Source organism: Centroberyx gerrardi, chromosome 4, assembly GCF_048128805.1.
Source record: "Centroberyx gerrardi isolate f3 chromosome 4, fCenGer3.hap1.cur.20231027, whole genome shotgun sequence".
Taxonomy (NCBI): domain Eukaryota; kingdom Metazoa; phylum Chordata; class Actinopteri; order Beryciformes; family Berycidae; genus Centroberyx; species Centroberyx gerrardi.
In genome coordinates this window covers 19,113,966-19,258,144 of record NC_136000.1, presented here as the reverse complement: position 1 = coordinate 19,258,144, position 144,179 = coordinate 19,113,966, and the positions used below count along the sequence as shown (strand labels likewise).

Here is a 144,179-nt window from a genome sequence, read left to right as displayed (position 1 = left end):
GAATATCGGCAACCACAGCCAGTTTCGTGCAAGCAGCACTGGGACTGAGTCAACTAAGGCATGACGCCCAAGTAGCACAATTACAAGTCAACAGAACAAAATGATAACGGATTGCCAGGTTTGTCCATCAGCCAGCAATTAAAATCATGTGCCCCATATCAAGGTGGTTACCAGGTATTCCTTTGAAACCTTTATAGGAGAACTGATTGATTTATGAGATCGGAGGCGGCATTGAGGTCAGGAATCCAGGTGTACTGTATAAGGCTGTGAGCCGAGGGTGCCAGACGCAGATTCCAGACAGAACAATAGAATGGACTAGGGTTAGTGTTAGTGTGCGCTGATGATGTTGGCTAAGAGAAACAGAGCGCGAGAACAGAGCGAATCGAAAGTTAGGCGGTGAGCAAAAGGAGGAGGACAGATGGAAAGAGAAGGGTGTGATAGAAGAGGGGAACAGAGAAGAGGAGAGAGTCCGTGTCCAGCTGTATGACAGCAGTCTTGGCCTGCTAGGGCTCAGCGATGGCCCAGTAAATGCTGCTGGAATGAAAACCATATCAGTGCTGCAGACCTTTTACCTCACTTTACCTCTCTCCCCCTCCATCCCCTACTCCCTCCCTTCCTTATGGCCTCTGTGGGCCTGGTCTGGCATTGGTGTGGTTTTCATTAGTCAATTAGAACCTCTGGAGCTGGCCACAACTCTCAAACACTCTTCTTTCCTATTCTCACTCTCTTTTTTCTTTCTCTACTCTCCTCTCTCTGCCTGTTACCACCTTCTTCTCTGTTTCTTTCTCTGAATAAGTCAGCCAAAGACCCATCACAGGATGGCAGTCTGTTTTGTACTCAGTGTTCCCATATATGGCAGCCACTATGATAACCATGGTCAAACTGCCTTTTAAAATTTTATATTTTTTATTTAACCTTTATTTGTCCAGGAAAGTCAGTTAAAAATATCTTCCAAGTATAGTATGTCGCAGCTTCTTGCAGCTGAAAGTGCATAGAGAGATGTATGCACAGAGCAGGAACAAGATATACAATGCATTCTCACATGTGGGAAAAGCCAACATATGCGTGCCCTCACTTGCTCCCTCAGCATTTATCAATGCATGCATCCATGGTATACCTCAGTATGCCTTCAGGGATTAAAATTGTCAAGCGCAAGATACATAAATGCACTGAAATTGCAGTGACATGCATAACATTTTGAAAGACGCATTGAGGGTGTTTCCTACAGATTCCAGAGGTTTTCTCTGTGCTGTCAAAGTGTGGTAATCAGGCCATGTCCATGGGTTCACTCAAACAAGACAAAGTGGAAAAATGTCTGCCCTTTGGCATGGGAATGATCAAAGGAAAATATTTATTAAATTCTCAGCTTGCAAGTACTTGCTGATCAGTTTCTCACTACAAATTATTCTATACCTAAAGCATGCCAACTGCCACACTGCAGGTATGTACTGGTCTATTACAATGTAATTAAAGTAATACACAGTAATAAATAAATATTACTGTACAAGCAATAATTTACTGCTAATGTTTTAGGTTTAACACCCTGCATGTATGACTGCATAAAAGTATTGGCCCACAATAACAGCAAATAAGAGTGTGTGGTGGAGCAGGGCTTTAGTAGGGTAAACAGCTGTGGGCTATTTAGCTCAATGGGAGCAAAGCGCTGGGCGGCAGGCTGTGTGTTCACTGGGGCGCCTCGAACTCTGGTGGAGATGCTTGGCTGTGATAAAGGACCTGCGTGGGAAGACGCTCACCCGTTGGATGTTTGTTCCTGTTTTCCTCACTGACAGACATCAGAGCCGGACTCTGATGGACCGAATAAAGTGCCAATCTAGTAAATTACAGGAAACTAGAAACATATGGGATCAGAGCCCACAAACCAAGCTGGGGTGCTGCCGAATTATCACAAAACACCACAAAGTCTCACATAGGTCCAGGCTCAGCACTTCCTCCCAATTAAGCTTTTCCTCTCCCCAGTGTTCAGCTACAGAAAAAGACCTGAACCCATTTGCTGTGACCAGATTCTGGCTGCCTAAACCCATGCAGGAAGCAATTGATATCAAGACATTTCATTCCCTAATTATTTTGTTTGCAATTGTTGCCAACCTCAATTTTTATCAGTTGAAACATTTTTGCAGATCGGCGGATTGTTTACGAATATGCATGAAGAATGTTGATTGTTCTACCTGGCGCGCATTTCTTTCCTTTTCCTCCCTTGAGCTCCTACTCAGCTTGTCATAAATCTCCCACAATAATCTTTGTTTGGAGTTGTTTAACATCCCGGTGCTTTGGTTTAGAGTAAAGATCACTGGTAATACTGTAGAAGGGATACTCAGTTTCTTTCTCTCCTTTTATGTGCTGGCTTCTTCACATGCTGAGGATAGATTTAAAATGTCAAGTAAGTCCACTGAAAGGCAAAACGCCCCGCTGACATGTTGCTTAATCTCCATCTATGTTCTAATGTGTTCTGTCCATGCCCATGTGAGTTCATTGCGTACATAATAGTCACATACTGCTATTTTGATTGTTTTACATTGTTTATGTGAACCTCACTGTTTCTATCTTTTTTGGAGCAAATGGATACAGCATTGTATATAGTAAGCTAACTATATACATGTTGTGCAAATATTTTGTAAGGCCTTTTGAAGTATGCAGACTCTTCGGACTATGTTCCACAGGCATCAAATTATCAAATGTGACCTGTGACCCACCTTAGCACTTTCTCCTTGGCCTTAGGTGAAAGCCAGGGGCAAGGGTGTGGAGATAATAAGCTGCTTTGTCTTTTAGCTCTGTTTGAAGACACATTTTATGCACCAAAATTTCCTCCTCAAACATTAGCCAATCCACCTCTTATATCAATTGTGTGTTTATTATTTTTGGTAGTTAAAATATACAAGCCCTACCCAGTTCAATGTGTGGAGTGAGGGAGTGAGAGAACAGTGTGAGGTACAGGCACGGCCTGGGCTCCAGATTGCATCCACCACTTCACCCGATTTAGATGCAATCCCACTGAGATCATAAGGCCTCCCAGCAGGGAGGGCAAGTAAGCACGTCAGGCGGGCACAAGCCCAGAATTAACACACACCATGAGAAAAGCACACCCACGCAGGCAAGTGCAGACACACGCTCACTTAGACATACACAGACAGACATAGACGTACACGCACACGCACACGCACACGCACACGCACACACACACTTCTAACCCTATACTCCTTACGGTCAGTACTCAGTCACAGTCTTCCCAGTGGTGATGTCACATTGTTCATTTATCACAGAGGAGCACTGGGGAGTGTGCTTACTAAGCAGAGATACTGAGTGAAGGATGAGAGGGGGAAAAAACATTCACCTTTTGGCCATCATCTTAGCCTTTCTTTCGAGGGATACAGGAACAGAGACACACTGTATCACTTTGTTCTCCTAGTGTGGTCATTCATTAAGAATGAGATGAGAGAGAGAGAGAGAGAGAGATAGAGAGAGAGGGAGAGACCTAGAAAGAGTAGCAGGTGTGCAGAGCCTCATTAGCACAGACACGGCCCATATAAACACAGTCGAAATCCAGCCATTCATCACATGAGCCCTGTCTGATACTTGTACTCCGAACACACGGCGGTATGCTGACTTTATCATCTTCGGCTAATAATGTAACTCAATGTTCCTTCACTTTGTTTTGTGTGTGAGTGTGTGAGTACGTGTGGGTGTGTGCACGTGTGGATGTGTGGTTAGATGGGTGCGTCTGTGTGTCTGTATCTGTGTGTGCATGCAAGTAGTAAAAATCCTTAACTCCTTGCGGTCGCAGTATGGTTCTGTGGTCTCCTGGACTAGATGAACTCTCACACACACACACACACACATACACACACACACACACACACACACACACACACACACACACACACACACACAGTGCACCTCGAGGTGACTCCCCATGGCAGGGTGCCCAGTGTGTCACAAAACCACACAGCTGTACATTCCCAGACTCTGAGAGTGGGATTAGATTAACAGAGTGGAACACTTGCATCTGTAGGCAATGGCTGTGTGTTTGTTTGAGTGCATCTGTGTGTTTCTTTGTGTCTGCATGTGAACACAATGATCCATATGCCAGCACACGGAGGTGTGTGGGTAGGAAGGAACACTCAACACTCTGCCTTTGTATTAGATTGAGTAAATGTTCTCCAGTGAGCTGCCATATGTCAGCATTTTATGGTTGTGTAAATGTCTGTGTGGCACACACAGCCATTTTAGCTGGTATATAATTTTATGGCCTCCCACTGAACGGCTTATTTGATTGGCAGGCAAGTTGTTTGGCTCGGTGCTCCCCTAGTGGCCAAAGAATATAATTTTGCAGGACAGATCATTTAGCACGCTCTAACTCTTCAACATGAGACACTCTCAACTATTGATACTGCCCGATAAGTTTGTTTGCTTGCTCTTATGTAAAATCACATTATGTTTTTAGGGAGATTTTCTGCTCTGTAATTGCACTTGTAGGGGAGCATGTGTTGGAGCAGTTTCATGTGTACTGTACACATGATATGGTGCATATGTGCTGGATTGCTGGGCTGTGTTGGCCCACCGTGTCTGATGTGACAAGAGAGATGCTAAATCAGAATCAGCAGGCACACTTTCGGCCAAATTCTGGGTGTGTTCTTTGAGACCATTCAGCCTGAGGTGAGAGTTTAGAAGAGAGCAAAGCAGATGGAAAGTGTCTCCACAGCCTGAGTGTTTTTGTGTGTCACTGCTTGGTAACAATTTGTCCTGCTAAGTGCATGTCAAACATGGTCCACATCAGCTGGGGAGAGGTAGAATATTTAAAAGCAAGTCATGGAGACAGGATGACAGTCGGCAGGGTCTAGGTCAGGTTTGTGTGACCGGAGCGGTCACTGTGTGTGTACGTGTGTGTGTGTCTGTGTGTGTGTGTTTGTGTGCGTGTGTGTGTGTGTGTGTGTGTGTGTGTGTGTGTGGACAAGGAATAAGGGCAGCCTTAAGGACACTGAAGGCTGTGTGTGGATGGGGTTGTGTTTTCAGCTTAGATAGTGTTGAGTGTGTAGTAAAGTGGTGTTGAATGGATACTGTGGAGGGTGGTGAGAGTGGGTGTAGTGAGGATGAGGCTGGTGTTGAAAGCCCAGTGAGGGATTGCGGGTGTCTGCTGTTGATAAGTATAGCAACTGACCATGGGAGGCTCGGAGTCACGTTTGAAGGATTGAAGTGCCAGAGAAATAATATTGGTTGATACAGTGGAGGAGAAGAGGAATAGACAGGGATGGGGGTGGGGGGTGTGTGGGGTGGGGGGTGAATAAGCAGTGGTGTGTCGAGGGAGGAGAGAGGAGCAGGATCCCACCATCTGTTAGCCACATGCACGCCCCACAGCAGTCACATAAATCTCAGCCGTGCTAAGCAATGCAAGGCTGCATTCCGCCAGCCAGGCTAAACGCGCACTGGGTAGCTACCTCGGCAGAAATGTGCAACTCATAGCTCATACAGAGAGAGGGTATACATTCAGCACGTGTAGTTGAAATGAGGCACGTTGCCTGTTAAGTGACATAATGTAAACCAAGAGATCTTTGACAGACCAAAAAACAGACCAAGGCTGCTCTGAGTATGAGAATTGGAAACCAGTTCTCCAATGCAGATTGTGATATCGATGGATGGCAGTAAATTAACAACTTTCTAGGGTCTAGAGACTTAAGTAAGACTCGATGGAGCAATTGCAGAATGTTTTAATTGTGCTACTGTCACACAGTAGATCCATGAAATATAGTTTTTAACTACTGTAGCTAGGCAATGGTTGATTTAAAAATTGTTTATAAAGGCAAAGCTCTTCTGTTCTTCTGGTGTGGTCCCTTGGCCCACCAATGGACGTGCGCATGTGCAGGGTATAAACACACACACACATACACACACACACAGTTACAGGTCGCCAGGGTCAAAGTCAAGTCCAAGCAGGGGAATGTGTGGATGAGTTGGGTTTTCCTGTGGTGTACAGATGGGCTGGAGCCTGGCAAAGTCGGTTCTGTGGACATCTTCCCACCAGCCCTGTGTTTTGACAGTGTTATTATAATGCTGGTGTGTTTCTTCTCATGTCTTCACAATGACAGCTTCCATGACATTGTCAGCTCTCACACCCTCGCCCCTCTGCTGTTCATGTAATGTGCTATATATATGAACAGTCACAGCATCTGCATAATACATACAGGTGTTCAGTGTGTGTGTGTGTGTGTGCGAGAGGATGTGTGTGCGTATGTTTGGGATGAATTAAAAAACACCCAACTTCTCTTCAGTATTTTGGTATTTTACCCACAGGTGAAGTAGGAGAAGTTAGGTCACCGACTTTTTTCTGCCAGAAGAGGGAAAGCAATCTCACAGTGGTAGTAATCTTTCTGCTTTCCACTGTTGGGGATTCTGCATATAAACAAGGATTCTACTTCAAGCTGAATATTTTAGTTTATTACAGCAGGGGTGTAATGGTACACAGAAGTCACGGTTCGGTTCACACCACGGTTTGGACATCACGGTTCGGTACGAGTTCGGTACAACGGGAAAAAAGCAACAAAAAACCCCAAATGCATAAGGCTAGGTTTCTTTTCATTTATTTTGAACAGACAGTAGTGCAAGTTACAGTTTGTTCCACCTAGTGTCGTATAGTCCCCCCTGAGGTAGTTGGTACAGCCTGTAGTGTATTAAGCAGTAAAATGTAAAATGTAAACAGTGAACATACACTCTCGCATAGGCTGTAAAGGGCAGGGACCACGGATTGGCTTACGTGCGCACGGGATGGAACGTTGTAACGAGCACTTTTAATAAATACTTGAAGCCGGGGTCCTCTACCACTGCATATGGGCGCATAGCCGATGAAATGTAAATGCCAATTGCTTCGGTAATGTTTTTGGCCCCGTCTGCTTTCGCATCTAGAGGCTGCTTAAAAGCAGCGGGGATAAGTAGTTGGACTCCTGTTTTTTTTTGCCTAGCTCCGGTGATTGGCACATCACACCGTCCTCGTCCGATCCACCACTCGCTCTCCATTGCTGTCGTAGTTCACTGGGAACCTGAAATTTTCCCACACAGCTGATTTGAAAGAAGCAGGCGGGTCTTCTAGCTCCTGTGTCTCATTTGCACTCGCCATAGTGTGACTGACTCAGTAGTAGCTTGAGCTAAGCTTAGCATGGCATGTTGCTAACTGTTGTTGGCTTACAGCTTAAGGTTTCTGGGTAGAACTCGCGCTTGTGAAAGTTGGTTCCGCATTACGTTCATCAATCTTCGCACATACTGCGTATTCTCCGTATGACTGCATGCACCGAACCGTAACGTCCGTACCGTGACGGTTCCGGACGAATACATGTACCGTTACACCCCTATTCTACAGTAGTTTATTGCACTTGACATATGTACAATCTTATGGGATAACACAAAAATCATTGATAGTTGTACAAGAAAGTCATAGATTTCTATGTTAGTCCTTAGTACTAGGAAGATGGTGTCACAGTTGTCAAAACATTCAGTAGGAAGTTATTTTCTCTTCTCTTCTCTTCTCCTCTCTTCTCTTCACTATTTTACAGTACAGTAATGGTGACAGGGCGTTGCCATAGTGATGCCCAAAGTTCTGATGTGACTGATAAAAGGTGAAGGTCATGAGCCAGATGAGTAGAATGTGACCTGTGAACTTCACCTCCTCTCTGAGGGTTCAAAATTCAAAGAAATCCCCTTTCCTTCCCCTCCGTAAACTTTGCCAAATGGTGTTGTAAAAGCAGCAGTTTTCCACATTTTTTTGTACTGTGTCAAGGCTTCTTTGTAACTATGAAATTTCCATGTCATGCGTCTAGGTTTTGATGACACCACAAATTACACGTTACAGGTTTGTGGAAATAATGCCTTTGATGGACAGAAGTTTTATCGACTTTTTGTTGTAATGTAAAGAGGCATTTAACTCTGTGAAATATCTTTCACGTGTGAGGCTTTTCTCCATGGTCATGGTGTGCCAACTTAGAAATGTCTAAGATCTATAGAATGTGAAAGAAATGCGGTCGTTGAAAATCATCTTTTCCATCTTTCAGATGCAGATGCACATATTTTTGGCTTTTGGTCTGATTTCATGGAACTTTAGATCGATTGAAATCATGCTGGTGAAGAAATGATATAATAACATGGTGGCCAGAGATGAGTCACCACTAATTTCACGTTCTCTTTCAAACCCGCTGTCCAATTGGGGCTTGTGTACCGTTCGAGCTCTGCGGGTGAACAGAGCCCAGCCAATGAGAGAGCCCAGTCGTGACATCACAGTCATGCAGTTTGGCAGGCGGATGGGAAGAACGTTCCAGAAAAAACATCAGAAACAGAGAAGCTATGTACAGTCAGAAGCAGGCATTAAACTTGTGTTTCATTATTCATCTATCAAAGATCAGCAGAAATGGGTTGTTGTTGTTTTTTTTGCCAGGAGCCAGGAACACAGTGACACTCTCCAGTTACCTCAGGATCAGAAAACCATAAAATAATCACAGCCCTGCAGGGTACCATTGCTGTATGTCAATCATCAGTCCTTCATCAGCATGCTTCCCCTATGAAGCTAACAGAGCCAAAGTGGCTGCTTGCCTTATCCACTGCTCATGAAGTGATGGAAGCAACGTCCTTCCTAATATACTATGGGGGACACTGCAGAGGGACTATGGGTCTCAGGATTGTTCCAGTAACCATTAGGAGACAGCCGATTAATCTCCAATTTTCCAAGCGCCATATGAACAAAATGGCCAGCTGATGAAAGCCCCGGCATGCAAGGGTACAATTGGTCCAGCTGGCTTCGCTCCAACAGCAAAGCCAGCCAATCGCCCAGTTGCCTGTTGACCCCTGGTTTAGCTTCTTCCTGTTAACTCAAATCAATTTATTGGAACAGGGCAGATCAGATATACTGTAGCTCGATGCTGTTCCCTGAATGCTGTAGAGATTTATAGAGCTGTGTATCATCAGGATGGGCTGATTCTGCAGCCAGTCAGCAGCTGCAGGACAGGGACAGCTGTGACTTCCTGAATCCCCACTACTGATACTGTTGCCAAGCTAGACTAATCACAGCTGTAGCATTCTCATTCTCATGTGATGCAGCTTACATTAAGTTCCCGAGAACCCCATTTGTGATCATGGCCGTTTTTTTTAAATTGGTTCAAAAATGAAAGGTCTTTAGGTTCAGTGTGGAGGAAGCATCTACTAACATGTATGCAGCTGGTTGAATCAACACCAGGTATTTTGAGATTCAGAGTTTTTGCCTACATGTAGCAACAGAGCGCTACTGAAGGGCTTATTTAACATCAGTTTGTGACCTAAAAACGAAGAATGGGTAAACAAGAGATAAAGCTATCCAGAATGCACATAACACAAACCATTAAGGGGAAAAAGCCAAGGAACACAAGGTGTAAAATGCAGTCGGATCATTAAGATCATTCTCAGATGATAAACAGAAAGGTGACGAAAGTAATTTTAACACCAGTGTCATAGTGCTGCTCACTAACCCTGCCTCACAAAGCATAAAACTTGTCCATCTCTCCCTCTCTTTATGTCTCCCTCTCTTTCTCTCTTCTCTTCCTTCCTTTCATCCTCAGCCAGGAGAAGTTTTTGGACATGTAAGATGATAAAAAAAAAAAAAAAGTGCAGGAAGGAGAAGAAGAAAGAAAGGACAGTTCTAGAGGAATATGGCTCGTATTAATCTGGAAATATTGCTTTACCTCATCTGAACTAAATTACGCGTCTGAACTCGCTGTCCTCTGAGAGCAGGCAGAGCGCCACCGGCAGCCCAGATGGGCAAGGAGCGGTCGGCAGATCTGTCACCGTGACCACGGCGAGCACATGAACCCCTGGTCTGTCAAGCTCTATAGCTGCCCTTTTATACAGCGGATCAAAAGTGTCTCTTTGTTATTGTTAGGCTTGGCTTTCATACTCAGGGGCAGCGACTCTGGGAGAGAATCCAGAAGGTTCGAGACTCTCTCTCTCTCTCTCTCTCTCCCTCTCTCTCTCTCCCTCTCTCTCTCTCTCTCTCTCTCTCTTCCTTTGTCCTATTTCCTGCTATCTCTGTGGCTTTGTGCATGTGTACTGTAAGGATACAAAAAAAGCCAGCTGTACACAGACGTGATGATAATACGAGCTGATCTATTATTATACAATATTGTAAGAATATCTTTTTAGTTTATGCGAGTATTTGAACACTTCTCTGGTTGGTTTGAGGACACATTCAAACTGGTGTATGGTTGTTGTGTGTGATCCAAGCACGCGTTGCTGGAGGCCATGAAATCTATAGTTAGTGGAGTGGAGCTGGCTTATGGTGGGACTAAAGCTTGCCAAGGCTTGTGGTTTCCACTGGTAAGGAGCAGAGGCAGGCACAAGTGACTGCAACCTCTCACACTGCTGCTCAGAGGAATTTAAAGGTGTGATAGCACACGCTACGAGTAAACACTGGCCCATCTGCTCTCTATCACCCATAACTGAGCAGAACTGACTGTCAAAAATTGTACTATTCTGTATAGTAAGATGCAGGGGCCTCAGACAGACTAGATGTAGATATATGACTATTAGGTAATATGAATGCCCAGTGGCACCAAATAAAATAAGTATAGTATGTGTTGCTGTGACTGCTCATAACTCTACCTGTCACTACTGAGGACCCCTCGGTTTTTATTGGAGTGATTTATAACTGAAAAGAGCTCATAAAACTCAAATCAAATGAAAAGCTTTGTTGTGTCGCTGAAGTTCATTGAGATTGAAATTAATGTTGTCACTGTACTGTCCTTGGGAAGATGTGTAGCAATGCTTGCCTCCAGAGATGCTAGTGTTGCACAGATGCTGTCTTTCATTGTGCTGGGCGCCCAGAGGGAGTCAGCAGAGGGGGGTGTCTTTTTGTTCTTTCATCAACTCCAGTTTTCACCTTTAAAAAATTTACTAGACAGAAAAAGGCTATGATATATCTCAAACGATGATCTTTCATGAAAAAAAACATAAATTATCTTGCAGATGCCCCCTGACTGAACAGAATCCAGCTGGAATGTCAGGTATGGATGCCTTGCAGGGCCAATGTTGAGGTGAAAGTTGACGCGCCCCTCCTTCATGTAGGAGAGGTGGATTCGGGTCGCCGTGTCCCCTGTTCGCACATGCACCCGGCTCGCATGTGGCCGACCTCTGACCCTGCGCTCATTTCCCCGTGGGAGAGGGAAATGTGCCTGTGAGAGGCCCACTCGAGGGCGGCGGAGTGGTTTTATACACAGACTGGCATTATCTGCATCTCTCGCTCCAGTCAAAGGATAGGGCCACTAAATATACCCTGTGAGGCCTTCCCAGGCTCCTCTGGGCTGGGGCGATGCGGCCGCTGCTTGGGCCGAAGGCCAATGACATGGCTGCCGACCTCCACGGAAAGTATTTTTAAGGTCAATTACAGGGTACAGTGCCTTTAGATGGCCGACGGCTGCTGAGGAGGCCTCATATTAAAGGTTTATGTGGAGAAGGACCAGAGAGGCTGCCTTAGCTTACCCCGGCTCCCATTGTTACCACACACCCACTGAGACACTGCACTCTTAAGGACTCACGGGGTGCTGCATGCAGCTTGTGTGTGCGTGTGTGACACTGAAGGAGAGCGAGATTGAGACAGAGAGAGAACAGCAACAAGTGTCAGGATTAGAGAGAGAATGCAACACTTCAGTAGTCTTCTGTCTTTGTTTTATTCTCGTGTCCAGAGTGAGTTGTTGGTCTTTTATCCTCATGTGTGCTTGGTTTAAATATGTATTTATATGTTATATGTGTGTGGGGGTGAGATGAGAGACAATGTGTGGAATGTATGCAATACTATAATACATCAGATGTTTATCTTGAGGTTCTTGTGAATTGTGTTATCTTTCTAAGTTATCTTGTCTGTGGGCAAGAGTTTTCCCAACACCCAATGGAGACAGATAAAGGGATGACTCAACAGACAGCTACAACCGCCTCAGAAGAATTTATAAATGACATTAAATAGAAACACATTCGTCACTATGCTCAATAAGATGGCTCACAGGGCTTCACTTTAAGTCTGTGACTCAGCCTTTATTTGATATTTTTAAAGGCTCAAACTGGGTTCCTCCAAGCGTAATATTGCAAAAGGTCTGCAGCATTTACATTATAATTTACATTATAATCAGTAACTGATTATAATGTAAGCAGGCACGCTGCAAAACGACTGACAGAAACACAAATTTAAAAGCAGACTGCATAGAATATATGCAGCATATTCATACAGACAGACGGAAAGGCTGACAGTTTGTTGGGTTTCTCATTAGAGGGCTTCTCTTAACTCCCCAACCCTACACACACACACACACACATACACACACACACACACACACCACATACACGGGCCACACACGCAGATCCACACAGCTGACCAACATTCAATATAAATGAACATCCAGCAAGATGATTTTGGTCTTTTTTATGATTCATTCCAACGTGACTTCCAGCCAGCCGTAAATACAGGCCTGTCAAAATGTGTTCTACCCCACAGAGAGGGGAGTGGTGGAAGGTACAGTAGACACCATTCACCTCTCTGTGTGTTTGGAGGGGGCAGAGGGAAGGTTGGAGTTGGTGGCTTTGGTCTCCATGAGAGTGAACTATTGATGGGACAAAAGTGGGGGTGGGATTGAAAGGCCTATTTGTGCAGATGAGGGCCAGGCATCTCTCTGTTTGCTTTGCTGTGGGTCACAGGCTCTGGTACAGTTCAATGGTGGCTCTATCTGCCTCTTTCTATCTCAGTCTATATACTCTAATCGACTGAAGAATGAAGACAGCGGAAGAGGGAAGCCAAAGAGGAAACACTGGCACATGTCTTTATGTTTAACTGATCACATTATCATTGTGTTCTAGACCTAAGTGACATTTTGAGTCAGTGAGTCAGTAACCCATCAATTAGCTGTGCTTTAGTCTGAGCCACCAGTCTAGCAAGACACAGCATAGTGATTAACTTGTTTTCACTGTGTGAACATGATTAGCACATGGGCTGGATTTTTCCAGTGTCTTAGGTTATGGTGCAGTTCCATAAATAGGAAGCTTTGTGTGAAACACCTTATTTCTCCATTGCTGACTAAATGAAGACTATATTAAGAGGACAGCTGACGCAAAAGCAAAGTTTTTCAGCTAAAGACTGAGTGTATCTTTGCTCCTCCAAAAACTGAGGGACCTAGGGTGAGCCTTTTCCCCTCTCTCAATTACTCTTCCTCTTTCACCTCTAACCCCACCTCCCCCCTGCCCAAACCCCCAGACCTTGTCTCCCTGGGAACATCATCACTCCCGCTCTGCATGGCGGGGCGAGTACACATCGCCAAGCTGCTAAGTCCACAGTGGCCGGGGTGCCCCGTGTTTGCCCTGGGGGAGAGCATCTGTTCGTGGCCGCCGGGCCCGCTGGGTCAGAAATGGCACACCAGGGTGTGATGGGCTCTGCCCGTCGCTGGTCATGGCCATCTTAGGTGTGAAATTCCCAGAGCAGAGACTGGCCACTGAGCCCAGCAGCTCCGGAGCCCTAAAGCTCCAGAGATAGAGGGAGGGAACGGAGGTGTGAGGCCCTCTGGTTAGCCACCATCACCTGTCAGGATGTCTGGGTTAAACTCCACAGCTTCATTTTACTGGGGCCCTTTTTGTCTGAGGGCTACAGCTGTACACACACACACACACAAGGTTGAACAAACACACACACAACACACACACAGACGTAGTCCGTGTGTTTGTAAAATACTGATATTCCTACTGTATATTCTTATATAACTGTTTTTATTGGACATCTCAGGTGTGTAGCAGTCAGTGAGTCATGCAATGTAGTCACCACATATAGTCAACCTCAGTGCCCTTAATTGAGAGTTACAGCAGCGGTGGTGGTAGTGGTGATGGGGAGGCCTTTCATTGGGGCCCTGGGCGTGTCAGTAACACGACCTGGGATGACCTGGTCCCTCCGCCCACTCAAATATCATTTTACCAGTTGGAAGAAAAACAATACACTTATTTTAGAGGCCCTGTTCCCATGCTAAAAATGTGTGTGCCTGTTAGACTGCAGCAATTATGATAAAATATACAGACCCGAGGCTTGATCGTTCCTTTGGCTGCCCGGGCACTTCACTGTCAAGTCTTGTTGAAGGAGCAATCCTGGTTACCACACATTAATGACTGTGTGTGCTTCAGAATGCATCTACTGTAATAGTACACAACCTGACTAGAACACTTTACTCTACTGTCACTCTGCCATGGCTACACTGAGTCATCATTCTTTCTCTTGAGGCCAAAATAGATTTTTAGGTGTTTTTTTTTTTTCTCCCACAAATAAAGAGAAGCTACTGTATAGAATCGGGGAGCAGCTTGAAGCTCAGTAAGCTTTCCCATGGATATATTTAGCATTATGGAAATGTATCTAGCAATAATTGTACAGCAGGTCAATAAATGTCTGCCTGCCCATTGCCTCTGAAAGGTCACAGTTTAATTAATAGTTTGACCCAGGGGTTTCCCCCTGGAGGAAGGTTAGAATACTCTAAGGCCATTAAAACACTTTATATGTTTAGCATTGGTGTTTTATATGAATTTTTCTGCCACAGAGAGAGAGAGCATTTAGACACCTTGGACTGTTGGGAGAATGAGGATATGTGTTTAAAGGTAGAATATGAAACTGCTTTTCTTTAATCTCCTGTAGGAACTAAATATGCTTGTTTAGACTAGTATAATATAAGCCACTGGTATCCTTATATGAACAGGCCCGGAGGCTGGATTGAAACAATCTCCATATTCATCCTGGAAATGTCGAGGAGCCTTACAGTACTTATGCTCACTCACTTTGATACATCTCACAAAGGTTTTCTGTGTTAAGAACACAGAAAGTCCCCTCTCTTTCCATCTGTCTCAACTCTGCTTCCAATTCAGGTCATTAAGAGTGAAATTTCAATTTCACAACAACCTTAGATTCATTCCTGGAGTCTAATCTGATTCCAACCAGCATCCAAAGGCAAGCTGCCTCTGTTGTACTGCATAAACTCCAAACCCTTTTGTATACTCTTGTGCTAGTCATCAAGGTCAGTTTACTTAAGCATGCATGTATACGTGATCTCACCCCAAACTATTATTGCAGTTATTAGGGTTAGGGAAGTATCATTCTGCATTATAATATAATACTCCCTCAGGCCTATCCCAGCCTGGTGTTTGGCCAAATGTGTTGGTGCCTGACAGAGCTAGACCTTTCCCTGTGGCCTTTGAAATCAAATCACAGAGGCTGCCTGTTTTTGGCTGTGCTGTACCCTTAAGTTCCTATGAGATGATGGTGTTGTTCTTTCTCCAGCCTGCTCTGTGTAAAGGGCATTTTTAAGCCAGGGGTGTTTAGATAGTCATTCATAGATCCCCTAAATCTGATATTTAATGTTGTCCTTTTAATCAGTATGTCATTACTGTTGTTTTCACATGCAATCAGGGAGGCGTTTGAAGTGTGCTGACATGCCACAGTGTGCAGCCAGAGGGGACGCTTGTAACAGATTCTTCTTTTTCAGGCCTGAAGGGCTCCCCTTCCTCCCCATGCATTGTTTATAATAACTAGATTTTACACAGAGCAGACTGCAGCAGTATCAGTATAGATGTACACTGTGCGTATGTGGGGTCTTTGGACTGAATCCAATTCACAGTAACAGAAATAATTCATCAAGAAGTGACAGGTTAATATCTGTTATTTTTCTCTTCTTAATGAGCGGTTGTACAGTAAGTGTGCTGCACTGGATGAAACAGATGCTTATAATAGAGGTGGGATGAATTGCTCCTGTCAAGAACCCCTAACTCTAAAAGTAAGCAAATACAAACTGCAAGAGATCACTAGGTAACCACAGTTATGAAATGGAGAGGCGCAAGGTTCATCCTCCCAAAAAGAGAGGCAGGGAGAGAAATTCATGAGAAAGTCAGTCAGAGTAAAAGGGCAACTGCCAAACTTTGCTTTTAAATGAGCTGTATGTACACTACAGCTCAACTCAGCCCCTAGTGGCTGGAGAGAAAATCGAGTCTCCTTAGTAAATTCCACCTCAATTCCAAATCCCAGTTTTAGATGCTGGAGCCCAACCATGGAGCTTTTCCCCAAGGCTGTGACTGACAGCCTCTCATTATTGCTCACATTTACCTTATTATCTGGCCACTTTCTGCTGTTTTTATGTATTTACTATCCTTATTACAATGACGATATTTGATTACATAGCAGACAGTAAACAAACAGTGCCTTTTAGATGCTGGATTAGTCTTTTATCTGTCTCTAAAGCCCCAGATTAAAGGCATAAAACACCACAGAAGGGCTGTGTGTGTATCTGGGTTTGGAGGATTAGTGTTTCTTAGCAATAAAGTGCACAGAAATGAGCTTGTCTCCACCTCTCTGTCCGCCTTTTACCAACCCCCCCCCCCCAACACAAGTATCTCAAACCCCCAACCCTAGGCCTGGGCTTTCACAACCTACGATGGAGGCAGCCAATAACTTTAAATGCTGTTTTGTGGACCTGTGTAAATTTGACACCATTATGCCACAGAGAGAGTCTGTGTAGGTGTTAATGTTTGTGTGGAAGATCCCCAGAGATCTACATAATCCCTTCTTGTGTTCACAAAAATTTACCCATTTTTTATTGCATCATTCCAACTCTTTTGTCTCTCTCCAGATGAAAAAGGTGTTGTCTTCATCCCCTTTTCTTGTGCAATGGTGATTTTTCATTTTTTTTAGGAATTGTTTAAACGTTTTCCTCCAATTTTCCAAGTTCCCTGCTACTTTCATTCCTGTTAGGCAATCAAGGAACTACTATGTTAGACTTATATGACTTTATTTAAAGTCATTGCAGTCTTTTTCTGTGAAAGTGCTTCAATCGGGACACCATATGCGGGAGTGGCGGATGTAGTGACGCGTTGTGGTGGTGCCTCTTTCTAATTTCCAGCAGGATCAAGGCCTGACTGTCATACGATGAACTGGAGCATGACCTACTGCTTTTACCAGCTTAAAATCAACAGACAGCAGCAGATGAGCTCCCTCAGGTTGTTGGGAAATCACCATTGAGTTTATGGGAGAAGTTGAATTGAAGTTGAATCGTTGCAGTTTCAGGTCAAGGAGCAACCTTTTAACCTTCATACTTCACCTTTTAATTCAAAATATATGCCAATAGGTTATTTAGAATAGACTGTTTCTGTTTTTGCCTGAAGTTGAGTGAATTCCCCTTTGTCAGTGCATTTTTCTTGATTACAAGTAGGCCTAAAAGTTAAATTCCCAATGTCTTACTCTTTTTCTTCTCTTTTACTTCACAGCTCTTTTTCTGTGTCATGGCCTGGTTTTAGCTGGCAGTCTTGGCATAGTTAGGCTTGTGTGTGGTGGCACTGGGGGCAGGGCGCAGGGCTGCCTGAGCCGAGTGTACCCAGCCCCTCGTAATTACAGACAGTAAACAGCTAGTGCTTTTAGGCCTATTTTCCCGTCTGATGGGGAGAGAGTTCACTTTGGCATAGGAAGAAAAGGCAGAGGATGAGAAGGAAGGGAAAGGCAGAATGAGTCGGAGTGACGGTGGACAAAAACTGTCATCCCTACTTTGGTTGTTGACTATGGCAGTTTGTGAACAGTTGGTGACACTTGCAGACAGGCTTATAAACACACTCGCACACACAGACAGACTCATTGTCCCCACCCCCCACCCCCAAAAGCCAACACACACTCATGCCTCTTCTTGAGCGACCGTCTTTTGATGTGATCTTTCCTACAGTAAGTCCTAATTAGAACTTCCAACACCCCCTGTTTAAAAACGTTTCTTCTTCTTCACTTTTCTCTCTAAAACTGTCAAATCTATCGCCCTCCTTTCCCTATGTCTCTCTCTGTGTGCGCCTCTCTCTGTTTTTCTTTCTGTCTGCCTGCCTGTCTGTCTGTATCTTTCTCTCTCTGTCTCTATGTCTGTCTTTCCCTCTCAGGTCCGTCCCCCCCCCCCCCACTCTCATGTGAATCTCTCCTGCCTCGCTCTCTTCCCCCGCCTTCACCCACACTTTGGTCAAATTTCATTCTCTCCCTTCTATTTTTCCTCTTTATTTTATTTACTCCATACTCATTTTGCCCCCCACCCCCATTGCGATTTCAAGTGCTTTATTGGCATTACTGTTAAAATCGAAACAATATTTCCGAAGCAGAATACAAAATGTTAAATTTTAAAACAAACAAATAACACTTTGTGTATTCAAGCCATATGCTATAAGCATCTCTCTCTCTCTCTCTCTCTCTCTCTCTCTCTCTCTCCTTCACCCTCATCTCTCACTCTCCCTCCCTCTCCCTCTCCTTCTCTCTCTCTCTCTCTCTCTCTCTGTGCACTGCACAGCGCTGGCAGGCGGTGGGATGGGAGGTTTTCTTTGGCAGTCTGCTCCCCCTCTCTTGGCTGGGACAGGCCCTGGAGCGTGCTACTGGCTGGGAGTGTGGAAGGGAAGCGGGGAGGTAGGGAAGGAGGAAGGGAGGGAGAGAGAGGGCTAGGGAGGGGGAGACTGGAGGGGTGGAGGCGTGGTCTGCAGCTGGTAATGAAGACTTCTCTTTTCATCCTCAGAAGGCAGAGACTGAGTGGACGGGCCCGGGGGCTGCACGGCTCCGCTGCTTTCTCTGCCTATAAAGTGTGCTGAGCGCCGCTCCGCTGTGCGCTGCGCTGCCCCTGCGTCTGAGCGCCCCTCTCACACAGCTGAGAGAGAGACAGAGACACAGACAGAGAGACCGCTACAGTCATGAGGCTTTCCCTTATGTCGGCTCCACCGCGTTGCTCTTGAGGTAAGACCTAAGACTGTCTCCCTGTGTGTTGCTGCTGCCTGTCTCTCTCTCTCAGTGATCTCCTTTGCTGTCTGTCTGTCTCTGTTGATTGTTGTGGCGGGGGTGTGTGTGTGTGTGTGTGTGTGTGGGGGGGGGGGGGGGGGGTATGGGGGCAGTCCGCTTTTGGTCCCTCCCACTTTACACACACACTCATGTGTGTATGTGTGTGTGTGCGGGCGCGCACACATGCATTTGTGTGTGCGTGTGTGTGTGTTTGCACATTTTCTACACTGTTTATATGTGACTGCAAACTAAGTCAGCGCTCATTGAAAGGTTTATACTAAGGCTGATGAATGTCTCCTACTGGTCAGGCCAGGAAGGGTGTCAGAGGGGCTGAGCTGGTCTGCGCAGAGGAAGATGAGACTAAACTCAACTTTGGTAGTGCTATCAGGTTAGCTGTGTCTTCAATTTAATGTCACTCTGCTGACCTTTATGTAGTGTGCTGGCCTGAACCAGTGCTAGTGTATGTATATACACTAGTGTATGTATATAGCTAGTGTATGTATATACACTAGTATATGTATATAGCTAGTGTATGAATATACACTGGATTAGTAAAGCATATCATACTATGCCATAAATTAAACTGAGCTGTTCTGGCTCTGTGCTTGGTGTGTGTGCATATGTGGTAATGTGTGTATTTGTGTGTGTATGTGTGTGTGTGTGTGTGTGTGTGTGTGTGTGTGTGTGTGCGCATGCACATATGTGTGCATGTGAGTGTGTGTGGGTGTTTATTTGCACTGTTGATTGCTGTTTAAGTCAGGGTGATGCAAGGGGCTGATGGCGCTCATCTCTGTAAATACAAGGAGGACAGGAGACAGCCTATGCTCATCTGCAGCCCAGTGACATTAGCTTTGATGTGATTTCAGTGGATCTGTCCTCCTCCCCGCCGGGCAATTCAGATCCGGCCTGCAACGCACTCACTTTCATCCACATTCCCGGGGAAATCTGTCCATCTGTATTCTTTCACTCACCTCTTTCCTGCTTCCATTCTCTCTCCGAGTTCTTGCACCCTGACACCCCGTGGTGGGGCCTTCACCTCCTATCAACACCTCTCCTATTCTCATATACAGTATATATGCCACTGCTGTTATTCTCTATCCGCACTGCTCCGACACGCTTCTGGGGAACGGGTCTTTCCGATACTTCTCCCGGAAAAATCCTAAGCGACTTTCCATTAGTTTCTGCTGGGCCATGAGAATTATGGTTTCCCAAATGAATAGTGTACAGGAGCCTGGCTTAATTGAAAAAACACAAGCATGGTCTGCCATGGAGGAGACGGTCCTTGTGTCACTGTTGAACTGTGCGAATGTACTTTCCAGAGCTGGCGAGGGGGAGAGAGAAAAAGAAAGAAAAGGAGAAAAAGAGTCTGAGATGGAGGACAGACAGAAGGCTAAGACAAAATAAGAGTAGGAGATGAGATAGAGAAAACGAAAGTGTAGAAAGTCAAAAGGACTGATAGAATGCATCGTGGGAACTACACAGTGTCTGCTATCCAGGGAATGGAAGAAAGAAATCAGCAGGAGACACAGAGAAATTTAGGAAAATACTTCTCCTAAAGTCATGGAACCCAGTAAGAAAAATAACGCAGTGCTGTGTGCATACTTTTAGTTTGGCTTAGTGTGTCGTGTCAGTCAAGGCAGTGTATATAAAAGGGGATTTTAGTGGGATGGAATGGCAGAAGTAGAGCATCATGGGACCTGTGGCTGGTCATTAAGCCCCAAAGGGCAACAATAAAACCAACAGTAAAACCTTGACTCCACTGCAGTCCACCCAACAGCAGCATCTCTGCCGCAATGTTCTCAATAGGGAGCCATCACAACAGTTAACCCTACTTTACAGCAGCAGTCTGCACAGCAGTGAGAGTGTCTGTATAGTAATCAGCCCACCAGTGAGGCTTTAGGGCAGTTCCTTCCTCGTTACTGCACTTCCCAGGACAATATATACTTCTACTATGATCTTTTCACTGAGTCTGCTGCATCTGCTTTCCTTTCTTACTGGATACATGTGCAAAATCCCCTTCTCCCTCACCTCTGTCTCTCTCTTTGCCCCCTGCGGTCTCTCTCCCTTCCCACTCTCCCCGTTGTGTTTGTGTGTCTTGTTTGTGTGGCAACCCCCATATGGTGATGATTGAGACCCTGTCAATGGTTCAGATGGCACATTTGTCACACACATGTTTGCCAGTAGCTGCTGTTGCTAGGGCTTGTGGGGCTGCAGAGGAAAGCATCTCTTGTTGACTTCCTCAATGGGTGGCTCATTTGTTTGTCGGGGCACCGCGACCCCTGACCCCGCTACCACCTCCTGTCTCTCCCACTGCCAGTTAATGTAACATTAGACTCCTTGACAGCACCCCCCCTCACCCCTACCCCAAACCCAACACACACACACACATACACATACACATGGGGGTGAAAGAGCTATGGAAAGATCAACACTTGCAACAATTAAGTCTGATTTAAAGTAATTCTTTCTGAGAAATATGGATCCTGCGATGAGAATGCGTGCAGGCAGGATGACATCACTTTAACCCCAGAGAGTGTGTGGCGAGACTGCAGCGTGAGAAGACAGCTAACCTTAGGAAATGTGATCTAACATTACAAGGAGAATGACTTAACTTCTCTTTCTATGATTAATATATGTGGGCAGTTTCGTCGCACCCCAACTAAAGGATATTCATCATAATCCACTGACCAGATACTGTGACCGTGAGACTACTCAGTCTAATTACTTAATCTGGTACTATGTCTAAAGGGGCATGATCGCGGCTGTAGGGTCGGTTTATTTTGTTTTATCAGCTCGGCAGGCACTATTCAGCCCAGTTACTAAGGTTACATAACATGGCGGAGGTTATTCATCCCTTAATTCCCAGGCTGAGTGATAGGGTCATGACTTGTGACCTCTCAGCCCCACTATTGACAGGCTTGAGCTGACTTTCATTATGCTCCAATAGTGAGAGAGCTGAACAATGACCCTGAGTTGAGAAGAAAATACTTGTGTCAGTGGTTTAATTTGCTCTTCATGACCAGCTTATGCCAGGGTTACATTGCTGGAATGGACACAAACATTACATTGTGGTGTAAAAAGGAAGTCGGTCAAGTTTGGATGAGGTACTTCTATCAATTTGAATAATATATGGTCACTGATAGAAGAGAAAGACATGTTTTTTTCTCTTTTTCAGTGAACAGTGTGTTCCTAAAAACCGTGAAAATGCATCATATTGGTAAAAGGATATGATATCTTCTGTGAGTTTGTGTCTGACTCACTGCGGCGTTTCGCTCCAGTTACCATTTGAACCAGCTTGTGTTTGGTACACAAGATTGTCCCTCAGCAACACTCTGCTTCGCTTATCCAGACTCAGAGAAACGTACAAATTTCATAATCCAAGCACAAAACTGGGCACGCTCACCAAGTGGGGTCGTACAGAGACGTAAACAGACACGCACACTCACATGCGCACACACACACACATCTACGCATATACATAAACACAAAGTTCTTGACAGGGGGCATTTGGCACCGTGTGCTGTGAGGGCCTGTGGGCGATGTGTAGTAAATAGGATTTGGAGGCTGAGGCTTCTGAAGCTGAGCAGACTCGGCACAGTGCTGATGTAAAACACATGACGTATGGGAGGGGAGAGTCCCTCAGGTTCCATCATTTCAACTCCTTCTCCACCTCCTCTCTCTCCTCCTCTTCCTCCTCATCGTTGTCCTCCTCTTCAAACAGGACGCATTCAGCATATTTTCCATCCTACCGTATGTCTCTGTTTGTCAGGTCACACCTTCCATCTGAAGGGCCCCCTGACTCCCCCACAAATCCTCGCAATACACCACTCACCAGTGCAGCCTGGTGTGTGTGTGAGTGTAAATGCGCGCATGTGTGTATATTTGCTTGTGCATTTGCGTGTGTTTTATACATTCTTGACTATGAGTCCAAGGATCTGTCTATGTGAGAGTGTAAGGGGTATATGTGTCTACTGACAAATCACTCTGCTGGATCCGCCTTCATGTGTTTATTAGACACTTTATCCAACAGGCAGAAAATTGGCCTGAATATTTGCCTTGCTCCTCTGCTCCTTCTGCTGTGTGAACGCAGACCCAGCAGCTCTGATTGCTTCTGACAGTGACAACAAGAACAGGCTGCCTGAGAAGGCCTTCTGAGGACCTCCTCCTCTATCTGTAGAGAAAAGACAAAAGAAAAAGCCAAAAAAAACAAGAAAGGGCTTTTATCTCTTCAAAAGTTCTTTTGAATTTTTCTGGAAGCTAGAGGATCAAGTCAAAGTTGACTTAAACTCTTTGCAGGCAGCCGAAGTCCAGGTTTACCACCAAGTAACTCAGTGATTGGTGATTTTCTATAGCAGTCGTTTTGTATTAGTCAGTATTGGTGGACTCTAGTGGACTATAGGAGGTACTGAGTTTGCAATACACAAAGCCAGACAAGACACTACGCTATAATAGGCAGTCGGTTATCTGACTCTCTCCGACGCTCGTATATGCTGTAGTGACGTCAAGTCTCTGGGGGAGGGCTGCAAGGGGAATCACCAGTAAATTAGAGCTCAGGCACATCCCCAGACGCCTTGGCCCGCGTCCTAAACAGCTGGCTGCTTTCCCTTTTTCATCCCCTTTTCCGCTACATTCCTGCTCTTCCCCTCTCGCTCTGCGTTTCGCTCCAGATGTGGCATTGTTTGGACACATTTGTTTTCGGCTCTGGCCAGTAGACCTGTGCAGGGTCTGATGTCATGCTCTATTTAAAGGGAAAGCCATGAGAACTGGGTGGAAAAGAGTGCGCTATGGGCCCACTTCAAAGCTCATGTCTAGGACTACTGATGACTGTCATTTATGGCACAGCAATCTGTGTCATGGACAGATGACCACATTCATTTCAAGTGTTGACAGACGTGTCATTTCGAAAAGGTTCAGAAAGAGGGCACTGCTTTTCAGAAAAGTAAGAGAGATCGACATAACTTCTTGTTTTTTTACCTAGCGTTTCCTGCTGGATGTAGTTATGTCAATTCCACTATTATTTGCAATAATCTGCCATTGATATTAAAAAACAATCCTGGAACAATATGGCTGTTTATGGTATAACTGATTCTAAGTTGATTTCACAGTTGAATGAAATGGAAAGATGATGCCCTCAGTTGAACAGACAAACATGGCAGAGTTTTTTGTTTTTTTTGCTGTGGTCCAGAGCAGTCACATGCTGCCTAAACTTCCATGCCTCTCTAATTGGCTCTGTCAGTCAATGAACCTGGCACCTCATGCCATTGAAGAATGGGATAATGAATCTCTCTCTCTCTCTCTCTCTCTCTCTCTCTCTGTCTCTCTCTCTCTCTCTCTCTCTCTCTCTCTCTCTCTCTGTGTATGTGTGTGTGTGTTCAGGATGTGTGTGTGTATGTGGGAGGGCTATTCTCCTACATTGTAAATAAGAAGGAATCCATTATGATTCAGCCTTAGGGAGTTGAGAACGCCAACTTTTCTTTATAGAGAGAATGGGGGGGCGGGGGGGATTTTCCTCGATGACTGAGCTGATTGTGCTTTCTTATTTAACCTGTCAGCACAGTGGAGAGCCAGCAGCAGCTGACTATCAGGCTCCACTGTCAGATTCCCCATGAGAGCTCTGCCTTCACCACTGTTTGGCCTTCAAACACACATATATTTGCCAGGTCCTCTCTAGTGTCCCTGGTTCAAACAGCCATGAGCTGTAACCCCTGTGAATATTTCCGGTTCAAACGGGCATGTTTGCCAGGTCTTCATCTCTCACTTCTCCTTCTCCTTGCTCCAGAGTGTTTGCTCAAGGAGTTCACAGTGGCTTCATGGCCCTTTGGGAGTTTAAAGCTGGAATGACGTGAAGTGCTCGCAGAGTTCGGGCGTATTTCCATTCAGTCATGTGCGCACTCTCTCACAGGCACAGAGAGCAGGGGAAAGCAACACTTGTAAAATATAGTAATCAGCTGGCTGCTTTCTCTATGGCCTCCCAGTGACCCACCTCACACTGGGAGCTGTGCAAAAGGTCCACATCCAGACAAGGCTTAGCATTTCAAGCACTTGTTTTTCAAAAGCGTTGTTGCTCTAAGACACTCAGCCCAGAGTGTTTTAAAGGCATAGATCCCTCGGGTTCAAATGTAAAACTGTCACCCTATGAAAACAAGGTCCTGACTGTTTTAAAAAGCCATGCTTGCCTCATCTGTGTGGTATGACGGTCTTGAAAAGCCAGGTGAGCTGTTCACTTGTTCTCTCAGGTGTTGAGGCTGTAGTTGTGGCAGAAGTTTCATGCCCTACTTATTTGAGGAGCTCTTCTCCAGACAGGGAAGACAAGGCAGCCAGAGCTTTCCAGCTTTGCAGCACAAATGTAATTCTGTTGTTTTTTTTTGTTTGTAGTTATGTATAAATGCAGATGTTTTTGACAAAAAACTTCATGGGTCCCTCTCTCAGCATTAAGTCTCATTCACTACAACTCAATGCTCCTATGGTCAACATCAAAGACTTGGGCACAGGCATGTATAAACACATGCACGTGCAGACACACACACAAACAGACATTTGGATCATTTACATCAATACAAGAACATAGGGACATAAACAATGAAGATGGAATCAAGAAAATTCTCTATAGCGTGGCTCTTTTTCTCACGCACACACACACACACACACTCACAAAAACACGCACAAACACACGCACACACAAACAAATTTTCTGGCCGCAGTCCAGTGCGGCGCCCAGTCCTTCCTCCAGTGGAAAAGGCCAAGTATTACACACAGTGAAAGCATAACAGTTCAGCGCCCGGGTCACAAGGGTCAAGCACATCTAGGTGATCAGTGCTTCCGCTCCAGATTCTGTTTATGAGTATGTGTATACACAGCATGCAGTCGGTCACACAAATGTATACACCCCACACCCAGTTTCGAGCTCACACAGCTGGCACAGCCAAACATTCACAGAGTCTGTTTTAAGGAGTTGGGGGGGGGGGGGGGGGGGGGGGGTTATTGTGTGAACTCCCCCATCTTGGGGGATCCTCACTTGCCACCCACACACTAATCTAATGTATACAGGCATACAGGCATACATGCGCACTCACACACACACTAACGTACTTACTCGGAAACGTGGAGAATCTAAGTTGACACAATTCTGTCATTCTTAATTCTGGAAACAATCTTAGCCAGGCATTTGGAGGGGCTGATTTATCTATGAGCTCAGTGGGAAATTCATAGACAGAGTGCAGCATACTTCATCAGTCAGTGCCAGAAGCATCACAGAAATGCTGCTGTCTCTCTCCCTCTCCCTTGATCTACGACGGCATGCACCTCATTCAGAAAACTCCTGACTGTTTACATTCACCTTTGCTTATATTTGGCTGAATAAGGTACAGTTATGTTAAGTGATGTGGTCGATTGCTGTAGAAGGAACGTGTGCAAATGATTGATTTTAGGAGAAGCACACATGGATGGATGTCACAGGATTGGAATGAGATGATACACTGTAAAGTAAAATGTCAGTGTCTTGGCTGGAGATGCATCCGTGCTGCAAAAAAATAGGAAGACACAGGGAAAGTGTTCCAGGTGTGTCCCATGTGAGTGTACACTCACACGATGAGGCAGAGGTGTGGTTTGCTCACACAAACTCTTTCGACTGCTAAACGCTCACTTTTTGAGGGGTTTACATGCTCTCTTTATAGGGCTAAAACAGGTGGCCGGGCTGGAGAAATGTAAGGCACAGAAGAGTGAAGTGACAGGGTGGAGTAATGATCAACTTCAGTAAAAGTAAAAAAAAGTTAAATGTTTTCATTTGAAGGGTGTGTCAGACTGACTGCAATGTACCTTTAATTTGCTTCCTTCTTTTTTAATCCAATTTTATTGTTTGTATGCCAAATTGTGCTTTTATTATGTAGGAATGTTACTGTATTTCCACAGTGAGTCACAGGCCAAAGGGGGAAAAACGAAATCACTTTTTTTCCTGTAAGATCTAGTTTAACTCTTCTTGTCAGTGGACATGTTAACTCTTGCCAAGCCATTAATATTTCATTGATCGCTAGAACAGGAAATATCTCCATACAGGAAAGCAATCACCTGAGTCAAATATGAAGACTAACATCCCTGGAGGCAAAGTTTGGCTTCCTGTGACAACGGTAGCCATTTCAATTCATGTAGTGCCTCTTACTCTGCCTAAACCCGTTTTTACTGTATGGAATTTAAAGTATAGATAGCTTCCTTCCATACAGCTGAGTGTGTGTGTGTGGTGTGTGCAGTCGTGCACGTGTGCATGCGCGTAAAATCGGCCCTTGCGGTTACTCACAGCTATCAGTCCCTTATAGGCAGTAGAAAGTTGGTACCCGCCTCTATCCCTTAACATTCAACCTCGGCACAGTAGTGTACGTCTCATTTCCGTCTTTGCATGTAGCCCTAAACTGCCAAGGATATGAAACGGGATTTGTTATGTGAACCATGTGTGACTCCTGACACAGATGGGAGAGGTTAAAGGAGCAGGGAGCTCAAAGAACGTGACTGCATCTCCCAATCTATTCCACTCTCCATCTGATGTCAGCCTGAGATTGACAGCCTGGGAGATGCTATCTGCTCCTAGCCAGCCACTGAGGCCTAATATGACCATTGATGCTATGAGATAAGGTCGGTTTTAATCTAGATTTGGCCTGTAGGTCTCACAAATTCAGTTTGAAACAGCTAGTTACATTGCAGCTTGTTCTCTTTGAGACCAAGATTGTAAATAGATTAGTTTGATAAAGCAGATATATGGGAACAAGCGGTCTACATAATGCTATACCACGTCATCCCACTTCCCTCAGTAGGTCACTGGAAATATAACTTTTTAGAGGATTGGCTTTCAAAAGCTTCCATCTCTAGCTGGCTCTAGTGAGTGGGCTTGTACAGCTGGGCTGAACTAACAGAGCCTCTCCCTGTGAGCCACAGTGGTATTAGGAGTAAATACAACAGATACAGATAGTGTACGGTGGAGGCGGATGTATTCACAGATGATGGGAGTGCTTCGGTCGCAGTGGGCTAGCACTGGCCTCGTCAGTGTGTGGTGCAGTGGGCTGGTGCTGCATCGGGCTGAGTGGTGTTTATGTAGCCGTGGGAAGGCTGTGCTGCTACATGTTAACACAGTATTAAATCATCTCATGTCGACAGCATTATCATAAGGTTGTTGACTCTGGAATCCTATGGCTCAGATTCTTCCAAGATCCATCATACCATAGCTCTCCATTAGGCCACAGTCTGTGTATCTGAAATATTGAATGTACATCAATACCCAGCTGTGTTTTTTTCATCTTTGGTGCATAATGCAAGACGTGTCCATTACTGTCTGCAGTCACACACCATAGCCCCGCTAGACTAGTATAAAACAGAGAAGTTATAACACTGCAACTTTACAGTGCAAGACAGAAGCATTACAGCTTTATGGTTATGGCTGAGCACTCTCGCTTTACAGTTTAGCTACAAGTTGTGAGATTTGAGGCCTATCTACTATACAATAAGAATTACATTATATTGGCTAGAATCAAGAAAAAATATAAAAAGAAAATAAAGCCTTATGATTGTTTTCATTGCTATGTTGAGTAGTGCTTACTCCACAACATTAGTGTGTCAAGCAGGTCATCCCTTTACCTTTTTACTTCACCAGCCCTTGTGGTATGCGGCTGTGTGTCACTGTGGTAGCTGTCAGAGCTCAAAGCCAGGGCTTCAGTGCATTAATGGCCTTCCCATGAGGAGAATGCTCCAGACATTCCTTAATAAAACAGCCAGGCCCATTGAACAACTGCCTCTGCCCATCGTTCCCAGAGACCCCACGCTGAATGAGAATGTTTTCTGGACGAGGCACAGCTCCAGGTATGCTAACAACATAAATGCTCTGTAGCCCTGGAGCATAAAGGCTTTTCCTGCTGCAACTCTGAAAAGGGAAACCCAGAGCTTTCAGATTTCTTCCAACAATAGGACGCCTAATAGGCAGATCATCGCCCGGGCCACAAATGCCTCTCTGTGCATGGTACTTTTATTCGAGGGGCTTAAACATGCTTAAGGAGCTTAGTGGTCTTGTAGACACAAGTATACACCTGGGAGATGGGCTGGGGGATCCCCCTCACTGTCTCGCTATCAGCAGAGAACACTGATGCTATCTTTCTCGCTCTCCCCACTTTTAAACCATTATTTTTCTGGCAATTCCTCTCTCCGCTTCCCTTGCTTTTTCTCTCTCCCCATCTCCAGACGTAAACACAGGCCCTCAGTCTCTGATGCTTCAGGCAAAACCACTGGCTGCTGCGACCTAATGGGACCCCATTCCAGCCCTTTTAGCCCTCATGTCTTTGTGGTATGCTAGGCTGCCACTGTGGTCCAGACACCCTCATCTGCTAATATGACAGACTCAGAGGAGAGTGACAAGGGGATGAGAGGGGGGGCAGATCAGAGTTCCTACTATCAGGTTTCCCTCTATCCAGAGCAGGGACTGGGTCTGAGCCAGAGCTGCCATAGCGCTCTTCATATTCCCAGAGGCACTTACTTGCATTCTGGTTATGAAATAACACGCTTGTCCTCAGCTATTCTATTTCACCCCGTTATTACGGAAGATATTCACCATTACTGCTGACATTTTGTTTTCCACTATTTTCCCAGTGAGTGAGATGAGGAGACGAGGAAAGAGAGGGGGGTGGGCGGGTGGCGGTCTTGTGTTTTGGTAAAGCAGTTGGATACATCTATTTCTGTGGAGTGCAGCTTGTCTCAACTGTGCCATATGTTTTGGATAACGTAACATATCCCGTATAGATATTTTTTATACGTGATCAACAATTAGACCAAATGTATTCCTTCTTTTCTGACTGCAAGTCCCAAATCATCAATAAAACAGGCTTGAAAATAAGCAACTTCAAATGTTTTGATGTGCTGTAACTCAGACTATAATTAGACTTCATTTTCTCCATCAGTTTGTCATCACTTTCCCTCCTTATTCCTCTCTCCTCTTTTACAACAGCCAGCCCACCCTCTTTCCTCTCTGTTTTTTCTTCATGGTCAGTACATCATGAAAGTTAATGGACAAAAAGCACAATTCCCACTTTTCTCTGCAAAGTCTTTGATCAAGCACACACAGTCACCTTCAAATGCAGCTGTCAGTCAGAATCTTAAAAGTCCAATGCATCCTCTGTGATTTATCTAGACTGCTGGCTTTCAACTTTAAAAGTTCCCAGGGCTGATTGGTCTGACTGTGATGGAGGGAATTATAAACCTTTCAATAGAACTGCTCTGTGTCACTTATTATTCAATATGATCTAATGGAGAGCCTCAAGTCATGATGGGCCTTGAGTGAGTTTTAATGAAAGATTTCCTGCTTGGTCTCTGCCAGGCCGTCTCCCACGCAATCTCACCCACTCTTCAGGAGCTCCATGCTTCAAATTAGGGGCGAGGAAAAGAGCTGCAATGCTAAAAACAGAATCCAGGACTATTTTGAAAGGAACGGGACCCTATTCAAGGAAAGTAACAGGAGCTGTATCCGACTTTAGACGCAGGCATGGGTCAGTGAGAGGAGGACTAGTAAAACCCACAGGGCCATGTCTCCCTCTCTCATTTCACCACTCCAGGCCAGAGATGAGGTGATCCACATGGTGGGGGAAGTGTGTGCGTGTGTGCGTGTGTGTGTGTGTGTGTGTGTGTGTGTATGGGGAGGGGGTATTGCATAGACAGGAGGAAAAAGCCAGACCTTGGTCTTGGTCCAAGAGAGGAAAACGCTGAAGTAAGCTCAGCTATCACCTCCCAGACTCCTGGATAAGGCGCTGGCCTAATTACACCCGATGCAGTTGTGTGATTTATTCTTCTTTTAACACCTCTTTAGCTATTTGTGCGTATGTGTGTATGAGCCACCGCTGGTATGATGTGGTGTGATATGGGAGCTGGGAGTGTCTTGCTGAGGAAGGAGGTCATCTGAGGAGAGCTACAGTGAGGATGTAATCATGTATTGAGCTTGTTTTCCTGCAGCAGATGTATGTTTTCTGACAGCTTGTTTTTTTCTCCCTTCCCTGATTTGTGTCAAGAACTGAGACTCACCCAATTCACGCTGTACAGACAGAGCAGCTCAGCCCCCACAGGCAGGGGAAGGAGTTGGGTCTGTTGAATGATGTCAGTGTTTGGAGAGGATGAGTGTGTTTGTGGTGGGGGGTTAGATGAGTCTGGCGGAGGGGAAGAGAAGTGTATGTGTGGGGGAGGTAACATGAGAACCCCCACAGAGTTGCTGATCTCCATTACAGACTGAAAGAGAGGGAAGAGGACTCTTTACGAGGACGGGGAAAAACGTTCCACTTTTAATCTGTGTGCAATCTAAAAATAACCTTCCCCTTTCTGTCTACTGCCCACTGGGGCAGGCTTGTTAAAGAGTCTGTCTCCACAGAGAGAGAGAGAGAGAGAGAGAGAGAGTCAAAGTGTTGGAGAGTAGCAAACAAAAAGTGGAGAGAAAAGGGAATAGAAAAGAGGGAGGGATTAAGATGGAAAATGGAGCACAAGTGGGAGGTCCCAGACAGAGAGTAAGAGCAAAAAAGGCAAAGAAGGAAGAGTGCTAGGAAAGACGTGGTAGAGATGAAGCTCAGAGAGAGTGAGAATGAGTTCATAAAGCTTGAGAGACTGCTGAGTGGATCAGACTCCTATGCTGTCAACTGTTCCCTTTCCCCAAGCCAGTCAGCCAGTTGGGCTCATTGCGATGCCATTACACACCTATTTGGCCCCAAGGCTTTTGTGAGTCTTGGTGCAGCAATAAAAGCACCTAGTGCTTGGAAATGTGGAATAACAGACATGCTTTTACAGGGCCCGGTGGCATGGCCCTTCTCTGAGAGCTTCACCACACAAGCAGTGAATCACACACACCACATAGTCACCCATTCTTCAAATGCTTCCCTGCTTTCCAGTCTCCGACTCTGACTCACAACCTGCTACTGTACCAGTTCAGCCAGCCACCCAGCCTGATGTGTCATCCCCATCTCTGTTACTGTTATGTTGTTCTTTTTTCCCTGACTTCCAGGAAAATGAATGGAACAGGACAGTGTTGGTTTGTTTTGAGTGGGAATTGGGATTTGTTGATTTGTGCCAAAGCCTTACGAAAAGCGTTTAACAAAGGGGGGGATGGGTTCTTAAAATAGTAGACAGTGTCTCCGGGACATTGAGATCCACCCTTGGAAACCAAAACAATCTTTGGTCTTATTCACTAACATCCTTCTGTCCAAGGGCAGGAGACTTATCCAGACTGCATGCCATCCCTCACTGCAAGGACACACCCATAGTTGTGTCTTGCTGTACACTTTGGAGCAAATCTACCTGGGCCAGTGTAGGTGGAGATGACAGTGATGAGGGTGGTGAATCCACCTAGCAGCACCCTCCCTCTGACCTGTGGTGAAGACTTGACTGTCGGTCTATTTGAGTTCAACATTCCAGGTTAAACAGAGGCTAGTAAAGACATCCCATCCTCCCTGCCGCAACCCTATACACACAGTGAGATTGCCAGCAATTACATTTGTTCAGACGTTTGCTCAGACAACATAAAGAGCAGAGCATCGCTTGCCAAGGACACGATTACAGCGGTGCAATTACCCAGCATAGCTGATAAACGACTTACGGGCCCTTTAAGTTCAGAGCAGGATCACACAAATATGCTGGCTGGCCCCAGCTCAGCGGTGACAAGTCACATACTTGATCGGTTGTGCCTTTTTACTGCTGTGATGTCATTTTTCCCACTCAAAGCAGGGGTGCTATTTTATTTCCACTTTTTTTTTTACAATGGAACATCAGCTGGGCGTCTGTGGAGAGATTGCATCACTGGTCCGCTGAGGTTATGTAAGTCTGATGGAGCAGCAGCACCAGCAGCAGAAGAAGAAGAAGAAGGCAGGAGGCCAAACAGCACAGCACTCACTGAGCCCCTGACCAACCAGACACCATTCATAAATTCCCCTAGCTAGAAGCCGAGCACGTACAAGACCTAGTGATGTGTGGACTGTTCCATTCTGTAGGCATGACACACACACACACACACACACACACACACTGCAGGCCTCACACACACTCACACATTCACTCTCTTGCTCTCTGCTGGCTCTCATTGTTGAACTGAAGGAATCGTGGTCCCCTACCTTGCCATAGAAAGGAAGGTATTTCTAATGGCAGATAAGAGCGTGTGTCCTTGGTTGGATTTTTCCATCTTCAACTCTCCAGTTGGCTTTCACTGACCCTTCAAAAGACCACAAGGGAGTTTTGGGTTTTCACTCTCTGAGATTGGTCGACCCTTTTAACGTTTTAGATCCTCTCAAAACTTTACGACTGTGTATTTCATTTTAATTACCCTCCGCTCCTCTGTCTGCATGCATGATAGCGAGATGAATAAGGAATATAGAGAATCTCCCCTCTGGAGGAAACCCATCAAACAGATGGGAATATGCTATTTTGTTATTCTTTTTCCTGGAACTGTTGCAAACATATCCTCCTCCACATACTTTTTAGTGCATGAACCTGAGAAACCCCTTACAAAATCGATCTGTTTTTTTTTGTTTAAACAAAAAGAAGTAGTTGTATTGCCTGTTCTTTGAAGTTATTTGTAGCATGGGAAGATGGTATATTGATATTAGAACCTCCTACTCATGTCTGTGCTGTGCTGTGTTTGCATACACAAGCTGTTTTGGCCAATGCACATCTATGCTATGAGAGGATTGAAAAAGCAGCAGTCAATGATTTGCATTTAATTTCTTCAAAATCAAATGTTTATACATATATTTAAAAGATTGCTCCTATTTCTGACTGCATCTTTGACCAAAATCAGGGTGTGTTTTGGTGACCGTTGGCCCTCTCTCCCCACCCATGGCCCCTAAACGCCCACTAGTCCTAGATTAATGGCTTTCCTACTGGCCCAGGGATGCAGGCGGTGCCAACATAAATGGTTGGGCACGCGATGCCGGCATGACGAATTGAAGTGAGGGCAAGAGGGCAAATGGGAGAGCACAGCCCAGACTGGCTGTTTCTCTAGTTGAACTGCATGAAGGCAGTGTGGATCCAGAGGCACAATGGTGAGCTGAGAGGTCAGAGACTCAGGGTTACAGACCCTGGCTTGTCCCTATGCCTCAGCCCTCTAATGGACTGTGACAGGGCTTCCGATCTCAACAGCTTGGCCAAATGGTTTATTCATCAGAGCTGCTCAGGGGTGCAACAGTAGCACGTTCCGTGCATACATAGGTTGACGCATAAATTACAGTGTGCATTCCTTACCTCAGTTTTTTCGGCTTTGTGTAAATAGAACAGTGTTTTCCTCCGACTGATGTGGACAACTCTGAAAGCAAAGAAAGTTGTCCAACTATACAGTATCACTCACTTTCACCATTTCATCCATGTGTTATCTGTAGTGTGAGTTTACAGTATGTCAGAACCATGTGAAATATTGTAACATTGTGTAACATTTAGTCAATTGAAAGGTTAAAGAGCACCTGCTGTTACCAATCCAAAACATGAACCAATGCAGTCTTTCACTTAATTTATTTTATCTTACTTCCTGATTTATATTGCTTCCTGATTTTGAGAACCCCTCCTTCTGGTAATCCCTGACAGTTTCTTTCTTTGGTGACTCATATATTGTTCCTGGCCCCTCATTGAACCATTTGGCCGATATGGCATCACATTCTTGTACTTTCACTCAACAAAACATCCCATGATTGAAAGTCAGTTGGCTAAATCAAAGCCTGTAAGTCATTACTCATTTTTAGATAAAGTTTTTCTGCATGCAAGTGCATGTGTCATTATGCATGAAAGCACACGCACGTTTATGTGCTTGCATGCTTGCGTGTGTTTGAAGGTCAAGAGGGGATCGTTGGTGGTTGTTTATGTAGAGAGTGTGAGGAAGCAGGGAGACTGTGAGAAACTGAGTCTTGAACACTCTGGGTTCCTTGGCTTTCTCAGTCACAGAGGAGGAAAGCGTTTGAGCAGATCTAGTTGTGGAGCAGCTGTAAAAATAGGAAGGAGGAGAGGGAAAGTATGATTCATGTGATGGAGGGCAGGATTACTCCAACTTCCATATACTGTATTGCTCTACCGTAAAGAGGATCGACGTGATATCACCATGTCAGGCCTTATCAGCCAGCCTTAACACAGACTCAGAGAGAGAGTTGGCTGGTACAAATGGCAGGTTTGATGAAGGATCAGTTGTGACAACAAAGAATGTTGATGCCTTTGATGGGAGCAAAAGTAGTCCCAGTGATTTGTATAAAATGTAGAAAACATGTAGAAAACATAATGCCCTTACAGAATTTATGCTGGTACCAGCATGTTTAAGATTAGCACAAAAAAAAACGTATACATGCTCAATGCTATCCAGGGAATTTCATAATCTTCTGCCTTGAGGCTGCTGCACTAAGCTACTCTTGTGTCAGATGCACTTTTTGCGGTCTTATGTTTGGGGTCTCTGGTGTAGTGTCGTCTGAGATATGCAGAATAAATCATACTCATTCATTCTATCTCCTCTCAGTGAAAATGTTGACATATCACAGGAGGAAAAAAAATGTGTTATCTTTCTCAATTTTACATAAATACTCTATTAAGTGCTCTTGAAAGGGTATATTTTCCATAAGACTTGGGTTGAAAAACAACTTCCAAAGTACACAGCCCTCTCTCTGGGTCACTCTTTGGCTTGGCCCAGCTGCCCACCTCACACGCAGGCTTGGGGAGCCAGAGAGGTAGGGCATGGTTGATGCACAGAAGCCACTTTCTCTATCCAGGCCTCCAGCACTGGTCTCCAGTGAGCCCGAGCAGGTCTGAGGGGAACAACGTGAGCTCTGCCAGGGGTTTGGTTTGTTCCTCAGCCTCCAGTCAGCCACTGACCTATAATAAGGCCTCCTGTTCAGCGTGGCAAAGGCAATGGTGAGAGTGGAAAAGAATTTACAGTAGTCCGGGTTGACTGAGTTTGTTGATCAGCTAGAGATTAGTCCTGTAAACACAGGTTTGGTTCCGTTAGATACACTGCAATGCCTTAATAGAGCCCATTCAGTAATGGCAGTGTTGTTTCTGACAGACTGGAGTGATTCAGTCCTGGAGAGAGCGGAGTGGTGTGTCTTGATGTGCCTCTTCATCAGTGCAGGTGTTGACCTAGCCAAACGAACAGAATCCTGCAAAAGTCTGTACTCCTGGCTGAATCAGAGGTGGTGTTGTCTGAGTCGGTCAGACCCAGCGCTGATCCAACTGAATCAGAGGCCATGTTGTCTCAGCAGTACTGTCCTGTCCAGCATGGATTAGATCAATACTGGTGTTGTGTAGTGTTGGGACAGCAGCGACTGGATCAGTACCGGTTCTGTTCTAGCCACCGTGGGTCAGTGCTGCACACTTTCTGTGGCTGAGCTGTGGCTGTATGAATGGCTTCTTGCAGTGGTCGTACAGAGCGTCATTCTTCTCACCCTCATCTGAGGCTGACATCCGAGGGGGAAGCCCAGGGAGCCGGCAGGCCAAATGTTTTTCTATCCCCCTGGTAGGAATGGACGTATCGGGTGCTGTTTTAATGCGTTTAAAGTAGAAAAACAAGGCCGTGTCCAATGACCGAAGGTAGAAACGACAAGGACAGTAGTGAAAACTGTGGCTCGAGCCGTTTGCCTTCCCCCTCCACCTCCAATGTGCAAGGGGAAAAGCAAAAACATCCAGTCCAATGCCAGACTCATCATTAATGCCCCAGGGTTTGTTTGTCTTAAGAGTTATTTGCCCACTTTGCCATTTCCCCAAGAATCTTAAATACCCCTGCCCTCTTGGCCCACATAGGGGCGGCCCTCTGCACAAATAGTCCAGCTCAATTGGAGTCCACTATCCCCAAGCCCCTGTCTCCTCCGCTGTGGTCAGGCCCATATGGGACAAAGTGAGCATTCCAGGAATAGCAGCACACCTCCAACACCTTCCCCCCCACCTGCTGCCCTCCCCCTCAGACAGGGCCTCCTTTTTTTTTTTCACCCTGCACCCCTCCTCCACTGCACCCCAATCCAACTGTGACTGTGGGGGTTCCCACGCAGAGACAGCTTTTCCACAGGAAACTACAAAATTCATCTACCCATGGAGCATCTCTATAACTCTTTTACTCAGCTCTGAGTTGTCCTTTTATCTGTGACCCTTGTGCCTTGCTTTCCCTTCTTATGTAACAAGAGAGATGCCAGAGGTGTGGCCATGCCAGACAGACAGACATCGCACAAATAGTTGACACCAGCACGCTCCACATTCCCAGTCTGGCTGCAGCACTGACACCGCACACCTCTCAAGCACCACTGGAAAGAAGGAATGAGCGGCCGGTTGATCTCAGTGCCTCCAAGAGGGGAATATTTGTGAATTTTAAAATAAAGCCATCCTGAGGTTGGTAGGGGAGAAGAAGGGAGGAGCATTGGAGAGAGGATGAATAGGGTCCTGTGCTCGGCCCTGGGGTGGACTGAACCCCTCTGTTTGGGCTTTTTTCGGCCTTGGCACACAGGGCCGCCTGTGAGGAGTGGGTCGGAAGCAGGAAGTGGTCGTGTAAGGCGATCCGCAGATGCAGCACAGAGCCCCTTTTCAACAGCAGACCCCTCGGTCCCGTTCTGCACAGCGACACATCAGGTAGTCCTCCTGCTGCAGCCACAGCGGGACACAGGCCACACCCACATGGGACCTGTAGGCAGACTGTGAGAGAGAGAGGGAGAGAGAGAGAGAGACAGGGATGGGACAGAAAGAGATGGAACAAAAATGGGGAAGATAGAAAGAGGAGGCAGAAAAGGGGATAGAGTGCAAGAAAAGGACAGCGCGCGCTCCTGCTACTCCAATCGCTTATCAGATAGGGAAAGTTGTTTACCAGAGGGCTGGTGTAGTCTGCCAAAATATGACATGACTGGAGGACAGTCAAAGTTATTATCCATGAAATCTTCTATTATTGCAAAGTGAGGAATGATGAATATGATAAAGTTGTTGCCCTACTAAAATGAGAGATGGAAGATCAGAACTACAGGTGTACAGCAGGTTCATTTTTCCATGGCACATTGCAAAAGAACCTGTTGAACTGTGGCGGTCTGTTGCAGAAAAGCCCCTGTACGATCCCATCACGGGTCTGTGGCAGATTGGCAGTCAGCGCTCAAAGCCCCGGGAGCTGGAATCTGTCTCTTCTCTGCTGGACTTCCTTTCCTCTTCCTTATATCTCCCCTCCCTCCCTCTCCCCATCCGACATAATTGTTGTAGGTGAAGTGCTGAAGTCTCTTATATCTGATTTCAGATCCTCTAACTGCCCATGGTCATCATCCCCCCCCCCTGCTTGGTATTTATAGATAGTTTTTGCAGCTGCAAATAAAAAGGGCCTCTCTCTCACAAAGGTGGCCCATCGGCAAAGCAGTTAGTTTAAGCGCTGGGCAGGAATGCGAGGCACTCCAACCAGTCCATCACTTTCCCCTTCATTTTGCTTTAATTGTCTTGGCTATTTCCAAACCATTACCATAAAGTGGTTTTGAGTAGGACGCATACCACCTCGTCTCCCACAGTACTAAATAAACAAACACAATAAAAGGATATAGTTAGAATCCTGGTGAAATGTCTCTAAATGAGAGCCCAACTAAGCTTCAGTTGGTATGAATGAGGCTTTTGTTTGAACAGGATTCATTGTTATTGTTTCCAAGCACAACTTTAGGTGCAGCTAGTCTACTGAAGTGGACCAAAATGTAGGGGCCCAAAATAGAAACAATTATTTAATGGTTTTTGTTTGGGCAGGGCAGCTCTTGTGTTTATGTGTGTGTGTGTGTGTGTGTGTGTGTGTGTGTGTGTGTGTGTGTGTGTGTGTGTGTGTGTGTGTGTGTGTGTGTGTATGTGTGTGTGCCCATCAATGCCAGAGCAGGAGTGGGAACCTCTGCAGTAGCTCAAGTGTGTGTTAGTAATGAGATAGACACCGTTGCATAAGGAGACTGTATTGCCGAAACAGAGTTTGTGGTTTGTGGTATTGTGACACAGATAAAAGTGTGATGGAGAGATCTGGTCCAATCTGCAGCTCTGGCAAACCGTTTAGCGTCAGTGCGCCTTTGAAGGTCTGCCCAGTCCGGAGTAGCTTTGAGTACCAAGACACAACAGAGAGAAACATAGACACAGACAGAATCCAGCTCACTGTCCCACCATAACAGAAACCAAACAGATGAAAAACATTCTTCAGTGCCACCAAAAGTACTGCTTTTTAGTGACTAGCTTTTAGAATACCATGTCATGCGTTGACATAGGCTACTTAGAAAAGCCTGAGTCGTAATTAGGTCATTTGGACATTTCCTTGGACTATTTAAAGGCAGGCAGGCAGGCAGGCAGGCAGGCAGGCAGGCAGGGTGAATTTGGAAAATGCTGGTAGAAAGTGACTCACGCACACTGTGCCCGGAATTCCCTCTTTGCCGTCGGCCAGGAGACTACTGATTTTGGCATTGATACATTCTGGACTAAAAAATAAAAAAGAGAGAGAAAAATAATACTCAGTGTATTGTTTTTTTTGCTACTCTGCTTCTCAACACCCATCTCTTAAAATAATACGTACCGGTATTGTGTTAGTGGAGAAACAAACCGATCAGTCTCTCCCACAGCTATTGCCATCACCGCTTTTATAACGCTCAACTCTATATAACCTCCCCGCATGATCTTAGTCTTATTCTTTGAGTTAGCTCTGTTGCTGCATAGCATTACATCCTGACTGTCAATCATGGGATTGCGCCACGAGCATTCATCCCAACTCTTTCACAAATGTTTTTGTTTCCCCCCAGCAGCAACTCCCACCTGCCCCTCAGTTCCTGTGACCTAATGCAAAACTGAAGAAAGAGATTTGCTTTAGCGCATGTGTGCGTGCATGTGTGTGTGTGTGTGTGTGTGTGTGTGTGTGTGATGCGTAGGGAAAAGAAGAAAGAAAGAAAGAAAGAAAGAAAGGGAGTGGGAGGCAGGACGATGCATCTGGCACTGTGGTTTGAAGCAGAGGAACTTTAGAAGGTGGAAGTTTACAGACGAGGGTTTTCTGGCCTTTTCTTTTCTCCAACTCGCCCTCCTGCTTTTATTCTTGAGCTGTTTTCCTCAGCATACATCACACAGTACATGGTGCCAAGTCTATAGGAAATGTATCACTTCCTGCCCATCAATCCGCTCTCCCTTTAAACTGAATGTCTGCGAGCCAGCCTGTGCCCCGAGCAATACAGTATTCAATTTGAAACATTTTCATTCATCTACTGGGGCTTAGAAAAGTAACATTATACCTGCAACTCAAACAAAAACACGCTACCGATTTGAAGTTCATGCCCAACAATCATACATACTTTGCAACAGATACTCATATTGTACATGAAAGCACTTGCATGCATGAATACTGCCCAAGCACAGTCACAGAGCCATACACAATTATACCCAAGCAAGTGTGCGAATGCACTCACACACACACACACACACTCAATTCATTCATGCAAACCTGAAACAAACATTCTCACATGGTCCTTCTCTCCTGATTGAAAACATAACCTCACATCAAAGACTCATTCACAAATATGCGAGTGCTTTTATGTATCCAGCGGCTTTGCAGCCTCACAGGCGCACTATATTTCATGAGTTTCATTTGGCAATGATATGTGGTGCTTTTATGTAGCCTACTTTCCCCAGCTTTTAGGAAAACCCCTTTCACAGTCACGTGTTGGCACTTGACTGTCTGTTTACCTGTCTGGAGACATAAGGGATGGAATCCTCCCTCTAAGCCTCACAAGCAAAGGTCTTACCTAAAGGTGAAAGGTTATGAGTGTGGCCTGCAGGTAGTTTGAGGTTTAGACCATGCAAACATTATGTATTCTTCCATGGAAGCTAACTCTGCCACTTCAAACCTGCCTTGTTCACACTTCAGGGTATTTTTTCCCAAATGTAACCCCATAGGCAAAGAACCAGAGTCACTCTTTTTCCATATTTATCATACTCACCAAAGGTTATCAAATGTGTACAAATCAATAAATCAAGCCAGAATGGCATGTTTCTTTTAACAAGATCAGACCTGATTATCCAACTTTATATGGTCCATGCCATACATGTAACCTATTTATTACACTGGAACACATGAAATGCTTCAAATTCCAGATGCTTGCAAGTTTGCTTCAGTTTTTTTTTTTTCAGAGGAATATAGGATTTCCTGACTGCTCAAAATATTAACCTTTGCTTAAAAGCATCAGTGTTATGCCACCTGTAAAAATCATTATTGAGCTTTTGTGTCATCGTACCCTCAGTACTGCCTAAAAGCATTCTGGGCTTTGCTATCATACACAGTTATACTGCACAAATAGAAGCATGTGTATTGCTGAGTAAGTGAATAAGTTTGCTGCCATTTATTCACCTACGAGGGCAAAGGAGCTGCTGTCAAAACGCGTGGCGTTAGTGACAGGAGGACACAATTATCTAGAGCCTTGCCTGCCCGTGCACGCCTGTCTTAGATGAGTCTGTCTCAATGATTCATGGGAAGGAGGGCTACGGGTCACTAAGACAAGGCTTAGTCCCCTGAGGCCGCTGACACTCAGGTTGTAACTCTGCCTCAGCAGGCCCAGTCTCATCTCTGGACTCTCCCCCATGGTCAAGCTCCTCTCACAGCCTCTGGCTTCCTTGTGGTAGAGGATATGTAAATGTTAATTGAGCAAAGCATGGAGTCCCTATGTAAATAAGAGGCTTCCTCTGTAATACACTCCTAAATTCACATTGATCAATGGGGGCCTGTTCACTAATGCTCCTAGGATCTACTGAATGTCTGTTTAACTGGAAAAAAACACATATTTTCATACTAGATACAGCTACAAGCTGGCTAGATTAGACTGTGTGTGTGTGTGTGTGTGTGTGTGTGTGTGTGTGTGTGTGTTTATATGCACATGCACAGCTGAAAGAAAGAGGGAAGAGGAGAGAGGGAGAGAGAATGTTACAATAACATCTGTCACATCCTCTGAGAAAAATGCACTTTGTCCAGACTTTGTTTTCCTAAGGATGTGTGTTGGGTTTACACTCTCCCAGTCTGCCCTTTAAATAGGTTCAAAGAAGTTTTGTTTCTATCTGATACAGTTACAATATGGCAACATTGGAGGAGAGATTCTGAAATAGATTTTATTGGCTATTTGGCTCTCATTAGCAGTTTTAAGCACAATTACATCTAAAGATTTATGATTTCCTTGCAATGTGCGGCAGAAACGGTTGAACTCAAGGTCTCCATATTTCATTCTCCATCTCCTGTTTATGTGTGTGGGGGGTCCATACAGCACATCCAGATTCAATATTGTTTCACCTTAAAATGGCACTCACCCTAGTCACCGCTCAACCAGGGTTTAATTACTGAGAGGTCAAGACGCTGCAGTCTGTTTTAGGTGTGTGGATAGGCAAAGAAATTGTTGATTGAGTGTCCCTTACCTTCTAAATATCTAAATATCAGTGAGTCAATCATAGGCAGCTTTTCAAGTGGTAAGGTTTTTAGTATGTGCTATAATATAAACCTTCTCGGTTAAATATTCGCACATTAAAACGCAAGAGCCTACCCTCAGACATAACTGCTGCTCTGAGATAATTGAGGTTGAGGTTACAAAGGACTGTCGTTAATAAATCTCCATCTGCCCCCTCCAAAGTTTCTTTTACATTTAATAAAACTCTGCTGATTTTGAGCAGCAACCAAATACTCTGGCCAGCAGAAGAAGGGACAAGCAAATATTGATACGCTGAATAAAGGAATGTAGAAGGAATAAAACCCTAAAAGAGGACTTTGTTCATTAAGGATAAGGTTATCATGGTTATATTAAGCAGGCGTCAGGAAATTTTGTCTACCTTACCCTTTTCACTAATATCCTGTTCTACTCTATACTCGCTACTACAGTATATCACACACTTTCCCTCATTTCTTGCACAGCCACACAAGTAATATTCCATAGCCATGCAGAAATTAGGGAAACTGTGTCAAAAAGAGGAAAAAATAACTTTTAAACACTCTAAAACAAAGATTCCATCATGTTTGTGGAATGCTGTGGTTCGCAATATGGAAACAGACTGAGTCCAGAATCCAGTGGTTAGAAGAAAAAAAAAACCTCGTCTGAGAAAGAGGAAAAACTTGGGAGGGGGTAAGGGGAGCTTCTGGAATTACACACCAAAACCCCCTTAGACACACACACACACACACACACACACATGCATGCACACACACACACACAAACACAAGCACACACCACACACACACTCCTTCCATCTTCCCCACTGTGTAGCTAACCGCACTGGGTTAAGGGTGGGGTTAGGGGTGGTGGAGGTGGGGAGGCACGGGCATAACAAGCCTCCTACAGTATTTTGCTCACTGTTTCATTTGGAGTGCTGAGACGTTGGTTTCTCTGGCATCCTTCAAATATTCTGATGGCTTCTGACAAAACGTCACCAGCAGCGAGGAAGACAGATGACTTGGTAATTATTCTCTGTGACGTAAATCACAAATGGAGAAATTAAGTTTGTAAACGACTGACAGACTGCCAGTGTTAACACATCCACATCTAAAGGGCATACAAACAAATCATGTCATCCCACTGTACTGATTAATCATGGTGGTACGTTATAGTATACTTTCTGCAATTCCTGATAAATTATGGAGGCATTCTGACGAAGTGCTGCCCGGGCTCTCTTCCCATTGCTAGCATATCTCTCCTCCCAGTCTGCCTTTGAATGGCCTTAAGCACAGAGATCTTTAAGGCAAATTGCTTGGATAATGGATGTTTCCAAAAATATAGGAGAGTAGGCAGGCACGCTGACCGAGGTTTTGGCGGCGCACCCCGGCACGGGCCCCGGGCCAGCCGTTCTCACTGAGCATTCCCTTCTCTGGGCCAGTCATGCTGGGAGAGGTGTGAGGAGAGCAGTCAGACAGCTTTTATTCTGCTACCTGATCCTCCCGCCTGCATCCCCCAGATTACACAGACCACTGTGTAGTGGGCTTCACAGCACTCTCCTCTCCTCTCCTCTCCTCTCCTCTCCTCCTCTCCTCTCCTCTCCTCTCCTCTCCTCCTCTCCTCTCCTCTCCTCCACCATCTTCCTGATCTCATCTCTTCTCATCACCTTTCACCCCCCCACCCCTCCCCATCTTCCCTCTCTCAGACTGAGGTCTTTGGAGCTACTGTATGGTGATACTTCACTGTGGGAGCGTCTGGAAAAGCTGAATATGTTGGGAAATTCCTCTTAATGCTGCTTATTGATTTACATTGTTATAAAAGGAGCCATTGTGTGTAGAAGTGGATTGCTCTACTGGCCACTGGCCCTCCTTGGCTCTAGTAATGCTCTGTGTCTCTGGAGGGACATTGTCTTCAGGATCTATCTACTTTGTGTGGTGGGTTGCACATATGTTAAATTTCTGGTGCACTATTCAACTAGCCTCTATTGGTTGTTTTATACTGTGGTGGTAACAGTCTGCTTTTACAGTTTATTGTAGCCGTCTCAGTATACTCTGCTGTTACAGAATGCTCGTCAACAGAAATATAGCTTAAGAAAGAGCCACTGAGCCTGTAGTATTTTAAGCTAACTGACTTTGAGAGATACGGAGCTCATTTGGGGGCTTGGGCCTCTTGGAAAATAGAAATTGCAAAAGCAATTACGGGCTTAAGGCACCGATGTGATGAATCGACAGAGATTTTCACAGTGCTACCAGCATATTTTCACTCAAACCAACACCACATACATCCTGCACCAAAATGACAGGGAAAAGACTTTCAGGAAATTGAGTTTTCATTCAAGCACCTTTTACCCACTCCCTCATCTCCGAGACAAACCAATACAGGCTCTTGTGCAAATAATGAAAAAACCCTAGTTCCTCCATTTTTTCTCAGTCACACACACGTACATACATACACACACACACACACACACACACACACTCACACACATGCACACACACACACCTACACCACAAACACAGCCGTTCGTCAACACTCAGCAGTCTCTAGCGCCAGGGTGGTGTTGTGGTGTAGCCATATGGGGCGCCGCTGCTGGTGAGGCTCGGTGATTTGACACTAGGCCTGAAGAACACACACACACACACTGCCTTAATTGACTTGTAAAACCCCACTAAAACGCACTTTTATTGAACAAATTTTAGACCAGTCACACAGGATTTGATATCAAGTTGTGCCCAGCTAACAATTCTGTCACCACCACACTGTCTTTATTCACAATCCAAGAGCAATTTATACTCTCAAGATAAAACAGAATAAGCCGTATCAAAGACGCCACCAAATTGGCAGATTGACATGCGTAAAGTCTGTGTGTGTGAAGTAATTGTGGCTTGTGAGGAGGAGACTGGTGTAAGGGCAGAGTTACTGAGCCACTCAGGCTGCCAAGGCTGGGGGGAAGTGAACCAGGCATTTGTTAGGATATAAATGACCCCATCGTCTTTGTGAACTGACAGCTCAGGCTTTGGTGCTACTTCTGTAAGGCCCATGTGATCCTCGCACTGCTCTTTTTGTTGCCGGAGGCACGCATCCTCACCCCCCGCCCGCACCGGCTGGCCAGGGCAAATACGTGGTGACATGATGTATGATTCTGACTGTTGACTCTGCAGAGCTGGATCAAGCGCTGCCTGGTGGAGACGCTGGCAGGGCCGTTCACACCAGTTTCCCCAGCCAGTGGCAGAGATAGCAGCAGACACTCCGGCTTTCAGATTCAGTGGAGCTGTAGAGGGGATGTGATTTTTCACAGCCAGACCCAAACCCAGCCAGGACTCAGCCTCAAGCCTCCCTCCCAACCTGCTAAATACCTCTGGGAGGTTTACCAAAGGCTGATGAGTCAAGGAAACACATGCCAGGGAGTGATCCCTCTGGGTCTGGGTCGCAGTGGGGGGCCATATCTTGCTTCTCCATTTGTCTGGTGCTATCTGGCCATCCAAGCCATGTCATCTGATTTCTGCGTCCCCAGGCCCTGTCCTCCCCTTTGTACCCATGAAAGGGCCTTGACTTCATACTGAATAAATTTTGCCCTTTGGGACCACAGTTCTACAGTAGTGGCCCCTAGAGCCTCTTCAATCTACTCCAGTGGGGCTGTGAGCCCACACTCATGCTGTAAAGCAGTCAACAGGCTGTGCAGTTTCTCCATATACTGCCACTGAGGTCACCAGATGTTGTCTTAGGCTTCTCTCTGTCTTTTTTAAAAGTGCTGTGCCTTTAAGTGTGAAATGGACCATATTTCATCATGATTGTATTTGGTTTTCTTTAGCTAGTTGTGTTATTTTGGCAGAGTTCACAGAGGATTCCTGTGTGTGCACTCTGTCACTATCCTCCTGAGAATCAGTACTAATGTTATGGCAAACAATCTTATCATAACCCTAGTGCTGAGATGATCTGATAGGATCTCTAGGAAAGGAATGTACTGAAGGTGTGTTTCAGAAATATCAAGAGTACACATTTTCCATCCATGCAGCCCAGGCTATGGAGCCCAGGCTTTATTAAACATTGCTATATGTGTTGAGGAGAACTTTGTGGACATTTTGGAAAAACTTCACAAGTATTGTTGGGCTTTGGGGCTTCTCTCCTCTCACTATAGGTTTGGCCATAATCTAGTCTCTGGATATTGTCATGGAATTTAATTCTTTCAAAATAGAACATGTAGTTATTACATTCCATGTAATAACAATATAGCCATTTATTTTAAAAATACATTTGTATATATCTATATATCCTACAGACTGAAATGCTGAAAGTTCTGGACTCCTTGCACCTGAAAACTATATATTAATACTTACAGCTGTTGATTGAAATGGTAAAAGAAAGCCACACTTGCCATGAAAGTGGTCATTCCTCTCATGGTTCAGTGATCTTGTCCATAGCTAACTATTGTTTGTGAAATGCAATTACAGAGTAAAGTAGTGCTGTACAGAGACAGAGCCATGTGTGTCACAGGGCCATGAAGGTCAGGGGCATAGGCCTATGGGCTATAGGACAAGGACATATGTGTGTGCGTATATGCATGTGTGTGTGTGTGTATGTGCGTGTGTGTGTGTGTGTTATCTACTTGAGAGAGTGTGTGTGTGTTATCTACTTGAGAGAGTGAGGAGAGCAGTCAAGCCAAACATTCAGTGCCATTACGTTAACCAGAGAATGGAAAATCAGGTGTTGATCTTAATGTGACCCCCAGAGGGCTTAACAGCCACACCTCTATCGTCTGTGAGACTGATGAGGATGGAGTTTCAGCAGATATTTTTCCAACATCTTTGCATTGCATCTACTGTAGAGGTCTGCACTGGAACATGTCTGCTTCTCCTTTAACACGACAAGAAGGCTCTCATTGACATCATGTCTCATTTAGTGGCTAAAATAGTTTAATAGGACGCTTTATGCAAGAAGAGCTGTCAGGACTACAGTCATTGCACTCTCAAGTTCTTAAGTAGATGTTTGATTATGGTGCCCAAGTGGTCTAAAAAGCTATGGAACAGAGAGGCCACAAATTCTGTGCAACAGTGTTCACATAGGCCACATTTTCCATGTACTGTCATTGAAATCAAATAATAGCGATGTAGGGTCTCAACTTCCCTGGAGCTGGTAGGAATTCAGTGTCTTGCTCAAGGACACTTCAGCAGAGCAGTCGGTAGCCAAAACAAAACAGAGGTTTGAACCCGAGCCCTCCGACTGAATGGTGGTCTCTACAACCACTAGGTCACCCTGCCACCCCCGAATGTTGGCTTTGGTAACAGCCGGGGGAAACAGAGAAGAAGGAGGGATGGTACTTTGGCTGACAGACCCAGAAATGACATTTCGGTGCTAACTCTGAGCTGCTTCTGGTCTGACCTCAAAAGAAGCCGCGGCAGCAGAGGGCCAAAGTAAACTGGGACCTGAGCAGCGGTGTCTGGGATGCCTGAGGAAAGGCAACAAACGTCAGTGTGCCCGCAATTCTCACTGTCTAATGGCTGACTGACTAATCCCTGATATTCCTCCATGATCTAAACCTGCAGCCCTCCGCAGCATTAGAACACTGTGGCATTGTGTCCCTGTTCTTAAGGAGTCTGTGATTCATGTATTGGCAGTGCCTTTTGGATCCCTATACTGTATTCTTCTCATCCTCAGTACTGTGCTTCATCATTTCAAGACCAAACTGGATTCTTTGCCTGATTGTTTATGTAAAGGATTTTGTCTGTAATACTACTGCCATCAATTCACTGATGTCAAGCAAGGTCACAGACAGCAGGAAACAAACACTCAGATATTATAATATTTGTTTGTTTGACAAGTCTTGTTATTGTAGTCAGTAATATGGAATTTAAGTGTTAGCAGTATCTTGGAGAATAAGTTTGGCAGTATTATAAATTTCACTATTGATTACACTGGTTCTTTGTGCAGTCCATGACACCACTAGTGTGTAATGTTGCAATAGTGCTCTCTACTGGCAAAAGCCGGGAAGATTGCAGTTGTACTTCTCTGTCTTCTACACAACAATGTTGATCTTTGAATTGCTTATTTAAACATGTATCTTCTCAATTAATTGTGTGAGAAGATATCTTTTAATAACTCTTTTTATTCTATTTTCTATATATAATACTTGGATAAAAGAATGGATGTATTTTGTTTATTTTGAAACAAAACATATGCTTTTCCTTTTCTTTGAATGTGCTTGTTTATTTGAATATAGTGTCACCAACTTTAATTAGAAATTATCTTACCACTTTCATGTTTTTGTTGGATTACAAAAGCATTTGATCTGACCCATCTCTATTCTGTCTCCTTAGGTCTCCTTTATGCTGGTGCCAGATCAGTGGTTCACAATGAAAGTGAAGAGATGAGCCTGCAGCGAGCAGCCCTGTCCCTGCAGTTCCTGCCACTGGAAGCTTACTGATTCATACTACCCAGAGGACCATGCCCCTGTCTCCCAGATAGCACTTCTGAGGACCAGGCCTTCACAGCACGCCTCGTGCACCATGGCAGGAGAGACTCAGCGTAAGTACGCTGTCAAAGAGCTGGACGCTGAGTCCAAACTGCAGGATGAGGGGACGACGCTGGAGCAGCAGAGTGACAAAACCACAAAGGAGTCTTCAGAGCACTTTTCAAGCACGGGCGCTGAGGCCAGGGCCAGCAGCAGAGGGGCCAAGATTGAAAAATTAGACAAGGAAAGGGACTATTCTCAGCAACGTGAGGCTGTAATACGGCCACAGCAGACAGGGAAGATTGACTTCAGGTCACTGCAGAACAGATCAAAATTTGCCACTGACAGGACTTGGCCGAGTGGCAAAGGCAGCCCCCAGTCCCCGAGCGGAAAGGGCCGCAGCCGAGAGAAGGGCAAGCGGTCGGGAAAGTCGGAGCGTGGCAACCCTCAGCAGCTGTACAGACTGAGCATCACAAATCCACGCTCCAACCCCAACATCGGTATTGCCTACCCACAGCAGAAGGTCTCGCCACCCAAGAAGCTGGAGGCCAGTCGTGGCCCAGTCTCGGGCAGCTACAGGTTCCACGTGCCCAGTATACCAGAGAGAGAGGCCGAGCTGCAGCAAGAGGAGCTCAACTACAGCCGCTGCTTCCAGGAGGCCTCCTCCAACCTTACCTCCCCAAGCTATACCTCACAGGCACTGGGTTCCTCAGGTGGAACCTCTACCCACCAACATCCACCCCTGTCCCAGCAGCAGCAGCAGCCAGCCCCAATGGAGAATAACAATGCACAGCCTGGCAGCCAGCTGCTCTTGGCAGACTTTCAGCTGAGTGGCTCTAATGCATGGCAGTCTCCTGAAAGGACTTTTAATGGTGCTAACTATGGGATTTCATCACAAAAATCCACTGCCCTCACAGAGGCCAATAAGGCAAGTGCATTTGTGCCTGGTCCATTTCAATATGGATATCAGTTTCTGGAAGAATCAACCTCTGACTCTTTTCCCTGTGAACAGAACCCCCAGTCCCAAGACTTTACAGACTCCTCCCTCAGTTCTGTTCATGTGACCCATAACTCTTTTTCCTTTACGTCTGGAGAGGGCCAAGACATCGCTCAAAACAACTCTCAGTTCAGTAATGAACAGCAGCCAGAGGATAGAACCTCTTATCCCCACCCCCCACCATCACAGTATATTCAAGCTCCACAAGGGGCAGCATCCTCTATGCACTGTCCCAGGAGTCTGAGTGAGGACTCAGCCAGTAGTGACAGCTCTGGCTCCAGTTCGCAGCAGTCAGAGCAGGGGAAGGGTGCCCTGCCAGAGAGCACCGAGGCTTTTGGACAGGCAGACAGTAGGGATGCAGCCATCACCTCGGGGAGTAAGAGGAACTGCCACCCCAAAGACACAGCTGCCAGCCAGAGAACACTCATCCAAGGAAGTGTGCACCATGCAAGAAATATTGCACAAGGTCCAAGCTCCCAAATGCACTTTCCGAACAAAACATACAACAGCCCTCCACTCAGTAACATTCACATGGGTTCAGTGCCTTTTGATAAAAATATCAACAACAAAGTTCATAACAGATTACCACATTCGTGGGAGGGACCTAATAAGACATATTCACCAGCTGATCAAAACACAATTCCATATGCTGATATGAATGATAAGTTTCAGTTTCAGAATCAGCCAGCACTCGACCAAAGGCCAAACCCATCTAAAAATGGCAGAATGCCCTGGCAGCAGATACGCCTAACCTCTGCCATGCCCAGCCAAAACAGAATTGAGTTATCTAGGCAACTAAGCAACCAAAAATTGGCTTACATGGTTTCCCCCTCTGACTGGCAAGATGATAGTAAATCACACAAAAATAGCTCCCTGAAAAGCCCCAGCTCATTTCAAAACAACAGACCTAGTGAAGGTTTTTCTAACCAAAGACAGGAAACTGTCAAGCACAGCAGTAGTACAATATCATCTTTTAAAGTAGAGATGAGCCATGCACAAGTCTGTGAGTCCAAAAATAAAGCTACATATTTTGGACTAAACCAATCTCTTCCAGGGGCATCGTCGAGAAACTATGGCTATCCACCATTACAAGTTCCACCTATGGGACTTATGATGGTGTCACCTTATGAATCCCCCTTGCCCTCCCCGGTCCATAACCCCACATCTAGCAGTACTTGCTCCTCCCTCTCTCCAGCATCCACCAGCCCTGTTAACCTCAGTTCAGAGGACAGTCAGATATCAAAGGCAGGTCCCCCTCACCCATTTTATCACCAGCACCAAGCCAAAACTCAATTACCGTCAGATCACCTAAGCACTAACCCTCACCAATTTCATTCTGATGCCCCCCGAAACCTTCCTTATGCACCAGACAGAGCCAAAGACGACATGATGAGCTACCTGCAAAACAATGTACATCCAAAGACTGCTATGGATGGAAATAAGGGTTATATGGATAGCTTCGGGGTGGATCATCACCAGCCTCCACCACCATACTCTGCACATCAGCTGTTAGCCACCTCTTTAGCCACAGCAAATCTTGACCAGCTAGACGTGCTTCTGACATGTAAGCAGTGTGATCAGAATTTCAACAATCTGGCCTCATTTCTAGGCCATAAGCAATACTGTGCTCAGCATGCTTTTGCACAAAATGACCTCAAAGACATATCGAAGATGGAGGACAGCAGAAAGTTTCAGACCGAACTGTCAAAAGCTGCATCTTCTGGGTCTAGTGTCTCTATGTCAAGGTGCCCATCTGAACTTCATCTCTCTCTGTTGGGCCTCAATAAAAATGGAGAGCTGATATCTGACAGTGAGACAAAGGGAGACAACAAGGATGACCCAATGAAACTCAGCTTGTTCTCTGGTCCTGGCAACCTTCCTGTCCCTCTCCCTGAATTGGAAATGGAGGATGCCAAGTTAGACAGCCTAATCACAGAAGCCTTGAATGGACTTGGATATCAGTCAGACAATGCAGAGATAGACAGCAGCTTTATAGATGCATTTGCTGATGATGACCTCACCACTGTCAAAGCAACATCAAACAAACAATCTTTGAAAACCAAAGAATCCATGGTCTTTGAGAGCAAAAGTAAACAAGCAACAGATGATGACAGGACTCTGACACAGGGAAAGTATCTTTATGACTCCGATGTTGAGAGCCCAGAGACAGATAAACAGTACAGAGAAAGCAAACTTGAGAAAATATCTCTGAATTTGGAACAAGATGAGAAAATTAACATCAAAAAAGGAGTCTCTCATAAAAATTCAAGAATTGCCTCAGGGGGGAAGATGAGGGAACAAGACAGCAAAGTGAAAGAGGCAAGAAAGCTGTGCAAGAGTGAGGACGAAAACACAAGTACTCCAAGATTTCTCTTATCCAGCAAGTTTTCTGAGCGTTGTGGTGTTAAAAGCTTTCAGGACAGCTCTGTATTTAGAGGGTCAACCCCTTCCCAGGCCTCCACATCCCCAACCTCAAGAACTGCAGTAAAAGAGAATAAGAGGAAAAGAACTGGAGGGGGTACCTGGAGCAAAGAACTTATTCACAAAATAGTTCAACAGAAAAATAAGCTCCATAAGCTCCATGTTAAAGGTACCAAAAACCTCCAGTTCTCCCTGGTAATGGAGAGACTGACTCCCACTGTACAGAACCCTGCGTTCGGAGAATATGACTATGTTTCGGACTCAGATGATGAGTGTGAGCCTGTAAAGATAGCAAGCCAAGGCCGCCTGAGTCAAAGTAGTCGTTGCAAATACACATACACTAAAGAGTGCAAATGGAGAGCAAGAAGTGAGAGGGACCAGGCTGCATGGAGACATGAGTCAAAGGAGTGTTTTGAGGTGAAGAAGAGTGAAGAGGTTTCCCTCTCCCCTGAGAAGCATGTTTCTCACCAGAGACTCAGGAGGAGGGGAAGCAGGTCATCCACTAGCAGTGAACTCAGCACATCTGTGAGTGTTTCTAGCGATAGTATCAACAGCCCCAAAAGCACTGACCGCACTGACTCAGACTGTGAGAAGAAGATGGAAATCAAGAGGAAAGAGCCCCCAGACCAAAAAATCTATGAAAGGTCCTCACCACAGAAGTTGTGTAAAGAATCCAGCACACTAGCACTGACATTCACTAAATCTGTCAAGAACTATAAAACTGATAAAGCTATTCTTTCTGATAGCAAAGACAATGCAGAGGCCCCAAAGAGCTGTCATTCAAATCCAGAAGATGCCGATCTAGTGTCATCCCCACTTAAGGCAAGGGATACAATCAGAAACCTTGAAAAATGCAGAAGCTCACACACAATATCAAGAGAGAAGCTGGAGTCATATAGCAAAGAAACTGGCACAGCAATCAATTCTGACAGAAGCAGCCCACAGAGAATAGACAGAACTTGCCCCAAAGAAGAATCAACACAATCTAGCAGTACAGATGTCAAGCAACTACAGTTTGACTCACACTCCCCTACCGTCAACAGAGAAACTGATTTTAATAACGAGAGAAACACAAAGGGAAAATCTGTGTGCAGAAGAAGAGACAGTGAGGGACCCCAAGCTACACAGCCAAAGCTATCAGACAGTACCATATTTGAAAAACAGAGTGACAGTGTCTGCATGGTGAAAGAGGCAGTTACTTTAGTCAATGACTTGGACCCCAAGTCAGCATCTCTTTGCACCTCTCTGATGGATGAGGTGTGCCTATCCCCAACTGAAACCCAAGGCCCACTGATACAGAAAGACACGTCCCACCTCATGCCCTACCCCCTGGACCAGGACCAGGGGCTCATGAAATCCCCACTTTCATTTGACACCTCATCCATGTTTGGGGACCTCGCAGGTTTTGACAACGGCCTTTACGCAGATATGCCAATGCAGAAAGAGAGTTTCAGTGCAATAGAAAGTACAATTGATAAAAAGGAAGAGTTTGTATCATCCTTCTCTCCCTTTCTGGAACAAAGGGACTGGGGCCTTATGGTGGATGTCAGCCCAGTGCTACCAGATGAGATATCTCAATACAAAGGCAACTGTGAGAAATCAAATGAAAAGAAATCAGATTACAATCATGTTCCTTTGTCTCTGCCAGAAAAAATAATGGACTACAGCACAAATCTCAACAGCTGCGCATCAGAGGATGAGCTAGAGATAAAGAGAATAGTGAATGAACTTGAAAACCAGCTCCAGACAACTAAGATGCAAAGCCCACCATTACTATCTGAGGATGTCCCCAAGCAGTTGCAAATGAGCAAGTTTTCTCCTTTACGTCTGGGTGATGAATCGGATGATGGCACTGGTCTGGATATGAGTTGCCCTGTGCAAACCATAGACGTGCCAGTGACTAGTATGCCAACAGAACATTTCACTGAGCCAGGTCTCCCATGGTCCAGTCCATTCCAGTTTGAGTTGATGGGTGGACACCATAGTCCTCACACTCCAACCCACAATGAACCAGGAGCCCTTGAACATTTTACTGAAAAAGAGGATGATACACCAAATTTGATAACCACAGTCTCACACATTGAACACTCTCAGCTGCATCATAACCAAAAATCAGAGGACACAAATGTTGAAACAGGGACTCCCACAGAAACAAAGGAGGAGATTTTAGAACAAAAGAGATATGCTGAAAACCTGATGAAAAGCCTGGAGGTGATTTCAGATTCCATATTCAAAAAAGAACCCATTATACCAGAACAGGAGGAATTGAATGTCACCTCTCTCAAGAGTCAACAACATCTAGAAATTGAATGTCAGACGACTGATGCAGTTGAGAGAGGAGATCATAGTGAAAAGGAAGCAATTACTGAGAAGGAGAATATATTATCACCTCCAAATATCAATGAGCGGAAGGATGATATTGAATTCATTTTGAATGAGTCACAGTCATCTCTCTCTAACAGCATTGACCCCACAGTTGATGGAAACCATCCAATTTTATTGCAGCCAAGTGAGCCCATAGAAAACAATGATAGCAGGGCAGAGACTAAAGTCATATCAGTTGAGGAAGATATTCCTGAGGATAGTAATATGATTGAGTCTGCTCACTGCTCAGATATCGAGATGCATGACTCACATGTGGCTGAGGAGACCTGTGAAAACAGTAAAACAGAGGACAACGTGAACAAACTCTTTAAAAGCAATACTGACATTCCAGAACATTCTACCATCGATGAGCACGAGGAAGCAGAGGCAGTGAAGGGAATAACTGATCAATCTGACAGCCATCCTTCACCTCCAGCTCTAACAGACACCAGCCTAAACTTGGGCGAGAGCATGGAGGATGTGGTGGAAAAGGCATTGGAAGGACGGATATCCACTGATATCCATAATAATTCTGAAGACTTTTGTTCATCACCTACTGGTGAATTGAAAGTGGAGCGCTCAGACAATTTGAGAGAGGAATGTGAAATTGCTGTTGACATACCAAAACAAGATGATTTGATTGGACTTGGTGCCTCTCAAAATTGCAGCCCTCCTGAGATTTACAGTGCTGGTCAAACAACTAATATGTCAATGGAGATAGTCACCACAGATAAGCCTTGCAGTCCAATACTGATGGAAACCAATACAGAGTGTACCAGTCACTGCTCACCCTTTCAAAGTACTAATTCCATAGAGGGAGAAAGCAGTCTGTTGACCCTCTCACAGTCTGATGCCATCCTGGATACTCATGCCTGCAAAGTTATTCCATTTAATCACAACAAAACTGAAATGGGTCTTGCTTTTGACACCATTCAGAAACAAGAAGCAGAGATTTTGAATGTTAAGGACATCGAAGAACATCTTCCCATTCATCTCATGGCAAGTCACCAGAATTCACCAGGGGATATGGAAGAAAGTCAGAGTCTGATTCTACAATCTGTTCCACCAACCAGTCCTACTTTTTCAACTTCTCCCCACACTTCAATGGAGAAACTGGACATACATGAGGATCCATGTCAGTCACAGAACAAATGCAATAATGTAAACATTGACCAAGGATCAATTCAAAACATGAAATCCCCCCGAAACAAAGATGATAACCAAAATATCAAAGAGGCTTTGCACAATGATGAACGACTGACCACAACAGCTGAGATGGAGTATGCTTTGATAAGCCCACCTCAACTGGACCTGGGACTCACAGAGTGTAAAATTCCCAGCACTGAAGCCACCATACCCTCCCCACTTCCCATGAGCAGCACAGCAGAGCCATCAGAGGCATCAGAGGGCCTCACAAAGAGAGACCCATTGTATGATTTCAAGCTTAGCCCGCTGAACTACAATGGCATATCAGATGACCCTCCACAACTAAATCAATATGACTACATCCCAATTTCACCACCCAATAAAGCTGAAGAGAAGCCAGACATCAAGCAGAGTCCTAGAGATGACTGTGAACCATGTGACCTGAGTGTCGACCCCGCACTGATTTTCAACAAAACCGCAACAGTCATAGACACAGAGATACCATTGAACTCAGACCCTGCAGCTAAACTAAGTTTACCAGATGAACCCTTGGACAGTAGCAGCATCCAGGAGAGTATGAAATTTACATGCATTGCATTGGGTCTCCCACCTCAAATCAAAAGCACTGACTCCTCAACTGGCGATGCAAAGAAGGATTTGGAGGTTTGCCGTAATCCACTTGAATCTATTGAGTATTTGCATATTCATGCTGACCTCCTGAGCAAGGTTGAAGCAGAGAATTCAGATATTCTTGAGGCTCCCTGTGAGAAGGACGCCACACTTCTCAGAAAAGACATTTCAGATGGTCCGCCCACTCCTAAGCCACTCATCATCTGTGAAAATGAACAAATGCCTCTACCAGCAGAACCATCAGAGAAACAACCAACAATAGAGACTGGCCAGTGTTCAACAGTCCATCAAGTACAAGAAGAAATCTCACAAAAAAAGACAAGTGTACAGAACAACACTCAACAGGGAAAGGTACTCTGTGAAATCTGCTCCATGTGTTTCAGGACTGTGCCAGGGCTAAAGAGACATAAGGCCATGAAACATTTGGTCAGAGCAGAAAAACACACTGTCCTGGAAAACACAACACCAAGCCATCAAGGGAGTATACTTATTTACGAAGCATCACAAACTACAGAGAAAGGGCATAAAGATGATTCACAGACTTGTTTCCCAACAAAAATAGATGGGATGTCGGAGACTCTGTGTCCTGAGACAAGTAACATCCTCACATCTAAAACAGCAGAGACTGATTTAATCCTGGAGGGAACGGCAACTGAAACAAGTACATCAGTGATAGTGGATGAAATAGGCCACCAAAATCCTCCCCTGCCTACAAAGACAAAGAAGAATAACAAAGCCAGGAAGAACAAAAATAGTGAGGTAAACATAAAGCCTGACCCTTTCTCTGATGAGCTTCTAAATATATTAAAAACAGACATACTTCAAGCCATAACTCCTGAATTCCAAAACCGTGGACTACAAGAGCCCTGCAAGTCTCCTGAGGATCAGATGAAAATCAATAAACATCTTAAGAAAACTATTACTGAAACAGAGGAATTCCCTCTCCCTGTTGCTTCCAACTGTGGCTTTGAAGATGTATCCAGTTCTCCAACAAAAGAGACAAATGTACTCAATGAAACTGTGGAATTAAATCAAAACAACACTGAGATGAAATGTACAAGTGTGACAGAGATGTCAAATGGAGCAGCAGAAGTATGTAACGATATAAACATGGACTGTGGTGTAATTGTTGACAAGGATGTTAGCAGAGAACGTGATGAGTCCAGAGAGAAATTGTATGCTGTGGAAGAGATGTGTGAACAAAAAGGATCAGAAGAAAGCCTCGCCAAAGAGATTCTTAGAAAAGTGGCAGTTGAGATAAAATGTGAGAAAAACAGTGACCCTTCAGATGAGGTACACCCTCTGTCCTGCTTGAATTCCTCCCCTCTCAGTCCTCCTGGCATAAGTCCTGATCTGAAGGCCTTACTCGACGATGACACCACGTTCTCACAGCTGTTCCCCAGAGATGAGGAAGCGAAAAGGAAAAAGTGCCCAAGGGTTTACAGCAAGAGAAACAAAAGACAGAAGCTATCACCTAATCCACATCTGACTCAAGACTACCCTCCTCCTGAAATGTTTATGCAAAATAAAGATCAGTTCATGGAAAACCAAGCAGAGCAAACATTCATCGACAATCAGAACAGCCATTGTGAATATGAGACAATATCTATTGATGATGCCATCATGTTGAATATGTGCCATAACAGCACGTTGAAGGGTGATGCCAAGCCATTATCAGATGTCAAACAAGCCATTAATGATCATGAGGACATTCATGAGAATACTGAAGAGCTTGCCAGAGACCTCTTAAATCCACTTGAGAGCACCATTGATAAATCTTCAATAGAATGGAGTGGCTCCAGGGACTACAATGGCTTTCCTGCAGACCCGACTGTATCCTCTGATGCAACGTCCTGTAAAGCAGAAATGCCACCTTGCCCTGTGCCGCTGCCCTCTGCCTCCTACCCTGCGGAGCCAAGTGTCACAGACAACGTACCAAATTTCCACAGCATAGACATTCAAAACATCAACACTACATTTCAACTTCCTGAAATCCAGTTCTTCGACTCTAATAAAGATATCTCAGTGGCTCCTCCCATCGCAACTGTTGACATAGAGAATAAAGATGTTGAAAAATCCAAGAAAGTAACAGAGCGGCGAGGCAGGAAACGGCAAGATGGCGGCATAAAGGTCAAAGATAAGCAGTACAAGTGCAAGGTATGCTTCACGTGGTTTCTCACCCTGGGGGAGCTGAACTTTCACAAGCTGTCCCACAACCCCTCTCCACCCCCCACCTGCTACATGTGTGTCCAGCGCAAGTTCAGCTCCAGGGAGCAACTGAGAGACCATCTGAGGGAAAAACATGCCAAGAACAAGACAGGTATCTGGACCTGTGGAATGTGCTTGAAGGAGATATCAGATGTGTGGATGTACAATGAACACTTACGAGAGCATGCCACCCAGTTTGCCCGCAAGGGCCAGACGCAGGGCTCCATGCTGGGCATTCCAGGCTGCTTCATGCAGGAGACAGCTGTGAAGAACTTTATCACCTCAATCATGCAGCACCGCCCCAGCAAAACCAGCAGAGAGTCCAGTAAAGCCACGAAAGAACAAGAGAAGGCTGTGGCTACAGACAGCATCGTGGGAGAGCGGAAAACTACAGAGGGAGCTGAGCCAAAACTCCACAAAACTAAAAGCAACAATGGAACAAGTGGGAAGCAGAGCACATTAACACCACTTGAGGTCCTCCACAAAACAGAGACACCTAAAAGTGTGGAGATGCATCCCAATTGCAAAGACCCCTCAAGAGACTGCCACCACTGTGGGAAACAATTCCCCAAACCATTCAAACTTCAGAGACATTTAGTGGTTCACAACTTGGAGAAGATTTTCCTGTGTCACAAATGCCCAGTCTCTTATCAGGAGGCGCAGGAACTAAAAGACCACCTGAAGAGAGCACATGAGGAGGTGGATGAGCTGGATTCAAAACACACCACCCTCTACACCTGTGAGCTCTGTGCTGATGTCATGCATGTGATTAAAAAATCCTTTATCTGCAGCACCTGTAACTATACGTTCTCTAAGAAGGAACAGTTTGATCGTCACATGGAAAAACATCTGTCAGGGGGGAACAAAATCTTCAAATTCAGAGGTGTTCTTAGACCTGTCAAAGCATCTGCCTCCAAAGAGGATGACTGTGATTTGCCCGCAAGTAAGAAGAGGAAGACTCTCTCTGACAGTCTGCAAGAGAATAGTTCAGATAGTGGTATTGCCAGCATAGGCTCACTGCACTTAAACCAGAACTCTGAAATGCAGTCTTCAAAACCCACTGTATCCACAGCAGATGACTCCACACAGACCAGTGCAAATGAATATCGCAATGATGCGAACAATACAAACGTAAAGACTGAGGACATTGCTGAGGACTACTCTGATCTGCTTGTGGAGCTGGAGCAATGTACATTTCATATGGGCTCTTCAGAGTCTGCTGCACCCAAAAAAGAGGAAATTGACCCCACTCCCTCACCGAACCTTGATAAAGAGGGTTGTGGGAAATCAATTACTGAACCGTGTGATGTGAAGGAGGAGGATGAGTCAGTCTGCATCAGAGCAGAGACAGCCTCACAATGGTCAGACTCTAAAGAAAATAGTAAAATGGGGGAGGAGAGGGTTAAAGCCAAGCAAGGTTCTGCTGAAGGTAGCACAGCTGACACTGAAGAGAAGAGAGATTTAGTTCCACCTAGTGAGGATTCTTTTGTCAGCTTTAGAGAAAATCAAATCATTTCAAAGACACCTGAGTCAGCAAAGCATGAGTTAGCTGCTAATATGATGGACCAACAGAGGGAGGATGAGCAGGGGCAAAATACACCTAAAGCTTACAATAATGACAGCAAACAGCAAACTTTGATATCTAATGGTGCTGAGCAGCAACAAGGTAGCAGTCAGATGAAAGACAAAGTCTCCCCAGCCAAAACAAGTGATAACACTAAAAACAGCACTACCACTAGCAGCTCAAGGGCTACAGAGTCAACACCAGTCTTCCAGTCCAAGGTTTCCTTCCATGCATCTGTCTCAAATGAGGACAGAGACTCTCTGAGACAACAGAAGAAAAGGAAAGAGATAAAGTCGCCCCACAGCCTGCAACGGGTTTCCTCTCCTGCCACACGAGAGAACTTCGGTGTCGACGCTAGGGCCAAAAAGAAATTTCGCCCCAGCAAGTGTGAGAGTCCATCTTTGCAAAGAAAGTCAGATGGACCCAATGACTATCCTGTTCTCTCCTCAGTACGGGACGACGTTGTTAGCAACAAAATAGTCTCCAAGTGCAAGACTGCAAACCTGAGTTTGCAATCAAAGAGAAGTTTGCTTGATAACTGCACACCAAAGAAAGCAGAGATTGTGACCCATCTGAACGGGGATTACAAAGCCAAAAAGGGACCTCTAGGACGCCCTTTGCATTCCCCAGTTTCTAAAGTGTCAGCAGTTCCCATGAACAATTCCTTGAATAAGTCTAGGCCAAAGATGGGGGTTAGATCGATGGAAAGCCATTCCTACCGGACGGTGGAATCCCAGAACCACCTCCTAAGCCAGCTGTTTGGCCAAAAACTCACTAGCTTTAAGATTCCTTTAAGGAAGGACACATCAGAATCTATTAACTGAAAGGGGTTTGAGGGATCTGTGAAAAAGAGACTGTAAATTTCACAATTACAAATGATCAAGACAATTCATTATGGTGAATGAGATTGCACAGCTCTTTTCTGTGAAATGCTTTTCTAAATACTTATGTAGTCACTTTATGTCTTCTTTTGTAAAGGTGTTTTTATTACACAAATGTGAGGACTAATGGCAGATATGAATTTTGGGTCAACAATGAATATGCTAGTTGGGCAAATCATTGAACTTTTTTCTGCTATTCCTTTGTTGGATATTATCCATTTCAGAGATTATATTTCATTCACATAAAGGAAAGAAAAAAAAAGAATACTTGAAAATACAGTAAAATATTTTTTTTCCAAGAAATGCATGTTAGTTTTGCATTCACAACATGATCTTAGCAGTTATTGTCTTTTTGCAACAGGACCAAATGACGTCATAACTGACCTGGACTATTGTCTGTGCACCTTTTGTACATGCTTCCAAAAATATTCATTTTGTACTCTTTTTACTTTACTGTACTGCATTGACATTCATTGTATTAGCCTTTTGTATAAACATTAACTGGTGCTACATTATGTTTTATTGTAATGTGAATGCCAATGTCCTCGGAAGGGAGCATGAGATCTGTAGCAGTACATTCATCCGACTGTTCTTACTGGTTCTCAGTAGTTTGTTTTTTTTAAATGATAAAATACTGTGTAAACCATCCAAGTAGTTCATATGTAGGTTGATAGAAAACAAAATTTTCTTCCGTTGTATAAACTCAGGTGCATACAAGGACACATCACAGTCCTGAGACCTGTATTCGGAGTTCCTCCCATGCACTGATATTACCACACACAAATCACAAACTCAATCATTTGTGTCTGTACTCCAACTGTTTAATTATGAATAGTATTTACTAGGACAAAAAAGGTGCTTTATCTTGTTTATACTGTATGTATCTTATATTGTATAATATTGTAGGTAGATTATTTTCTGGTGTAATGCTTAATGTCAAAGTTTTATTTTAATAATGTGCAAAAGAATCAAAGAATGAGAAGAAAGGGAAATGCAATGCCTCTTGCAGGTTGTAAAGTGGTTCACTAAGTGCCTCTTTTATAGTTGGTTATTAAAGATCTGTATTGGTCTCTCCTTGCTCATTTCTTCCTTTGTTCATGACATCTTTTGCAAATGTTCCAACTTCCATCCCTGCGGACTGCGGCTGTCACCACACACATCAAACACTCGAAGCAGTGGAGGCTGTTTGTGCCTGGAGGCAAAAACAGGTGCACACACAACTATAACAAAGTCTAACTCATTTTTTCTCAGCTCAGCACTTCAATGAGCTAACTCATCATCTGAAAGATGAGCATAAATGTATCATTACTACAGGGAAACATTAAACACAAGACAGTTACATTCATCAAACCATATGTTAGTCTCCAAGAACATTGTAGAGCAAGCAGTAAGGAACTCCCACTTCTATCATGCTTCTATCATGTTGCTCTCTCACCATGTGTAAAATGGCTTCTATTCCTACGTGAGCATATTTCATCATCACATAGGAATAAAAAGCCATAGTACACAGCGGCAGACATGTAGAAACACCGGGGGTGGATGTGAGGAGGAGCGGTGTTCTCACATCATCCACTAAATTACCCACAGACCTGAGAGAAGGGGGGGATAAGAAAAGAGGAGGACAATAGATGTAGGAAGGTAGTAAAAGTAGACAGACAGAAAGTAAAGAGGTTATTTTCTTACTCAAGGACTCAAGCTCAAGCTCTCAGCTATTGGGGAATACAATAAAATGTTTTCTGCCAGCGGTAGAGTGTCTTCCTCTCATTCAGACCATTGTGGTTTCTCACTGGAGCATGTGAATACTCTAGCAGTGTAGACGCATCGCCTGAACCAAATGAGCAGGGCCAGATTATGAGGATGGATGACCGTCTATTGTTGTGTGTGCCCTCCTGCTGTAAATGGAGAAAATGAATGTCATTGATCCCAACGGTATTCTCATTACATGAATCAGCTTACACTTACTCTTAAATTCCAGTATCAACATTAATTTGAAAGTAAGGGAATCACAATGTCATATCTGTTGTTTTAATTTAGCCACACAATATCAATATATGTTTTATCAATTACAATTAAAAGAAAAAACTTGATTTTATAATAGTATGTGTAATTCAACAATTGTGTTTGTCCAGTAAAATAGAGCAGACAATACAATGTTATCAGAGATTATACCTTAATATTGCAAAATGAAGATTTTATTCATAAAAAATTATTGATTTCACAATAGTATGTGTAATTCAACAATTGTGTTTTCCCAGTAATGTCCTAGAATAGACTACACAATGTGAGTGAGTTTATTATTTAATTATAAAAAAAGGATGCCAAGTTCACTCTCCAAGGTAAGATTAAAAGCATTGCACTGTAGGAGTCTTGGCCATCAGGGAGTTTAATGATAAATGCAGTGTCTGAAGGCTGCATGATTGATGACTTCGATGACACCTGGGACCGAGTATCAAGACATGTAAATGATGTGCCTGTGATAAACATGTCAAATTGAACCGTCTAAATAGAAACCAAGTGACACTGACACACCGCTTCCTTCTAATTCTGACATCTTATTTTGATCATCTGTGTCGTCCTCACGATGACCATTTTTAATCCTTCCTATTCTGGTCTATTATTCCAATTTATTATGCTGATGTGAGTTTTTAATCACTGTTATTCTTGTGACAATCTTGGTTCTCCTTCATTCTTTAATTCTTCAATTTATCAGGCTTTTACCTCATTCTCACGGTATCCTCAGTGTGTCCGTAAACTTCCTCCAGGTCCTCTGGTCAGCAGTTCTCTGTTGATTAAGACAAAATTAAACTAGAGAACGCAGTATTCTGTCACAATTTAGCCCAGAGTGTGTCAAATAGAGCGAGTGTGAGCCCCACGCACCCTACTGTCAGGCATCCTTTTATCGTCTGATCTATGAGGAAATTCTCCAGAGGCATGCAGGAGCGTGACAGGAACGCTTTGCACTTTGAAGTAGAGTGACATTATCAGTAAGTATGGCCTTGAAATAGCATCTCTTTTCTCTCTCTCTCTCACTCCATTTCCGAGTCTCCCTCCCTGTCTCATCTGATCTCCTATTTTCTTCCCTCTGTCTGTTTTCCTCCGCCGCCACCCTCACTCTCTCCCCACACTTTCTCTTCCCCGCTTTTCTTCTCTCTTCTCCATCGATTCCCCCACTCTGTGACTCACCCCTTCTTCCCATTTTTGCAACTGCCTTTCCCCATCTTCTTCTTCCTTTACCCACTTCTTGTTTTCCTTTTACTCTCCTATTCTCCTCCCTCATTTCTAGCTCCCTGCTGATTCGCCTCCCACCATCTCTCTCCACTCCTCATTTTCCCCTCTTCCATCCCCTCCCTGTTGCCCCCTCACCCTTCACCTACCCTTCTCCCTGTTCCCCCTCCACCATCTGCCCCCTTCTCTCACCTCCCCTCACCCCTCGCTGCCCCCCCCCCCTGCTGTGGAGTGTGCTACTGGCTGCCTCTCAGGGAGGTCGGGAGATCAGGGGCAGATAGAGATGGGCTACTGGTCAGCGGTAATGACATAGAGGCTGAGGGGCGCTCAGGTCGCTTCTATCGGGAGTCTGGGGTTTCAGCCATCACAGAGAGAGATAAATAGATAGATAGATGGGGAGGGATCGGTAGCACAAAGGGAAGGGAGGATGGAGCATTCCTTCTCCAAGCCGTCTCTGCATGCGGGGGGGGGGGGGGGGGGGGTGAGATCGTGATGAATTTCCATAGGGATGATATCTGAAATAATTTGTGTTCAACACTGAGAACAAGTATGAATAATTCAATATAAACAAGTTCCCCTGGTGTGAACAAAGAGGACAAAGGGATCTTTGAAATCAAGACATCAAACTAATTCTGCCTGACAACCATCAAAAACACTGTCTGGCGCCAAAAATCATCAAATGGGAGTACTGGCAATGCGAAACTACACAGGAAACGCTCCCGCACGACTGGCACCTGAAATAGGAGTCAAAGGAACTGGGGCAATAATAACGTCAAAATGAATTACTGAGCAAATGAACGGATAAAAATAAGACATGGTGGGGAAAAGATGGTTTCTTGGAATATGGAACAGTAAACATTAAAGTAAAGCCAGGAATACTTTGGATCCCCTAATTAATAGCCTCTCACCGGGAAGTCATGGTCCTTTACTGCCAATAGAGCCTTTATCTACACGACCATTTGTCATTCCAGTCAGCAACAGAAAGGGAACAGGCTGTGCACAATAGCTAAAAGTACCTGTTTGATGTTCCAGGTTTGCAGAAATAAATGGGGTTGCTCTGCAGGGTCTATGCAAACAAACGAAAGGCTGTTGGCCTGTGTCTGCAATGACTGGAACACTGCACCCAACAGCAGGTGTCTACAGGAGAGCTGGCCTAATAGATTTCACATATCTCATCTCAAAGATAGTGGTTAGGGTTAGGTCGTTGGGGTTGTTATCGTAATTGGTTACGCATTTTTCAAAGATAATTTGTTACCTATAAGCTGCCCAAAATAAATTCCATATCAACCTCAAGTTATATAGCTCAATTCTCCCCATCTAAGCTGTTGGCTTGACAATCTACCAAATTGAGTGCAATAAAATGGAAAACCTTTATTTCAATAACAGGCTATAGTGTAAGTCAGCAGATAGCAGATATGGAAAACCCTTATTTCTAGATGGCAAATTGCAGTTTCTGGCTTGACATTTTCAAAATGCACAATTGTGCATTATGAGAAATTGTATCTCATATTTGTGTATAGATCAACATATAAATTATCCTTCATAAGCAAGGCTGGTCCTGCTGGTCAGTAGGTTTGCATACTCTGCCTCTGAGACTCTTATCGGTCCGTCTACTCCCCCTTCCCTCACCACCCTTCATCACTTCTCCCCAAACCTTCATCTTCCTCCACCCTCCACCCCTCCCCACACCGCTCCACCCACACCTCCACAGTGCATACTCCCAGCTTCCCCCTCTCCTGTCTCTGTGGTTATCACAGAGAATCTAAAGGATCTACCCTGACATTTGATGTGGCACAAAATTGGATTTCCAGTGTGATTCTCTCCCTGAGCCTCTTGCAGAGTGTAATCCACGCTGTGACTAATTGAGTGGCACGCCAACAGCCTGTGTGTGTAAATGGATGGCTGGTGGTGAAATGCGTCTGTGACCTGCTCTTTTGTCTGATGGCCTGCGAGTTCATTAGACAGAGAAAGGAGAGGGCACACACAAGTCCTGGCTGCGCGGGATCCAATAGGGAGACACATTTTATCCTCTGTCAATGTCATCTCTTGTTGCTGCACATTGAATGTGACCCAGCGCTGCTGTCTGACTGCCTTTGACATTCATAACTAATCTGAGCAACAGAAAATCAATATTCTCTGTAAAAGAGAGAATGTGTCCTATACTCTGACTGAACTTGTGCGATGGGGAGCACAAATTAACTATTACCAGGTGCGACAATGACATTAGCTCTCGAATTGAGGCAAACCTGTAGTCTGAAGTGGGAAACAGAGGTGTCAATGACATATGTAACAGGATGACTCACCATAGCTATGTCACCTGTCTGACCACCAGTATCCCACAAGGCACAGCTCTAACCTGGCACATCCACTATACAGGCAGAGGAAGAGCTCTGTGACAATGACGCAACACATGAAAAAGCACTTTTACTCGTCAGGAGGTTATCTTCTCACAAAATCCCCACACTATATAATCTCAAATCTCCGCTCTGGGGATCCAGGATCTCATTTGGATTTGAATAATTGAAGCTGTTTTCCTCCCAGAGGACTGAATGTAGCAGTTCCCTCTTTATTAGAAACTTTCCACTAATGTGTGTGTGCCCCCTCATTTATAGTGAGTACTCGCCGTCCACACCCCCTCTAAAATCACACATGCTGTACATACACACCCACGCAAATACAGACAGACTGGAATATAATGCATACAAACTCTGAACACACGCTCACGCTCGTTCGCTGTGACACAAAGGCATTTCTAAACACGGTAATTACTTTGATCAAATGAGACTGTGGCAGCAATTAAAGCGTTGCGCCAGTCAGCACATAACAAAAGCCTCTAATGAATGAACTCCAAAATAGATGGTAACGTGGTATACGTACCTGCATGCTTTCATTCACCAGAATCTCCCTGTTTCTCGCTCTGTTTGTTTCTCTCCCTCTCTCTCCCTCTCTCTCTTTCTCTCACCCTGTCTCTCTGTCTGCATCTGGTTGTGCCTGCCAGCCGGATTCTGGAGGAGAGAGTCTTCACCCTATCGAGTCGGGGACCAGGGCTCAGCTGCAGAGACTGACATCATCCCTTCCAGAGAGGAGGTTTTCCCCTCCCGCTATCTGCACCCTCCTCTCTCTCTCTCCCTCTCTGTCTCGCTCTCCCTCCCTCCCTCTCTCTCTCTCTCTCTCTCTCTCTCTCTCTCTCTCTCTAACTCAGCCACTCGCTCACTCTGTACAGTAGTATACTCCTCCTATCTCTCGTCTCTCTCCCCTGTCCCTCTTTTTCTATCTCTCTATATCCTCTTTTTCATTTGCTTTCACATTCTGCTGCTATTTTTCAAAGCCTTTTCATGTGAGACTCATTGGCACTAAAATTGTGGCTCTATAATCAGTAGCTAGACTAACACATTACTATATATGGCGCCCTGGACTTGTTTTTTGTTGCTCATTATAATCAAGTCTGTGAAACTGCAGGTGCTTCACAATTAGCTGCCTTCTTTATCTCTCTCCCTGCACCTCGTTTCCATCAGTGCTGACGTGTTAAAGATCAAGGATTGGATGAGCACATCAAGACTGAAGCCTAATAGGCAGCCGGCTTTCACCTATCCAATTCTTTTAGATCAGCGTGAATGAAAAAGGAAAGGAGCCGAGGCGAGGGAGCCTCTTTGAGTCTATTGAGATGGATGCCTGGTGTGGTGCCTGCTGTGGTGGAGATCGGTGTTGCTGTCCATGGTGCTGATTACAGCTGAAGGAGACATCACTAAGGACAGGAGTGACCCTGCAGACCCGCAGAAAATAGCCTTGAACAGAGCAGGGAGAAAAACCTGTTTCAGTTGGTGCAGAACCTTAATAAACACACACGCGCGCCGGGCACGCACATAAGCACACACAGACACACATGCACACGTACATGTGCGCGTACACAAACGCAGATACACACACACACACACATATACAGACCTACATCTACCTCCCAGCCTCCTCCTCCAGCTCCCGCGGGCATTTCTCTATGTCTCAACTCATTTAGGCTTACATTCATCATTGTAAGGTAACAGTGGCAGGTGGGATTAAAATGGATTAGCCCTATTAAAGAAATGTGTGGTGCATATTACACCGAGACCCGCATACACACAGTTGTCCACAGAGCCACATGCATTTAACTGAATGCATAGAACTACATTCAGTCATTAGTACAAACCCACATGCAGTGCTGCGTGTGTTAAAACGCATACGTGCACATACATGCGAACACACACAGATGCACACAGCCGAGCAGATGCACAAAAGACTGGGATAAAGGTAAAGGGCTAAAGTCGGCTTGATGTTGACATTCAAGGTGGCAGAATGGGGGCTAGAGTAGATGCTGTGTATATTGTTGCTTTTCTGCCACTCACACTGTGGACTCCTTTTTGTTGTCTTAACTCTCGTCTCAAGAGGTAGCTTTTAGAATCTCTCCTCCTTGTTTCCATAGTGACACTTTCCCTCCTTTGTGTGAGAGAGTATGTGTGTATTTCAGACACACACAGAGCGAGAGGAGAAAGACGGGCGTGGGGAGGGAGAGAGAGGGGGAGGATGACAGAGAGATAACTTGGTTCACTTATATTTATTTGCTGCAAAAACAAATCCACACAGCCGGTTTTTCTATATCAGGGAAAGCCTCCTCTTTTCACTGTTGGTTTGTTTTCAGCAGTAAGTTGTTTAACTTTTTACTAATAGCTCTGCGGCTGCACACCAAAAACAATAATTGTGTTACTTAAAGGGCGATACCACCAATTTTACTTGCTGTTTCTGTGTCACTCTTGCCTTTGTGGGAGTTAATTCCTCAGAATATTGTTTGTTGAGGGTTTTCAGTTGAGATACTTGGTGTCCATATTGTGCTAATTGAACATTGTATGGGCTTCTAGTGCATCTGAAAATGCACCTTGAACATTTTTAGAAATTGTTTTAAAAAAAAATTAACAAATCTACTTTCAATAAAACAAAGATCCGTAATAAACCAATTTCAGTTTAAACCTATTATGCTATTCTCCATTGCGTGAATAAGAGGAAGAGGGAACTCTTCCTCAAATGTTATTTGACCATGTCTGATCATGAACTGACCATGAACTGTGAGGACGTTTGAGGACTTTTGTTGCACTGAAAGAATATGGCAATGTTCAGTCATAACAAATATCTCAGTAATAGAAAAACATGGGAAACAATGGTCTGAGGTATTCTGAGATATGTCTTAACAACACAAGAATGGTGAGTGTTCACTTTCTGTCAATTCTTATCATTCAATCACATGTAGTTGTATTGAATGTAAACTCAGGAGGCAATAATGAAACACATGCAAAATGTCCTTCAAGGGGATGACTATTACCCAGATAAAATGCTACCTAATCTAAATCTGTGGCATGCAGTGTGTAATGAATTATTAATTATGGATGTTAAATGGCTGAATTTATCACTTTCAAAATAACCTGGGTGGATTTAGGAGATTGATGGCAGTAAAACACAGCCAGTTGGTGTGGGTATAGAGTGTATGTGTGCGTGTGCGTGTGTGTGTGTGCGTGTGCGTGTGTGTGCGTGTCTTTGCCTGTTTGAGAGTGTATATATAAGTAAGAGTTTAAATCTCCTCTCGTGGCCCAGTAGGAATCGGCACAGAGGAAAGACTTAGCCGAGGAGCAAATCCCTTCTCCCCATGCCCTCCAACATCTCAGCCAACTGCGTTCCACATCACTGAATCAGCATCAGGAGCAAGGACATCGGAGGCTCGGCTGAGACGCAGGGTTGACTACACATAGGGGGATTGTCTAAACTGAGACGTCTGCCATCTTGAGCTGCCACAACTCCTGTGTATAAACAAGGATACACCTGACAAACTTAATGAAATGACGGATGAGGTAAATGGAGCTTCTAAGCTAGGCTGAACTTTTGTTTCCCTTCATTATCACTCATTACCTTGATATTACAGTATATTCATGACGTGGCCTGAAATGATATCTGCGCATTTTTCAATAACACACAAGTTTCACACAATACTTCCACGGCTGCTGCTATTGTAGCTACTGTCTAGGCTACAGTTTCTGAATGCCTAGCAGTGACTAACATGACAGCGAAACATGATCTGAGTGCAATGTTAGGTCGGTATTAAGTAAATTGGCTCTATTCCCCATGAGCGGTTGAAGGTAAGTGGTGGTTCTTGACATCCTTTCTGGGTTTACGAGCTCTCAGAGAGAAAGAGGGAGAGAGAGAGAGAGAGAGAGAGAAAGAAGAGCCAAAAGAGCAGCAAGAAGGAAACAGAAAGTAGTGAAATGGGACTGTTCATGTCAGCTGTGTGGACGGATGCTTGAGTGGCTCTGAGCCGCTCTCAGCAGCAGGTTGGAGTCAGACTTCATCTTAAGTACAGTATCGCTCAACTGCTCCGCCAGGCCAGTATCTCCATAAAAAGCCAGTCTATCAGCCTGACAGCGGGGCTCAGGTAGAAGTGCAGAGCCGTAACCTGCACCACTCCAGTTCAGCCGTCTGGCCAGATGCTTCCCATGGCAGACAATACAGACCTTTACTTACTTAGATACTTTGTTAGGATTTGTGATCACCAAGATATTGAAGTTGCTCATCCATGTGATTTCGAATCTGTGTGCGTGTGTGTGTGTATGTGTGTGTGTGGTGCATGCGTGCTTACACATGTGCGTGGGTGTGTGACTCCAAGCAAGTGGCGCACCACCATAGATGAGTGTGTAGTCCTCTCTTCACTTTTCTATTTTGTCTTGAATCAATCCCCAGAGTGTAACAATACCTATTTCTCTCTGTATAATTGGACTGGATGACAGGCACATCTGAAGTCAGCGGATGAAAGCCTCTCCTGACAATGGAGTGTCTGGCCTGTGACATGACTTGAATGAGGAAGAGATAACGCTGCCACACCACACTCACGAGCGTGCACGTGCAAACACGCACGCGCCCATAAAGGTGCCCAAGACATGTATAAGCCAAAAGGCACAAAACCTTCACACACATACGGTACACACACATTCACTCGCCCTCTCAATCACTCTCTGACTCACACATACACACGATAATAGAGAGTGTGCACAAAGAAAAGGCAGCACAGATGAAATGAAATGATATAATTTGTATAATGATAATACATCTCATCTGGTCAGAAATAAGTTTAAGATGAAATATTTAGCAGTGTAGACCAAACATTTGTTATCAAATTTTACATTCTGCTTGCTCTGCATAATGCGAGTGTAGCAGACTGTTAGTTTGAATAGTTGCCAGTGAAACAAATTATTATTCAATTTCCTGGTATTCTGGCTTGTCTATTTATATCTGCGTGAATGGAATATCCTACACCCAGATGCATATAAACCCACACACAAGCACACAAGGACACAGATCACACGTGTACGCACACACACACACACACACACACACACACACATACACGCACGCTAACAGATTGTGAACAAAGCCCTGTGAATTCATCTCCAAATAGCACTCAAGAGGGCATTTGTAAACAAGATTCCCAACTTTGCCAACAGAAAAGTGCTCCAAAAGCACAAAATGTCTCTCTCTTAGTGTATTTGCTGTTCGCTTTGTCACCAGGGAAACCACCATTTACCCAAACATCCCCACACTGACGGACACTTACACTAAAAGTGTCCTCTCCTCTCTCTCCTAAGCCCCCTTCCTCCGTCTTCTCTCTCTCTCTCTCTCTCTCTCTCTCTCTCCCTTCCTCTCTCTCTCTCTCTCCCTTCCTTTCTCACTCTTTCACTCCTCTCCCCGTCATCGTCTACCATCATGCAGTCAAGCAAGTAAACATCTCTGGAAAACTGTGTAAATCTCACAGTCAATGTTTTATATCCTGAGGACAGGATCTTACATATATATATGAGAGAAACTGGAAACTGAAGCCCTGACTCAAATAGCCTTAAAAAAAAAAAAAAAAAAAAGGCTCAGTGTATTCAACATTTATTCAAATAAATTAAATCCACTGGTGGAACACTATGTGGTGCTTAAATCAATAATGCTACAAGGCCCAGAGTGAAATGTTTCTCTGAACAGAACATTGATTTATCTCCCCCAAGTTGGCTATATTCATGTTCTCTAATGACACCCTCGTGTGTCACATCATATACTATGACGAAGGTCTGTGTACATGGATGTACGAAATAGGTAGAGGAGTCATATAATAGCAGCCATATATCAATATGACATAATGTCCAAAAGTGATTGGTTTTCTTTTTGTCCTTTAAATCCCCTTCACGACTATCTGAACATGGCCTTGTGGAGTATGTGTTTCTGTACCAGGAGGGCGTAACGCAGCTACAGTAACTCAACACAATGATTTATTCAAGTGGAATGGGTCTGCAGCCTGTGAACACACAGAGTGCAGCCTGCGAGCACATATGTGAACAAATACATTAACAGCAAAACATTCACCATGCACCGATTTAATCATATAAAAGGACAAACAAATCATATTTTTCATGAATCATTTTAGTTTTATCTGAAAACCTAGCAATAGCTTAATGATATTGTGCTCTATATATTTATATGAGGCGAAATCCAGCCATGAGTCATATGTGTACAGTGTGTGGACTGTCCAGGGTGTCTCTGCCATCTGCCGAATTAATGTGTATATACTGTACATTCATATAAAAAAGGCTATATTTAAGCGTTAGTGGGTATTACACATAAACCCTTACATATATAAACCCTGTGCTATATATATGGTACAATTTGCAGGGTTTTATGAGCGGGAGGCCAGTGGAAATGATTTCCACCACAGCTGAGTGTATCCATCATAGTATGCTTCCCCGACACATTGGTCAGCAGCAGTAGGTGGTATGATGTGGCTGAAGTGTAAGTGGCTTTCAGAATGCGGGATAGCCTGTCAGCCGGAGGCCCTTAGGGGACCAGCTTCACACCATGTCTGGGTGCAGAATGGCCTTTACACACTCTTTCTGTCTCATTCCTGAGTGTGTGTGTGTGTGTGTGTGTGTGCGTCAACAGTCTACACAGTGGCTCATCTCTCTTGTTTTGTGTGTGTGTGCGTGTGTGTAAAAGAGAGAGAGAGCGAGAGAGAGAGCGCGAGGGTGTTAGTGGGTGGGTGTAAATCTCTGTCCGGCAGCACGTTGGGATGGGTGTTTGGGGACTGGTTGGAGAGCTGGCTCACAGGAGCCCAGATTGATGAAGTGATGGTGATGGATGGAGGTAATAAAGGCCTGGATGTCCTGTCTGTTGCCAGTGATGAGGCTGGTATGAATCACCCGTCTGGGGCTGCTGAACATGACGCTGCTCAATCCCCAGGCCTTCCACTCCTGCCATCCCTCCATCCCTTCACCCCGCTCTGCCTCCATCCCTCCATCCTTTTATCTCCCTACCTTGTGACTCGCCATCATTATGAGGAGATTGCCACCTGAATGGAACACAGTATAAACATTCAACAGCATGCCATTACTGTATCAATCTGTGCCAATGCATGCTTTGAAAGATATTATGAAGCTTGCTTTCTCCAATCCGAAACGCGGTGCACACAGTTCAAAGCATTGCACGCTGTTCATTAATTTTGTGTCCAAACATCACTTGTTGAGTGATTGCGAGGCACGCAAGAAAAAATCCAATCAACTCAGTCAGCCACTCCTCATGAATAGGGTCATTTGAATAAAGAAGGGCATCTGAAATTGCAGTGTTTGTGTCAACATAACAAGTTAATGATCTCAGATGATAATTGGTAGTTGGATGCCGGAGACGCTGTGTTGTGGCCCGTGAGGTTCAGTGGCAAGGACCTCCTGTGATAAAAGAAGCAGCATGAGGGCTTTCAAAGTGGCACAACGCTGTAGGCAACACAATTCATCACTGCTGCATGAATATTCATCCAGCTCTCTATTTCCTCCAGGGTTTGTGAAAACACGTCTGTATTAAGTCTCTTCTGTGTGTTGCTGTTTGAAGACACCTGAACCTTCTGGCCTCTCATTACCAGACTGTGCTCTCGCTGCCCCACACTCAGCTGCCTGGCAGGGAGGGAAGCCACGCTTCATTAAAATAAAAAGGAAATTCTCTCGCTCCCTGCACTAACAAGGCAGAGGTCAGACAGTCAGATGATTGTGAATTCACCCCTCTGCACACATTCATAGGGGTCAGGCTGGGTGATTGTGATTGGGCCCGCTCTTGATAGTGGGCACAGGGCAAGAGGACAGATGGATTTGCCAGACTGGGTTGGGAGGGCGAACCAGTCTGAAGCTTGTTGTTATCAATTTGGGAACATTTGCTGTGTCTTTTCCTCCCCCGCCCCGTCTCCCTGTCAGGGGCCCAGAGTGCCACGGATTGGTTTCTGGGGCATCTTTTCAGCGCTTTATCAGACCTGCAGGCTTCTCAGCGCTGTCCCCAGATTACAGTTGAGGGAGGGGGTGCTTGACTGACAGGCCTTGGCCTTAGCTGTCCCTGGGGGGGAGGGGAGGGGGATTTGTGATGGCTGCACTGACTCGTACTTCTCTTACAATTTTCTCCAGGCTGGTTTCAGACTGTCAGGCTGAGAGAAAGCTATCGCTGCATAATTCATTAGATCTCCTTTCTTTTCCACTCTCGGCTGCTATGTGGCAGGTACCATCGCCCTATTGTTTAAGAAGAAGGAGTAATGGAGCTTGTCACAATATGTTAACATTGTTTATTGTTCACAGCAACAGTTTGGAAACAGCTTAGCTTCCTTTAAAATAGGCTTCTCTTTACCTCCAACATATCGAGAGACATTAATAAGGAAACAGAAACATCAAATGGGCTATAAAGACAAACATTTAATAATGCTAGTCAGTAACATTCTTTTGTATTTGGCACATAGCATAACAGGGATTTAAAGGTAATCTATATAATTACAATAACAAAAAACAGTTTTGTCTATAAGTCTAATACAAAACTGGGTGTAGGGGAACAGGTCGCTACGACACAAAGGACTGTTTTCCGACCAATTACCCTGGCATTGCATGCATATGACATATACACAGCCGTGTCCTTTTGAAGCTTGTGTACTGTCTCTGGTCATGATCTCGCTGGCATTTATTTCTTGGCAAACAGCAAGGGAAAATATCAAATCTTTGATGTTACATGACATCCCCTCTCACAGAATATAACTAAACAAGCATGCCCCCCCAGCACACATACTCCTCCATGTTAACGCCAGAGGAGAAATTCTGACACTGTGGCAGTAAATAAGGGCTGGTGAGCAGGGACTTTATCTGAATATCTGCCATAAGGAGTCTCGCTGACCTCTAAAACACCCACCATGTATATAATGTGTCAAACTGTCTCTAGTGAGCTCCAAAAATATTTTGACAGCAGCACTTTTTTGATATTTTGGCTCTGTGTTTGCATAACTTTGGATGTCAAAAGATACAGAGATCATGAGATTTAAGTACGGACAGTCTGCTTCAGTTTAAGGCTACCATAAATATAATGATAGATGATATGATGATAATGAATAGGCAAAAAAAGGTAAGACTTTACATGAACTCTAGTTCAATCCTATTGTTATTTGTTCAATATGTTTAACTGAAAAGTATGTCTTAGAATTATATGTGGATATTTGTGTTATGAGGCTGTTTTTCGAATATTATTTGCTTCTTGTAGTAGTATGCACCAGCCCTATGTTTATATATTTTTCAATTTAAAATTTTTGAGAAAAAGAGTCCTGTATATCAGCTTACTGTTACCAGATCAAAAAAAGTTAACTAAACCCGGATCCCCCGCAGCCAAAGGTAATTTCAAAAACAAGTCAAGTCTAATCAGTTTTATTCATACAGTGCTTAACAAGGCTCATCGCAAAATGCTCTGCAGAAAAGAGGGACATAAATACAGAAAAAACAAGGAAGAATGAGCAAATTTTAAGATACTGGGCCACAGCTTGTGTGTGTGTGTGTGTGTGTGTGTGTGTGTGCTTGTGTGCGCATGAGAGTATATTTAGTACTGGGAAACACTAGGGCAGCAAAAAGCAAATGACAGCCTGTGGGGAAGGAAACAAAGGGAATAGAGTAGCTGGTAATGTGGAAGTTAAAGGTGCATTAAGTAAGATTTTTATTGTGCCATAGCAAAAAAAATGACCATAATATATCTGTGGGGGGTTGAGAGGGTGGCTGGAAGAAATGGAGGCCATACTGAAGAGACGCTGCTGGAATTGGGAGTGGACAAGTCCTCAGGAAGAGTGCAGACTCCATCCCAGGAGTAGCTGTCTGTCAGACCCAGAGGGCAGAAAGAGGGGGAGGCCCAAGACAACCTGCTGAAGAACAATGGAGGCTGAGCTGCAGCAACACAGACAGAGCTGAGGAGCAGTGGAGAAGAGACAGACACGAGTGGAGATCCTTTGTTTCTGCCCTTTGATGAGACAGGGATGAGTGAGTGAGTGATAGGGTAGTTGATCAATACCAGTGACTCAACGATTACTTTGCCAGGTGCGGAGATTTCTGGCTCTTCTACCTCTTCGCTAGATGTTTCTGATGGTTTTCTGCTCTGCTCTGGTTACGTATCTCTATGGTGAAAATGTGATTTTATTATATGTGTTAATTAGATCATGTAAACTGTGCCAGAGATCTGTGTATGTTGATGCAATTCCTTGGTCACCAATAGAGGTCAATAAAAGTCATAGATTACTTAATGCCCCTTTGAGGTAGATTGTAAGCAGTACTAACAAAATGAGTGTTGATTCTGGGCTTAATTGCTAAAAAGTGTGATTTGCTGATATTGACTAGAAGCTTGTTCAAAAGGGACAAAATCCTTAAATTTTCTAACCAGCAAACATAGATCACCAATTATGGCCCATTGCTTATGATGCTTATGAATTGCTTGTGCATCAGTTATTTAGCCAAATAAGCTAATATTAATTCTATTTACACAAGCTTGCAAACTATGGTTAGCTAAATGTCTTCTTAATGGCTGCAGCTAATAAGCAATGTACATACTAAGTGAACCTGGACTGTAAGCACAAATAAATCCAGAGAAAAGGATACAAAGTGCATGGGTGTTACAAGGGGATGGTGCACATAATAAAAGTCATACAATGTCTAAAAATGAGCTTCATAACACAAATAACCATGTAAAATACCCAGGAATGTTTTTAAATCAATAGACATTAATGAGCTTTTATTTGAAAGTTTGATCCAATGATATACCACTAGAAGTGGAGACTAACAACATTACCTTAACTGCCGTATTTCAAGGCAGTTTTGAGTCAGCCTTACTTTAGTACAAGTAGTTTTATTTTAGGGAATTTTATTTTGCTCAACATTTTAAAGCAAATATTCTAGTTTTAACTATACTTTTTACTCCATCTAATATATACAGCTACTAATCTTTTTCTATTAAGAAAATGGTTTTGCATGCAAATATGAACAGTTGCACAATATGCACTTACCTAAAAGGAGAGCAATTTGAACCAATGAAAGCAGATATAAAATGACGATCAACTGCTTAACTTATCCAGAAAGAATGCCTCCTAGGGTTTATTTCCTCTTTGACTTGTATAAAATGTACCTCTTTCTTCACTAAATCTGGATGAGGCAGCATTTGATAATGTGCAGTACACTGTACATCTTTTTATTTGAATGGGCTTTGGCCTTCTTGCTCTGCTGGAGCAGAACTCAGGCCCGGCTGCGGCTTTCTGAGATCCCTGAACCAGATTGGAGTTGGGGATTTCCTTCACTTGAAACTGTAACCGTTGAAGGGGCTTTTTCACAGTCTCATGCCACAGCATTAAGTCACCTTTAAAATCTTCAGTCCAGTGATATTTATGACAGATTGGATTATCAGTAAATCATCCTCATGGAATTTAAGATTTTAAGAAGACAAATTTACCTGATTGTATAACACCATAGTTTATAGTGAGAATGATTCCACAACCATGATGTCACAGTAAGCAGAGAGAGGATGTGATATATTTAGAACAGGCAACACAAAGGTTCACTTTGAATAATTCCCCTGCTCACTGTGTTCTAGTGAAATCAAATACATAGCTATTAATTTAGGGATTCACATTTTATTTACAATTTGAAGGAAATTACTTTCAGACAAATCAAGTTATTCCTACCCAAAGTGATTGCACATGCCCATCAATGATGAGATCAGTTCTGGTTAGAACAACAAAACTTAGCCCTTGTTTATTTTTTTCTGATGGAAACCTCTTAGGAAAGGCCTAAACTAGACTGTCTGTCAGGAAGTGTGGGAGGTCAGAGAACTTCTTAACAGCCCCCGCGTTTGTGGCCAACAAGTAGCAGACTTGCTAGAATGAGAAAACAGTGCCACCTGCTGGCGAACATTCATGTTCTGTTCAGACTTTGCAGTGTGAGAAACAAGGTGTTACATGTCTACTTGGCTTGTGAACTGTTGCAGCTTGCATAATGTCAATTCAGAGTGGTGCTGCAACATACATTAAGGTCAATAGTTGAGTGGTTATGTAACCGTTTCCTCCAGTAGCCGGCCTATGCCGACACTGTGAAGGAGTAAACATGCATGACAAATAGCTTGTACAAGCCTGAGAAACCAGTACATTATCATTTTCCAGATTACTATTGCATAACAGAACAAGAATCACCAAGACAGACAATTTAAGAAAGAAACACAAAAGATAAGTACCTCTTTACTTTGTTCTTTATTACACATTAAATAGGAGTGGTGAGATTCATGGCAAAAAATAGACTCATTTGAGATCAGATCACCACTCTACACTGCCCACAACAGGTGTGTTGTAAAGTGGTCATTCATTCACTCCCCTAGACCTGGACCCAGTCACACTCCCTAGTCACATACACAGAGCGGAGTGAAACTCCATTAAAGCAACATTCATTTAGACACACCAACGAAATGAAGCACAATTTACAAAATATGCACCTTTCAGTATCACAACTATACAAAGGTTGTTAAAATACGATCCAGGTATAAATGATACATTTCGGAAATCAGCTGTTGGCACGCAATAAAGGAAGAGGAACATTTCAAACATTTCGGTAAAACTACTTTTGAAACAGTATTGTTAACTAGTGGGTTCCATGATTAAAATTGCATTAACAGTTATTATCTACTTCATGAACAAAAAGAGGTAATAAACTGGGTCAAAATTAATTAATCCTGAAAACAAAATGTATCATTTCTGGGTTTTCTGTCTCAATAACATTGCTCTCTTAAAACAGCATTCTGTGTATTTCTTGAGCACAGTCACGACAAAGTCAGTGTTTTCTCGGCTTGTCTTTCTACTGTCTAAATGTTGTAGCACCTAATGCAAACATAAAGGCAAAATGTAAAAGCCCCAGGGGAACAACTTGAAAATAAGATGGAAAGGGTGAAATATGTGTTGACCCGGGAAAGAAACTAGTAGTTGTTTTTTTTTTTTTATAAATTCAGACAATTTTCTCTAAAAACTAATTTTATGGCAATTATTGCCTCATTTACAAACATCAGTTCCAGTTACATCACTCCAACACACAAGCTTTGTGAGAGAAAATGACGAATTATTTTGCTGGGCAATCATTCTGTTGAAAGGCAGCCCGGCAAACAATTTCAACACTTTAGCAAATTAATCAAAAAAACTCTTTCAAAAGCTCCACAACAGGAGGAATCTGAAAATCCATTTGGACAACATTTTGAACAACCTCCGTGACACCAGACTAAGGGAAGCATCCCTGGAAGGAGTTTTAAAAAAGGTGAGATAGTAGCTGAAAAGAAATTTCATTGTAAAGCTTTCACTGAAAAGATGCTTTGTGCTATCTAAACAGTCATAGACAGCCAGGAGAACAAGTCAACAGCGTAGGAAAATGTGCAAGGCATATTCTGTTCGGATCTAGGACCTCTCAAATTTAACAGTTAACCAAATAGTAACGCAAAGTAATCGGATGACAAATTGTTTGAATTAAATATAAAGTACTCTATCTGGAGCATGTTCAAAGCGGGCTCTACCTTTCTGATTATTTTGCAAAGAACAGTAATGCAAAGAATAGTGTCAGTATGAATTGAAACAATCCGGGATACAAGCACTGAAATAAAGATTAGCAGGAAATACAGAACCATTGAGGTCAACTGAGCCATGAGACATTGGCTTGTGATGAGGCGTGAATCCCTGCAACATAAAATGACCCAGACCAACACCATACTGCTGCTGATCCCATTCTAATATCACTAAAAGCAAGCGGGGGGGAACTTAAACTGGATTTTGGTGATCTGTTGGGCACCTTGTCTTTTTGCCCAGCAACATCATAGACCTTTTAATGTGTCGTTTTGCAACAAACAGCTGCTGATTTCATCCTCAGAAATGGCAAATACTGATTATGACAGAAAACTGAAAACCTAAGACTGTATGATGTCCACTTGGGTCAGAGTTCCTCATTGCTGGCTCTGTTAACTGTGTCATACAGCGACAGTTTGCAATTCCCAGGTCATCAAGGACACAATGCATGCAAAAAAAAAAAGTCTTATGTAGGCAAGAAATCACTACCCACACAATACAAAGCATTGACAAATTAATTAATAGCTAATTAGGGTGTTAAAACATTCTGGGAAGAGTAGGAGTTCACATGCATACTTTTATCAATGACATAACTAAGTCATACCTAGGAGTCTTAAGAGAGATGGGAACATTACACAGTGGCTGGGACATTTGGATCTCATCCGGCTAAGTGTTGGTCCTTCTCTGTGTCTTACTTTTTCTCTAATTGAATGGGATGAAAATGAATTCTTTGGCATCCCATACTTAAAAAGGGCATCACAAAACTTTTGCAGGTCATGGCCTTCCAGCAAAGGAAAAAAAAAATAAAAATCAGGTTGTTACTAGACATATTTGTCCAAAATGAGTTGTGACACAATCAACTCACAGCACAGCGGTTATATAAAATCCTCCAATTCAACAGAGCTTCGTTCCTACAAAATCAAACAAGCTGCTGGACCAACACGTGTGGGCAACTGGCACTAAACAGAAAATAAAGCTTATTGGTTTCCAAGTAGCAAATAACAGAAAAGGCAGAAAAATTGGGGGTCATTTTAGTATTCAGTATGGTGGGTATTGAGAAAGAGGCTAATAATTTAGTGTAATGTACAAAATGTATTACTTAAACTGTTCAACATAGTTTCTTTTTAGTCTGTCTTGAAAAGGGGTGATTATTCACATAAGTGTACACTTTGTCTTGGACTTCTTTTTCTTCTTTTTGCCCTCCTTGCTCATCTTCTCCTTATGTTTCCGGATTTCTCGCACTAATGTGTAAAAGGCATCATCAACGCCCTGAAAAAATAAGTAAAAACATTGCATGGTTACAGTTATTTTAATACCAAAACATCAAGCACAACTTATGTATAAAAAGGGAAAAGCAGTTGAAGTGAATGCCATATAATATAGTCTCATTGCATTTTAAATGATTGGCATCGATGTGTTCATCCCATTTTGATTTTGAGGTGGAATTTTGACAACTTCTCAATTTAAAAAGGGTGATACCACTCAATTCAAGAATCATGTGTTAATCCTATAGCCTGGGACAGATCTAACATTATTTGTGAGCAATTCTGTCCCAAAGCTAGAAATAGAGAGCCAAGACTCCATTCTTCAATATCACACTGATGTACAGTCTGGAGCTGTTACATTGCCAATTTCTGACTTCATTCAATGTTTTTACATCAACAGCAGCCTTATATTATAGTAGTTTCACCAATTCCTAACCAGAAAATGTAGCCCAATCTCCAAAAACCATCTTGGATACTGTCAAAGTCCATTTTCCATCTTTTGCACCTCCTTCTCAGTGGAGCTGTACATCAGTGTGACATCACACATTAGAGAGCAGGTCAATTCTGGCTGTGCCTCTACAGACCAAACTGTCCTAAGGCATAGCTGTAACATATTTCAGAAGTAAAAGTCGTCTTGTCTGTGGTGCCACACTAAGGCAGGTAGGGACTGGAATGATCTAGATATTGCAATGAGTGTGACGTTGCATCTGGGAGGGAACTGCAGAGCAAAGTGCCTGAAGTCACTTCAGGGTGTGACAAAGACAGCAAGAAAGGAAAGAATGAAAGACAAAGGGATTTTGTGTCTGCAAGAAAAACTTTCCCACTCATCCACAAATACACACACACACACACACACACACGCACGCACACACACACACACACACACACAACTTTCGTACACAGCACTGTGACATGTCTCTGCCAGTTTCTTATCACACATCCCTGGAAACATTTCAGCACATGATTTGGACCCAGATTACAATGCAGCCTCCATTAATCACGTGAGTTGGCTCACCAGCCCATACTTCTTTCTTCATGTTGATTTCAGCAGATTAGATAATGATCAGCCATGATACACAAAGACACTTAAAAAGGGGGGGAAATCAACAGCTGTGCCAGCTTCCAGTTAGAGCCTCACCACAACCCCAGTAGAAACCAGAAGGTTAGCTTGGAGAGCCCATGAAGCACCAGTTCTCGCTGCGTGGCCTCTTCCCCGCACCTCCCCACAAATCCCCACCAACACACACACAGACCTGGTGGGGGCGCGGCTGCATACACTTACCCCTTTCACATCACAACACACTTTTTAAGCTTGACACAGCGCGGAGTCTTTTCTTCCTTGCTGAGCTTATTGAGCCGGTACAGCCTGATCTCCCGTACCAGAGTGTAAAAGGCATCTTCCACTCTCTGCAGTATGAGACACAACTTGCCTCAATGTTGAGGAATACAGGGGGACATATGGGTGCATGTGTTACAGACTACAGATCCATCTATGAATTAGGAAATATGCAGCAGGGGTGTGGGTCTGTTTTAGTACAAAGGAGCGAAGCGGAGCAACGGTCTGAAAGTGAGGCTGTCTGCAGATGTCTGGCCTGCTGAAACTCCATGTGCATTATGTCCTACTTAACTGTAAAACCTAATCTAAATGGAGAGTTGCATGCGTTATGGGCATATGCTGTTTGGGGATTATATTTGGGAGATTTCCCCCGAGAAGTCTGACAAAAGCATAATACTGAGATTTGGGAAACACTGAGTGGCTATGAATGTTAGAGACAGTTGCTGGTCCAATAGTAGCAGCACCATGTGGATAGTGAATCACAGGTACACCCAGGTAGAGATTGGTGGAGAGAGCTGTAAGAAATGAATCATTGCGTCATCAGGTTCCCCGCACCAGAAGGAGCTGTGATTGCCCCAAATTTAGAGAGACCAGGAAAGGATGTGTGTACAGATCACAGTGTCAGCCACTCTGCCACACAAGGCCATGCTCACAACACACACAATTGGATGCAACTATGCCACGGCACATCCTCCAGCACCCGGTCATAGTTACATTAGCCAGTAAGCAGAATCATTAACCCCCCAGTAATTACCGACAGTTTTTCCTTCCATGCAGATTCCATGACATATATTTACTGATTTGTTGATTAATTAAAATGCAGGATCCATTACAGATGGCCCTAATGATGAAATAATTTCACATATCCATGACAAAGTAGCATGCACTAATTCCATTATCACCCATAAATAAAAAATTCAATTAACCAAAGAGTATTTAACAATATGCAGCACATTTCCCGAGACGCTTCCAAGCAACATTATTAAAAAAAAGACCATTAGAGCCACTGAATGTGACACAAATCAAAAGCACCGCAAGAGTCAAGACTTTAGCATTAAATGTGATTCAAGTGCGAAGATTATCAAGCCGTTGCAAGGACACCTGACAACTGTTATGAGCTTTTCTCTCTAGAGTAATGAAAATTGATTCTGCAGTGAAAATTATTGGAGGACAGCTTGCATTCAGCCAATACCCTGGAGACCACATGCAAGTTCTCCCCATTCAAAATGCTCTACTGGATTGCAATGGAATGCTACAACAGTTCTGTGACAGACTAACTAGTTCAAAGTGAGGTATGTGAGTCTGGAGGGTGTGGTCATCTCTGGCTGGACTCTCACCTGTCTGGTTTTGGCTGAGGTCTCAATGAAGGGGATGCCGTAGCTGCGTGCTAAGTCCTGAGCCTGCTTGGTGTCCACTGTCCGGGACGGGAGGTCACACTTGTTCCCCACCAACACCATGGGAACATCCTCGGAGTCCTTCACACGCTTGATCTGTTCTCTGGACATTGACAGGGATATTGGGAATGAGACACTCACACCGAGTACATTAACATGCACAATAATAATAATAATTTGATCTTAACCCCATAAGGCAATACTCCCGACTATTGAATCTGTCATGTAATCGCCTTTATCTGGTCATCTTAAAATCAGAATTAGGTCATAAGCAGAGTAAGCATTACACGGTTAATTGGGGCATGTAAACGCCTTAGTCAGATTTATTTGGGGGGTTTTTTTGTTTCAAACTGCATATGCCAAAGGTCACCAGACACCGTAACCCGGAAGTTGCATTTAACAAGAAAACAACTTGTCACTGTACACCAGAATGACGAACAGTAGACGATTATTAAATGAACCCATGTAAACCAGGTTATTAGAGAAATTGCATTACTTCCAACCATGTAAACGTGTAAACGTACTCACCATGACTTTTGAATGTCTACATCTCATGAGGATCTCTACAGTTTCATAGAACTTAACTGAGACCAAACTGAGATTCTACCTTCTGATTTTTAGCTTTGCCTTAGGAGTCGGCAGGTTTGTATCGTACCACATGTTCCCAAAGTGTAAACCATAATGAGGAGCACTGAGGAGCCTCTGAAAGACTCTGCGGACTTTAGCCCTTAGCTCACCTATAGTGGTGAATGTCCTCAAAGGACTTGGTGTTGTTGATGGCAAAGACACAGAGGAAGCCCTCCCCTGTCCTCATGTACTGGTCCCTCATGGCGCTGTACTCCTCCTGACCTGCAGTGTCCAGGATGTCCAGCAGACACGTCTCCCCGTCAATCACCACCTGCTTCCTGTAAGAGTCCTGAAAGAGGGAGGGGTCGAGAAACTGATCAGGAGTCCCAGATTTAGTGGATCAAGTGTCCACTTAGCAGCTCAGTAAAAAAAAAAAAAAAAGTGATGGCAGTGGGTCAGATAATTTGAATCATTATGATAAGAGTCATAATCATCTGCGGTGCAATATCATGGTGCAAGACTGAGAAGACGGCATTCAGATTCAACATGAGACATCACAGCTCTCTGTTGTAGAAAGGCTCTCCATCTTCCAGCAGTCTTTCAAGTTGACAGGTTTCAGAAAATATAATGGGCTCCTAATTTCCACTGTGACAAAGCACTCAAGCATTTAATCACACTGATATCCATAATCTATCTGATTGAACGCTCGTAATCACCGTCTGATGGAATTAATTAATACCGTTTCAGACACTATTTTGTATTCAAATAACATATAGTGGAGCTCTAACTTGCAACGGCACATAAATAATTGATCAAAATTATAATCTGACTACCAGTACGGTTCATTCAGCTCGGGTTGGCCCCCTGAGAAGGCAGGCAGGCAGGCAGACATGCATGAAAAATGATCAAAAACCTGTTTGGTGTCTTCTAAGACTGAAACCAGAAAAACCTGCTATAACTCCACTTTTAGAAGAGTTTCTTCTTGTTCCCCCCCATACCAAAATACACACAGAACCATGGAGACAGTCTCCCTCGGATGCGCACACACACACACACACACACACACTCACACACACACACACACTCACACACACACATAGACGCGCAAAGCTCCTTTACCTCGATGGTGGGGTCATATTCATCCACAAAGTGGTTCTGGATGAGCTGGATAGTGAGTGCGCTCTTGCCCACGCCACCAGCTCCCACCACTACCAGCTTATATTCTGTCATGATTCACCTGTGGGACCGGAAAACAAAATATGCAAAAATAAACTTGTCAAATAAAGATTTTTCAAGCACATTATACTCACAGACATTTACAAGGACACACATGCTATACAGCAATCTGGTACAGTGGCAACCCATTACATTCTGGACACCATCAAAGCCTTCATAACACAGCCAATTCTGTGGATAATTAGATTTGATCCCCATCCTCTTCGTTTCGGCTTTCATTTCAAAAATGCCCATTTTTACATTCTGCAAGAGAAATTGGGGAAGAAAGTGCAATCACCAAAAACAGAATATGTTTGTATTCCAATTTCACCAACTAGAGATTATGTGTAAATTAGAGAATACTGCAGCTGAATTCTGGAAAGCAGCTAAATCAGTACCAGCCTTGAAAATGGAAGGCAATTAGTGATGAAACTCTTTAAAAAAAAAAAAATTTTACATATAAATTGTACCTGTGACACAAAAATAATGTACTTCAAATTACCAATTGATCAGGTATTGGTTGAAGCGGAAGAAACAGGCGGTCATAAATACTTCATTTACAGCAGAAGTTACAAGTTCTCATCATACTCAAATGTCTAAATCTGGCAACACATTCAATGTTATTTTCTGAGTAACAGCCACACAACGGCAGCTAACCCCGGGCATAAATCTATGACATTACATTAAGGTTTCAAAAATTGACAAGCAACTGGGGGAGGCTCTCTTCTGTCTGACTGCTTTGTAAAACAGCAGTCATCAATAGTGGCAGCCGGCCTTTTCAGAAGTTACAGTACATGCTGCACAGCGCCCTGCACAGCCTGGAGTCAGGGAGGAGTTACACCGAATATTACTGCCTTGTCTAGACAAACAAAAAAGAGAACATATGGTTTGATAGGTATTTGGCTAGAGAGGGTTTACTTTTATTACACTAGTCTGTTTTGAATGCTTTGAATTGCCCCCTAAAATGATCCACTGTATATCTGACATTTCACACCCAACAAAGTCCCTCATCAGTATATTACACAATGGTTAGGCTGTCCTGTGCATCAAGAAGTCCTGCAGTAAAAGACAGTGTCAGAAACAGTCTTATCTTTACCTGAGTTGATAAGACCACAGACAGGCCTTTCCCAGAACACGACTCACACACTTGCTCACCATGCCGGTGCAAATATTGTCACTTGTTTCCATCTTATTGCCTATTGGAAGTGCCTTTGATTGACCAGTCGTGATACAAGTAAAGTCAGCTGTCATGTCCAGTCAACAACAAGCAGGGGTGTAGTGGAGGAGAGTCAACACACGGAAACTCAGCTCACCCACCTTTTACGGCTGACATAACCTTTCATGTAAATTCATAGCTATACATGGTTTGTAGTATCAACCCGATGATGGTGATGATGATGCTGTGGTCTTTAAATGAAAAATTGCTTTTCTGAAGATAGATTTTTGTGCTTATAATTGTTGTTGTTCGCCTTATGGTGATCACCGACTGGATGTCATAGTGTACCCACCTTTTTATTTACCAGTCCATCACTGACAACAAGGCTATATCCGAGGAAAAACAAACAAACACTGCTTTCATCGGAGAATGACTAATGGTTGACAGGCTGATGACTAAATTGTGCTATAGGTGATTTTATATAAGAGAAAAGTAACTACTACTTTGTCAAATATGCTACTACTTTGTAACAGTTCATAACCTGCTAGCATTTCCCTACAAGACAGGCCTTCCCACTTTTCATTGATAGTCCCTACGCTACGTCCAAGCAGTAACACCTAAAGCCAGCTTCCAAGTCCAAATGAGTTCGATTTAAATTCACTATTCACAAGCCCAGAGGGTTGCCAGATTGGGTGTAAAGTAAGCGTATGGAAACCTGTGAGGGCTGTGAACACTGTGTTTAGCCGAGCCGTGTTGTTGGCTAGCCTAGCCTTGGAGCTCATCCACAGCCTCCAAGCAGGCTAACTAGCTCCTGTGAGCTAACCTCAGATGATTCACCAAAACAGTTTATTATTGCAAAATTGTCTGGCTCGTATGCTCGACACAACCCAGTAGCCTGTCTTTCATTCAAAGGGGAACATGCAGATTTTGAAGCCGCCATAGACAGGCTAGCCCAAAGGTCTGCATTGCAGGGCCAGACATTAGGTTAATAATTGGGCGTAGTTTGCACTGACAACGATACTTTCACCAGCGGAATATTTCCCAAATAAATATATCGTTCAATTATTACAAAGTGGACACATTACTCCATATATTACGTTAGGGGATACAATGTTGCAACCGTCAATCCCTAAATGGACACACATGTATCAATCTTATCCATTTGTTTTACCTTTTAGCGTGTGGAGTTCCGCGTCCGAAGTAGCGACCAAACAAGTCAAGCTGATAATCCTCCTGTTTCACACGATCTCTGCATTTCCTATTTCACACCGAAACGCCCGCATTTACGTCGGTCTACCGTATTTCAAAAGCAAGCAGGAACATGCAAAAGTGAGCAAATTAATCGATTGAACTTTCCATTTGATCCAGCGTCCGGCCTAGCTGCTCAGGTTGGCCTCCTTTACGCGAATATGGGCGGATACCGGGGCGCACTTTACCCAGAAAGCATAGCTGGGGATTTCAACCGGTTTTGGGCATATCACTTGCCTTTATGTCGCAATGTGAGCAGTAACACGGTTTATTTTTTCCATAATATCTACCATTCTGTTGTGTTTGACAGGTTGTGATTGTATCAGAAGGCTGATATGAGCTCTGGTTATCTCATTTTGTCGTAATGTAGCCGGCAGGTTATGTGTTTCGTTGTTTGTTTTTCCCATTAAATCTCATGTAAAAACTGTTAAAGTGATTCATACATAGACCAAATGTTCATGAACGATATTGTAACTATGTAGGTCACATGGTGTCAGTTTCAGGACATCTCCTTTCAATACGATGATCCCTCTGCTGCCTGCTGCAGAGTCAACACAGCCTAGGGGGCGACTCCACTATATATAGGCTCTAAATATAACTGGAATGTGCTGGAGGGACGTCATTCCCAGGCAAGGAAATGATTTGGCAATCCCCTGTCAGTTTTCCTGGGCTTTCGCAAGTATCCCTTCTGCGCACTTTATGTGCATACATACAGGCAGTATTACTAACGCATAACAAACACAGACAGTAATTCAGTCTGGAGAAAGACAACAAGCACAGCAGATATTGAATCCACAGATTACGCCCATGGTAAATATTTTATATTTTTTAGGGACTATCTTTCGCAAAATAACTATAATAAATAAATACATTTTAGAAGGATACTACGAGTCCATATATGGATATTATAGGAATAATATAGTGAACCAATGATAGTTATAAAACACCATAAAATACATGTTCACTATAAACTCACTACTGAGTACCGCAGACACACTAGAGGTCACTTTAGGAATATTATAGGAATATTATAGAGTTTTTCCATCAGGCTAACTCCAACCTGCGCAGCTCCAACTCTGGAAACCACAGCCCTGCCTGTGAAAACAAGTAAGCACTGTGAACCTAAAACTTATTTTTGATGCTATGTTTTGGTGTTTAGATTAAATAGATTCCATTATTAGGCCCAATCTTTTGTAACATGATGACGACAAAGTGAAATGGTAAATTGGAAATCATTGGAAATCTATGATTTAAACACAAATGTAACACACACACACACACACACACACACACACACACACACACACACACACACACACACACACACACATTAGAATATGACTAGGGTGATTAATGGTATTTAAAAATAATAAATTACACTTTACTTTAGCGGTTCCAGACATCCCATCGATATATTTATAGTGTTTACAAGAATTCATAAATAAGTGTTAAGTGTGCAATCTGTAGTTCTGTTTTTAACATTATAGCCCATACATTTATATCCTAGCAGAGTTTGTAGGACCTATACTAACCTGATGACTAACCTGATGGCATAGCCTACAGATTAGTATTGTAATCTTTACCTGCTTCAGGATCTGGTGAATACGAGCTCTGTTTTAGTAAGAATACGCTCTCATAAAATAATCCATCCCAAATTAATAAAACCTGTATAGTGCAATCATGGAGATAAGAACTATTAAGGTCAAACTCGACAAGAATCACTTAACTGCATTGACAATCACATGGCCACAATGGCATCATATAGGCTCATTACTCAGTCCATATTGTGTCACAGTGGATATGAATATCACAAATAGAATATAACTCTACTCTCAAACTATAATTCGCTTGAATTTGATTGAATTTAATGAAACTGTCACTTGGGAATTTAACTTCCCCTAATGATGGCTGCAAAGTTTCATCTAATATAATCAACAAAGCAGCACAACTTCAATGCAAATAAATCCATAACCATTAATAGTATCCCCATGATGCCACATGCGTTTCCTACCAACACGGTGCTTTACCATATACACAGCTTGTTGGATGTGTTGTATAATCACATGTTAATTTATTACAATCACCTGTTATTTTTCCTACCAAGATATGTGGTGATGTAACAGAATACTAGGATTTGTCTAAAATTACTGGAAACTTCAAAATTTAAAATAATTACATTGCCATTTCCGTAGACAGGGGTTGCCATGTCAAAAGAAAAATACGTAATTAATTTAAGTATGGCAATGGCACGCTGAGAATGAAGTGTGGGGGATTTAAAAGGTGACTGAGAAAGTGATTGTTTTCAGACAATAACACTGACATTTAGGTTAAAAAAGGATTGCACTTCTATAAAATAAAGCTCATTTTTCTAGCCTTAGAAAAGAGTGCATGTCCAGGATATAAAATTGCATTCCCTCATTTAACCAGGCAAGTTGACTAAGAGCACATTCCTATTTAAACTTCCTGATTACACAATCCTAAACCCCGGGAATAACATGAATACCTCCCCCCAGTCCCCACTTGATCACTAGAAAAACAAACTGACATCCTTATGGCCAAAAACTCTCATCCACAATCAAGGGTTCAACCAATCATAGTTTACGTCACAAGGGGGCAGTAAGTATCCATTTATATTGCCAGTGCCTCCTCAGCTGTCCTATCTCCATGCTGAAGAATGTCTTGTTTATACATCAACACCATTTAAATAACTTGTGTGTCAGTTCTTATTGGAAAGAGCAAATACAAGTCATGTGCATTATCATCTCTAACTGTCAGGCTCTGTTTTGTTTCAGGTTTGAAGGTGTCTGATGTGGTGAGGTGAAGTATAGAGTGAGCATTTCATTCTTTTATATATATATATATATATATATATATACATATATATATATATATATTTCTAGTCATAATCTAGTTCTTATGACATAATCTAGTCATAAGAACAAAAAAGCATGTATTCTACTACATTTAGAGAGGTATCAAAGAAAAAGATGTGTGCTTGTATTTATGAATATTTTTTAGCCCAATATATCACAATCATCCTAGATTTCACTAATGAAAAAACACTGTAATATTTCTATAGAGAATTGGAGTGTGGCTGTGGTGATCAATTGTGAGTTTATAGGGACCTTATCATACTTTATTGTCTTTTTTTTTTACTCTCTTATGGTATCCCTATAGAATTTGTGTGTGGTATATATATATTTTTTTTTTACCTATAGGCTAATAACTGCATGATATTTAAAAGTTTTACTGCAATATTTGTGTTGTATCCTAAAATGCATTGTAATGTTAGCTACTATAGTTCTTTTTCTTAAGGGGCATTTGAGAAGTTTAGATTAAAGACTGTATGCCTACTATTCTGCAAGATCACATTTTTCAAGAGTGGCATAGAAGGATGCAACTTTGTCTACAGAATAAGCAAAGACTTTATTATAATGAAATAGGCCTACTGTGATATAAGATGAATTTTAAGGAAATGTCAGCAGAGAGGAGATCTATCCAAAGAAATGCAATGTTCTCCTTTCGTGGCCTTACATTTGTCCCTCTGGCTTATGATCAAACTAAATTGGGCCTAAACCACTTTCACTATTACTTTCACCAGCAGACACAACTTTCTTTTGTTACCACAGAGTGTGACTGTGAGTCTCCCTCAGACACTCTCCTCTAGGTCAGTGGTGGCCAAAGTTGGGTCCGAGGACCTCCAGGGGCCCATGAGGGGGTTCCAGGAGGTTCTCAGCAAACTGAAAAATAGTTAAATCTCACTATTATTTTACTTTGTAGACATTTTCACAAAGAGAGAATATATAAGGATGACTGTTTTGATTTCAGTTTTTCACTCTCCCCCATCCTCACCCACAGTGTAAACTGTTATGCAATTCTGTATTAAGTCATATCTAACAACAAAAGTAATCACAGATGGGGGTTCCTTGGTGCAAAATCTTATCAAAAGGGGGGTCCGCGGTCTTATACGTCTCTGTTTGGATGTCCCGGCTTTGAGAAAGTTTGGGAGCCCCTGCTCTAGGTAGCCTTCACATCCTACCCCCCTCTCAAAGTGTATTGCAGCTTTAAACAGTCCACAATGCCTTGCGGTGTCCCAGTTCCGATGCGATGTATTTACCAGCAGGACTAATGAAACGGGGAGAGGGGCATTTTCCGCAGCTTATTGGTTAGACCGCAAAAGACTAGCGCACAGAGAGGGCAGCCCCAAACTTTCGGACAGCGGACCGAAACGGTTATCATTATCATCTTCTTTTTTTGTTTGGATGTTCCTCGTCTCTTATTCTCTGTTTTTTTGCCCGGCAGCCAAACGTTACTTTGTCGCAATTCGTTGGAAGTGATTTACTGGGCAATGGTGAAGAAGGACACATTTTTTTTGCGGAATTCACGCCTTTACCTGTATTTTTTCTCCCGAAACTTCACTTCGGTTAGGGAGCAGTGAGTTGAATCCTGTTTGCAACATAAAGGTAAGACCGTTATATATAGCAGAATGTGCTGCAGCCAAGCCCATTGTAGTTGTGAGACTGAGATAACGGAAACATTACTGTAGTAGAATAGTTAGGCTATACTCTCTGAAGCCACCAGAACCCATTATCGCCATTTCTCCAGCCTTGTCCACTCGCCACCAACAATAAAAGGTAGACTGCATTTTAATACCGAATAGGTGTTCATGTATTATGTCTTTCAGGCTGTTCAGTGTAGCAAATATATCAGGCCAATATTGCTTTTTATACTAATCACGCCTTTATGTGCCAGTTTGTGAAAATAAGACCAATTGTAAACATTATTTGAGGTGTTCCCAGTTGATTCAGTTGATTGCCTTTTCGGGCAGGCCTGCATATTTCGAAAAGCATCAGTGAGTAAAACATTTTGTAGCTTTTCCTGCTGCCCCTCATCAGGTTCTGCATCATCTGTAAATATCACAGACTCTCATCAACTCGAAAATCTATCACATCAATCATCAGTATCAATATAGAATCCATGAAGTTATCAGTTGAGTTAAAGTTGAGTTTATTCAAGGTCCAGTGCTCCAGTCTGCTCTCCAGCTCTAGGTGTAGCAGAGTCAACCTGTAGCTCTTAGGACTCAGTCGTTGAAAACAGCCGAGGTTTTGTTTCTCACAGCCTTAATACTCAGTAATCTTACAGCAAGGGGACTGCTTTAGTTTGGAAATTGAATTATGTAATTCAGTGGCCTCTGCTGCATTTAATGGACTCACCTGGCATCAGGAAACTAGCACCATGAATAGTAGGCTACAAACCACTAGAAGAGACTAGAAACACTGAAACACAGAAACACATTAAGAAACAAATTAATAAGTTATTTATCATTGCCACTTTTTCTTTCGTGGACGACTGTAATTGCAGCTGCTGTAAAACGTGTTCAATTCTATCTCTAATGAAGCAGTGTGAGTGACTGCCAGGTGATGGTTAACAAACTGCTGTCCCATCTAAACCCCGGCCAGAGGCCTCTGCTGCCCCACTGAGTGTTGCTGCTGTGCCTCTGCCCCGCTGCGGGAGCCTGCTGCCCGCCCCGCTGGCTCTTCAAAGCTGGCTTGTGAGCAGTGAATATGGCAAGGGAACAAAGGCGGCATTATTGCTGGCTAAACGTGCCGTCCAGATGTTCGAGATCCTGCCAGCGCTGACCTCCCGATTGGGGGAGGCTGCCACAGAGTCTAATAGTTTAACATCAGCCAGACAGACAGAGAGAGAGAGAGAGAGAGAGAGAGAGGCTTGCTCCAGGGGCTTCTGGAGAGCTTACAGGAGCTGAGGGTGCTGCCTGTAGCGTGACTGGACATGGGTTTAATCCCATGCGCCCAGATCTTCAGATTGGAGTGGTATCCTAAATTCTGCTGCCTCTGGGCGATGCTTCACCCTGCTTATGTTTTGGAGGGGGGTCCTAGGTGTTTCAGGTGCCAGGATTTAAAGAGGGCTACAGCAGACTTTGTTTTCAAAAGCTTTATGTGTTCGAGAAATCTGTGGCAAAGGTTCCCTTCTGTTGCAGAGCTTTGTAGTGAATTCTTGACATTTTGGGAAATGAATCAGTCCTTTGTAATGCTCACTGATGTAACAGATATTACTTTTGGGAAGCGCCTCGTATTCACTACCCGATAACATCCCAGGATCTCATTCAGCTGCTCACTGACCACAAGCATAACTCCGGCTGGTAGTAGAATGGCAACTTTAATTTGTCATTCATTACCAATTATCTATATTGGAGGCAGTAGGTCTTGTCATTGTGTGGAGACTAATGCAATTGAGTCACAGATTACCTGAGAGGATGCTGGCATTGTGGACGGCAGAAGCTTTTAGAGATTACAGAAAAGAACAGAAAGCCATTGGATACTTTGCTTCTTCAGCTTTTTGTCTGTTTTTTGTTTTGTTATTACGGGTTTGGGAAACACAAGTTTGCTGATTTTTGTAATGTGAATCTCCAATTTAAGCACACTTTTTAGAGGGTGCAGTCTACTGACTTGTCATTGAATAGCTGTTGTGGAGTACTAGTCCTTTTAATAGCGAGTTGCATGATTGTGTATACATGTTAAGATCACAGGGTGGAGGGACTCATAGCTTCCTTATCTCCAAGTCATGGCCCATTGCATTCTCGGTGGTCAGGAATGCATACCCTGCATGTTATCAGTTTCCACTCTGCAGGATCAAGGCCTGTCTCTCTCAATAGTCTTTGCCCATGCTCTGTAACTCACACTTGACAGGGGGGATTGCATACAGACCAGGCTGGCATACTGGGGGGCTGAGGAACATCTTTATCTGGTTCCCACTGCAAGTCCCTCCATTCCTAACCACAGGGGTCCGACGCACTATCAGCCTGTCCTACAGTATGGTATACTGCTGCCACCCGAAGGCGTCTGAGGCCCAGAGATTACCCTGCGTTATTGTGTAAGGGCAGCACTTCATGGCAATCTAGAGGGATTGAAAGAGGAAAAAAAAAAAAGCTTTCTCTAGTTCGTTCCGAGAGAGTCACCACCAGCGCCACCACAATAAACCAGCATCTGTCTTTGGCTGCGCACAGAGATCTATTTCACAAGAGATCTGTTACCAATTACAGCAGAGTATAAATTGCTAGTAATTACATGTTGCTCTACAGGAAGTGCAATTTGAATTAAAGTTTGGTTAGAAATAGACAAGGACCAGTAGAACAGGACCCCTATCATTCCACAGTCTGTAAACAAGTACCCCATTTTCTTCAATTGAGAGCAGCATGGGATAGTTGTGCATGTCAGAAACTTTATATAATTAGCTAATTGTTTTAATTAGCTACATGTGTTGTTTTGTTGTTTGGTTTAGCTGCGTGTGCCTCAGGACTTTCAGTGCCCAAGAGTTCGATCCTTTATGAAATGGCTGTATTGTTTTCCACCTTGGCGAACAATGGGGAGGAACCAGGGTGTAATAGCGTCTATTCATGGAGGTAGCAGTTGCGGAACATTAGTGTTTTCCTGTGAGATCATTTTTCTCAGCTCAGTTCGGTTGCTCCCCCAGGGGGTTTGTCCTGAGTAGTGCTCACTCTTGGTTTTGTTTTAATGTAATGAATGCCCATTTTGTTCTCCTCAAATACCCCCTTGTTCAGCAAACTACACGGTGCTCAGGCCAGCTCGTGATGTAGAAACTCTTCATAAGCAGTGAGTTATTATTTTTGTATTGGTAGGCAGTAAATCTACCGAACAAGCAGTGCCCATTTCGCACAACATCCCACAGTTCCACATGGTAGAGGTGTATGTGTGCAGGGGTGTGTTGACTGTATAGGAGCACCCAGAGGAGCATATGGTAGGTTGTTTACACAAGAGGCCAGTTGAAGCCTTTTCCCTGCCAACTCGCTGAGCTCCTGTAGGCCCGCTGCCTTGGCTGAGGAAACAGGAGCGGTGTCATCAGCAGCCGGACAGACAGGCTGCTCAGCGCTGTTCACACACCTCGCTGCTCGGAGAGGAACGCATCACAGGACAAGGAGCAGTGAATACGACTCAACCAATGCCAGATAGAAACAAATAAATCATCTTAACTTTGAGGTTTTACTGCATTTGACTATCTCTCAACTGAGCTCAGATAGAACGCAGAGGAATTTAAGCCCTTCTCCGTCTCATGAAATGCTTTCCTGGCATAAGACGAGCTGCACAAGATCAGGGAATGGGCATCTCCCCAGGCTGGCACTGGCGGGGCAAAGGAATGGAGCTTGCGGAGCTGGAGATGGCACTCTGCCCCACGCCACTGTGCCTGTATCATCGCTTCTGCATAAAACGGGGAGGTTCCTGCTGGTGTTTTTGTTTGCTGGGTTAATATTAATGAATATGAATGTGATGAGCCTGCACCATTATGAGTGACTTTTGTAAATGCCCCACTGAGTCTTCTTTAGCATCTGCCAGTGTGTATAAAGAAGAGGCATTTAGTCACCTGTTTTTTGTTTTGTCTGTACAGTTGTTTCTTCTGGCAACTTTGTTTAATTCCATTGCAGTGTAGTTCTATGTAAAACCCTCTGACTTAATTGCCGAAACTCTTAAAGTGGTGTTGTATGTAGTACTTTTGTAAGCCCATGTGTCTTCGCCCCAGAGTGTATCCCAACCTTTCCTCTTGCTTATCTACTGTGCCTGCTTTGCATCAAGACCTATTCAATCCCTACTTTTCTTTTCACAACTCCCTGGAAAAAAAGGTTCAACAAAATGGTGACAGTGTTTCGGGTCATTGCAGAAAAATCTCGCAGAGTCTGCTTTGTGTGACTCGTTGCCTGTTCCCTTCCATCCCTCAGCCCTCACTGCCATTTAAGGGCAATCTGAATGAAGGACAAAAGCACTTTCTCAGCTGTAAATACGCCAAGAATAGAGAGAGCAGCCAGGCCAGAGACAAAGGTGACACTCGTGTACGTGCACACGCACATAGTCGGCACCTGGGCACACAAAATTAGACACGCATATATAGTAATGCAAATAACACACACTTAAGTCCCTAAATGTCTGAAAAAGAGAGGTTTTTCTTTGGAATCCTTACCTAGGGTTTTGTTTTATCTCAATAAATTATACCTTGCAGCACTGCTTAATATCTTAATCTACCATATTTAGCAAAGCATTGGGTGGAGGGCAGGACAGACTGTGGTGGATGACATTGAGAAAGCGGATAGGGAATATAAGGGGTGCGGAGGGAGGTGTAGCGGGTGGGGGGTTAGCAGACATAAGGACCTCTTGCCTCAGCAGTGCAGGTGCAGTGAAGGTTAGATCCCTAGCGGGTGTTGCAGATCTGGACAGATGCCATTCATACCCAATAGACCGACCTTGAAGAAAACAGTGATGAAGGAGGCTTTTTCCCCCTTAGATGTCTGTCTATAGCTAATGGGCATTCCATATCTGTGGTGTCAATAGTTAACACATCCTGCACATACAGTATGCCCTGCCCCTGGATAATAATGTGAATAACCAATGATTCACATTTGCACATCTGCATAGACACTGTAAATTTGTACATCTGTTAACTGCAAACATCTGTATCTGAATCTATCAATAGCAATCATATTGAGAATTGTTTTGCCAGTGAAAACTAATCATGAATTTCTCTATCTTTGAAGATGGTCTATATTTTAATATTCTTAATTTTATTGTATTGGGAGTTGGGAATAATGCATTCTTCCTGTGCACGTTTCAGCCATAAAAATGTTAAATCTGCCACAGAGCGGGGGAAATAACTGAGACATGTAAAGCAAGGCCCAGTCAACCCCCCTTGTTATGATCTCTTCCTGTCCTCCCTTTTCTGGTTTACTGACTTTTCCTGCCTTCTCCGTTTCACTCACTGTTCCTGTCCTCTTCTTCTCTGTTTCACTTACTCTATCTTCCTGCTCTCTCTTCACTGTTTCCATGTGATTCTCTGTACAATAGCAGGAACTGGGCTTGGGAATGTCTGTTGGCAGAGTCTTCCTGCCCCCCCCCAACAGACATGTACCTATTCCTAGAGAAGGACAGAAAAACAGCGTTATGGCCAGCTGGTCCTGGCATGCCTTGCTGGACCAGTCCATTCCCGACTGAGCCATCCTTTTTCCTCAACCAGCTGCTAAAAATAGCATGGCCATACCTAATGATGAATCAACTTGTTTCTACTTAGTTGGCTACTTGTTAGTAGGCATTATCTGTCTGCATCTTTGTATATAAAGTCTTCCTTCTTGGAGGCAACCAAACATTATGACCCTGCTGGCCTTGAGCACATGTCCTTCCTGACTAACTGTTTCCTGTTTTCTCTGTGGTTTTCCTCCTCAGTGAAGAAGCCAGAAGGTCTGTCCTGTCGCTGCCCTGCACCACTGGAGCCTTCAGGAATGACGGGGCCAACACACCACAGCTGGCCCCCTCGCACCTGACCCAACATGGAGCTCAAGGTCTGGGTGGACGGAGTCCAGAGGGTCGTCTGTGGCGTCACTGAGGCAACCACCTGCCAGGAAGTGGTCATCGCTCTGGCCCAGGCTATAGGTAGATCATCTTCTACAAGGAAGCTACATTAAGCACCCTTGAGATACAATATGTCATCAGACATGTTGGGGCTTTGTGCTGAGCTGATATAGTTTTTGTCCCCATGCAGTGAAATTCGAGGGGTGGACTATGGACCGAGCTGTTTTTGTCTGTCTGTCCATTAAATGTGATACCTCAGACACCACTGGCCTGATTTTGGTGATGCATCTTTGCACTGTGTTCCAGTGTTGTTCCACACTGATTGGCCTGATGGGGGTGCTATAAGTAAGAAAGGTCAAAATGTCAAACTTTGTAAGGCCATAACTGCTACATCAGTGGTCTGATTTTGACTAAACTTAGAGGGATGATGCATCTTGACACTGTTCTGGCATTTAAATACACTTATTGGCCTAATGAATGTGCTTCAATTTAAATTTCTAACTTTGAAAGGCCCTAACTCCTACACCTACAAGACTTGTCACATGTCCAGCTTTCTTTACAACTGCTGCAACACTGGTCTGATTTGTTGAAACTTGGAGGGATGATGTATCTTGTTGCTGATTGGCCCAAAGTGTGCCCACATCATTTGTACGGGACGACATTTCACTTGTTTCTGTTATGTTGGCCCAAAGTACAGTATAAAATATAGGAGTGATCAGTCATTCAACAATGATATTGCGATTCGTAATAGATTATCTTTCTATCATGGGACCTTGGTGCTGTGTTGGTTGTCAACATGCCATAATGTGTGTGGGTGAATGTGGGTGAAAGCAGCATTTGTCTGCCTTTTTCTGTAATGCAATGCTTTCGCTGCAGTCACTGCTTTCATGCTAGAAACATGGTCCATCAAAAATTAAGCTTTTTATTGGCTTTTATTAGATTCATTACTTTTTGAGTTCTTTCACTTTTTCTAGAAAAAAAGTTAACATGTCAAAAGGAATTAATTGTTGCTTCTACTTTGACACTCCTTGTACATTTTAATACAGGTGCAGTGGGGAGGGGTGGAAAACTGAAGGAAAAAGATAAAAGGATACATTAAAGCATAAAACATGTCTGGGCATTGAATAGTTTTTACTTGCAAACCTACATGAGTGCCTGGACCTTTATCATTTTCTGTTCCCTACATTTTTTACTTAGTTGTTGTTCATAGATCTACATTGTAATTCTAACACAACACTATACATGAGATACAAAATGCACAATGCTTAGTATGGCAATTTAATTAACAGACAGATGGTCATGAAGAAAGCATTTTAGTCGAGTTATGAAATTCTTTGTGGTCAATCAGCTCAAATGACAATTATATGGTATAACTTTATCAGCATTTACATTAAAATTTCAAAATGAAAAATGTTCAATATGGTAAGCTAATAATAATAATAATGTCCACAGGGGTCCAGTCCCTTCGGCACACTGCATCAGCAGATATTCATACACTCAATGTGCAAAACCTGCTCCCAAAACAATACCCGCTTAAGCTGTTGTCTTTCATCAAACGCACACATTTTCTTCATTTTCTTGTTATAGTTTGGTTATGAAAGCAGTCATCGCTGATGATGCGAGTTCAGAGCAGTTGCGTGTAGGTGAAGCCTGTTAATAAAGCTTATTATTATGGTTCATCAACCTATAATTGAAATCTGGGTTTGTTGTTGAATAAGGCTTTTCAAAATACCAGAGTGCTTGTTGTTAACTGAAAGTAAGTCCTGATGAAGTAAACAAATATTTCTCCACCTACATGTAAAGCTCCTGCTGAGATACAGTGGGTCATAGTTGGAGGCTGTTTTTAGTGCCTGCTTGGGATCTAAAGCCCCCTCCCCTTCCCCATATGGCTCCTTCAGGAACGGGGGCAGTCGAGCAGACTGTATTGACATCACTTCCCACAAAGCGTAGGGCAGGAGGAGGGAAAGTCTGACTCATCCCCCCTTCTCTCGCCAAGCTGAGAAAACAGCGCCACTGAGCCCCCTCCTCTCCTGCCTTACATTTTTTCTATTGCAGAAATATACACAGTGTTAAATGATCAGACATCAGTATCAATTGGGTACTTTGGCATTTTACAAGCACCGGAAAGCGTTTCTGTTGACACGCTGCTACTAGGGTTGTGTTTAGGCTTCCGTTAAACAAATGGCAAAATCCTTACAATGAGCCATTACCATCTGTCAGCATAAGAATCTGATTCAATTCACATTCTGTTGTGTTCTTTCCAGGTCGCACTGGGAGATACACTCTGGTAGAGAAATGGCGGGACACAGAGCGTCACCTCGCCCCCCATGAGAGCCCTGTGGCCTCTCTCAACACCTGGGGCCAATATGCTGGTGACGTCCAGCTGATCCTGCATCGTACAGGCCCCTCCCTGACTGAGCGCCCCCCCTCAGAAGGACCTCCACTCAGGGGCCCTGAACGCGGGCTCCACCGGCAGAGCCTCCCGCCCCTCGCAAAGCTTCGTCACCCCAACGACCGCTCCCTCCGCCGCCGCGAACCGCGCCGCAAGTCCCTCACCTTCACCGGCGGACCCCGAGGCCTTAGGGACATACTGAGCGGAGGGAGGATCGGGGAGGCCGAGGCCAAACGCAGACTCCTCCTGGGGAACGGCGGGAATCACCACCATGCGGCGGCAGCCATCGGGACCGCGTCTCCCGGCCTGTGGGCCTGTCGCATGGAAGACCTGGTGAGACTGGTGGGTCTTCAGAGGGAGACTCTCAACGTGCTGGAGAAGAGGCTGGAGGCCTACGAGGCTGAGCTGCAGGTCTGGGCTGAGGGGCGAGGCGGGCGAGGCGGAGGGTGCGGTGTCGACACAGGCGGAGGAGGTGGAGGAGGAGGAGGAGGAGGGCTGATGGAGGAGATCCTGAGGCTGGAGAGGCGTTTGAGGAAGAACGAGGTGGAGATGGAGGAGGAGGAGTTCTGGGCCAGTGAGCTGCAAATTGAGCTGGAGAGTGAGAGACAGCTGGAGGAACGGCTGCAGGAGCTGCGTGGCCGCCTGCAGGGCTGTGAGCTGGACATTGAAGAGAAGATTTCGCTGGTACAGGTGAGCGATTTGTGGGAGTTGGAAGGCTGTTCAGGGTGCGGAATCAGGAGGTCAGACAGACAAAACAGTATCTTAGTGGAATTTTTGGGGAAAAGGAAAAGATGATCAACAATGAGACAAAACCTGAAGTTGTCAGTCGTTTTTTTTTTCTTGTTTTTGTGAATGACAGACAATTAGTGTAACATTTGCTGGTTACAGCTTCACAAATGCTAAGATTTGCTTGCTTTTGTTTTGCCCGTTTCATTTTTTCAGCTGGTCAGACTAAGTAAGGATTTTTAAGACTTTTGGCTCTGGTAACTTGTGATGGGCATTTGTCATGATTTTTGACATTTGATAACAATATGTTTGGTGATTTTGATTGTTTTGGCATTACCAATCTGTATGATGATGCATGTACATTATGTGGCTGTGGCTTCCAGCTTTTGCCTAGCTGTCTGTCTGTCTCTGTCCTGGCAGGGTGTGGAGGCCGGCCTGGAAGAGGAGAGGCTGCAGCGGGAGCGGCAGGAGACCCAGTGGGTGAGTGAGGCAGAGGCTCGGGCTCAGGTCCTCAGGGCCAAATCAGAGCTAAAAGCCCAGGAGAGGCAGGCTGTCCAGCTGGAGAGCAGCTGCAGAGCTGTGGACAGGTCGCTTGGACAAAGCAGCAAGAGACTGCAGGTGAGACACACACACACATACTGTTTTCACACCTGAAAAGTACCTGAGTACCTTTTTTTTCATCACCTTGAGGTATTTTTATATCAGGGTAGTATAACAAGATAATGCTGCAGGATGGCGTAGTGATTAGGCCATCCTTCAACCAGGACTGCATTCAAGGCCTGGGTTGAATGCGGGCCTTCTCTTTGATCTCTCTGTAGAGGTGGAATTTCTCTTTCAGGGTATCAGTAGAATCACAAAAGATACCAAAAAAAAAATACTTCTTACATTTTGTTTTCACTTAAGCTTTTTTTCTACTGTTGAATTGTCAGAAATTTCTGTTTTTGATTCATTTGCTACATTTCAACTGAAATTCTACTGATCTCTGGTGTGTTTGAAAGCATTCTTAAGCATCTGAACTACCTGTCACCTGTCCAAATCACTTGGAAATAATAAAGAAAATTGATGAGATCTTTGTTAAAAACACAAAGTGCTCATTGTGTGTTTCCAAGACCCTCTAGGATAATAACCGGGATAGAAGAGGGACTTGAATATTTTGACTAATAGTTAAAGCATAGTAACACAAATCAGCATGTTTAAACACACAAACACTTCTTACATAATCTGCACCTGTAGAAATCAATCAGTTTCAAGCTGTAATCAATACTTTACTGCTTACTGAACGATCCCTTTCTGTTGGTGCTGTTATTTCCACGAAGGACATGCAGCATGAGCTGGAGCAGCTGACCAAGGAGCTGAGGCAGGTGAACCTGCAGCAGTTCATCCAGCAGACTGGCACCAAGGTCACAGTGCTGCCGGCCGAACCCTCTGAGGACGAAGGCACTCACACCAGTCAGGGAATAGGTAATGCATTTTTAATACTCCAGCTTGGTTCTCTTTTGAGTTATTGTCCATGGTATAAGCTTTTACCACAGCAAATACTCTAACTATGTGAAGTGAGTATTGTCATATTTAGTGTCATATGTTCTCTCTACTGCAGTATTATAATAATAAGAATGATAATAATGATAATGATAACAATGCATTTTATTTGTATGGCACTTTTTAAGATACTCAGACACTTTACATGAAATAGTATTTGAAAAAACAGTGTCCACATACATAGCCTTTATAAAAACTATATTATAAAAACCAACATGCAAAACTATATAAAAACAAACAAAAACAATCAATAAAGCATTTCACAAAAATTACATGGCACAAACAGTAGCAGTAGTGATCAATTAGAAAGTAGCAAACAAACAAAAGAAAAGGGGAACAGATAGAAACATGAGGCAGGAGGAAGAAAGGAAGTCAGTCTTTAAAAGCACTTTTGAACAGGTGGGTTTTGAGGGACATTTTGAAAGTGGGGAGTGAAGTGGAGTCTCGGATGTGTTTGGAAAGAGAGAGAGAGAGAGAGATCCAGAGGGAGGGGGCAGCGATGGAGAAGTCACCCCAGGTTCGGTGCTTGGTCCTTGCGAGGGAGACCAATTTATTGGCATTAATGACAAGTACGGAGCTGACCTTCTAGATATATAGTCCCGACATACAGTTCAACTAAATCTAACTGATGGACTAAAAGGCCTGCACCCAGACAGGCATTACAACTTAATCACACAGAGTCCTGTACGTCAGTGTGCGGGCTGTCTGAGGATAAATGTTACTCTTTGGCTGCCATTCACACAGGCGACATATGACTTATCTTATTTTCATTAAAGTGCAGTTTGTCTGTGAGTAAACCTGTGCATTACTCAAGTCATTCTGTTCCACCAAAGCTTTTATTGTCCCTTTTTCTACCTCATCTCTTGACAGCCTGCTGGGAGAAAATGACTCAGCTCAGTGTGTGTGTGTGTGTGTGTGTGTGTGTGTGTGCGTGTGTGTATATATGTGTGTGTGTGTGTGTGTGAGAGAGAGAGAGAGAGAGAAAGTGGGGAGGGGGGTTAGTAGACAGAAAAAAGACAGAAAGGAGAGAGTATAGTATCTGTTTCGCCCCTTCCAGTAGCACTTATAGTCTCCATGCCAACGGCTGCTTGGATACAGGCAGGCCCGGCGTCACTCATTCACCCCACTCTCTCTCTCTCTCTGTCCATCACTCTCTCCTTCCATCACTCTGCCCTATCACATGCTCAGCAGTTTCGGTGATGGGCCCAGCGGACCATAGCTCTGTCATCCTAGAGGAGACAGGCGGAGAGCTGACGCAGAACCAAGAGCAGTAAATAATGGGAGAGCAGTCAGAATGCCATAGAGGCCGTCTAAATCGAGCTGTTGTACATCTACCAGCTGCTTATTAAAAACTTTAGAATAACAATTTCAGCCTCAGCCGGGAAACGCGCTTCATTTGTCGGCAGTTATAGACTGCCAGCAACAAGTTCAAGAGCTGAAACTAGAACGGTACATAATGGTTTAGATGCTTAAACTGATTTTGTTAATATCTCTAACGCACCAGTTTACACAATGCTTCACCTTTAAATCTCACATCCCCCACAGAGTCTTTCTAAATCATGTACAACAAATATTTTTCTGACTCCATGACCATGTGCTGCGCCATTACATCATTCAGAGCTGTAGGTCTCTTTATTAAACTTCACGGTAATGGTTTTCCATTATAAAAAAAAGAATGGATTTAGTGTTCATGTCCTTCTAATAACCTACCAGGACATGTGTGTTGAATCAGCAAGAGCTTTTGTGCTTGGCCAGAGAATGAAAGTGTAATGGCTGGCTCTCTTGTTTAGCTCAATGCTGACTCCTGGTGGCTGGATGTCGTATAGCAGCGATCACATGTGGTGTAGATCAAGAAACACAAATAAATAGAGGTTTTAGAGTGAAAGGGGCGCAAGTGACATGTTCCTAATTTATAGCAGAAAACGCATTAAATGCTTGCATCCTTTTATTCAAAACATAACATAGGAACTATTTATACTTTTACAGATATTAAGATTCAGAAAATTGATGCACTATAAAAAGCTATTAAGTGCATTTACACCTCTTTCGCTCCAAATTTGATCCACTTGAGTCTTTTGGATTTCTCCCTTTATTTTAATTTTGTTTATGCTTACAAATGTGTTCTTTTGACCATCAGATAGAGCTCAACAAGAGCTTTCCAATGATATATTAACACTCTTTTTCAGCCAAAATGCCACTTGCGCCCCAAACCCTCAAAGTACACTTTTGTATAGCATATTCAATGGCATATCCTCTCTAATTTTTTTTTTGCCTTGCTCAGATTTAGTTCCCCTCACTGGCTCCCTGAAGCGCCCTGTGTCCTCCCACCCGATGTCCGGCCACCTTCGGGTGCTCCACAGCCCTCTCAGCTCCGGCCTGAACCCGGAGGGCATCTACGTCTGAGGCTCGGCGACACAGTACCGGGCGAAGGGGGACATCTCCTGTCTCCCTCGCGTCTCGGTCCCGTAGCTCACTCCCTTGTGTCTGGATATCACAGTACAGGATACCTCAGTAGCACTCTCCTATGCACTGTTTTCTCTCTCGCCCGGATCTGTTATGGAGCTTTTATAAACAGTGGAAGCAGCCTACGTAAACCAGCCGTCCCGTAGGCGAGCCTGAGTGTAAAGGCTCAAACAATGAAGGAAAGATGTGGACTGCTGGATGGAAGTCATTGGAGCACTTGGTGGGAGTGAAAGATGCTTAGAACTGATGGCATGAAACAAAAAAAATCGAAACAACGGCAGCGGCATCATGCGCCACGACACAGGTGCTCGTCTCTGAAAATGTTGGGACTTGCTAAACATCACACTGTCGTCGACATCCCTTTTAAACACATCCACTTACTGTACTTTTATTCTCACTTCAGTACCTGCTGAATGATATGGTATTGTTTTATCACTAGCATCATGATCCAAAACGATTGCCTTTTGAACAATATTCTTCTTGAGTGTCTTGGTTATGTGAATCTATGAACTATATCTCTGAAAACATAAGTAATTCTGTAGTGAATAGATTTAACCCAGTGTAACGGCTGGTTCATATATCGGTAATGAAGGATCCACTCATCTCTATGATATAATAAATATCTCTAGAGTCTATCGTCTATCAGAATTTATTCCCTTAGCTCTGACTTTCTGTACATGTTAAAACTATGCACAAATGGTTAATAGTTTTGTTACTGAAGAATGTTGCTGTCTATATGTACCAAAATGGTGGCATACTGTAAATATGTTTTCTTACTCTTCAATTTTATTTAGTGAATTATTATATTTTATTACGAAGCAGTGCATTCACAGTTACAAGGATGCAGTGTCTTCATGCCCGCAGTATCGCCTGCATAATGAAACAGTGTTATTTTTCTCTTTTCTCCTCTTTGTTTTTAAGATGTCTTTTATCTTTTTTTTGTTCTTAAGATGACTACACAGTATATTTTTGCCAAATTTATTATTGCTTGTTCATCTGTAAGGATCGATGGCCAAAGATTACCGGGTCTTGTTGCATGTGTGTGTCGTTCATATAGCCATATCTGGATGTCCAGAGCACCTACATGACAGTAAATTAGACGTTTGTTAGATCTAAAGAGGGGACGCATGTAATAATAGCTTGGATAGCCACAGCTACTGTGTGTGTGTGTGTGGTGTGTGTGTGTGTGTGTGTGTGTGTGTGTGTGGGAGAAAGAAAGAATGACAGAGAGAAAGGAAATTAAGTTTTTGAGTTGGGAGTCAATGACAAAAGGGAAAAGGGATAAAAAGGCCCAAGTATGAAACCCCTCTTTGGTTGTAGTTCAGCTGCTAATCACATCACAATAAGTGCCTTATATTCATTCTAGGGGTACAACAGTTGGTGTATACAAATAATGTACAGTAAAGCTTTAGCAGAGTTATTGAAGCAATGATCATACTTTAGAGTAAGACGTCAGTAGATGTAATGGCACCACTTGGCCGCACAGAGAGAAATGGCAATAGCATAGCAACAAAGAGGAAACTATTTCTAATCATCTTTTTGAAAAATCATAGTGTTTTGTAGAAATATCAAGGGAAAGATCATTATTGATAGCACTTTCCACTTTGTCACTGTATTATTGTCACTATATTATGTGCTGTAAAGTGCGTTGACAATTTATTCTAATTTCTTTCATGTCATGCAGCACATATAGTTACCAGTTTAGATCACTTCTGTTACCCAGGAAGAAGTAGAGGGTTGTTTTATTAAGAAGAAACCACTTGTGTGCATTTTCCACCCTGGGATGATTAGTAGCTGTGGTCAGTGTTTACAACTGTATTTGTTCTAGATCTATAAGATGTCGACTGTACATACCTGTTTTTTTTTCCTGCCTTAATATACCGCAAAGTGTTGACAGATGTATGGCTGTAACTGGCTGATGATATGACATGGATTGCATGATTCAATAAACCAATTGACAGAATTGGATGTTTCATGACTGTTACATGTGGTGATAGTTGAAACTGCACTGTGCATGTAATACAGAATCTATATTGGATGTACTCCAGCTTGCACACTCTCGAGGCAGATGTCTATGTCGGGCGTTTCACCAGTAGATGGAGACCTTTGCCCAGTAATCACAGAACCGCCAATATGGGTGCAATATGGCTGTGACAGTATGAAGGAAATGGCAATAAGTGTTTTTTTCCAATGATGAGAGACATCCTAAGCTTCATGATATGTATATTCAGCCAAAGGAATTAACTTGGTTATGTAGCTCTGTCCCATGGAAGGTTTACAAAGGGTTGGCTTATCCTGTAATATGAATGCAGAAATATATTTGCTCAAACTTTTATAATTTACTCTTACCTGGTGCTTTCACAGATGACTGAAGATATCCAAAGAAGCGTACTGTAATTTGAGGTTGAGAAAGCAAAGGTTCTGGGCAAAGGGGAAGTACCAGATGAGGTCTTTCTGTCTGTTGGTGGAGATGTTGCCATGCGGGGCTTCGGTGTGGACCATGTTCCATCACTATGCTGAGGATTTACTAAAAAACGGCTGCACCCCAAAGCAGCATATGTTCCTTGCTAGCCTCGAAAGGCACGAGTTTGTACTAATTGGAGCTCTAAGTAGCCGAGATCACTAGCGAGCATAAAATCAAGTAGCACTGCATAGAGATATCAAGGCAATCCAATTAATCATAAAGATTCAAGTAACATTGCAATAAGCCAGTTAATGGCAACAACAAAGACTGGGCTTGATCCTGCTTAAAGCCTCTGACAAGTTGAAAGCAGGGCCCTTGTTTTGCATCAGCCTGTACAGAGTGAGTGTAATCTCACTTCATCATCCTTTTATCACATGACATTTGCTTAAAGCCTTGGCTTACTGTACATTCCACTGCTGTGACCTGTCAGCTGATTAGCGCATTAATAACAATACATTTCATCTGTGGGACTTTTGGTATTGTTTATTCATGAAAGCTGTTAGATATTATGGATTCTGACCTTTTCACTGTATCTTGCGCATACCTAACTTCTCTCTCTTACACAGTGTGTGTTGCCTCCAACAAACTGCACATTACATACAGTATGGAGGTAATTTGTTGGAAGCAACACATCAACAGACTAACACATACTCACTGAACTTGTACTGGGTTTGATGAAACAAGTGTGATAGAGTGCAGCGTTTGTGTTAAATGAGAAGTAAACCTGTATAGTTTTGTTTTGATATTTATTTTACAACTCATCAGCAATAATTTAGAACAGCATATGTGTAAAGCATTAACGAAATGTGCAACAGTTGCTCAGTTAAATCTTTTTTAAAAAAATCCATAGACTTCTACAACATTGACATAGACATGTATATTGTATGGTATATTCACAAAAACTATTTACAAACACACATGCCACTTTATATAACAATTGAGAACATGGCAGATTTGAGGCAGAAACAGCAGAACATAACTATAAAAGCAATGACATGTATGCAAAATAAGATGAAAATCGTCTGTGTATTCAGTCACACATGGGACTGAACAACACCACACTTGCAGGAATTAATCTCTTAGAAAACAGGCCAAGATTTCTAAAGGTCCTAAAACAGCAATGGTCACAACTGCCGGTCATGTGACCACAGTTTCCTTTCCACCTTTGTCAAGTATTTGAAAAGCAAGGTTGTTCATATATATACGATGATAGCATATAACACAGAGAATCAGGGATACTGTGGCATGTAATGGGGTGCAGGGTTTCTCAAAGCTGACAATGATTTGACATCTACCCCGGCTTAAAAGAGCTAGAAATGAGCAGTGTTTTATTAAATCAGAGGAATTAGTTCATCACCGCTTTGCTGCATGAAATCACCACAAAAGCATCTTGTATCTCTACTCTCTCTTTTGAAATGATGTCATGTTTTTCTTTCAAGAGGACCCGACAACACAATAAAATGGTAAAAAGAGAACTACAGTGATTGACTTTCATAACTTATAACTTTGTAAGGTGACTTTTTTTGGAGGGGGAAGGGGGGGGGGGGGGGGCTTTCAAAGGCAGAGAAAAGTGCACTTTCCGTCTCAAAGAGTAAAGATCGTCCTACATACAAACTTCAACAGCTGGGAAAATACAGGTACATTCAATATCAAAGATCTATAAGGTGCTATGCTACCTACTGTAGTACAATGTTTATTGGAGGTACAAGTTACTGCATCTCAGTGTGCAGAAATGCTTTATTCAAGGGACGTACAATATGCTGGTCGAGCTGTCCCCTCTGAATGAAGGGCTTCTTTTTTCCATTACTAAACCTATCAGCATTTTAATAACTTGATCACTGGTGTGGCGGTTGTTTTTCTTTCTTCAAACGAACAAACAGGTAAAGTAAACTCAGACCTGTAAAAATGAGTTGCCATGAAGAGGGGGAATAGTCCTAACACCACTCCCATCATTTCAACATGATCAATGTGTTTGTTGTTGGTGGTGTTGTTAGTGGTGGTGGTGGTGTTGGGAAGGGGTGGGGGTGGGGGGATACCATTCATTTCACCTCAGGAGGGACAGTAATGAGGCTCCCAATTAGCCTAGCCCGAGGGAAAGTGGGGGATGAGGTACTGTAGGCGTTATACTTCCTCGAGCACTTATTATATAGGCCCATTTAGTGCACATTTACATGTTAATGAATCAGACTATCTTCCAGGTAATTATATTTACAGTCAGAGTCAGCCAAGCTGTTAATAACCTTGGCGGAGGTCAGTTGCAACATAATACATCCAAAGAGACTCGCTGATTGGGATAGAGGGATACTGCGCACGGTTCTGTTACCCAAAGTTTTGGCACCAATACTGCCGTTTCAAAATATTTTATCAAAGAAGATAAAAAACTAACTCCAGCACAATATGCCCCTCGGACAACACAGACGTGTATTAGTGTCAATCATCGTCGATAATCATTCAAATTGATTAATCTAGCATAAGTGCAAAAGGCACGCGCCGTCACAACTGTCCCCTGTTTCGCCAAGATATTGTACATGAGAAATTCTACTGTGAAACCTTGTCTTAAAACTAGCCTAATAAAAAACGAGAATACATAAACTCCTTAGCAGAATGCACGAAAAAGTAACACAGACAAATTAGCCCGTTTGACAAGCAGAAAACTGATTATGTATTCTTGTTCTCCTGGGATGCATCAGCTACGTCACCGTCATCGTCGTCATCCCCAGGACTTTCCTCTCTCTCCTCAAGTAAGCCGAGCTCAGCCTCGTTTGACCCGTCACTGTCCGGAGAATGGGAGTCTTTTGATTGGGCAGAGGCTCCAAAGTGTGCAGACAAGCCGGGGAAAGCTGCCGCTGCAGCCGCGGCCGCCGCTGCTGATGCGTGAGCGGGGATCCCGGGGTATAACCAGGGGAAAGGGGATGTGAGAGCGGCTGCCGCTGGGTACACATACTTTTCAAGGTTACTTTTGTCGAAAAAGGGCATATAGGACGCTGCCGCGGAGGGGTTGATGAAGTAAAAAGGCATGCAAATGGGTGTCTGCTGTCCCACACCAGTTATTCCCATCAGAGAGTTCATAAACGCCACATCAGGTCTGGTAGGGTCTGCGCCGGCTAAGCCATTTCCACTCCAGTTCATCTTTGGTTTTTTGGCAGCGCGATCATCTCCAAACTCTTGCTTGATCTTTACCGCCTTGGGTCCCTGCGCCTTATTGCGCTCACATTCTTTATCTTTGCCATCGTTCTTTTCGGCTTCACCCCCGTATCCACTGTCCGTGTCTGTGTCGTTCTCGTTAAGCTCCCCGGCTTGGGTCCTCTGGATGACCGGGACACAGTTGGCTTGACTCTCGGCTTTCTGCCCATCGCGGTCCTGCGCGTCCCCGGCGGGTAGCTGGTGCTGGAGCGGCGGTGCGCCAGGCTGGAACTGCGCTAAAACCTTGTGCAGGTGGCTGATGAGCTGCGCGCACCTCTGCTCTCGTGTCGTCCAGTTCTCAAACTGGTTCAGGTACTGCAGGACCTCTTTGGCACAGGCCTGGAACCCGGAGTGGAACGCATCCAGATCTGCATGAATGGTAGATTTCATCGACCGGTCCCCTGTAAAACATGTGATTAAAAAAATGATTAAACAGCTGATTATTCTGTAAAACGTAGCCAAGAAAAGTCTCGCCATCCAGCAGAGAATTCGGATAGTTTGCATGTCTGCATACTGATAATGTGAACAGCTGCACACCCGCTTCTAACCTGTTAATCTGTCAACTAAGAAGTTTTATCATTATACATCATCTGTTGTAATATTCTCAATATGCTCTCTTGCTGTAATTGTCATCTTCAATATTTCGTATATTCATATCCTTCTATCTGCTGCTCCAACGACAGTTTCCCCACTGGGATTATTAAAGTTTCATATAATATATTCAATATAACCTAATCTAAACTATCTCGTTGAATATCAAATTATCAAGAAGAGCAGTTCCTGGATTGTTAAAAAAAACTTGGCTACATGGCAAACTTCACGCCTCTTACCATTCTGCAAAGCAATAATCTTCTGGTGCTGCTGCTCAGTGACAGCAGTCAGTGCGTTTAAGTGCTTCAGTGTTAACTCCAGGACAACTGCTTTCTCCAAATGCCCGAGCGTCTGTGGGGGGGGAAAACAACAGTTCCGTTGGTTATTTACAAGATCACTGTCATGTAAAACCAGATTCAGTGGGCATCTAAAAACTCTGTATTGTCAGAATCTCACCGTCAGCTTCAGATGTTCGGGTAACAAATCCTTCAGCTGGCCAATACATTCGTTGATTCTGTCTCTCCTCTTCTTCTCTATCAACCGGTGTGGTAACTTGTATGCGTCCTGCTGGCAAAGGTACAAGGGTTTACTACATCAGAGACAGAAAGCTATAAAATTTACAGCACAAATGAATCACGTTATGTTTCATGACCTGACAAAGGTCGTGTAATCAAAATGATAAACTATGGGCTACATTTAAGTGTCCTAAATGTAAGTAACAGTACGCACCTTCCCACCATCCTCGCGTTTCATTCCTCTTTTAGATTTGCACATGTAGAGAGAGGGGTAATCCACCCTAAAGTAAAGAAGAAAATGCCCGATTAATCTTCAAGTTTTCATTATTACAGAGAGTTTGACAGAGTTTGCCAAAAGCGACACTCACCCCAAGAAATCGGCGTGCTCCATAAATTGCCTGTCCTGTAAATGCGGTATTCTTTCATCCATAACTTCTCCTGCTGCTTATCCTTCCTCAAGCCTCTTCGGGGAATGTTTGTTATTCCACGATCCACAAAACACGGGGTTGAGGGAGATGTTGCACAGTGCGTGTCCTCCAGTGGAGCTGCGCTTTAGACTGATGTCTATAGTTTTCTGAGCTGCCACTTTGCGAACCGTCGGTGCTGTGGTGAGAGCGCACGCGCGCCTCCGGTAGGGAACAGCTTCCGACTCACGTGTAGCCTGCACCAGCACAAAGTCCGGTAATTAGACCTTCTCTGTGTTAGCAGCCATTGCTGCCGTTCCTATAACGATGCTACGTAGTCCTAACCGTTTTGACCTCCTTGCTGATACGTGATTCATGCGTAAACTGTAGGAGAGGAAAAAGGGCGCAGGCTTGGATGACGCTGGTCGAAACAGATTAATCTGCAGGGCGTCAATTCACTAAAACCTAAACTAAGGTATGGCAAAGTCCCTGCATATAATATCTGCCACCAAAACGTCGCATCCCGTTTATATCGTAGTAGTGGAGCAATAACTGATGACTGACAAGATATATTTATTTGGTCATTGTGATAAATTATTAGACGTTAAGTCACCAAACTGTCTTACACGTGCACAGTTTAAAGGAAACACATAAATCCTGAACGCTCCTGCAATGTTTTGTTTTGTTTTTTTAAAGATATGGCTTTCATGTAAATTTCTTGCAGTTTATATACTTCACTCATGTACTCTGCTGTCCATTATAATAATAAAAACTACATCAGATTTACACCCACTATATGTAGGCTATCTTCCATGCTTTCCATAACCAAATGACGTCCCTGCTAATCTGCATTGACCACATGGAGATTAATGTGAGGTAAATAGGGATCGTAAGCACGGGGCGGCACCTTTTAAATAGTCAAGGTGTGTGTGTGTGTGTGTGTGTGTGTGTGTGTGTGTGTGTGTGTGTGTGTGTGTGTGTGTGCGTGCCCGCGCGCGTTCGTGTGGGTCTGTCACTTTCTGTAGTTGCCTGAAGCGGGGCAGGGTAACCTACACATCCATTACACTCCCTCTCTCCAGTCACCCAAAGGTGCGCTGTCAGTAACCATGGCACTGGCCCAGCTGTGTGCTCAAACACGTGCGTCGCGGTTCCTGATTCATCTCAGCCGCCTGTAAGAGAATGGGTGCGCTTTCCCGCCTTCACTCGAGCGTGTTTGTTCAATAATGCAGATTAAAAAAAAACCACAATAATTATTTAATGTGATGACGCTGAGGGGAGTAAGTGCTCATAAAAGTTTCGAATTTGGCTTTTAATTTGTTCCACCTCAAGCTTCATCAGATCTATTTATGATCTCGAAAATAAATAAGTGCTCAAATAAATAGCCCGCAATAATCAATTGATTATAGATGAATCAGTAATTAAAACTCAATCAATTAATCATGCTTTTTGAAGACAGACAAGAAAGTAGAAAAGGTGTCATGATGTCAAAATAATCCAGGACTGTCCATCTAAATCTAATTTATGTACATAATTTATGCATTACTCCAATCACAGAAGTGGTATCTAATGTGAGTTGACATGTAATGTCATGACACCTGTTGCATAACTGTAAATCTCAAAATGTTTGGACCAAATGTATTGATTATGATTTGTTATTATCCAAGTTTGCTTATTCTGAGGAACGGCTTACATCACAGTTAGTTTGACTACTCATTATGATTATGATAAATCTACAGTTCGTACTAACAGAATTTTCATTTTAACAGTGTGAAATTGGCATAAAGCCTTCTTAATTGCCTCTTACATTCCTTCCGCCAAGAGCCCTTGCATTATTTCCACCAATTATTACAAGTTTTCATCATTTTCATAGAGGATCAGAGCCACAGTAATGCCCTCACATGTCTTATGATCACATTACTTCTTCCTCTAAATCATGTGACTTGTTCAGGCCTGCAGCATATGGTCCTTTTGTGTAACAGTGTTGACAAAGAATGATACAATCAGTCCCGCTTTAGAACAGTATATTTAGAAAAGTATGACCATTCCCGGTGTCGGTTTTCATTTAACTCATACCTGCTGATTTGCCCCTGACTTTCCCTGTCTTTTTTACAGCGTGAATACAAGTGACTTCATTTCACAGCCCGCCTGTAGTCGTCTGTTGGAGTCCCCCTTCGTGTCTTCCTTCCCCCCCTTCCCTCCTCTTCCTTTCCTCCACAGTATGCTGCTGCTCTATATGTGGCACTGGAGCCGCTGAAGGAATCCAGTCCAAATGTTTTCCATATTAGTTCAGAGCCTTCTCTGATTCCAAATAGCAGCCGAGTTGGGCTTATGGTGAGAGGAGGCCGCGGCAGGGAGGGGAAGGGAAGGGAGGGGACGGGAAGGGAAGAGAAGGGAAAGGGGGGGGAGAGGCAGACAGCAGGGCAAGCTCATCCACCCCAAACAGTACGACAGTAAAAGTCGCGAGGACAGAGAGGGAAAAGAGAGAGAAAGTAGCCGTCTCGAGGGCTAAAGACAGGCTAGTGTGAAGACAGGAGGAGAGATGGGACAGGGGGAGAAGAAGAAGGGTATGAAGAGCGATGAAGGCCCGGCGCCACAGGACGCCCATAAGTGCTGTGGCTGTCGCTTCCCTCTGCTCGTCGCCCTGCTCCAGCTGCTGCTGGGGGTGGCCGTCGCCACCGTGGCCTTCCTCATGCTGGCCATCAGCCCCTCGCTGCTGGCCAGGGAGACGCCACACTGGGCCGGGATCATCGTAAGCTCCGTCCTCATATTTGCATGGCACCTTGGTCGCTTCCCTATACCCATCTCACGGTACTGCTGCATGACCCTCGGCTGTAGCCCTTAATTTATCGGCCATCCTCACCTCACTGCATGTCAGCATTGGCCCTTACCCAGTAGCCTAGCCTGGGGCCATACTGTAACTGTAGGCATGGGAAATCACCGGTATTGTCATGTTCTAATAAATCCCCATCTGTTATTTTCACCTGGCTGCATACACACAAATGGACTCGTCACCTGAATCTGCCATCCATCTCTGTCTCACTGTCCTGCTCGCACCCATCCCTGTCTGTGTTATATGTCCATATGTCCAGTAAATCACGAACATCTGGGCACAGGAGACAAGCCGACCACAGGTTTATTCCTCTTTCCATCCCAGCATGCCACAGAGCAGCTTGACTCTTAAACACCTAGGAAGCTTCTAAATACCTTATGACTTGCAAATGTGTTATGTATACATAAATACAACCTCCTTGTCATCCATACCATCTGTCTTACCAGCACACACACACACACACACACACACACACACCATTCCATTTACTTGGCCAAAAAGTCACTTAAATGACACTTAAAGGGAAGCTGTATATTGTAATTTAGTTTTAAGAGAGAAAGTTTTTCCAGCCTTGACTTAGACATACAGAACATAGCAGATTATCAGTCATGAATATTTTGAGTGCTTTCAGGACATGATGAAGAATGTAGTTGTAGTTAATAATTGTCTAATTTCTGAAATAACATTAAGGTAACAGGCAAGTAATCATAATTTGGTGTTCTGTACAAGTAGGTGAACAATGTTAGGTTAGTACAGGAAACAAGCTAATGTGTCAACATGACAGTTGTTTTAATTATATTCACACATTTGTTTAAAAATTGATTTAATGTCCCTCATCTGGGAAAATATTCCTTCACATACAGGCTGCTGCAAGCTGCAAACATAAACAGCCAGGATTAAATGTACTTGTGTCAAAACAAAATTAATCTTTAACTATTGAAAATGGTTATTTTTACTTATCCTTATAGTTCAGAATAACCTTTAAGGTCACATTTTGGTTTGTGAAAAACATGTCTGTTTCTGCTTCGTCAGTCTACTATTCCAGCCTATCACAGATGCTGTGTGCAATCAAAAACATCCCTGGACACTTGAACATCCCGAGTTAGATCCTCACGAGATTCAGCCAAGTGAAAAACACGGAGGTCATCAAGAACTTTCCAGAAAGTCCTGACTGCTTAAGAACCTGGGAAAAACATTTAAATAAGATGCTGCACGTTAGTCACAAGACTCCAATTGCACTGAAGAGATAGAGTGTGAGTGTGTGTGTGTGTGTGTGTGTGTGTGTGTGTGCATGTGCATGAGAGAGAGAGACAGAGAAAGAGATCCCAAAGAGGAGGAAAATCATCTAATTTACCATAACTGTGATAATGTAATCAGATGACAGCTTGCAGCTGAACAGTGCAATATTAATAAAGACACTCATGGAAACCTGGGTGCAAAAATCTGTCTAGAAACAAGATTCTTGTTCACATATTGTGTGCAACTGAAACATATATTACAATTATATCATGGCAACATGTATGAGTATATATCAAGCTTAGTGTGCATGGATTGAATACATTCTTTCTGATAATGGAAGGAGAAAATTGGGACAAAAAATGGGATTATGTTGACCTTTTCTGTTGTATTGTTACAGCTGTGTTTAGTTTCCATCCTGGGCCTCATCCTGTACTGTATCACCTATCACCCTGATGAGAGGAATTCTATGCAATTCATTGCCAAGGTGAGTCTAAGGGCATGCTGACACATTTTCTGTAGAAGAAAAAGTTAAATCACTCTGTGACTGAAGATCTGTCATGTCTTGTATGTCATGCCCCTCTCTCCGTCTCACTGAAATCAACGACTTTACAAAGGTTGTAGAATCGTATTGCAGTAAAATGTGCAGCCTGATCAAATGGGTCAGTGTATTTTCCAGACCAAGGCCTTTGCAGAGAACAATGATTTACTCATTGAGATACTGTTTGTGTGGCTGTGCTCAAGATCAGAAACACTGCAACTGCAGTCAATGGCATAGAGAGAAAGGCATCAAACTGAATTCCTGTTTGTTATAGCTCTGCAGGAAGCCTATGAGTGGATGAGTACATTCATTAATGTGTCTTGATCGTGTAGCTTAATTGGCCACACGATGTATGCAGTTGGAATTTCTAGGCAATTAAAATTGGCCCACCATTGTCTCCCGCTGAGAAGCAAGTGCTTGGAAACACCATGCTCCATTCACATGTTATTATAATAATGTATACTTCCTTCTTTTGGAAATATGACCTGTGCCTTCACACCAAGATAAACTATGACTTGTCTAGAAAGCAGACAATCAGGTGCTGCAGTGGATGAGTGGATAAATACAATCACAACTGTCATGAGCTCTGTGGGTTCAGATTTTAACTCATTCTTTGTAATTCTTTTTAATCTTTTTGCTCCCTCTCTTATCTATAAATGCTGTTGTATCAAAAATCCTTTAAAAACATTGAATAATCTGAATGTCAAAATAGTTGCAATTAGTGCTCTGTCTCTCTATCTATTTGCCTCTTAATACAAATGTGCTTTTGATTGACTAATGTCAAAAATGTAACCAGCTCTGTGGTCTTCTGGCTTTACAGTATTCAGAAAGAATTTGTGGGTTTAATCCTCAGTCAGCTCATTTATTCGTTTGATTTGCCCTCGGGGTAAGGCTTTCAAGACACAAGTAACAAGTCTGATGGGTAGAAATTGTAATTGTAACTGGAGACATTTTGAAAGGAAACTCTTACTATTTTTTCAGATGAGATTCCTGACTCTCTAAGTGTTGTTTCAAATCCTTATTTGGTGTTTCAAGGCACCCAGTTTATCAAACATAAGGTGGTTTTATTAAGTGCCTGAAGGCGTCCTTCATGTGTTTCGAAGCACTTACTGAAAAGTGTTTCAGGACGCTGTGTGGGCTGTAAACAGCAACAAAATGAGCATTGACTCCTTTCAGTTCCTACCTGTTTTGGGGTTTCAGATAATTTCCATTTAGCAGTGCACTGAATGCATGAACAAGGCTCAACAAAGTACTTGTTGATGTACTTGTTGTACATACTATATCTTCTGGTAACAACCCATACTGCAGATTTCACAGCTGTTCCAAAATTAACATAAATGCCATTTCAAATCAAGCAACGCTCATCGCTTGCATAATTCCATAAGCAGCGTGTAACTGAGAGCAAATGCACCAGTGAATGACGGCTGCTGTTATATAAGGGATGGATTAAGATGAGGGGTTAGTGTTATTGAGATTGTGTAATTGCATAAACTACATAAAGCCTCTGTCACATTTTACCAGACATATTTTTAGACACACGCTGTCATTCAACATAATGTGTACTCACACAGGATGTGGACAAAGGTAGGAAGTAGCTGCAGCTGCAGGGGAATCTCACATGTTCAGTGTGTGCTCTGTGCTAAGGGCGTGGCTCCTAGTCTCAGGGTCAGACCATGGATGTATTAAACTAGGGTCAAACCCTGCCCAGTAGTATTGTGGGTAATTTTCTGAGTTGAAGGCACTGCCTATTTCCAGACTTATATTATGGCACTTTGAGTTAATCATGAGACAACAGACTTTTTCCTAATGTAAAAAGTGCACTGTTCTTAAGATACACAAGAAAACCATTTCAGAGCAAATGTCAAAAAACATATAAAATATATAAACAAAATCCACTGGACTTAAAATGAGGAGTAGAAGATGTTTCACCACTCATCCGACAGGGAGAACCGAAGAAGCCTGTCGGATTCAGTTCTAGGACTATTCTAGAGTTCTAGAGTAGTAGAAATGATGAGTTCTAGAACTCTTCATTTTAAGTCCAGTGGATTTTGTTTATATGTATATCATTTTTGGACATCTTATTACCTGTATGACTGAAATACATCTACACGGACACTTCAGAGCAAAGCTTACAAGGTGAAACTGCATGACCTGTGACCCGGTCCCCCTTTGTTCTCTCTCTGCCCTCTGCAGCTCCTGTACTTCGTCCTGTGTACCATCGGTCTGGTCATCTCTGTGTTGGTCATGGCGTTTGCTGGACACCACTACTCGCAGGCCAGTCACTTCAGCTGCAAGGAGGTGGGAGAGGACTGCGTGTGCATTCTGGACCCGGAGGACCCGATCGCCCGCACCTTCACCTACGCAGGGGTCAGCGACTGCGAGGTGATCACCGGGACGCTCACGCTGTACTTCCTGCTCCAGATCGTGCTGAACCTGGCCCAAGCGCTCGTCTGTGCAGTCGGCGCCTTCATCATGTGGAAGCACCGCTACCAGGTCTTCTTCGTTGGTCTGCAGATCGGCTCTCCCTCCGCCCAGCAGTGGCAGAAGGTCTAATGTGACGAAAGAGCTGATGGGGCGACACTGATAGGTGAAATCAGGATGGAGGGTCGAGTAATGCCACCTGCCATGATTACACTCTTATGGACAGATGTGGAACATTTACCATTCTGGTGTGTGCATATGCGTGTTTTCTTTTGATCACAATTTTGAATTCATATTTACTTTTTTGGGTAGTTGTATTTTACTATAATGGCTTTTTGCACAAATTTTGTATACCGTATTAGTAACTTTGTACTTCCAGTTGTCAATGTTATGGAGATAACTTAGATAGTTGAAGAGGAAAAAACAACAGATGGTATATTTTTGGAAAGCTGCACCAATCTTTTGTTTCAAAATTTTGGATTTTTTATAATCTTTTCAATGGTCTTGATGTTTGCTCTGTTGAAAAGTCTTGCTCTAACAATACTGACATATAGCCTTTATACAGATGCCATACTAAACCACTTAAAGAGGCACTGTGCTGAAACCAAAACAGAGATCATTTTTATGCACTTAATTTCTCACATCCTAAAATTCTACATGGTCTTGCAAAATTGTCTTTGGTGTAGGATTTATTGAGATTTAATGTACGTGATAATGTCCTCCAGTGATGCTTTAGGTGGTACACTGAATCACTGTGTTGTGAATGATAAAATAGCATTGCCTCAAGCCTCAGACGGATAATGTTTGGAAAACAGTTTTCTCACAATCAAAGGCGATCAAATATTTAATGACTAAACGCAGGAGCAAAAATCTTTCTCTTAGGTTCTATATTTTAGTTTAGGTTTGAGGTTTGAAAAATATAGAGTTCAGATATAATGTAAGTTGGGGAGCTTCCATGATCGACTTCTGTTTTGTTAAATTTGCCACAATATAAACTTATGTAAAACCAAGTTTATCACTACACTGGCTGTTATATGTAAATATTCCCTAAAAAGTTTGTATAAATTCCTTGCTGGAAAATTACAAGAAAGCATTTTTTTGATATATGAAGCGAACAAACCCTGTGGCCTTTTAGACAATCAGTTATATGTACTAGGTTCAGAGCATAAAAAACAAAAACACTGCCCGAGCCTGACAACAGTAACACAACCTGGGCAGGCTTCACTTTATGAGCACTAAGGCTGGATTCAGACTGGGGCTCGGAGCCGGGCTGTGGCATGCGAAGGTGGATGCCAGGCCACTAGCCAGCAGTAAGCCATGACTCAAACAGCCGTAGGAGTCAAACTACTGCAGCCACAAAGGGGGGGAATGGGTCGGGGTGGGGAAGGGGGTACTCAGACGGGCAGCTGGACTGTTCTATCCAAATCATCACACCGACGTTTCATTTGTTTTCGTTTAGGAGGGAGGAGCAAAAGCGTTGAAACAGCCGCAAAATTGTATGTCTCTAATTTTAAAAAAATAGGCTTGATGCGCTCTGCCTTATCTAGAGGGCCAGCTTTGTTTTTTTTCTCACTCTCGTCTCAGGTGGCGACACTGTTCACCTATGATGCATGCAGAGCAGAATGGGAATGGCAAACGTGAGGCAGTTTCTGTGGCAAATTAGATGGAACATGCGGCCCGTGGGAATGTGTAATTAGCGTGCAATATTATATGCTATTTGTTGATAATGAAAAAGGGTGCTGGACTGAGGATGGTGAACAGTATTATTTATTCTTCAGCAGAGGCCTTAAATCTGGTGTTTGAGAAAGAAGCTTTTCAAAAGGCTTAAAAACATGCCAATATGTGCATTTTCTCTTTCAAGATTGTCATACTGTTTGTCATTACAAATACAGTTTTCATGTCAGACTCATGTGAAGTTTCTTTTCTCCTGTTTTTTCACTCCATATATAAATAGACAAAAAGAGTCCATCCAAACTCCAAACTCCACTCATATGCAAATTAATTGATTCTGTTTGCTACCTATGTTTCTATTAAGACCGAAGCTGAGTTGAAAGCGAATCAATGAACTCCGACTGCACTCATCCTCCGAGCTCAGCTCTCTCCATTAAAACAAACATAACACTTATCTTTTTATAAATACCAAGGAGCATATTATCAAGGTTGGTGGGGAAATACACACTTTAGCAGAATTTATATTTGTCATCTCTATGAACAACTCATTCTCAGAATGAAGCTAGAACTCAAAGAAGTATGACTCTAATGTGTGACATCACCAAGAGACAGTTTCTGCACCTGCTCAGATGGACGGCTGATTTAGTAAATTCTTTTGAATTCTTCTTTGTTTGAGCCTAATTGTGATAGACTGTGATTATAACTATTATCAAATTGTATAATTTACACAAGTTAGTTGTGATTGTTCACTGTGATTGATAGGCATCCTCAGTGTCACTCTCTTATGGCAATGAACTTGTGAACGTGTCCCACCTCACCTTTTCAAAATGTGTATCACGTTCCAATTAAACATCCAACCCATCATTTTCAGACAACATTGTCAGTGAAAATGGAGCGCTGTTGGATAGCAAAAGCAATAATACTGTTGAGGTTTGGCCACAAGTGTAATACATATGATAGCAGCAGTGCCAAAAATCTTACAGTAGCTCTATCTCCTGTATTATTTAAGTAATAGTTTCTAACTAGATGTGCCCATATGCCAGTTAAATCACCCAGGATAATAAAAGAGAGTTCATAAACCATGCTGAAATGCCTGAGATCATGGGAATAATTTATGAATTCTGTTTTACGGTGCATTTTGCATGTGGGCTCACACTGTACACACTGCAGCTAAGCGTGATGGAGGGCAGGGATGTTTGTGGTGTTTTCTGCTTGTGGGGTGTTATGATGCATCATGTGACCACAAAGGCTCAATCTCACAGCCAGACACAGGAAGTCACATGCCAGTCATCACGAGGGCAAGTTTATTTATATAAATGACAGTAAAAAAAAGAGACCTTCCACCCTCAGGAACAACTGTTTGTGTTGATTATTCAAGGCAAAAACACTGAATAATATCTGAACTTGGTGTCCAGTGAAACTGATCTGGGTCTTAAGAGGAGACAAGACTGCACAAGACAGAGAAGATCAATATCTGTATTGATGACACAAATTGGATCAACTTTCACTCAGCAATGTGTAAACAACAGGGATTGTGGTGTGACCATGAATTCAGATCCACTATTTCACTTATCCAGTTAAATATATTGTGAGGTTATATCTAAGTTAATATCACTGAAGATTTGGTCAGAAAACACAATCCCTTCAAGTGCATCAAGGTCAAAGCACCTGACTCCAAAACACATTGGATAAAGCGCCGGTCGCAGAAAGAGCCGAGCCTCAGAGGTGTTTGGGACATTGCCTTGCATTTATTGTCCTCCTCAGGGCGTGTTCACACTCCTGAATACACACAGGCCAAGCATGTGACTCTTGGCTGTGGATTGCAAAGACATTCAAAAATGGCCCTGAACCAATTGTGTCTCAGGTTGCGTACATAAATAATACGCCGCTCACGTGCATTAAACATGTTCACTGTGACTATGAAATGAAGTGGACCATCGTGTTTATCCTACTAATGAAGAGAAACACAAAGTGATTTTGGTATCTAAGGACACCCAAGTTAACCTTTCTCTCACTACACTGCGAACAACATAAACCTCAGCTGACCACAGGGCCGGCCTGAGAAGAGATACCGGCCAAGGCGGCGGGTGTTTGTTTGTTAGCGCACTATGGCGATGAGACTTTGGCAGACAGGAATGACGGTCCCGGTATTATCTCCTCCCCTTGCTCCCCTCTCTGAGTCCGATACATTCCAGTAACGCTGGACTTTACCCTTCTTGTCTACGCAGTGACAGCTGCTCACTATTATGGCACTGCGTGGAGCTAATTTTAATGGCTGTCACAGGCGGCAGGAGCAAATGCAGCCCTGCCAGCGTAAACAGCTAACTGAAGCCAAGAGGGCTGGGCTTCTCTATACAGGGGAAATGACAGGACTGGATTACAAAAGACCAGTTCAGGTCCTCTGCTGATTCATTTATCATCCCAAATGTGTCACACAAGTGCTAAAGTACTAAACGGTCAACAATGTGGATGGATGTGTGGACGACAGGCCTCAATATACCTAATAGTTTCATGACTAAAAAGACATTTTAATCATAGTGGGGATAAATACTTAAATATCTGTTAAAGCGAAAGCACAGACTTTGGAATGCACTTGATGAAAGAAACATTACCTAAGAAATCTACTCAAGGACAGTTAGAGCTCCAGCTGTAATTATTTTCCACCTCTGCTAGAAAAACACCCAATCTCTTCTTTTACTATTTAAATTCCTGCATTCATAGAAAAAGAAAGTTGGATAGTGTTAAATCTCATGAAGTGAAAATAATAACAGAAGTCCTGAGTCTAATGAGTCCACTTGCCTATGTGTATCATTAATCAGCTATTAATTAGCTGCAATGAAAAGCCAAGATGAAGTAAGCAGAATAGCAGTGTGGTGACAACACTAATACACAATGTATTTTTTTACTTTTCTTCTTGTATTAGATGACAAACCAGCTAAAATATGATCCTGCCTGACGCGGCCTGATGTGTGTGTGTGTGTGGCGGGTGAGGGTGAGCCTGGGGTGTGGGTGGGCGTTTGGGTATTCATTCAATCCCAACAACGCCTGAGGCAAATTCCTCCATAAAGCCGCCGACTCAAAGCATGACAGTAAGTCTTATCTTGTTACAAATTTATTACAATACAACATCTGACAACATAAAATACACTATCTATACACTTTGTTTTTATAGAAAGCATCAAAGGACAGCTCCCATCAAGTGCATGCACTCATAATCTGCCATTTGGTTGTGCAAGTTTAAAAACACAATTTCAGACTAACAATTAATTGCAGTCCAAGAGGAAACTAGTGAGAAGGATTTTCACTGTAAGTTAAAAAAAAAAGACCAAAAAACAAAGTCAGAAAAAGTCCAACAGTAGAAGATGAAGATGATATGAGAAGATACAGTAAATATTACAGTATTAGCTGATATCTCGACAGGAGGATCTTTATATTGTAACAAAGAACTGTAAAAGTAACCATATCATCTTCAGTCAGCACTACACTCTGTACCAGTATAAGATTTAGACATAAAAAGACCTTTCAAGTAAGTTCCACACAGGTAATCAGATTATTTAAATTCACATTTCTGTTATTTATATACTTTGTAAAATTCTGTAAAAAGGCAAATGAAATGGTGCAGTGAATGCATTTTCAAAAAAGGACACAGCACGCAAAAATAATGTCCAGAACTAATCAAGGTCTCCAGTTATGAGCAGAACTTTTTACCATTTTTTAAAAAAAAGTGCACTGTCAGGAATTGCAATGTAGGTAAAAGTTAATGAGTAAGGCAGCAAGATAAAGAACAACAAATTTTCCATAGCGCAATAATAATACTCCAGTTATGATCTCCACATTTCACATAAATACCAATAGAAATCTAAAAGCCCAGGGGGAGAATACTTGATGTTATCGCACACACACACACACACACACACACACACACACACACACACACACACACACTCTTCCTCTGGAGGGTCAATCAGTAGGAGCACAGCCAATAACTGACCTGTGTGTGGCTGGTCCGCTCTCTCACACACAGTCAGTCAAGGAATGCAGAGGGCCGACACACGGCTGCCCATAGACTGACAGCACTTAACCGCTAACCTTAACTTAACCTTTCCCTCGACCTCTGTCTGCCGCACTAACGCTACATTGGCAAATGTGTGCCGTGCCTGGCAAATCATTCACAGGGACGAGTCCCTCAGTATAGGAGAAGGCATGAGTGTACAGGTTGTTCCCAATGCCAGGGTGAGGATCACCGCACATGAGGCACAGTTTTGTATCCAGTAAGGCATTGTTTGTGTCGTAGAAAAGGAACAATTTCAAAATGTATGTGCATCAATACTTGCTGGACCCTTGCAGTTTGACATTAGTGACTATGGGTTTATGTGTGGGTTAATGTATTGTGCTTGAGGTTGGCGTTTTGTGTGTGTGTTTGTGAGTGGTTTCTACTGTGATCCTCCAGTAGAGGGGTCAGGCGCTGCCCTGTCTGTGCCTAGAGCCCCTCAGTGGGCTGGGATGTGATGGTTGGCCTGAGAAGGACCCAGGAAGCCAAGCCTCTGCTTATTCTTCCTCTGCTCCGTCATCTGTGAAGGAGAGAGAGAGAGAAAAAAGAAAATCAACCAGGGACGTCCTAAAATAGGCTTTCAGTGTAGTAACGTATAATATGCAAATCAGTATTGCCATGTTAATATTACCTTTACTTAGTGTGGTGCTATTTCTGTTCTGCTGAGCAGGTTATTATTCAGGTCCCAATGTTCCCACTATCTTCATACATAATAATTATTTTCCAAACGAAAGTATTTATCGATTTGAACTTGAGGTAAGGGTAAAATGAAATTCTAAAACTCTACTCAAAGAGCGAGTAAACTCATTAAGAGGGAACGGAATGAATCTGCGGCTCATTAGTTCAACAAATGGATCTGGATCAGTTGAGTGTTACATAAACACAGAATGACGCAACAAGCCTTCTTGCATTAGTCATGTCAAGCACTTCAGACAATTAAGTCTCTTTGACAGTTAAGCATTGGTTCTAAATTTCCTTTATAAAATATACTGAGCTGTTAAAATTGTTTCTTTACAATACAAAGCATACAAAGATTTCTCTCCACACTTGTATGCAAATCGCCTCGTTCAGCTCCACTGAAATGACTTAAAGCAAACTTGCCCCTTGGAAACTTCATTAGAGGGCACCATCAAGTGTGGGCGTGTTATTGTTCAGAGCTGCGACCTGCACGTTGGATGTTGTACTCTTATCAGTGTGTGGGGAAGTTTCTTGAATCAGACAAGACGGGTTTCTCACCACCGTCACATTTGCGGTGGTTTCAGTGTTGATGCAATAATTGAAGGCCACCGGCCTGTAAACAATGAGCTGTACATGCAGATTTAGGGAAATTCCGTATCCTAAGCCTCAAACTCAACCATTACTTCTCCCAAACACACATACTCACACTCATACATATATACATACGCACACACACACATCTCAGCTCTGATACTGTAGAGTGTGCAAGGTGCTGAGTTGGGCAGAGGTTGTAATGAGGGAAGAGCTGCAGCAGTAGTTCCTACAGTTTGGGCTCACAGCTAATGTGAGTCCTGCAGGGTAATGGTCTTCCCTTGTGACTGCAGAGCCGTGGATTGGCCCGACCTTACACTGCATGAACACACTCAATTCTAGTGGTGTAAGCCATAATTTCTGTCGAGCAACAAAAGCAGCCAGATATCCTGGCTAACCCCCAGCCTCCAGATTAGCCAGCATAAGCATAAGCATGGCATAAACTACTGTGAACCCAAATTAACAAAAAACAGATCGCAGTTGACTGCAGATTCAGAGATAAGGTGTGTGTTCAGCAGCACATTTTATAGTTATATGTGATCAGGTAGGGTTTCAGTGTCTTCCTCAAGGACACGTCAATAGTATTCACACCTCTTAATGGATACAACATTGGCTGTTACAGGGATTGAACCTGGGATCATCCGGTTACAGGACGGTCTCTCTAACCATTAGGCCACCTTTACACAGCACCAATCTGCAGGGTGATTTTACCGCGCGCTAAGGTCAATAGAGGTTGTTGTTTTGTTTATGGGAGTGTGATCCTCCCTCAGCAGGAGCTGTTTTCACACATCTGGCAGAAGAGGAACAAGGATCGGCCTGTGACTGGGATCACATGCAGGGGAGGCAGGTGATGAGAGTGATCAGTCACACTGCTGCAGCAGAGCTAGTCATCCAAACAGCCAGGGGCCCACTGGCAGCTCCGTTCTGCTAATCGCCTGACATGATAGTCGCCTGTCCTGTTGTGTTCAGGAACATCAGAGGCCTGACGCAGTCCTCAGTGCAATGGGGTCAAAATCTGGACGGATTTGTGAGCAGAGATGGAGCAGAGGGGAATCACTGAATGACACTGTTGACATGTGCTGCTATCCCATGTGACCTGCAGCCTGTGGGTGTCAAGATCAGGTAGCAGGAGGCCTATACTATGTGGGCAGTACAGTTAAGGTTGTTTACAAATTAAAATGTTGCAGCGTGTAGTTTAACAAGTTAAACAAGATGAACAATGAACAATGAAATAGCCTCACTGATACTTTAAAAATGAGGGAATTTGGCTTGACAGGACTTTATTTATTTGGCTTGGAGTTCAGATTAACACTGTGTTCAAACGAGAGCCTTTTCCACTGTTCTATGAAAAACAGTCTAAAGCGGCACTTTACCTGTTCCTTCAGCTCAGCCAGCTGGCCAGAGAGCTGAGCCACCAGAGTGACGGTGCTGTCCAGCTTCTCCTGCAGAGAGCGCATCTCATTCTGCTCCCCGTCTCCCTCGCTGCTCACCAGTGACATGGCTCTCATACGGGGGAACCAGTCCAAGTTTTTCTCCTGCAGGGAGAGAAGTAGAGGTGGGGTGAGAGAAATGGTTAAGAAAGGCGGGAGGAATGGAAGAAAGCTGAATCAGTGGGTCAAGGAGATGGCGGCAGCAGTATGTTGGCATAGAGAATGACAAAGAGGATTTACGTTGACATACAGGGAGTGTTATAGAGAGAGTCAAGAGTCACACTGGAGGAGGAGACTAGACAGATAGATATTGGTAATTGGAGAGAGGAGTGGAGGTTAAAAATTAATCATTCTGTCAGTAGAAACTAGTCTAAGTTTTGTGTTTAACAGAGTAAAATTTTTAACCAGTGATGTTGTCTCCTGGATACTGTGGATAGCAATTATACACTAATATGAACAGCAACAGGCATTTCAATTCTCACCCACTCCATAAACACATTGTTGATGTAGGGATGAGTCACTGTCGTCTATCAAGAACACAATTGGGAGAGTAGTGTTTGTGTGTGTGTGTGTGTGTGTGTGTGTGTGTGTGCGCGCGCACATGCTTGCATGCAAAACTGACACATTTTGTTTATAATCAGTTTTTCTCACAGTATAACACTGCAGTGGAGAGAGCAAGCCGTCTGCAGTAATCCCATGAGAAAACACAGACAGCGAGCAACATGAACCTATAGCATTATGTAATGGACTTAAGCGTGTCTATGTGTCTGTGTTTGTACATGTGTGGGTGTGTGTAATATGGGAGCGCATCTGCGTGGACATGTGTATGGCAAAATGTGAGTGAGTGAGTGTGTGCATGTGTGTCTCTACACCCATGCTCTTGAGCACCTGTGAAAGTGAGATAGGGTTCAGCGAGACAGATCGCCATCAGCTGATCTTATGTAATATTCCTTCGCCAGTTCTGCTGATAAAAATGACTTTAAAGGTGCTGAGAGTGGGATATGACTGGCACCGCTCTAGGTCCAGTAGGAGGAGTGAGGTGTTCTCCCACCTCCTCTTATATAAGAATAGACTAGAGGGAAAACTGAGCAGGGATTGAGACGCCGAGGACAGAAAGGAGCGATGGAAGCCAGGAGAGTGAGGTGAGCGGGTGGAGAGAGGTATGAGGTGTGGAGGAGGGAGGAGAGCTGCTAATTTGTTTTTGTTTCTTTAATTAATACGTAATGAGTTTAGCACATTTTTTGCTGAGCGGAGACTTTTACAGCCATCACATATCATGGGGATTCCCACTCCAAATCTAACTTCACTCCAACTGTGAAGTTCATGTAGAGGCCCGAGCAACTAAATTTTAAAAAATACCATCGTTTGTGACGCTTACCCTGACTCTCTCTCTATAAAAGGGACAAGTATACCATATTTAACAATGTTTACCATATATATAAAAAAAGAAAATGCACTCTAGAGCTATCAGAAGAATCTCAACACTAATTTATGATGACAATAAAAACAGCAACTTTTCCACATTGCACTTTAGGTGTTTTAGGGTCATTACTGATCACTGAAGATAGCATGGGACATTCAGCAACACATTCTGTTAAACAGAACTCTACCCGGCTACTAAATACTGCAAGTTAATATAGTAAAAAAGGGAAATGGAGCAGGAGGGAGAAAGTGGCCTCCTGAGGCCAGCAAGCAACGACTACAGGAGAAAAACAGACTGCCTGGTTAAGTAGTGACTGCTGAGCTGAGCTGCACAGTATGAATTGAGTCATTCTACATGAGCTTGCCTGAAAATCATGGGCTAATTTGGACCTCTGGCATAAATAAAGTTAAAAAGAAAAGCTTCCTTTCTCTCAGCGTCCAGAACACAGTGAAGGCTCTGTGAGCTCAAAGACAAAGGTGCAACATCACTGAAATTGAGGACTATCTGATGCCTGTTTTACCAAGTCAGCCATAACTGATGGATTAAGCAAGCTCAAAGATTAAATAAAGAGGGCTAAGAGACATTAATCAGGGTGCATATAATATCCTGTTTGAACATACAGTCACTTGTGCAGCTTGAAGCATCATCTCTTTCCTTGGATTAACGTGATAAGATTTAACAGTGGCTGTATACAATCTGAAGCGTCCCACCCATGTCTCGTGCTATTCATTAGACAGTACAGTAGTCCACTCTGTCCTGTACGGTCTGAATGAGTCAGTTTCTGTGTTGCTTCACTGATCCATTTGAACACCTCAGTGAGCATGACTTCACACACATTCATGTGCCTCTCACTCTGCTGCTGTCGCCATACCGCCGCCGCGTTTCACCACGTACAGACTTCCACTGTGCAGAGCGCTAGCACACAACTCAGGAAGACTCGGTGTTGATGTTGTAAACAGACTGCGAGAACAACCTCAGATGTCAGCGACATCACACATTAAAGGACCAACGCTGACTTTCAGGTTGCTTTTCTTCTAAACTACACATTTTTCAAAAATTTCCCCATGATTCTTTTTCCTGTCACTTCATGAATTATGCGTTCTCGAGATTAAAGAAAATGCATGACATCATCACACTGCATTTCCTGAGATGATTGAAAGAAAATGTCATCAGTTATGTTCCCGTACCTGCTGTAAACATAAGATATGGTAAACTGGCCGACCAAACATTTTCTTTAAAACCTCTCAAGCAGTGCAATTCCACGATTCCATTGCAATGTTTTTGATATGTTCATCATACCTCAAAAAAGATCTTAAGTTTTATAGAAAATGTCTATTTTTGTAGAATACCAACTGAAAAGTTTGCAATTTTGCTTAACATAAACATCAGTGTCTCTTTGCTTCTGCACTCTCTACATTTTGGGATGTATTATGTCCACAAGAATATACATTATTGACCTTATATGCATTACTGCACTTTGTCCAGGAATATAAACTATAAATTGTTGAGCTCCAGGTGGTGAACAACCTAGTTGTAGGAAACTTGTAATGAACAACCAGAGAGATAAAGAGACAAGAGATACAATGATGTACTGCACAGAGAAGAGTGTACCAGACATTTCTACAGATAAGTGGGTAAACACATTATCAATTTAGTTACTAAACACACACACACACACAAACAAGTTCTTCATCTGAGCAGTTTGTTAATTGAACCACATTTCTACCACATCTCACAGGTCAAATCTGACCTCTGCCCTCACTTCACAATACAAGTTTAGTGGCTCCTTTTCTTTTTCAGCCATTTCTGCTGCTGCTCCGGTTGCTGACAACGTGTCACATCTGCGTTGCTAAGGAAATGGAGGGCTCATGATGTGATAGCGACTCTTTGTCTATGTGTGTGTGTGCATGCATGAGAGTATGTGTGAGAGAGAAGGGGACAGGAGAGCACGTGCCAGGCAGGGCTGAGCTATTAGCAGGCCACTTGAGATGGGTTATGTAACAGCATTGTGGCTGCTGCAGTACCTGCTAGCCCTGTAGCTGCTGTCATAATTTTACACACAAACACCCGCACAGAGAGTCGCAACCACATGCACAACACGCTCAGTGTAACACGATCCTATTCTTTTGCTTAGCGACACATCATTCTATCCTACCCAACCAGATGCACACATTCTGGGTGTGTGTGTGTGTGTGTGTGTGTGTGTGTTGCGTGTGTGTGTTTGAGATCATCAGGTTTCAGCTCTATGCAGACAGGGAGAGGGAGAGGGGATGGCAGAGTCTTAATGAGTCCAGTCGCTCCATGTTGAGTTGTCCCCCCGAAACTGTAGTGTAGGAGATTATAATAAAGATTGAATTTAACAAGTAGAGCCCAGACTGCAGAGCCCCCCCCCCCCCCTCCCCCCACCTCTTCAGTCTCAGCGACTTACAATGCATGAGCAGGTAGGGGTTCAGGTCAATTAAGGACAATTTGAATGGACACACAGCTGTTGCTGGGATCGAACCTGAGGCCATGTGGTGTCTCTGTGACTGTTGGGCTACACTGCTGCTCCCTTTTCATGTTGTTATTAATAAAGATCACAGTCTTAATAAAGTTCCTTGGTACCACATTGATAAAATATATATATAAAAAGTGGCATTTAGCTGTGTTGTAAATAGCCTGAATTTGTGTCTTTTGTGAGTCTTTCTGTTTTATATTAGAAGGTGTTAATATAAATTCCTGACTCATCATTACCTCATCATGCACCGATACCTTGGCCTGGCATCAGAGTACCGACCTGTTAGAAGACCTGCTGATGCATATTAAATAGATGTCTGTCACCTGTTTGTTATGCAAATTGTTCATTATTATGCAACCATTCTTATGCCCATCACGGCTGAATGTTAATCACGAAATGTGCCATTGTGCTCCAAGGCTTCATTTGAATCCATTAACCTCATGGCAACACCTTTTGTTGCCCTTACATCCTTCAACTTCTTGTCTGTGTGTCTGTGCAGCAAGTTGCTGCATTGATGATAATAGAGCTCGACTAGGTTTAATTACTATTTAACCACACTATGTCCCAGCAGGTTAGGGGTTTAGCATTGCACAGACTCGTTGCTGTACTACCTGAACACAGAGACCCGTCTCTTTCCAACAGCGAGGGGGGAAGGAGAATAAATTGGGATGCTTGGCACAGGCCTAAAGGCTCAGTCTCATTTTGGGGCTGTTTTATCACTCGTCTGCTGTAGACGCTCAGGATTCTCTGGTACACTGTGTGAGTCTCCTAACTGAGGAAAAAGATGGTTTGCACACCTTTAAGGCTCCAACACTATGGCATCTGCATGCTGACTGGCAAGACTCACCAAAAGGAATTTGAATTATGGATGTGAAATGAGTGTGGTAGTTTGTGTACTACATTTTCACTATGCTGTGGGGTGCAAATGTCCCTGAAATAATAAACAAAAACTTGGGTGTTGTTTATGTCTTCTTGTGTCAGGTCAAAGAATAGTGTATTTCAATGCAAAAAACCCTACATTTTTACATCATCATATATCTTGCAGAAACAATATGAAAGCAAATTATTGTAATTTCATTTGTTCTGATGATACAGCTGCTGGTGAGATGCATCTCTTGTGGCGCATGATGATGAAACTATGTGTTACATTAATTGTGCTGTTTTCACTGGACATTGACTGTGTAGTAAGTGGGTGTAATACAGTCTACTGACCTTGATCATCTGGGCCACATAGCTCTCAGGACCAGTGTACTCGGTCGGATCTTTCACCCTCACCAGAACCAGGAAGTAAAGGTAGTGCCACATGTTGTGTTCGGCCTTGAAATGCTCCTCAAAAGACACCGTCTTGTTGTCAAACTTGTCCCTTTCCAGCCCTGTGAGACATGAGCAGAGGGGTTGGGAGAATGAAGTGGTGGCAGCAGGCTGTTATTAGCCAACCTAATTAGCAAGATCAATTTTCTCCATAGTAGGCCTTTATATTATGCTGTTCTGTCACCATCATTTTGTAGTCTGCACATATTGAGCAAAGCACAGCTGTACACACCACAGATGAAGCAGGTGGTTTTCAGAATCTCCTCCTTCCTCTGTTTCTCACTCCTCAGGTCCGCGAAGGTGTCGATGATCACACCGAAGATGAGGTTGAGAACGATGATGATAACAACGAAGAAGAACAGAAGGTCGTAAACCACGCGGGCCGCAAACAGAGGCTCCTGGATGGTCCGATCGCAGGGAGAATATGGAGAAAAAGTCAACTTCCGCCATCACTAAAATTATTTTATTGTCGTTATAAGCAACAGCTGCAGCCATAGCAGCAGCACAAATGCCATTTATGAACAGTTCACACCATTACAAACAAAGCAAATCATTCATTCATTCATGGTGAGGTTCCCTGACCTCTTTGGAGGGTCTCCTGAGGATGTCTCCAACGCCTCCTCCATTACGCAGTCCCTGATTCAACACCGTGATTATACACATGAGCAGAGTGTCGCACACCCGCTCTGTCCCATCGTCCTCATCTGCAATTAGACACACAGAAACATGTGTGAAGAGCAAGAGAGAGAGAGAGAGAGAGAGAGAGAGAGAGAGAGAGAGAGAGAGAGAGAGAGAGAGAGAGAGAGAGAGAGAGAGAGAGAGAGAGAGAGAGAGAGAGAGAGTGTGTGTGAAAGTGTTTGTGTGTCTGTTTGTGTGTACCAAGTGCAGGCCTTCTCAAGGTACAAAGCAATGAGTAACAGTGGGTTCAAGAAAGCTCTTTCGTTATTCAAATACAGCCTGACCTCATTCAGAAAACTATCACTCAACTGCCTTTGATTACCAGAACAACCCTCTGGTGAGTCAACAATAAAATGCCTTTCCATGGAAACAGCTGATAATGGCATGATTAAAGGACAAATGGGTAATTTGACCCTCCCACCCACATGAAACAAGTAGAAGGACTAGACAAAAGAAAGTCTAGAGGGATAAAATATGAAATGGCAGAAGCAGCATGACAGACGAAGAGGGCGAGATGAAGGGAGAGAGGCAGAGAAAGATGTGGATGAGGTCACGTGTGTTGCCCCTACGGTGCAGGTGATCCATGAAGATGCACAGGAGAGAACAAACAGCGTGAGTCACCCCCTCTGCCTCATCATGCTTCTTTGTGTGTGTGTGTGTGTGTGTGTGTGTGTGTGTTCGCAAATATGCAAATACATGTGTGTATGTGCCTCTCTGTGTGTGTGTGTGTGTGTGTGTGTGCGTGTGTGTGTGTGTGTGTGTAACCTTTCAGGAGCTGACTGCTGCTGGAAAGGTCACACACACATATACCCCAGTCCAGCCATAAAGACTAACTGTCCTCAAAATAGTTACTTTCAAAACTGGTAGGTTGTCAAGCAGGATCAATAAAAAAAAAGTACATAGGGAGAAATGTAATTTCAATGGACATTCTGTAGCAGCTTTTAGTAAAAACTTACCAGGAGCAGACTTGGGTGAGGAGTCAGGGCAGCTGTCTCTCATACACGAGTCAGCAGCTCCACTATTACTCAAAAAATCCCTTTTTCCTAAAAATGTGAAATAATACGTTTATTTGACTACTGATGATAACGCAGATATCATTACAACAAATGACTGAAATATTGCCCACTAGTCATTGACACTGATTGTGCTTTCGCATCAAACTCCTTCTACCAATTCTTCTAAACTCCACTAAAATCAGCAAGAAAGATATAGTCAGACATTATGTAAACTCAGGCAGCAGGTGCTGGGTGGGTGGTGAAGTGTGGCTGAACAAAAACTGAACACATCATTTGCACCTCAACAAAGCCTACTTGAATGTGATCAGCTCAGCCAGCCAGCCAGACAGAGGGAGAGCTGTACACCTGGGCAACAGGCTTCTGACAGGCTTCCTACCGTGCCGGGCTACAGGACAGAGGCAGGGCTACGGGACGAGAGGCAGCGGGAAGAAGAAGCAGAGCCGAAGGGGCAGGGAGCGGGGGGTCAGGGCCCAGAGGCGGCAGCGGGGCGGGTTAGGGTGCTCCTGAGGTTTGACGGAGCTGCGGCTGTCCCCACAGGCAGCGCAGCCCGCAGCCAACAGACACAGACAGAGCCGAGCCCAGCTGGTTACATAACCCAGCGCTGTTTCTGCTCTGCTCTGTTCTGCGAAACACAGAATGGTGCGGCCACCAGGTTATGCAACAGGTGCACACACGTGCTAGCAGGTCGTCTTCCTGACCACCGGAGCACAGTGCCAGAGCTCATGAACACACACCCACGCATGCATGCTCCTGAAGACAGTGTTTTCAAAACACATACACGCACACACATTCATATAAACACACGTATCAGATGGGCAGACAAAGTGCCTAAGAACATGTGTTACCATGTATACAATTAATAAAATTGTTTTCCTAAAAACACACACTATCCTATCGTTGCTGATTTTCATGTTTTAACTTCTTTTGAAGGATTACATGCCTCTCTATGGGTTGAGAAAATACTAACTTCTCAGGCTTATGAAACCCTTTCAAAACCCATTGGATAATGTCAAAAATGCATCGCCACCAAGCTAAAAACAAGGTTATTTTTCTCTGTTACTGAAAAGTTGACATTTTGGAGATACAAGGTTTTCACCCGACAGCTACACTATATAATTATCTCGTCTCCCCGCCCAACACGCACACACACACACACACACAGGTTTTTGATAATACTGCAAGAGAGCACAGCTTTACGAGATGTTGAAAGTGGAACTAAGGTTAAATGCAGTGGCACAAAGGCCACAGCGTGAATCAAGTATAGAGTAGGATGTATTGTCATAATTGCATCTCTCTTCCATAAGGAGAAAACTAGAATTCTAACTCTAGTAAAGCTATACCTACAGTAAAATCTATGCCGTTTCTATTGTAGAAACCATTACTGTATTGATTAGAAATGTGCCTCTTTAAGAGAAAGAAGCAGGTTATAAAGAAGCTTTCTGTCTTCTGCTCTCACCTTATAAAGTTGATTACAAATACTGTAACCCTTAACCATGGTTAAGGGTGGATTAGCAGGTTTTGGGAGTTCTGACCTGGCGCAGGAAGGCGGTCCACGTCCATGCGGAAGTCGTCCTTGAGGAAGAGGAAGCCAATGATAGAGAAGAAGTAGACGAGGAAGATGGCCAAAACAGCCGTCAGGATGATGGAGCGGCCGTTCCTCGTCACGCTCTTTATCACGTTGAGCAGCGTCTCCTCCCGGATCACCAGGTCGAACAGCTGTGGGCGCGCAAACACATCAACAAATTCATTTATTCAGGACAAAGATTCCTCGAACGGTCTGAAGCGATGGTATACTCAACAACAATCACAACACAAAGGGAGTAAAACGCGTGAGAGAATTCTTACCAAGAAGCTGTAGAAGAACTCGTGTACGAACAGGCCCAGGACGCAGATGATGGCGTAGCCCAAATGGTAGATAAACAGCATGTCCATAACCACCGCTTTGTAGCCGCGGGTGAACGTTCCCTGGTTTCCCACAAAGCTCACGAGAAAGACTACTTTATTAAACAGCTGAAAGACAAGAAGAGGACAAGGATGAGAGATAAAAACTGTTTTTGACAAGAACCGACATATCAGTTGGGTCGAATCTCGCATTGCTTACATTGGCAGTGCCCAGCAACAGCAGAGCGGGACCGAGGCCCATAGTGTAGATGGCACGCAGAATGAGGGAGACCAGGAAGAACAGGATGCCCCACGGCTTGGGCAGGACGGGCAGCAAGGCGGTGAACACCCCCACCGCCACCCACAGCGAGATATTCCAGAAAGGGGACAAGGTGCCTGGGCAGGAGAGGAAAACATCAACAGAGTGTACGCCGCGTTAACGCTCTGAGAACAAGTGGCATTTCTCTATTGAATTATTCAACTGAGTTAAGTGCTTTACTTGGCACAACACAGTCTCTGCTTCAACTAAGAGGCGACACTTTGAAATGTCAAACAGTAGCCCATAGGGACCGCCAACTTCATCACTCAGAACAACCGTCTCTTTAGCTGGCACTGTAAACCGCCAAAGTGTTTATGAGGCTCATTGTTCTTTAGTAAAGTGCGATGTTGTGATGATCTGTTGCTAAAAACGCTTTAAAGGCAAAAGACTCTCTAGCATTAAGGCTGCTGGCAGGTCACTAAGGCTTCGGTGGATTTGCTGTTTCAATGCGACTTGAATCATCTGATCACACATCAAGTGACAGGTCTGAACATACAAAAATCTGATTTTGCTCCCATTGCTATTGGATCTTCAAAACTTGATATAGAAGTGGTAAGGATCACATTGGGATCAGAATTCTACAAAGTTTGAACACAATCCAGGCAACTTTGCATACAAGCAATGTTAACACATGGAGAGGGAGAGCGGGAAAAAGTAATTTAACAGATTTAAATAAAACCTTAGCAGACCTATGAGAGCCAGCGCACGGCGAACTGATCTCATGAAATCCAATCTTAAGAATCAGATCTCAAAAAAGTTGAAATGCCAAGCATAACCTTGATGTAACATCAAGAAAACCAATCCCTGGATTGTGGTGTGGCAGACTTGAAGAGCTCAATTGAACTCACCACTTTAGTGGAAATACATAAAACATAGAATGCGCTTTTGGGTTTGGGTCATTTAATAATTCAATGCACTTTTGAATTAGATTAATCCATGTCCATCCATCACGCTGACAAGGTAGAAAGACAGTGGGTTTGACACAGCAGCAGACTCGTCCTGAGAGGAAGTGATAGTTCTTCTTCCCAGCATGAATAATACCTGGCAGAACCCAGACGAGCTTCAACCTCGCCACAAGGCCAGGCCAGGCTTACTCCTCGCTCACATGCAGCGGGGATCTGTCCGTGAACGACCGCTCCGTCTCAAGCCGGCGCATTACACAGACAAGTTCAGTAGCAAGAATCAGCAATTCTCACCCTCGTCTCCGTCGTCACCGAAGGGGTAGAAAACAGCCACAGCAATGTTGAGCAGGCAGGCCAGGTAGAAGGAGATACTCCCCCAAAGGGAGATGTGCCGCGAGAACCAGAACAGAGCCTTGTTTTCTGTACAGACATAACAAGAAGCCTTAGTGCAGGGATTCCATAATGATATAAGACTCAAAACACACACACAAACAGTGCAGGCCCAACAATTTACACTGGTAATAACAGAACCCAGACACTGTGGATCACACTCATCATTAGTAATAACCCCATTGACTGTTTCTGCTGCCCGAGCAACAGACTTACTGCGGATCTTCTTCTGCCACCTCATCTCGTTGTACAGGTTGTCAAACTGCTGGAAGAAGTCGTTGACCTTGCTGCCCTGGTCGTCCCTCTCGGTGGTGGTGAACACGCGCACCTGGGACTCCTCGGTCAGGTACTCACAGATGTTCGGGACGGGAAACACTATCTGTTCCATGGAGCGGTCATGACGCACAATCTGGCAAATAGATATCCGATACATCCTCATTATGGGTGTGTAGCTGCACACAATGTGAACGTTCTGAATTATTGGGATTCAGATGACAGCTGGAGGAGGTGACGGTGAGGCCTACCTCTATCTGCGCTGTGTGATTGGCATAGTAATGAAGGGCGTCGTCCTCCTCATGATCAGGGTCCGGCCCCGCCCCCGCTCCCAGCCCCGACCCCGGCCTCAGGCTCTGCTGAAGGATCTTGTTGTGTCTGGCCAGCTAGGATCCAAAAAAGATTACAGCTTACTATAAAACACTGTTCGTTCATCTCACTTTCAATTCACAGTACGCAGCACAAGAGTCACAAGGACCAGAGGCATTTGTTTCAGCCCAGCACCGGACAACACATTCACGAAGCCTTTAAATGATAACAACAATGGGAATGTGATTGATCCCCAAAGGGAAATTCTCTTTTCATTTTCACCCACAGTAGGGCCAACATGGTCCTGCCATTGAAAGAATGTCTCTCTCACCACTAGAGCTAAAACGATTTGTCAATTAATCAAGTAATTAGTTTAGATTAGTCTATCGCCAGAAGATTAATTGATTCAAATTTTGATAAAAGATATTAATAATTTTAGTCATTTGGTGGTTACAGCTTCACAAATGCTAAGATTTGCTTGCTTTCACCCTTTCATATCATTATAAAATGAATACTTTTTTTGGCAGCTGGTGAGAATAAAAAAGCAATTTTAAGACTCACTTTGGGCTCTGGTAACTTGTGAATGACATTTGGCATTATTTTTGACTTTTTATGGACTAAACGATTAATCTAAATGATTGATGCATTAATCGATAATGAAAATAATCATTAGTTGCATTCCTACTCATCACCCTGACACCCTAACAACCTAGAATATTATACTTCATCTGGTCAGATCTGAGCATATGAACTTCACCAAGACTTCACCAAGATGAAAACTGTTCTCGGACTGGTCTCAGATCAACAAACTAATGGATATTTAATGCAACTTTGCAGGAGAGGAGGAAATCATTGCAACACTACCATCTTGCAACATACAAAGCTTTAATTCTAGATGTTTCAGTCAGACAACTTCAAGAGAGTTAAAAGGAAAAAACATCAAAACAAAAGCAGTCTGACATGACAATACAGACTTGGAGCAAATACCAGCAAATTCTGTATATCCTCTAGATCAAGATATAGCAGTTTATTTTCCTCACTTTCAGAATGATCTATATCATTTTCTTTTCTTTATTTGTTTAGCTGCATGTGATAAATTGAGCCGGCTTTATTTATTATCTCTCACACAGAAAATACTGACAGACACCAGGAACATGGCAGCCGTCGCTCGGCAGGCCGCGGCAAGTAGTGACAGACGGGTTTTCTAACAGATGCTCGAACACTCGGCGTCTTTTGTTTGTGTGTCATCAGTGTAGGTGTGTGTTTGCGTTTCACTTTCTGGGGTCAAAAAACAGTGGAACAGTCAAAAAGACTTGCGTTGTCATAATGAAACTAGTCTGTTGGCTGGACAAAAATACCCCGTCTGACACTTGGCTCTGAAAAAGCAGAAGTGAAAACCCGCTAGACTTGGTCTGTCCTCTCCAACTGACATATACTGTAGAGAGAGGGGAGGGAGAGAGGGAGGAATACACACACACACACACACACACACACAACAACTCCTTTCTCACTCCGTCTTGGCACAATACTCCCTTCTGATTTCTTTACTGATGACACCCTGGAGGAGGCAAACCAGATTCATTTAATAATCCAATGACTATTACCTGCTTGGGTGATACGAGAACACCTACAGCTATGAATCAGTCCACCTGTCGGCAGGAGAAGTGACACATCCTGGAGCTAATTTTAGAAAACTGGCAGAGCAGTTCTATTACAGATCCACATTCCTCCATCCTTTGGCACACAGGACATATACACTCAAATAGGAGCATGCTTACACCCATGCATGTGGACACACACACACACACTCCTGTACTACAAGGTGCTGAGGTCAGCAAAAGGGGGTAATGAGAGAGAAAGTGCAGTAATGCCGCCTCCTCAGTCTGAACCAGCTTGGGCGTTATTACCTGGTGGGCCAGGATGTAGATGTTATGTCCGACGTCTTTGGGCTTGATCAGGTCTCCCACACTGTCCTCCTCTGCCTCGCTCTCCAGCCCCTGGGCATAGGCTTCCTTCATTACATCCACCTGTTGCACAGAAGTTAGGCAATTCATTGCTCCTTACAGTACATTCAATTGAAAATAGATTAATTTTAGATAGGGCCTGTCTTTGCGTGTGTGTGTGTGTGTATGTGTGTGTGTGTGTGTGTGTGTGTGTGCACTTACCAGTTCATTGGGTCTCATCTTGTAGAGGATCTTCTCTGCATTCTCGCTGTCATGGCGACTCTCCATGATAGCCAATAGGAGCTTGGAGGCATTATTCTACAAGGCAGGGACAGAACAACGACCATCACATCCTGATCAACTCTACCCTGCAGATACAATACTGAGTGACCAGGACTTCACGGATACAATTTTAAACTGAAATAAACCATTTAATTGAAGAAGAAAGCCTGCATTCCTTATACAAATGATAAAGATGATCATAAAAATACCATCCACTGTAATGTATTATTTGAACACTAGGAGATTTGTAAAATCAACTCCTAGTAATCAGGATCTCAGCCTCTAGTGCTGCAGATGATGAGTGTTAGAAAGTATAGCTTCAGTGTATGTACTTTTAAGTATGGCTTTTAATGCGTGTGCGTCATAGCGAGCAGCCTCACAGCACTCAGAGACACGTGACGCTCACCTTGAGCTCCAGCACCAGGTCCAGCCGATGCTTCCCCAGGGGGTTGATGGAGTTGACAATCAGCGCTATAATGATGTCAATGCCGTTCGACTCATGCTTGGCTATGCAGGTCTGGAAAAGTAATGGAGCTATAGTGGGCATCAAAGTACATCAGATTGCAACAAAATTTATCAGACAAGTCACAGTAATTTGCATGTTTGACAAGTTGGGGATACACTCTAATGAGTGACTCTAAAGTGATTTTGTTAAAACAAAAATAGATGTCAGTGTGCAGGATTTACTGAGTTTGAGTTTGATGAAAGGTTTTCACCAATATTGTTCTTGATTCATAGGCCATAGATTACACCTCGTTTAGAAAGCCAGTTTGGACGCCCCTCTCTCTTAAGCAATTAATTGCAGCCTCTGCGATTTGGAAATTGCAGATGCATATTGCATATTGCATATTGCATATTGCGATTTTGTTTTTTCGATTAATTGTTCAGCTCTACTTGTGAGGGGGCAAGAAAAGCTGATTCTATTTGGGAAAACTAGCCCATCCAGCCCCTACCTGGTTCTCATGGCAGGGTCCCTGGCAGTACTCCGTGATGGTTTCCAGGGTTTGGCGGACCAGGTCCACGTTGCTCTCGTTGATGTAGAGGCCCAGCAGCCCGAGGCCTCCAGTGGTGCTGCCACAAATACAGTCCAGGAACTGGAGGGTCTCACACACCAGGTTGTAGTTAGTCTTGTTGTTCTGGTTGCGCAGGAAGTTCTGGATTTAGAGCAGAAAAACAACAGTGAGGTTAACAGTATATATATATATATATATATATATATATATCTCAATACACTCAACATAAAGATTGTGTTGAAATAAAGTTAACGACTACAAGGTTTTTCCTCTAAGGGGCCAGTACCTGCAGGTCTGAGTTGTGGTTCTCACACAGCAGCTGTAGGTAGCGTAGGATGGGGTTCATTATGGTGATGGCTGGACTCATCTGAGTTTCTTCTGCAGCCTCCTCAGCTCCAGGCCCCTCGCTGTTCTGTCCCAGGCCCTCCAGGTCCGGGTCCAGCTCCTTTCTGAAGGCACAGAAGGCCTTGGAGGTCACCGAGGAGGCCTCCTTCAACTGGCCTCGCATCTCCTCCCTCATATGAAGCCCGGAGTCCTTCCCTACAGAAACAAGATGATTTTACTGTTTATTTACTGGAAGAGAGACACAGCTGAGTGAACATTTAGTGGAAGATCGAAGTCTCTATTGTTGTATATTATGTACATTACCTTTATTTTACTTTTACCTTTATTTTATATTAGTACCTATTTCTTCTATTACCTTCCTGTACTTGAAACATACTTGACTTCCTTGGCATTGTCCACCAATTGCTGCTGTGGCACCTGAATTTCCCCAAGGCGATCAATAAAGTGCTATCTTATCTTATCTCATCTTATCTTATCTTAAGATGGGTCTTAGTTAATGGGTGTGGGTGAAAGTACACCTGAAATATTTAAACATTTCATGAGTAAAGATCAATGGCAGCTGATCGTTTGATATTGGTCGACTTATTTCAAAAAACTAATTCAGAGACCCCTCCCCCCCCCCCAACAAGCGGCCAACTGTTGAGTGGGGTTCTGGAGTATGAAAACAGCCGATCTTGATACAATGGTCTTTTGATAAGCTTGTGATGTGGGCCGTCACATGGCCTCTGACATGTGACCGCAGGCACTGGGAACAACAGTCTGCTCAGAGGTCAGCAGAGCAACAAAGATCACAGATACAGTACAGTGGAGTCAAGCGCAGCAATATGTGGGGTAATAATAATCTCTGCTGGATTAGGGGCCTTTGTGTCCAACTGTCATTACACAGAATTTGCGAGAGACTTTCTGGATTTGTCAGCCACTGTTGTTGTAACTGAAGGCCTAGCTGGAGTTCAGTCATTTTAAAAAGGGACCACACATACTGTAAAGCAGAATGAGTAAGGGTTTCAAGTTCACATTTGAACCCAGTTTGTGACGTCAATGCTTTGCACTCCTGTCCCGTGTCTAGGAAAATACGCTCAGAGCGTGACTTTCTGACCGAGTGACTCAATGTGTGCTCCTCTGACATCACTACCCTGCTGTTTCACCTTCATCCTTGAGAACGCACGTATGAGTTTGCTGCATCAGAGTAGAAGTGTGTCAGTCCCACAGAGCAGTGGTGACAAATGTTTTTTGGCCACACTCAGATCATTTAAGTTAGGAAAGCTTACAGTGAATCATCAATCTGCTGTACCTTT

General features: G+C 43.6%; 6 protein-coding genes across 11 annotated transcripts in view; 3 read left to right on the top strand and 3 right to left on the bottom strand.

Moving 5' to 3' along the window:
- The first annotated feature begins 57,292 nt into the window (after positions 1–57,292).
- Positions 57,293–61,893, top strand: znf469 (zinc finger protein 469). Its single transcript, XM_071912058.2, has one exon. The coding sequence runs from the start codon at positions 57,306–57,308 to the stop codon at positions 60,789–60,791; it is 3,486 nt and encodes a 1,161-aa protein (XP_071768159.2). The 5' UTR covers positions 57,293–57,305; the 3' UTR covers positions 60,792–61,893.
- A 16,769-nt stretch (positions 61,894–78,662) lies between these two features.
- kras (v-Ki-ras2 Kirsten rat sarcoma viral oncogene homolog) lies at positions 78,663–88,394 on the bottom strand. Of its 2 annotated transcripts, XM_071921681.2 has the most exons (6): positions 88,133–88,394; positions 85,710–85,827; positions 84,761–84,939; positions 83,967–84,126; positions 82,576–82,700; positions 78,663–81,297 (listed from the first exon to the last, which is right to left on the bottom strand). In XM_071921681.2, exons 2-5 carry the CDS (start codon positions 85,818–85,820, stop codon positions 82,581–82,583), a joined length of 570 nt encoding a protein of 189 aa, XP_071777782.1. In that variant the 5' UTR covers positions 85,821–85,827; positions 88,133–88,394; the 3' UTR covers positions 78,663–81,297; positions 82,576–82,580. The 2 variants fall into 2 exon arrangements, with proteins under 2 accessions (XP_071777782.1, XP_071777852.1); XM_071921751.2 differs by lacking the exon at positions 82,576–82,700 and having other exon boundaries at positions 88,133–88,393.
- Positions 88,395–92,388: 3,994 nt separating this feature from the next.
- rassf8a (Ras association domain family member 8a) lies at positions 92,389–107,659 on the top strand. Of its 2 annotated transcripts, none has more exons than XM_071915277.2 (6): positions 92,389–92,672; positions 98,451–98,657; positions 100,841–101,652; positions 102,115–102,312; positions 103,011–103,155; positions 105,515–107,659. In XM_071915277.2, the coding sequence occupies exons 2-6, from the start codon at positions 98,555–98,557 to the stop codon at positions 105,634–105,636; spliced, it is 1,380 nt and encodes a 459-aa protein (XP_071771378.1). In that variant the 5' UTR covers positions 92,389–92,672; positions 98,451–98,554; the 3' UTR covers positions 105,637–107,659. The 2 variants fall into 2 exon arrangements, with proteins under 2 accessions (XP_071771378.1, XP_071771299.1); XM_071915198.2 differs by having other exon boundaries at positions 100,841–101,658.
- A 1,172-nt stretch (positions 107,660–108,831) lies between these two features.
- Positions 108,832–112,972, bottom strand: bhlhe41 (basic helix-loop-helix family, member e41). Of its 2 annotated transcripts, none has more exons than XM_071918957.2 (5): positions 112,818–112,972; positions 112,664–112,730; positions 112,391–112,501; positions 112,174–112,285; positions 108,832–111,744 (listed from the first exon to the last, which is right to left on the bottom strand). In XM_071918957.2, the coding sequence occupies exons 1-5, from the start codon at positions 112,877–112,879 to the stop codon at positions 110,819–110,821; spliced, it is 1,278 nt and encodes a 425-aa protein (XP_071775058.1). In that variant the 5' UTR covers positions 112,880–112,972; the 3' UTR covers positions 108,832–110,818. The 2 variants fall into 2 exon arrangements, with proteins under 2 accessions (XP_071775058.1, XP_071775137.1); XM_071919036.2 differs by having other exon boundaries at positions 112,391–112,498.
- A 2,292-nt stretch (positions 112,973–115,264) lies between these two features.
- sspn (sarcospan (Kras oncogene-associated gene)) lies at positions 115,265–121,236 on the top strand. Its single transcript, XM_071919632.2, has 3 exons — positions 115,265–115,602; positions 117,320–117,406; positions 119,654–121,236. The coding sequence occupies exons 1-3, from the start codon at positions 115,393–115,395 to the stop codon at positions 120,011–120,013; spliced, it is 657 nt and encodes a 218-aa protein (XP_071775733.1). The 5' UTR covers positions 115,265–115,392; the 3' UTR covers positions 120,014–121,236.
- Positions 121,237–124,654: 3,418 nt separating this feature from the next.
- Positions 124,655–144,179, bottom strand: part of itpr2 (inositol 1,4,5-trisphosphate receptor, type 2) — a 54,052-nt gene continuing 34,527 nt past the window's right edge. For all 3 annotated transcript variants that reach the window (XM_078283299.1, XM_078283300.1, XM_078283301.1), the window contains 18 exons: positions 144,176–144,179; positions 142,826–143,079; positions 142,480–142,680; positions 141,933–142,043; positions 141,467–141,562; positions 141,209–141,328; positions 139,244–139,378; positions 138,936–139,128; positions 138,624–138,749; positions 137,329–137,504; positions 137,073–137,237; positions 136,760–136,943; positions 135,168–135,254; positions 134,116–134,237; positions 133,766–133,931; positions 133,435–133,595; positions 128,246–128,407; positions 124,655–126,123 (listed from right to left, as the gene is read on the bottom strand). The exon at positions 144,176–144,179 is cut by the window's right edge and continues 177 nt beyond it. In XM_078283299.1, the coding sequence (XP_078139425.1) occupies positions 126,043–126,123; positions 128,246–128,407; positions 133,435–133,595; positions 133,766–133,931; positions 134,116–134,237; positions 135,168–135,254; positions 136,760–136,943; positions 137,073–137,237; positions 137,329–137,504; positions 138,624–138,749; positions 138,936–139,128; positions 139,244–139,378; positions 141,209–141,328; positions 141,467–141,562; positions 141,933–142,043; positions 142,480–142,680; positions 142,826–143,079; positions 144,176–144,179 (2,544 nt within the window). In that variant the 3' untranslated portion in view covers positions 124,655–126,042. The remainder of the gene's footprint in view (positions 126,124–128,245; positions 128,408–133,434; positions 133,596–133,765; positions 133,932–134,115; positions 134,238–135,167; positions 135,255–136,759; positions 136,944–137,072; positions 137,238–137,328; positions 137,505–138,623; positions 138,750–138,935; positions 139,129–139,243; positions 139,379–141,208; positions 141,329–141,466; positions 141,563–141,932; positions 142,044–142,479; positions 142,681–142,825; positions 143,080–144,175) is intronic.

Excerpts from the sequence above, each read along its gene's own strand:
- znf469 (XM_071912058.2), top strand. The coding sequence starts at position 57,306 with ATGGACTGTGGTGTAATTGTTGACAAGGATGTTAGCAGAGAACGTGAT.
- bhlhe41 (XM_071918957.2), bottom strand. The coding sequence starts at position 112,879 with ATGGATGAAAGAATACCGCATTTACAGGACAGGCAATTTATGGAGCAC. Across the intron at positions 112,502-112,663 it reads AACGCGAGGATGGTGGGAAG|CAGGACGCATACAAGTTACC; the intron begins GTGCGTACTGTT and ends TACCTTTGCCAG. Across the intron at positions 112,286-112,390 it reads CCGAACATCTGAAGCTGACG|ACGCTCGGGCATTTGGAGAA; the intron begins GTGAGATTCTGA and ends CCCCCCCCACAG.
- kras (XM_071921681.2), bottom strand. The coding sequence starts at position 85,820 with ATGACAGAATATAAGCTGGTAGTGGTGGGAGCTGGTGGCGTGGGCAAG. Across the intron at positions 84,127-84,760 it reads GAGGACATTCACCACTATAG|AGAACAGATCAAGCGTGTGA; the intron begins GTGAGCTAAGGG and ends GTCAATGTCCAG. Across the intron at positions 82,701-83,966 it reads CCTCAGCCAAAACCAGACAG|AGAGTGGAAGATGCCTTTTA; the intron begins GTGAGAGTCCAG and ends CTCATACTGCAG.
- sspn (XM_071919632.2), top strand. The coding sequence starts at position 115,393 with ATGGGACAGGGGGAGAAGAAGAAGGGTATGAAGAGCGATGAAGGCCCG. Across the intron at positions 115,603-117,319 it reads CACACTGGGCCGGGATCATC|CTGTGTTTAGTTTCCATCCT; the intron begins GTAAGCTCCGTC and ends GTATTGTTACAG. Across the intron at positions 117,407-119,653 it reads CTATGCAATTCATTGCCAAG|CTCCTGTACTTCGTCCTGTG; the intron begins GTGAGTCTAAGG and ends TGCCCTCTGCAG.
- rassf8a (XM_071915198.2), top strand. The coding sequence starts at position 98,555 with ATGGAGCTCAAGGTCTGGGTGGACGGAGTCCAGAGGGTCGTCTGTGGC. Across the intron at positions 98,658-100,840 it reads CGCTCTGGCCCAGGCTATAG|GTCGCACTGGGAGATACACT; the intron begins GTAGATCATCTT and ends TGTTCTTTCCAG. Across the intron at positions 102,313-103,010 it reads AAAGCAGCAAGAGACTGCAG|GACATGCAGCATGAGCTGGA; the intron begins GTGAGACACACA and ends ATTTCCACGAAG.